This window comes from Sinohyriopsis cumingii, chromosome 4 (genome assembly GCF_028554795.1).
Source record: "Sinohyriopsis cumingii isolate HCF-2022 chromosome 4, ASM2855479v2, whole genome shotgun sequence".
Taxonomy (NCBI): Eukaryota; Metazoa; Mollusca; class Bivalvia; order Unionida; family Unionidae; genus Sinohyriopsis; species Sinohyriopsis cumingii.
Window position 1 is genome coordinate 61371352 of NC_142964.1, and position 144179 is coordinate 61515530.

A 144179-nucleotide genomic window follows, 5' to 3' on the forward strand; every position below is an offset into this window, starting at 1 on the left:
TTAATCGGAGTCCATTCAATTATATATGCTCATCCAAGCTGAGGTGGAAAAAATATTAAAATATTGAAAATGAGTAGAACAAAGGTCAATCAAAAATATCACAATGTAACCTTTAATATCATTAGACAATTTTTAAATGCACAAACACAGTAAAATGTAAAAATTTTAATATAACAGTGTTCTAGTTACCAAGGCATATCCACATGAAACAACATGACCTTGCAGTAAACAGTTCACACGAGACGGACTAAATCGAATTCATTTAGATGTAAAATGCAGGTCACAAAGGCAAACTCTTGGTGGAAAATTGTCACCTTTTATGATGACGAGCCTGTATTTTAAGACCGTAACCTTTTATTACAATAGCCATATATTCAAACGACTGTACACGAATAAAATCATTCAACAAGATTTATAAGCATCTAGTGGCTTCCATTATACAGTATTGCTTGAGGAGCGATATTGTGGATATCAGTCTCGTTTTTTCTAACAAACCAGGCTCGTTCGTGCATCAGAGCCCACTCGTGAGTTGTGAACGAAAACGGGCTGATAACCGTTTTTAACAATCCCTGTTCAAAATGGTTACATATCCATTCCAGAGGATACGTCTTTTGCTTCTTTGTGTGGCAAGTACTCGGAAGAGATTTAAGAATGCTAGGTATGGGAACTGGCATAAAGTATTCCGTTGGAGCCAAGTACACCCCATTGTCGTCTGTTGGTTTCAGGTGTCCTGCCTCTGTTATATAGTTCCTATAGACAATAGATACAAACAGGGGACCTACAGAATCTTGTCTTTCAGTTGCGATGGAAAATGAAGGGAGATTATATAATAGGGTTTTCATGAATGGGTGCTTTCGTCTGCAACCCATCAATGCGGTCCCCGCCTTGTCATGAGCAAAGCCTAAACGCATGGGATGAAGAAAGGGTTCTCGAGCCATAAAACACGAATACTTGCGCACAAATGGGTCTAATGGACGAAAGAATCTGATATCTAAGTCGGCATATACTCCACCATATTCGTAAAGAACTATATAACGCATGGCGTTAGAGCGATGCATATCCGAAGGATAATTATCCCAAAATGTCAAAATATACGGACACATATCTTTTATAAACTTCCGCATGCTGTCGTCTGTCCAAAATCTGTACACCCAGTGTGGGTGATTCTGTAGCAAAGATTTTATATTACTCTCAAATTGACGAAGAACGTTGTTGTCGATCCATTTCTGATGAAACATGTTTTCGATCTTCAGTGGACCCTCTGCTGGAAAAGATTCTGGCTCCGATAGATATGATGGTGTTTTGGTTGGGTCGAATAGTTCAAACCTTTCTATCAATTTTTCCTCATCAGATGCAAGAGTGTTTATGGATGGGCCGCCTACAGGTTCTCGTTCCTTACCCGCCAATATAAATAGGTAAATTATTACCGTGAGAAAAAGCAGTGAAAACACAATCTTCGTCCTTTGAATACATTGTCTAGGAAAACGCATCTTTCTGTCACGAGCTATCTGGAAGAGATGATTGAAATAGTCATATACGTCTTTTATGCAATCGACTTGAAAAAAGACATCTGTCAATTCACTTTGATTATTAAGAGAAAAATGAACCTCAATAATCAGCACCTCCAACTGACCCACAACCTGAATTACCAACACCTTAATAATATTAACCGTCATCTACACCTAATCCTCATCCTGCTTCTACTGTTAATACAATACTGCCACCAATCTATATGCCCTGCACATCTAAAACTCTAATCATACTAAAGCTATCAGCATGAGGTAGGAAAATAAAAATAAATGCAATTTTGCATTTTTATTTTTTATTGATTAAGAACCTCAATAAAACATGTAGTGTTTTGACCACCAATCTCCAAATACGTCTTTGCAAACTTTGTTCTTATTGTTATACCTAATAGTTTTGAAGACTTGTTTTAATTTTAAGTTATATTTTGCTTTTGTCTTTTTCCTTGGCGTGGACAGTTCTGAGGAACGTATATGTGTATCAGCTAGTTTATATCACAGTCTGCACGTACCTGGTAAAGTTATTCATCGATCTCAATGACAATGCGCTTCCATCAAAAGTAGGTAAGAGAGCCTATCGTAGCTTAAATACATACGCAAAAAGTCGTGTCCTGCGAAGAAGTGTTCCCGTTTTCCTTCTCCTTCACGTAATACTATAAACAATCTCATTCCCTAAAAGTCGATTTAAATATGTTTAAACACCGTACATATAACTAGGAAGTCTATGCTTTTTGCCAGAGGGTTGGAAAGGTCTCACAGGTATATGAATCATGTTCAAACCACAATAATTTATCTTGTCGTTTGCTTAATAATTTAAAATATTCAATCCATTGGCAGCATTTAAAATGTGTGGTTGGGCCTATGAGTCTGTTTGTCTTTTATTCGATTAAAGCACATACATACATACATACATACATACATACATACATACAGACAGACAGACAAACAGACATACATACATACATACATACATACATACATACATACACACATCCATGCATGCATGCGTTCGTACGTACATACATACATACAGACAGATAGACAGACATGCATACATACATACATGCATGCATGCGTTCGTACGTACATACATACATACATACATAGTCAATAACTACCTGCTTCTGATACCAGCATTTAAAATATGTGGATGGGCCCATGACTCTGTCTTTTATCCATTTAAAGCGCATACATGCGTAAGTACATACATACATACATACATACATACATATTTGCTCAATTATTTCCAGCTAAAAATCAGAACATTTACATGGCATCAGCTCATCAGTTGTCGAGAAGAATATACGTCCAAAAAATGTAAAATGTGCTCCCATCGATTTGTGAATAAACCACCACCAATACAGTAAGTGTCCTATGGTTAATTTGTATATCATGCAACACGAGACGCGATAACAAGATTTTCAAGACAGCCACTGAGGCGATCTTATTAAACACCAGATCAGCACCATGTTCACTTCGGGGCAACTAGACATTATTAGTCTTCTAGTGAAAACCTCATGTCAATACGACATTTTAGTCAGATTTTCAAGATGGCTGCCATGATAACTATATTGGAAGTCAGATTGGCACCAGTTTCATATAGTATCAACTAGACATGCGATGTTTTTCAGTGAAACCCCCATGCTGACATAACCATCCATTTAGGACAAAAATCGGCCATAGAATGAAAGTGTGTGTAAAGTTTCATGGCAATTCTCTAAGTAATTTATTAATAGTAGTAAACTTGTGCTAATGAACAGATTGAAGACGGACGAAGAACCATCCGATAGGCTATTCTGGTCTATCACCAGATGAGTTAAAAATTCGGCTTAATAGTTGACATTAACTTCCTAGCTTTAGTGCCCCCATTATAGCTTTCTAAGAAAAGTATGTTCTCAGAGACTCGTTGCTTCCGTCAAATGATACAATCTTGCTTACCAGTTTTTGAGAAGAGGTCTTATTTGTTAGTAATGGTCATTGGGCATTAGCTGAATAAATTTTCAATATCTTCATGCCAGTTTGCTGTCAAATTTGGTCAGATTCTGTCGATTGGTTCTTGGGAAGACGTATTTAAAGATGTTTTCTATTATTTAATAATGTCAAACAAGTCAGACGACAGATCAGCATCGTTAACAAATCTGAAAAAGCATTAAGTCATGATGACTTCTTTCAGATTTGGTTAAATTCTTTTGAGTGTTTCTTAGGAAGACGTCTTTTTTAAAAAGGTTTTTCTATTATTTAGCAATGTCAAACAAGTCAGACGACATATCATTATCGTTAACAAACCTTAAAGAGCATTAAGTCATGATGACTTCTTTCAGATTTGGTTAAATTATGTTGAGTGGTTCTTGAGAAGAAATTGTTTAAAGGGTTTTCTTAGTAATGGTGACAAATTTTTGATTGCAAAACTACATTTTTAGAAGAAATCTGAAAGAACTTCATGCTAGGATTATTTCTCTCAAATTCTGAAGAGTAGTTCTTTAGAAAAAATGTCAAAAGGTTTTTCTTGTATGGATGGCATAACTGCATCATCTAACAAATCTGAAAGGTCTGAGCACTAGGACACTTTTCAATCAAATTTGGCAAAATTCTGCTGAGCAGCTTTCAAGATGTAAACTTCAATTGTTAATGAGGTAAACTTAAATTGTTGATGAACAAATGATGGATGAAATCAGTACCATAAGATGCAGGCCATTATTTCTGGTACATAGTGATGGTCGAAAACCAATACATATGGGTTGGAAGAAAAGAAGTAACAATTTTCTTTGTCTTTCTGTGCAAATTCATTATATGAAGTACAACATCAACATTATAATTTACTGCATACTCCAGGTTACAATCATGGCAGCCTAACACGTCATGATATTGCACAGACCGTGACATGATCTAACACGTCATGATATTGCACAGACCGTGACATGATCTAACACGTCATGATATTGCACAGACCGTGACATGATTCATGCCATGACCACAATAGACTCCATTTGCTCGAAACTGATCACATTCTCTCTGAAATTAAAACTGCACAGACGCGTCAGAAACAATCCAAAAGGTCCATATTATAATATATTTCGACTCGATATATAAAACTCGCATTCTAAGTGTATGTAATTCCTAGATCCTATTGAATTCCTATCAATTAAAATATGTTCAATATAATTGGACACAAACGTGAGTTTTATTCCAATCAAATACTAATTGTTTTTATTGCAACTTAAAGTCCTTCAGTCAAAATCAAAGCAAATGAGGCCAGAAGAATCTCTTAAACTCTCTTTGCCTGCATATTGTTTGTTTCAACATAGCTAGGTTTACTGTAGAAATTACGGCACGTTAATCGGAGTCCTTTCCATTATATATTCTCATCCAAGCTGAGGTGGAAAAAATATTAAAATATTGAGAATGAGTAGAAAAAAGGACGATAAAAAATACCACAATTTAACCTTTATTGTCATTATACAATTACTAAATGCACAAACATAGTAAAATGTAAAATTTTTAATATAACAGTGTTCTAGTTATCAAGGCATATCCACATGAAACAACATAACCTTGCAGTAAACAGTTCACACGAGACGGACTTAAAACTGAATCGAATTCATTTATATATACAATACAGGTCACAAAGGCAAACTCTTGGTGGAAAATTGTCACCTTTTATGATGACGAGCCTGTATTTTAAGACCGTAACCTTTTATTATAATAGCCATATATTCAAACGACTGTACACGAATAAAATCATTCAACAAGATTTATAAGCATCTAGTGGCTTCCATTATACAGTATTGCTTGAGGAGCGATATTGTGGATATCAGTCTCGTTTTTTCTAACAAACCAGGCTCGTTCGTGCATCAGAGCCCACTCGTGAGTTGTGAACGAAAACGGGTTGATATCCGTTTTTAACAATCTCTGTTCAAAATGGTTACATATCCATTCCAGAGGATACGTCTTTCGCTTCTTTGTGTGGCAAATTACTAGGAAGAGATTTAAGAAAGTCAGGTATGGGAACTGGTATAAAGTATTCTGTTGGAGCCAAGTACACCCCATTGTCGTCTGTTGGTTTCATGTGTCCTGCCTCTATTATATAGTTCCTATAGACAACAGATACAAACAGGGGACCTACAGAATCTTGTCTTTCAGTTGCGATGGAAAATGAAGGGAGGTTATATAATAGGGTTTTCATGAATGGGTGCTTTCGTCTGCAACCCATCAACGCGGTCCCCGCCTTGTCATGAGCAAAGCCTAAACGCATGGGATGAAGAAAGGGTTCTCGTGCCATTAAACACGAATACTTGCGCACAAATGGGTCTAATGGACGAAAGATTTTGATATCTAAGTCGGCATATACTCCACCATATTCGTAAAGAACTATATAACGCATGGCGTTAGAGCGATGCATATCCGAAGGATAATTATCCCAAAATGGCAACATATACGGTCACATATTTTTATAAACTTCCGCATGCTGTCGTTTATCCAAAATCTGTACACCCAGTGTGGGTGATTCTGTAGCAAAGATTTTATATTACTCTCAAATTGACGAAGAACGTTGTTGTCGATCCATTTCTGATGAAATATTTTTTCGATCTTCAGTGGACACTCTTGCTGGAAAAGATTCTATCAATTTTTCCTCAGCAGGTGCAAGAGTGTTTATGGATGGGCCGCCAACGGGTTCTCTTTCCTTACCCGCCTATAAAAACAGGTAAATTACCGTGAGAAAAAGCAGTGAATACACAATCTTATATTGTATAGGCAAATGCATCTTTCTACTATCTTTAAGAGAGGTTGGAAATAGACATACACATATCTTATGCAATCGACTTGGAAAAAGATTTCTGACACTTCATTTTGATTATTAAGAGAAAAACGAACCTCACTAATCAGCACATCCAACAGACCTACAACCTGAATTACCACCACCTTAATAATATGAACCGTCACCTACTCCTAATCCTCATCCTGCTTCTATTGCTAATACTGCCCAGAACCTATATGCCTTGCACATCTAATACTAGTTATCAGCATGAGGTAGAAAAATAAATATAAATGAAATTGTGCATTTTTTTTATAGATTAAGAACCTCAATAAAACATGTAGTATTTTGACCACCAATTTCAAAATACGTTTTTGCAAACTTTGCTCTAATTCTTATATTTAATATTTTTGAATACTTGTGCTGTTTTAATTTTATGTTAGTTTTGCCCTTGATTTTTTTTTGCGGTGGACAGTTACGAGGAACGTACATTTGCATCAGATGGTTTATATCACACTGTGCACGTACCTGTTGAAGTTATTCGTCGATCTCAATGACAATGCGCTTCCATCAATAGTAGGATAGTGAGCCTGTCATAGCTTAAATACATACGCAAAAATTCGTGTCCTGCAAAGAAGTGTTTCAATTTTTCTCCTCTTTCACGTAAAACTAAAGAAAAATCTAATTCCCTAAAAGTGGATTTAAATATGTATAAAAAAACGTACATATCACCAGTAAGTCTATGCATTTTGCCAGAGGGTTGAAAAGGTCTTATATGTACATGAATCATTTTCAAGTCACATATCTTGTCGTTTGCTTAATAGTTTAAAATATTCGGTCTAGTAGCAGCATTTAAAATATGTGGTTGGGCCTATGAATCTGTTTGTCTTTTATCAATTTAAGGCACATACATACATACATACATACATGCATATATGCATACATATACCAATACATACATACATACATACATACAAACATACATGCATACATATATCCATACGTACACAAACACACACACACACACACACACACACATATATATATATATATATATATATATATATATATATATATATATATACACACACATACATACATACGTACATACATACATAAATAAATATACATACAGATGTACGTATATATGTACGTACACATACATACATACTTACATATGTTCGGAAATTGTTAAAGCTACATTAACAATCCAAATATAAACATACAGACACACATTCTCTCTCTCTCTCTCTATATATATAGAGAGAGAGAGAGAGAGAGAGAGAGAGAGAGAATGTGTCTGTGTGTCTCGTTCTCTCTCTCTCTCTCTCTCTCTATATATATCACATGTTCATGTGTGTGTACTTTACAATACTTATACTAAATATCGACCAAGTTCATAGTTTTCTCATGACTCAGAAACGTCAGTCAAATCTGTACTTTATAGTTTTCAAACTTTTCATCTTCTCTTACGCTGATTTGTATTGAAAGACACATGTTTTCGAAGTGACATATATTAAGCACAAAGCGACCACTTTTCAGCGGTATTCTTATGAAAGTTAATAATCATTAATGAAAAGAAAAAATAGGAATGGGCAAATAACAGAGCCGTCAGGGACTTCGCTTTAGACGTTTGTAAAGAAGATGTAGCACCGACCACAAAAATACACCGTTGCGTTCTGTTAGGGATGAATCAAGTGAATTATCACTGATTGTGTATTCCTTCATCTTTTTCAATAATAATTCATGGTCTACGAAATCAAACACTTTAAAAATCTAAAATTAAATAAACTTCTCAAATATAATTAAAGTTACAAAATGTTTTATATTTCTGCAGTCACTATATTTGCAGATAATCTTTAAATATGAGCCTCTAAACTTCATAGATTAAACCTTTTACTAAATCTCTGAGTCTTTTTTAAAATGTCTGTCCCGCTGTTGTGACATAAATTGCAGTTTCGTGGCTTCCCATATTTCAGAGTTAAGCCAGTTGCATACTTGTCTCGACTCTAGCATTTGTTCGGAGCGTGTCGATGTGGGACTACAAGACAAAGTGCAGTCCAACGCTATACATCAAGAGTATGGATTTATACAAGTAGATTGACAACTACTTTGAGCATATTCAAGTAGGTCAGAAAGGTCTTTTACTAGAAACTGTTGTAGGATCTGTATTTTATAGTGGTATGGGCGAGCTTGGAGGACGACACAGAATGGACAGAATGATGGGCTTAGAGAACAGTTGTTTCAGCTCAACTAAATGCATTTTAAGAAAAGTACTAGAAACAGATCGAGAGGTTTCCTGGTCAAGGCTGGCTTGGGATAGACAGCGTGAATCTGTTCCGTCATGTCTTTTGATTGATGTAAGCAGATGATTCTGTGGAAAATGGTAGCTGAGTGCGCATCTTCAAAGAAAGTGTTCCCTTCCGAGTCCGAGTAAAGTACCTAACGGTTTCGCGATCCAGGTTGAACGCTGACAAAGTTCAGATGCCAATACACAGACGAGTCATGTTTGTTTATTGACTGTAATGACTTTGTCCTGAGGGTTCACAGTATTACAAAATTCTGAACCCAACAGACAAGAGTCATGGCTGTATGAATCGTAATATGCACACTATCGAGTTGGGTTTGTCTCGTCAGGAATAATTTTGCCTTGAGCTTTAATTGCATGTTATACGCCCACCATTGTTTTGCCTACGATGTGTATTTTGTTGTTATTGTTCCGTGTGTGGCAAGCACTGACTGCTATGGGAGTTGCTCGATCGTTTCTCCATGCGAAGGATCCGATGCATGATGTCAAGGTTTCATAGTAGTGTTGAAACACCATCAGTTCTCAAGTGCACTGTGTCTCTGTGAAAACGAATCGATAGCATTTCTTCTGTTCCAAGTATGCATGAATCCTAATTATGAATGTGTTTTATATCTTAATTCTGGACAAGGATGGCGTATCGCCTTATGAAAGGGACCATTTCTGTTTTCTTACTGTTTCTGCCTAATTTAGATTTGTGTATGGTTTGATTCAATGATGACAAGAATTTAGCAATCGTGAGTTGCTCTAATGCTACCTCTCCCTTTTGACTTGATTATTGATTGCTTATGCATTATTGCATTGATCATTTTATATCAGTGCACCGGTAATTACCTTTTAACTTTGCTTTGAAATTGTAAATACCAAACTCATTAAAATGTAATCTCAGTATGACAACACAACGAACAACACAATACGTTTCAATTCGACGCTCGCAATTAGGCTACTGAACGTATTTATATAATGGCGCCACATATTAAGTACATCCCTTGGAGTCGAATCATGGGCACCATTGAGCTAAACTTCAAAGCTATCTCCAAAATACAATAATGAAGTTTCATAAATAATGCTTCGAAAATTATGCCAATATCGTAAAAGCTGAGTTTTAATTTGCCTTGATGTAACCGACCTTTTCAACCATACCTGTCAACTTTCACGCCGGAAGGAACAAAAAACAAAAAATCCCAATTTTTGGGATCGCTCCATGCCTACCTCCTAATTTCATATCTTCCAATTTTTGCAGAGAACTCCCAATTATTACATTATGTCTTCGATTTTCATTTCTTCTACACAAGAAACGTTCTGCATTTCTGTTGTTATCATCTGTGAATTGTTGTGACGAAATAATTACTAGAAAGAATTCGCTTCTTCACTAAAAAGAATGTTAAGTTTAAACATTATTCAAGTAAATTAATTAATTTTGTTTACCCCTACAGCAATAATAAAAAAATTAAACCAGAACAAAAACTAAATAAATTAAACCACAGCAATAAAATCGTCCACAATTAATTTCAATCCCAAGAATGATCACTATGAATGATTAACTCCACATGCTATAGCATCATTCCCACGAATGAAACTTGCACGAGTGAACACCTGGCATTTTGGTACCGTATAAACCAATGTTAATTACCATAGTTAAATTAAAAAGAATGAAAATACATACCACATAGAAAATTTGTCCTCAAAAAACTAACTCAGAATACATATTTTATAGTAAACAAAACTAATGCTTTACGAGTTGAAAATAAGGGAATAAGGTCGGATGTACAAAGAGGGGAAAATAGTTGGCACATGTACGGTACCTTGAGGCTGCCGATTTAGGTACCTATAGTTCAACAAAACTGGGAATCCTTTATTTGCCAATCAATTGCTGGTGCTTGCATAACAAACAATAGTGTAGAACGTGGTTTCTTTGATTTACGACGGAGGACCAGTCATTTTCACAAATCAGTTGCATCGATAAGGATTAACTTTTAATTAGTCTCGCTGGTTTTCTTGCTTGTTTATTTAAGACTGATCTTTAGCTATTATGCAGTTTAGCCACAGCTGACCATACTATGAAAATAGGGCACGTACTGAGGGAACATTGGGTGTGTCACAGGGAAAAACGGCGAGTCCTTTTGCGAATTTCATGCAAGATCGATCAATATTTAGTGAAAACAAGGCTTTAAAAATGCCACAAAACAGCTCCCGCTATTTGGTCCTAATCTCTATTTTTTTATTCAGTCCCCCTACTTGGCTTTTGAAAGGTTCAGAGGTACGCCTTAACACCCCATGTTACAAAACCACGGTAATCATGCTAATATTATGGAATAAAAGGCAATTACACATCCATTTACTGGTATAGATGCCGGTCAAAATTCCCTCTTAACACAGGCCAGTTTCAGTGTTTTAATGAAAAACTGGCATGTACTGCTCTCGCAAAACGAAATACAAATTCGCCGACAATCAACAGAGGAGAGGCCGAAACATCAAGCGTTCGATTGTGTGGAAAGTTATGTTTTGTTCAGCCAAAACACAAAACTAAAATTGGTTGATGTTGATCTTAGTTGATCTATATGAGAACTGTAGCCTTTATTATTGCCACTCTTCGTAAACATGGAAATTATGCTGGTTTTGTGCCTTATACAATATAACATGCATACCTTTTTAAAAATATTACCCCAATTTGAGGGATCGCTTATATAATTGAAAATGAGTAACTTGTGAGTGCGTGATTCAACGTAAATGAAACAGCTAATATGGACTAGCTTAAATGTTATCTGGAAGAATGCAATTTGGTCGAAACAATAAAGCAAAATCTGCATCTAATATGTTTGGGAATAAATAGTACTTAAGTGACGCTATGCACTGTGTAAGTACTGTACATTATAGTTCATCTTGGTCAGCCGGGTAAACTCAACCGGCCCATGAATTATGAAGTCTGTATTTATCTTTATTTAATTTCGTGCTGGAGAAATCAGAAACTATGCACATGCAAAATAATAACAAAATCAATCACAGTACTTTATAACAGTTCAATAACTGCCGGGTCACCAAAAGTTATTTATAAACCTATCTATTAGGATATGGAAAACTTATTTTTTCTTTTTCCCCCAAGATTTACAGCCATTACAGTAGTCAACAAAAAGACCTAAACACTGTCAAGTTTAGACATTGGCCAGCGGATAAGCCACCCCCCCTTCTTCAAGGCCTTTATTTATTTTTTTTTAAATTATTCGGCTTATGAGTATATATGGGTACTTATATATCAGGCAGGATAAAGTTTTGTTTTCATTTTTTGAACCGAAGAATGAATATTGTCAAGAACCATTGAAAAATTTCGATTTTGCTCAGTGCAGTAAACTGATCATTGATAAAGCGCACTGTCACTGATGTGTTTTTCTAAGATATGCACTACTGAATATAGTTTGACGTAGGAGAGTTGCAGTTTCTTCTTTTATTGACTTTACAGAGGATGACGCATCTCTACAGTCCGAGCATTGCTGGAATGTAATTTGATCTTCACTATGAAACAAGACCATGCAAGCATTGCGTCACATCATTCCTTAATGTATATTTCCCTTGTCAATGTACTTAGTTACTTTCAAGGTTAAATTGGGATATTTTTATATATTTCATCTTTTTGAGTTTTTTATATATTTCATCTTTTTGAGTTTTTTACTCTTTACCCATTCCTTTTTCTTTTGTTTAGTCTGAGGATGGTGTTTAATATCTTGTTTCTTTATTTTTCAGTTCAGACTATTATCATTCTTCTGCTCACAAATGTTTCCTTCAGCTGCCTTTTGAGACGGGTGGTGGTGAAGTTACCTGGGTACTCGTGTATTTTTACGTCTTGAGTGTCAAACATGCTAGATAGTGAATCAGGACACATACTCCTATATTACTCTTGTAAGGTACAACTATCAGCAGCTATTCACTTTGGACAAACTAGACATCATTAGCCTTCTAGTGAAAACCCCATGTCAATACGAATTTGTGGTCTCAAGAAGCGATAAGATTTTCAAGATGGCTGCCATGATGACTATATTGGAAGTCAGATTGGCACCGGTTTCATACAGCACCAACTAGACATGCAATGTTTTTCAGTGAAACTCCCATGTTGACATAAACATCCATTTAGGACCAAAATAGGCCATGGAATGAAAGTGTGTGTCAAGTTTCACGGCAATCCTCTAAGTAATTTATTAGTAGTAGTGAACTTGTGCTAATGAAGAGATTGAAGACGGGCGAAGAACCATCCGATAGGCTATTCTGGTCTATCACCAGAGAAGCTAAAAATGCATCTTAATAGATGACATTAATATTCATAGATTCTGTCAAGTGGTTCTTGGGAAGACGTCTTTTTAAATGTTTTTCTATTATTTAATAATGTCAAACAAGTCAGACGACAGATCAGCATTATTAACAAATCTGAAAGAGCATTAAGCCATGATGATTTCTTTCAGATTTGGTTAAATTCTGTTGAGTGGTTCTTGAGAAGAAATTGTTTAAAGGGTTTCCTTAGTAACGGTGACCTTATCTGATTGCAAATCTGTACTTTTGGAAGAAATCTGAAAGAGCCTCATGCCAGGATTCTTTCTCTGAAATTCTGATGAGTAGTTCTTTAGAAAAAAATGTTAACAGGTCTTTTTTGTATGGATGGCATAACTGCATCATCTAACAAATATGACATGTCTGAGCGTTTGGACACTTTTCAATCAAATTTGGTAAAATTCTGCTGAGCAGCTTTCAAGATGTAAACTTCAATTGGTAATGAGATAAAATTTGATTGTTAAGGAACCCATGTAGAATGAAACCAATACCATAAGATGCAGGCCATTATTTCTGGTAGTCATGCATACCAAACATGAGAGCACTGAGGTTGCTGTAGAACCATGCAGATTTTATGTTTTATTTTGAACAGCATGCTTCCATTAAAAAAGCCAACACAAGTGTAAGTAAAATCATCTAAAAATGTATTTTGTAAAAATCATCTGGTATTAAAATTTAATTTGACAAAATTCTTAATAATACTGATTACACAAGAATTGGGAATGTGAGTAAATTATGTGTGAGCTGTTATTCTGACAATAATATAAATCATTTTTAACAAACTCTACCATATATTTGTTTATATGTTGGAGTATATACAGCATGTTATATATTTCTACATGTTTATTTAATGTGTGTGCATGTCTTATGGATATCTAATGTAGCTTTAAAAAAATTTCAGTCATGCTGCTATGATGCCTGCATTGTGACAGTTGACAGTGATGTCTAGCATTGGGTCATCATGTCGCAGACATGTAACATCATGTCTCACCCAATGACATTATCCTGACACCAGGCCGACCAGTCCTAACACTAACCTCTTAATGCTGAGCGTGGCAGCTGTTAGTACCATTTTTATAAGTCTCTGGTATGACTCAGCTGGGGTTTGAACCCTCGAACACCTGCATGCGGTGTTTATTAAATAGGTACATACATAAAACAATAGTTTTGAGTTAAGCATCTGGTCCTATATTTTGTTTGTTTTATCTCTAAAATAAATTAAACATATACTCTACCTCAAAAAAATTGCTTTACTTCCTTCTTTGCAAAAATATTTCAAGTCAAGCATCCATAAATATGTTGTAAAAAGTCACATTAATTACATCGAATAAGATCTGAAGTATACTTCTGGTCTTTTGTTTTTTGTTAGTTTAAACTTTTTTCTTACATACATGTATCTCCAATTAAAATTTTCATCCCCTGAGCTAAAAAATGACAAGTAAGCTCATTTTAAAGATTTCTCTTTCAAACAGATAAAAGGCCAAAGTACTTAAAACAGATAAAGGGTCGAAGTACTTAAATCAGATAAAGGGCCAAAGTACTTAAAACAGATAAAAGGCCGAAGTACTTAAAACAGATAAAGGGCCAAAGTACTTAAAATGGATAAAGCACTGAAGTACTTAGAATATTTCAATGTACTGATATGGCATATATTCAAAAACCACACCCAACAAAATACTTAGTTTAATTAAATATAATGAAAGTAAAAAGACTTTAAGCAAATCTCACCACATAAATAACAAATATTTCAAATTTCTACAAAGTGATTGGCAATTCATAATTGCATCTGAAAAAACCTACATGATCGCAATAGTAAATGCTACATAAACACCATGTCTTAAATATGTTATGCACTTTGTTGCACAACTTTCATGACTGTCAACACATACTATTAACAGTGTTAACAATAATATCTCTGCTACAACTTGTGATACGTAAATCTCACTACCTTCGTATTCGAGATAATAATTCCAGTAACAGCTTCAAGAATACTATTTTCTGTTCTTACTTACACTATAAATTCTGTTCTTGTATGAACCAGGCGAATATTTGAGATCAAAGAGCAGCACTGACATATTGATGGTTTCTTCTGTGATTGGACTGAACTATACTTAAATTGATGAACAGGACTGAACTATACTTAAATTGATGAACAGGACTGAACTATACTTAAATTGATGAACAGGACTGAACTATACTTAAATTGATGAACAGGACTGAACTATACTTAAATTGATGAACAGGACTGAACTATACTTAAATTGATGAACAGGACTGAACTATACTTAAATTGATGAACAGGACTGAACTATACTTAAACTGATGAACAGGACTGAACTATACTTAAACTGATGAACAATGTAGTAGACTTAAACTTAAAACCTAATGTATGTCTGACGCTGTATGCATCAGCTTTTATTTTTCCACTGCAAACAAAAAGAAATAAAAGACGTAGCTAAAAAGAATTATGGGTGATGGAATCATTGAGATCTCCACATCACTGTAAAGGTCAATAGTACTATTACAAAAGCCATGAGAGGAACTTTTGATATGTGTGGTCTAAAGAAGCCTGTAATGCTATTACAAAGGATGCAACATTTATTTGTATAAATTGCTTAGTTCTCTGCCTGTGAATTTTTACAAAACCACATCAACTGTAGCTTTACACGGATAAAACCTAAACTGATGAGAATTAATTGTACTGTAGACTGATCTGCTGATAACCCTGGAAAGATTATTTAAAATTTATTTACTTTTTAAAATATTTTTTGTTAAAAGACCCTTGGATGAGCAGCACTTTAAAGAAACTGCATCTTAAGTTTGTAAGCCACTGCTGTGTTTTTGTTGATTCTATAAAGGCTTCCTATGTGAATGTCCAGGCATTATGCAGGTTGCATTATTTGATGTTTTCAACATATATATATATATATATATATATATATATATATATATATATATATATATATATATATATATATATATATATATATATAGGTAGCAGTATGAAATGCAATCAAAGTGATCCTAAGAATGTTTTACTTAATAGTCTGATACAGTCAGAAAAGTATTTTACAAAAAACTGAATACTGGCAGAATACAAGACATACACAAAATGAAAAAAGTGTGCCATGCACAAATGTCTGACATAAAAAAAACAGTCAGCTGTAAACCTAATGTGCAGAATGAGGGATAGTTTGAGTTTTTAACTGCTTTGATAAAAGGCATTGTTTCAGTCCCTGTATATTGTATACACATTTAGAAATATTGGTAATCATTGCAGCCAAAGTTACTATACATGACAGCCACTAGGTTACTAAATATTGCAGCTACTCTGGACCAATTCTCCCTTGAAAAGTACTTCATATTTCGACCTGATGAAAGCATATAGTCAGCCAGAAGTTGCCCTTGAGAACTGGGAGAAGACTGCATTTATTTCTCTTATTGCCTGCTTCAGTATAGATGCAGGGAGCATATTTTAAGGGCTCTAATGAACTACTCCAGATTATGTGGACTGATGATGTTCTTGCCTATGATGACAATTTTTGTTTTCACAATGCTTTTGATGAATATGCAGCTGAAAAGAGCTGAAAAATGCTACTCAACCTCCTAAGTGGGGGCAGGGCTCAAGCTATCTGGAGGCCAAGACAGCAATCAGATTTCAGGGTTATGTGGTAAATAAGCATACAGATACCCAGGAAAGATAACACTTACATAATTAAAGGATCAGCAAATACAAAAATATTATCGAAAACTACTGTGATTCCTTATTTGTGAATTCTACCTGTGCCATATTATAGTGGCTATTCAGATATTTTTACCCTGTACTATCAGACAAAGGATAAACATTTCACACAGACTACTGACGAAGTCGCTACTCTTGAAACATTCTAGGAGGTTTAATCTTTGGATGTGGTCCTACCTTTGCAAAATCTTTTGTGTGACACATCAGCAGATACAGCAGGCTAATTGTCTGAAAAAGTATTTGACTCCTGCAAGGGATTATTGGTTTCATGTGGCAGCAGAAAACTGAACAAAACCTAGATGAAATACTCTTTCACAGAGTGGAAGCTGTTAACAGTGGTAAAGTCATGAAAGCTTAAGGACAGTATTGGCTGGGTAGAAAATCCACTGCGTACATTGACCACCAATCATTTAAGTTGGTAAATGTACCAAGGGCTGTTCCATTAAAACATTCATGAGACCCAGGGAAGGCACTTTTGAATTGGGGTACTCACCCATAGGTGCAATTTAGAATTTTCTTATCTTAATATGAAATCTGTGAAATCAAAGTACCCTGGCATATATTTTTTAAAAACTGACTTCCCTTGGTACCATGTATGTTTAAATGGAACAGCCCTTACCAGATCTAATCTGAAGTACAGTGGATTATGTAGGTACATTCACAAACTACCCAAGTACTCTTTGTAATGCATCATAAGCAAAGGAATGTGGCTGTAGATGCAAAGAGTAGGACTTGAGCTGTAGGAATGCTTTAAGACTGGACTACTAAGGACTTAGATGCAGAATAATGATTAAATCCTTTCATCTGTCAGCTCCATGATAAACCAAAGTTTGGTCTAGATACACAATCAACAGAACATTTGGAGATCAAGTGAATGAGTTGGTGGTTTATAGCAAGATCTGTTTACCACAAAGCTGATAGAGAACCACACTGTCATACCGCTATGACATTATGGCTGCAGCATGCCCTAGAGTGGAGACACATTAAGGAGACTCAACATTTGTGTTGACTACCTATGGTCATGGACTGCAAGCACTGTCTGGATTTATGCCTCTGATGCCGATAATAGAAACTTCCCAACAAGCACTGTTAGGTCTTAGGACAATGTAAACATCAAACTGCATCAGAATATTTTGACTGGTTCACGAGCTAGGCTGGTTTCAAGGATCTGCTGTAGTGAGGAGGTAATATTAATTGAAAAATGGGTAATACATGTACGTCTGTTAAAACTGGATTGAAAAGATGAACCCTTAAAAGACACTGCTATCATAGGTACATTCACTGTCACCCAATTAAGTGCAATTGTTGCTGAGCTAGCAGGTTGCAAGATATATGAAAGGACACACAGATGGACATACACATGGACTGGGAGATGAAAAGAAAGGTAATTACTGTATACATACTGATGCATGACTATAATAAAATTGCCACCAATGAAGTGCAAGATATGGACATGGACAAAGTTACAATTATTGGAGTCCAGGAACAAACTGAACTAAATTAAGACCCAGGAAGTTTAAAAGCGTGTTCTACAGAAATATGGAATCAGACCAAACAGAAACAATTACATTGGAAATTTGAAGATTACATTTTAGACGTATAGATGGTAAGGCTGTTTGAAGATTACATTTTAGACGTATAGATGGTAAGGATGCTTGAAGATTACATTTTAGACGTATAGATGGTAAGGATGCTTGAAGATTACATTTTAGACCTATAGATGGTAAGGATGCTTGAAGATTACATTTTAGACCTATAGATGGTAAGGATGCTTGAAGATTACATTTTAGACGTATAGATGGTAAGGATGCTTGAAGATTACATTTTAGACCTATAGATGGTAAGGATGCTTGAAGATTACATTTTAGACCTATCGATGGTAAGGATGTTTGAAGATTACATTTTAGACGTATAGATGGTAAGGATGCTTGAAGATTACATTTTAGACCTATAGATGGTAAGGATGCTTGAAGATTACATTTTAGACCTATAGATGGTAAGGATGCTTGAAGATTACATTTTAGACCTATCGATGGTAAGGATGTTTGAAGATTACATTTTAGACCTATAGATGGTAAGGATGTTTGAAGATTACATTTTAGACCTATAGATGGTAAGGATGCTTGAAGATTATATTTTAGACCTATCGATGGTAAGGATGCTTGAAGATTACATTTTAGACGCATAGCTGCCAACCTTCCAGGCTCACAATTAGTGAAAATAGGAATAAAAAGTTGTGAATTTGGACATGAATTAGAGAAAAATACCATGACAATAACTCCATCCACTCTGACCGTCAATACTACACTATATCAAGATCGCAATATAGAACTAAAACACTACATATATGCAGAAATATTTATTTATCAAGACATGATACTGTGGCAGACTTGAACATCCTCAACTGCTTGATCGTAAATTTGTTTTCTAAACAGTTCAGACTTCATGCCTGTTGGTTGATCTTGGTGACTAAAATTGCTGACAAATTTTCTGCAGCTAAGGAGGCCCTAAAGTCTGTCTTATTTTTCCTCACTAGAGAAAATACTCCTTCGCTGTCACTGTTGCTGTGAGGAATGCACAAGAGCTGCAGCGCTTCTGGTTCTTCCACAGGAAAATTTGGAAGCGATTTTCGAGTCCAGGACCATTTGTCAGAACAAATGTTTAGCATGGTCTCCAGCTGATAAAGGTTGATTGTATTTGACAAGAAAACTCACAAATAATGCTTCAGCATTGGTAGCTTGCAGGTCTTCCGCCAAAGGCTTAAAATATTCCAGAGCTGAAATCTGCAAATTCCTAATTTTCCCAACTTCTACGTGTTTTTTGCAACCGATGCGCTTCCTCACATCGTCTCTGCGACCATGCACAATACTACAATTTGTGGCACACTGAGTGCAAAAAGCATCATGTATATCAATGTTTAATGGCAGAATGCACGGCCAATTTTTGATATATTCCAAATTAAACTTCACTTTCTGAGCAATACATTTCTTTTTTCTTGGTGGTGAAGACATTTTCAAGATCTTACATGCGATGCTGAATGGCAACTTAAAATCAGTGTTGGTGATGCATGCGCGGAGCAAAATTCCAGTTAGGTCCCAGTTTCTCTCAAAAGCGTTTGTAAAACTACTCTTATACATCTTGATTAAAATAGGCTAAAATGCTTGCTACCAGGTCAGCTGTATTAATAGGCTGTAGATCTACTAATATCACGACCAGCAGTACCGGACTGTTTCGGCAACTGTGAATATCACGACTAGCGCTTAACGGGAAATCGGTTATTTTATTAAAGATTTAAAATAATTGAGAATTGGAGAGTTCATGAATTTTTGGCTTGCAGTGTGAATCCGTGAATCGCTAAAAAAATCATGAAATTCATGCCAAATTCGTGAGGGTTGGCAGCTATGTAGACGTATAGATGGTAAGGACGTTTGAAGATTACATTTTAGACATATAGATGGCAAGGATGTTTGAAGATTACATTTTATACCTATCGATGGTAAGGATGCTTGAAGATTACATTTTATACCTATCGACGGTAAGGATGTTTGAAGATTACATTTTATACCTATCGATGGTAAGGATGTTTGAAGATTACATTTTTTAGACCAATCGATGGTAAGGATGCTTGAAGATTACATTTTATACCTATAGATGGTAAGGATGGTTGAAGATTACATTTTAGACCTATAGATGGTAAGGATGCTTGAAGATCACATTTTAGACCTATCGATGGTAAGGATGTTTGAAGATTACATTTTAGACCTATTGATGGTAAGGATGCTTTAAGATTACATTTTAGATGTATAGATGGTAAGGATGCTTTAAGATTACATTTTAGATGTATAGATAGTAAGGATGCTTGAAGATTACATTTTAGACCTATCGATGGTAAGGATGCTTGCAGATTACATTTTAGACCTATAGTGGTAAGGATGCTTCTGATATTTATATTCTGGACACCTAATCAAAAGAAAATAAATTCTGTTGAAATACATCAAATGAGTCAACTGACAGGAGTCAATTTTTTTTTCAAAGTTAGAACGACAATGTAATTTCAACTATTTTAATATAAAACCAAACATGTTTTCTGCAGCACGGGACATAAAAGGTCAACTATATTGTGTAAACTGACTTCCCTTTCATAATTTGTTTTACACTTATTTTGCACACATAATGGAGAACCCATTTCTTGGCAAGTCCTAGATTACAGAACAAGATCCAGATCCCCTGTGTAATTCAATCATGAAGGATTCATTAGCTTGCAAGGTTTGGTTTGATTTATGCAATTATGAAACACACTTAAGTTGCAGACAGCAGAACTTAAGAAATCTGGACCTGGACTAAGCTGATCATATTATTCAAACACCAAGTCAAGGCAGTGAAAACCTGATATCAATACCCAAACACCAAGTCAAGGCAGTGAAAACCTGATATCAATACCTAAACACCAAGTCAAGGCAGTGAAAACCTGATATCAATACCCAAACACCAAGTCAAGGCAGTGAAAACCTGATATCAATACCTAAACACCAAGTCAAGGCAGTGAAAACCTGATATCAATACCCAAACACCAAGTCAAGGCAGTGAAAACCTGATATCAATACCCAAACACCAAGTCAAGGCAGTGAAAACCTGATATCAATACCCAAACACCAAGTCAAGGCAGTGAAAACCTGATATCAATACCCAAACACCAAGTCAAGGCAGTGAAAACCCAAAGAGCAAATGTAGATCCTGAAGAACTGATCTGAATACTGAAACAGTAAGTTTTCTTGGGTTCCCAACAACATCATTCTTATAAATGCTATTTCTGAAAGACAACTGTGCCTACAAGTGTTAACTTACCAACGTTGACATACAGCTAATGACAATGGAATAATTATCATTCATACCCTCCCCTGCTACACCTGATGGTACAAAATGCCATTAAATATGAAATGAAGACAAATACTTCTCATGTACATACAGTGGCTAAATAACATGACATTGGGGAGGAAGACATAACACTTCTAAATTAAGGGAATGATCTTTATCACAACAAACATTACAATGACAAAAATAGATGGAAGTTAACTTAATTGTTGAAACAAGAGTTTACTCTAACATGGAATAAAAACCATTCTTTACAAAGGGGTTTCATTAGCAATAGCTTTAGATAAATTGTTCCCATTTGTGATGTCATGTTAAAATGACAGTCAGAAATGAAGGGTTCCAAAATTATGTTATGAGCTTGCTATAAATTACAAATTGTTTTCATAAACCTAACATTATCCCAATATTAAATGAGGAAAATAAATTAATGAGAAAGACATTTAATATTTGTCACTTTGATTCAAGAATGTAAAATTTTAATAAATCATCAATCTGTTAAAACAGGTTTGCAAATGGTGCATGTGCAAAATTTAAATAATTTACCATATATAGTGTAAAATGATTTAAAGCAATATTTTCTCTTAATGCCCCTGAGTCTTGAAAAGAATGGTTAATCAGATGTTGTCAGACTTAACTCTCTCTCTCTCTCTCTCTCTCTCTCTCTCTCTCTCTCTCTCTCTCTCTCATAATTATCATCCTCAATGGATTTTATTTTCCTTTAAGCTCTGACACTGAGACATGAATATTTGGGGACAAGCTATTTCCACAAAACATGGCTAAAACCTTGTAGTGAAATCAGTTATCCATCCAACATGCTTGTGAGGAGGATAAGGTTACAACTAGTGGACAGCATCCTAGATCCAAGTGTGGGTTATAATAAGGGGACAGCATAAATAGTAACGTGTGGATTCTCTATGTCTTTCTTGCACTGTATCAGTCTCAATTCCATCTGGTATGGGCTGGGTTTATTACTAGGTCCAGCAATGGCTTGAAAGAAAAATAAAAGAAATCTAACTGAATTTTGTGCGATTTTTTAAAACAATGAAGTAAAATACAATTCCAGTTATAGACCCTGACATGGGTAATTTTACCAAATATGTATTTTGTTTGCATCTCAACTGAATTCTGTTCACATTCCATTCACATCTGCATTTTATCTATCACCTCATTGTTTTTTGTTTTTTTATAGTATCCAAACATGTCTCCAGATTTAGCACTAATCACTTTCAATCGTCATTTCCTTTTATTCCCACTCATTTATTATGAACTGGAAACACATTTACTGATGTCATATTTTCCATTTTCAGGAGTCTTAAAGAGAACAAACTATAAGTTAAGTATCACCTTATTAAAGATTGCCTTAATAAAATGCTAAAGACAGCACTGAATGTATAATAAGGGATGTTTCAGTAAAACATTTGGACCCAGGAAGACACATTTAATGTGGAGCAGCAACCCACAGATTCAAATTAGAATGCTGGATCACTGTCATATGAACTCTTTGAAGAATAGTATATCTTTTTAAAAGAGTACCTCCCCTGTGAACCATGCATATTTAAACTGAAGACCCCTAAATTAAAATACAACTGCAAATACAATTACAAGAGTTATTTCATTTCATTAAAATAATGATTGTTGTTGTTCATCTTTTAAGTTACCAGCTAAAGATTGTACAGGTAAAACCAGTGGTGATGATGTCATAACATCAGTGGTCACTGAATTTTATCTCTGCCTCGGCAAGGAAAATGTCATGACTTGTTAGGGGTGAAATGTTGTTAACAATCTGGATTATCAGCCAAAAGGAATTTACAAGTTGGGAATTTAGCAGCAACTTGAAAATAATTGACTTTCAAATTGATTCATGAAATGCATTTACATTTTGTTCCACTTTCATTAACCACTGATCATTCCATGCTTTCAATTTTGCATTTGTACTCTAAATATTCTGAAAAATGCAGTTACTGTTTCATTTTGGTTCATAATGTATCTAACTGTGTTTATTACACATTCTGTTTAAGTTTCAATGGTCAAATTATTTGTTTCAGGGTCTCTATCAACAGACTTATTAATGAAAATGTTAAAAGAAGTAAATTACTGTAAATAGAATTTAAGTACACTTAAAAGTAAAAGGATAAATGTCATCAAAATATCATGACAGGCATTGCAGAAAGTTATATAAGACTTCAACATCCCAGCCAGTCGCTAAACAGCTCTGGATTATAATTAGAAAAAACAAACATTTTACCCAAAAATAAGAAAATGAAAAAAATTAAAGAAAATCTTAAGCTAGGTAACTCAACAACAAATGTTCAAGATCACTGGAAAGTTGACACCTTGATTTGCATCAATATGATCATGAATGATCTCTGAACTGTCAACAAAGTGTTGGTATTTACGATACAAGAAATCCAGCAATCTCAACAAATGTCACAGCTCAATCAACCAAAATGGCTGATAAATTGGCTGGGCTTAATATAACTGTATCTCATAATTCAAGGCATGTTTTGGGGTTTATTTAAGGGCATATGTGCATGTCTGATTACAAAATTAGACATACATCAATCAGAGCAACTGTCATCAATGTAAATATCAAGACCCTTATAGTATGCCATATTTTTAAAATCTGTAAAAATATTTTAAAGTAGATAAATTCATGGACATCAATTATGTTTGTTTAAAACTGATGCAAAACAAATTCAACTTGAAACGTAAACAAAGGCATATTTTACCCATACACAAAGACAGGTGACTGAATATATGACCATCAAACTTTGAAACTGCTTTCATTAACCAAAATACTGCATGGATAAAGAAAAAGGATTATCAATGGGCAGCTCAAAAAAATAACACCTGATATACTGCCCAACGTGTGATCACATAGTTCCCTAAACAAAGCAAACATCTCTGACACGAGAGTTTCACAAGTTCTTGTCATCTAAGTTTATTTTTAAAACAAATTTCCCCTTGATTACCCTATTTTGAACGTAGCTGGTTCAGTCTTCAGCCAAAGAAATAGCATTAAATTAGTCCATGATTATACTGCTGAACCAGTCAGTGATTTTGCTCATTTGCTAATAAGTCTAACTCCAATTAGCAGCTGCTTAATTATAATCATGGGTTACAGTCACGATTAGAAATCAATTTAAATACTTGTTGGGCTTTAAGCATCTGGTTTTGTTATTACTTTATATCCACTCAGGCAGATAAAGAAACATGATATCTGCCATAGTTTATGAACATGTCCAGAGTTTTCAGACACAAGTTAAAAGTAATTATTTCATTTAAGGCCAGCCACTGAGGATAACTGGGCACCATGTACATTTATCACCAACAGTAGCACATGTACAAAAATAGACTGATATAGTTTTACAAACAAATAGAAAAAACAAAAAGCAGAATCCTTTAACTGTAAAACAAAATACTATAACTTTATTGCCATGTAAGGGTACAATGCAGCATATTTTACCTAGCCCATTTCTGAGCAGCAATGAACTTGTGTTATGTATATCTATATTATGTGGTTAATTTTTTCCATTACTGAGGGTTGTGCTTACCTGATTTCTGTCATGATTATCAGAAATGTGATGTTTACTTGAATCTGAGTTCAAGACCTGACATTGTTTACGAGTTAGGGTGTATTTCCATGGAAAATACTACTGCATCGAAGATGAAGTGAAATATGTAGATACAAAGACATTGTAAATAAGTATTCTTTCCTGTTTAATATGTCTTTGGGAATCAGAGTTAATAGCTGTGTTCAGATATAATTTGATATGACTTATTTATTTAAATTATTCATTGTAAATTCAAAGTGTTTGTTGACGTTTGGAACCAAAACACTACTTTGTGATTATTGAAAACACGTTCTAAGACATTCTGGATTATATCATTGTGGTACATCAGGACATTCAAGACTATTGGTACATCAGGACATTAAAGATTATATCGAATTTGTTCAGAACATTCTATAGTTTTGGACTTGTGACAGATCATTTAGGATTATTTGGAATTTTATTCACAATACCATGTCTTTTGAATTTTTGCTTTGTATGCAAGGGAGACAAATTACTTACTGATTGTACTAATCTTGTTGGTTTCACTTCTTTCTGCTATATAGTTTAAGACCTTGAGTTGTAACATTTGCTAGGATGATCAATACACAATGTTAACAGATGTATTAATTTTTGTGACACTGGAAAAATTGATAAGTTTCATTCTACATGAATTGTCAAGACAGAGAGAAATGCAGTTATTATTTAATGTTGGGTATTTAAGAGTAATGAAAATGTTTTATTTCCATGGCAACTCTCCAGGCTTATTTATAACATTTCCCTTCCCTCACACCACTCTAGCTTCATCTAGTCTCTAACTGTGACTCTGGGGTCACAATCTAAGATTCTGTACAATTATCATGAGTTCTCTTGCATGTATGAAGTTTTATTTAAAAGTATTTTACATCACTGTAATTTGACTTCAGACACAGACACAACTTGTTTCCCCAGCCTCCTGGGACAATTTTATGGGTGCTTCCAAAACAGGCAATCAATGTACCAATCTCATGAATTTCCACTAAACAATTTAGCAGGAGATACAGACAAGGACAGACTAAATCGAGGGGAAACTTTCAGGAAAGCTTACATGCACATATTTTTGCTAACATATAAAGTTTTTATATGTCAGCTTGACATGAAAATATATATTCAACATCATGACTATACAATTACTTGTGTCCAAGAAAATGGCCTAAAAGGAACAGAGGCAAATAGTTAATACAGTTTGAAAAACAGGTCACAGTGACCAAATTTGAATATGATAGTGTCATACTCCTCCTCATTTATATGCCATACTTTTCAAGATGCAGGACAGTACATGCAAGAATATTTAAGAAACTGACCTAAACATTAAATCTGTGCATATCTTATTACTTATTACAACAACTATACTTCCAAATGAGCTAAAACGTATGACAAAAGTGTATCACATGAATGCTTAAGTGGAAACTGGGTCCAGTATCAAAGATGATGAAACAGCAACCTAATAATGATGAAATGAATTCTGGGTTAAAGCCCATAGGCCTCAGTGCATATTTCACTCATGTAACAGAATCACTAGATATCACTTCGCTAATCTAATCCAATATTGTTTTGTGTGTAGCTGAGTCAATATGTTGTATGTACATTGGCAATGTGCATACTCACCTTCTGCTGCTTGAAGGGTACGTCGGATGACAGCCTGTACACTGGCTACAGTCTTCTCGAAAGCTAACTATAAATAGATGGGAAATTACAGATTTAACTATATATTATGAGATTTATACAAAATTGGAAAATCAGCTAACTCCCAACTTACATGATAGCTGCATTTCCATGAGTGCTTAACCCAAAGTAGCGTAACTTGAAATGTTTGGTTTCACTGCCTTTAATTTTCATTGAAAAATAAGTAATTCAATTAATTTTAATACCATTCATTTTACCCATTTACAGGTCCTAACTTATTGGTTTTAGGCCAAAAATTTCATCATTGTTTTAGACTTCACTAAACAATTAAAGAAAAAATTCATATGAAATCATATTAACACAAACTTTGCATAAGTCAAAATCATGTAAGTTGGCGGATACCTGAATTGTAAATCCTGTGTTGTCAACATAATAATATGAGCTTTATTTGACAATTAAAAACAAGTTGTTATCCATAGGTTTTGTGTTTTGACCCAGGTGAATTTGGGCTTGACATTTCATGGGTAACTGTAAAATGCAAGCCCATAAATGCCAATTTTCATGTATTCAAATTGAGGAGTGGGGAAAATAGTGAAGCACTTGGTTGTCACATTGTATTAGTCCTAAAACCTAAAATGATAATATACATGTTTCTGGTTTTGTGGAAGAAAAAAATGTTGGATTAGTCAGAAGAAGCAAAATGTTTTTTAAAACTCCTTTTTCTCCATCGTTTACTGAAAGTGAATGACAGCTGCATCACAATTTTTATTCCAGGCTTACGAGAAAAAGCTTTGTCAGTATTATTCAAAAACATGAAGTTATGTTATAGTTAGATATGCACTTTCTGTATCATTAATTAATCTGCATTGGATATAACTTGCTGTCAATCTGAAACAACCACAATTAGCAAACAGCATGCAAAGGTAGTATTTACGGAATCTTCCTTTCTAGTAACACTAAAAAACTAGTCAAACAGTAAGGATCTTAAATGAGTGTGATCTCTAAAAACTGTAACATCCAGAAAATAAGGAATTCCTTTGTTTTGGGATTTAAAAAAATAAATTATTTATGGACAAAACATTTCCAGGGTTGGATCCAGAAAATTTGAGGATCAGATATCTGGGTTAATAATGGTATTTCAGTTTGGATGTATTCCAGAAGCAAAGCATATATTGATTTAGTTTTTATTTCTTATTAAACGCTAAAAATGCATACTGTAGTATCATTTTTTTTCATTGGGCTTAATTTTCATGGTTTTGTAAAAAAAACGGCATTTTCATGGGTACTTAAATTTGTGGTTTTGTAAAAAAAGGGCATTTTCGTGGGTACTTAAATTTGTGGTTTTGTAAAAAAAACGGCATTTTCGTGGGTACTTAAATTTGTGGTTTTGTAAAAAAAACGGCATTTTCGTGGGTACTTAAATTTGTGGTTTTGTAAAAAAAATGGCATTTTCGTGGGTACTTAAATTTGTGGTTTTGTAAAAACGACATTTTCGTGGGTACTTAAATTTGTGGTTTTGTAAAAAACGGCATTTTCATGAGTACTTAAATTTGTGGTTTTGCCTGTCAAAGTCTGCATATTAGTAGGTATTTAATTTCATGGTTTAACCTCTACAAATACACAAAACAAAGAATACAAAAGAAATAAACTATGCTGACGCAAATGGCAGTCACTTAAATGTTTAAAACAATACTACCATCTGTATGAGCACAAATCAAAGACCTGGCAAGTTCTATAATTACAGTGTTTTCAACCAAGTGAATAACATCAGTCGAAGCTAATGTAGCCAACAAAACAATATTTCCATCTCTATGAGCACAAATAAAACACCTGTTAAGATTAATCACTTATGCAATGTTTTCATTTGAGTGCTCAACATTAAAAGAAGCCGATGCAGTCAACAACACAAGGCCAATCGGTTATTAAAGTACAAATGAATGATCTCTTACTTATACCACTGTCCATCAAGTTGCACCATCAGTACTTTCTGATGACCATGGTGTTAACACAGTGGCTTAAGAGTGGTAAAATTCAGTTTAAACAGCCCCCTGGTTTCTGGACTTCCTAACCCATCAGAAGCTGCGAACACAGTGCAGGCGCTTGCTTACCAGGCAGCTAATGATGCAGTAGAACCCCTGCTTCAGTCACTGTCCAGGAAGGGAAAGCAAAGAGAGTATAATAGAGTGGTATGCTAAACTGGTCATGGACGCCATTATAGGGAAAGAAGATGTTACTGGTGACGATCAGTGCACAGTATTAGAAAACATTGCAACCTCATTAATCAAGCCAATTCACGCTGAATTGATAATTGCAGCTCACGCGATGATGAGTGCAAGATCAGACCTTGCAACCTCATTAATCAAGCCAACTCATGCTGAACGGATAAGTGCAGCTCAGGTGACAAGGGGTGAAAGATCAGACCTAATTATCAGTGGTTTTGAGAAAGCTGCACTTATTTAATTCAGCAATTTGAGGATTATTTACCTGAGAAGCATTTGTGAGTACCATGAGACTTGATTGACACGATGCTGATACAGTGTCTTTGTCCAAAAATCTGTGAAGTGTGAGCTTTTATACTCTGCTATAATTAGTGTACATACATAGTGTTTCATTAATGATAGTGTTTCAAGAAATAGTTGTAGTATTTTACAGGATTGTTGTTCAACAACAGTTGTACTCAAATGAAGGACTGATTTGAAGAAGTATAAAATTTAATTTTCATATACTGTTATTTTGTATTATTTTTTCTTTCATTTTCAGTATTAATATTGTTTGAATGCTTATGCTTCTTCTCTTTTTTCTCTCTATCCATATTTACCTCACATATCGGTTTAAGTCAGTGAGTCTAAAATTACAGCATTCGGATAAATTATCGAACTTGTGCATTGAAACAATATAAAATGATTTATAATACCTGTTTCAAAAGGATGAAATAAAAAACAAAAACAAACACATGTAAAAGCTAATATTTCATTACCAGATTACAGTACTGACCTTGATTTATCGAATACTAGTAACTGTGTTAATCTCTAGGAAAGAAATTCTGTTAGAAAATGGGGGGGGGGGCATCATCCTACGTGGCTCATTTTTTGTTGGGGATTTAAATTCGTGGTTCCGGATAACAATGAAAACCATGAAAATTGGTCCCCCATGAAAACTGACAATTCTAAAGTAATAGATATTTAACATAATTTGTCATTAATGCAATTTAATTTATGAAATGCCATACAATAATGGATATAACATAAAAAACCTTCATACATTTTAATATCACAATAACATCTCAAAGCAAAGGTTAGGTCTTGCTGAGCAATGAGAGTACGGCATTTTACCAAAGGACACAACACAGAAAATATCACTCACAAAACATCATCAAAAGCCACAGGTGAAAATCTACTATGCTCCTTTTGCATCCAAAGCTGCTTGCACCAAGATTTGCTTTTCATAAATACATATAAACAAAATTAAGACATTGGCAACATAATCTAACAAGCTCATATATATCAATGAACGCACCCTGTTGATCAATCAATATGTCACTGTATTAAAAGAGAAACTTTAACTGGCTCATTCAAGCAGCATGAAGGTCACAATGGGTAAAATTTCTTAGAAAATTTTACTCTGGCTTGTAATATTTATGCAGATTTATGCATATTCCTTAGAAATGAAGAAATCTTAAATACTGCCAGCAGCCACAGGTGAAAAAGCGAAGCAGACTGCGTTTCTTCCATGGCATGTGATGATATTGTCTAGATTGCTTTTGAAACTAATTTTATCCATAATTTATTTCATCTGCTTAGAGTGTTACCTGTTATATTTCTGTTATATTTTTCTACAGTTCCAAATTACAAATTATTCAGACCAGTCCCTAATTTTATTATTTTGCTAACTGAAATATCTTTTTTGTAAATTATGAATTTTGTATTCTAATATTATATTTTAATGTCTGTTTTAATTTTTTTCTCCAATGGAAAAAAATCTCCATACCTGTGATTCTCAACAGTCCTCATCACAGATTGTTAATGCCCTTGCTTTCAAAGTCACATTGGCCGGTACAGCATTATTTGTACAAACTGGAAAGCCCTCTCTACCAGAATGATTCTATCAAATTTAGTTAAATTCTGTTAAGCATTTTTAAGAAGCCATTAAAAGGTTGTCTTTTGTTAGTAATGTTGGCCATATTTATTGGCAGAAAATCAGCTACATGTGTGAAGTTTGTAAGCTTTCTATGACCAGTTGAAGTTTGTCAAATTTGGTCAAATACTGTTTCCTGGGTTATCAGAAGTTGTTAGAAGCATTTTCTATTTTTAGTAACAGTGGCCATATTTGATGGTGGATCAGCATCTGATTTACTGGCATAAATCTGAATGCCCTCTATGCCAGGATGCTTTCCATCAAATTTGGTCAAATTCTCTTCGGCAGTTTTTGAGAAGTTGTTTAAAGCTTTTCTATTTTAGTTGCCATATTGTACTGCAGATCAGCACCACTTGAAAAAATATGAAATGTCTTCATGGCAGAATGCTTTCTATCAAGTGTAGTGAACAGTTTTATCTAGTCATCAGTTTTGGGAAAAGTTGTTTAAGTTGGGAGTTTTTTAATAATATGCTTTTCCATATTTAGTAATGGTGGCCAATTCTAATGTGAATTGGCATCATCTGTACAGATTTGAAAAGTTTTCTTACTTGATGCTTTCTGTCAAATCTGATCACAGTCTCATTATTTAAAGACTTGATACTATTTTTAGCAATGATTACCATATTTCATGGTGGATCAGCATCATTTATCAGGAAAAAAATATCCAATCACTTGTCCCTGGGATGAGTGAGCTGTAATAGATACTTAGAACATTAGAAGTTAAGCCTGACTGTCTCATTCAGCATTATAAGTGTCTGATATCCTATATTAGAACATGCCATTTACTGAAAGAACAATGAGAAAAGGCAATTGGTCATAATTGGCTGTCTTGCTCAAAATAAGAGGTGGTTTTGACAGTGTACAAGATAATGTGTTTCAAACTGAATATCAGAACATTCCATATATCATGCAGGAAGGTAATCAAGTTGGCCTGTAATTTCATAGCAGGCATGTTTTATATTTAAAATTGGAACATTCCATTAACCATGAGGGAAGACAGGTAGTCAAGCTGAAGAGTCTGATCTTTAATAAACCAGTGGTCTGGAATAAACTGGTCTGACCCAAAACAAATGAGTCTCATATGTCAAAAAAACCCAGAACAGACTGACCTGATCGGGAATAAATCAGTCTGATCCAGAAATAACCAGACTATAATCTGCAATAAGCTGGTCTGATCCAGAATAAAGCAGTTTGATCCAGAACTGGTCTTATCTGGAATAATCTGCTCTGATCCAGAATAAACCAGTCTTGTCTTAAATAATCTGGTTTGATCCAGAATCAACTGGAATGACCTGGAATAAACTGGAATGGTCCAATCTGATCCAAAATAAACTGGTCATTAAGGTTGTTTTATATTAAATATCAGAACATTCCATTTACCACGAGGAAAGACAGGTAGTCAAGCTGGATTGTCTCATTCAGCATCTGGAGTGTATATACTGAATATGCAAACATTCCATTTACCATGCAGAATGACAGGTGGTTATGCTGGACCATCTCATTTAGCATCACAAGCATTTGATGTTGTATAGAACATTCAAATCTTGATGAGAGAACAACATTCAAATCTTGATGAGAAAACAATGAGAAGGTAGTTCATGCTGGACTGTCTTACAGTGGATGATTGTACTGGATTTGCTTATTTAACATAAGATGTGTTTTAACAGAATATCAGAACATTCCATTTACCACAAGGTTCGACAGGTAGTTAAGATGGACTGTCTCATTTAACATAAGGAGTGTTTTACATTATCAGATAATTCCAGGTAGTTCAGCTGATCTGTCTCATTCAGAGGCATTTTATATTGAAGAACCCATAATGCAACAGCAGTTCTTGGTCTATGCAGTTTGATTGGAGTAATTAGTAGAAGAAACAATACAGATCCTGTTCTACTGGTGCATGATGGGATGGCAGATCAGATCAGGGTCTAAATTGCTTGCAGTTAGAATCAACTTACAAGTGAATCTCAGAGATGCTGTCAGGATTTTATCTGAAGAGGTGACCTCTCACCATGTCACAAAAACAAGGGGGGAGAATAGAAAATAATGAGCGGAGAAAACCAACATCATTTATATACCCATCTCTTTCATCTTGTTTAATTCTGTTTGATCTCTTCTGAAATCAAAATCCTCAATAAAATTCCCCCTCTAGTTGTGTAAGCACATATCTGTTGACTGTTTCTGAACTTGATTGCTTGTTACCAGTGTATGGATACTGTTTTGTGCTGAGAACTCCCTTTCATAGTCTATCGTCTCATGGGGCACAGGCATAGCTACCTTTGTGAAATTGGGATTTTGTTTCTTCTGGTTGTTTCAAAGAACTTTCCACACTTCAAATGTATTAAATGATATCTCTGCTCCACAATTTATCTGATCTGATGACTTGGTACTTCCTGCATGAGTTAATGCCCCAATATTAAAACACCAATTACCAACATAAACGATGTTTTCCTCCACAATGTCTGTAAATATTACACAGCATACCTGGTGTTGTGTTGTAACTGTATGTACTGTCCCAGCCAAGATTTCTGAATGTTTTGAAATTTTGTTTTTCTTTGGTAATTCATCTGACACCATTTTAGAATTACTGCCTCCATGTCAGGAGAAACTCCACTTCATCCTTCACTCCACCATTCACATTGCACATTCACACCAGCACGAATTAAAGTTGAAAAGAACAAGTAATTATTGGTTTAGATTGATTTACTATAATCAAACCTTCCAGAAATGGACCAGAGTTCATGCATGTGAGGACCAAAGTTCACAAATTTGAGGAAAAGGCATCAAATGCTGAACCCTTCTGGTATACAAATATTTCTGCTATAAATAATTTATAGTGGGTTTTCCAAGCATCCATTTGTATTAACCTACATCTGCATCCTTTTTTCAATTTATTTTAAGAATAAAGTTATTTAGTTTATCTTAATATTTAAATAGAAATTTTAGACTGCACTGAGTGTATTTTGATATGTGTATCTGTGAACTAATTTGCTGGAATTCTCATAAATCACCGCTTCGAAGTATGCAACTTTGTAACATTTTTGTCTGATCTGCACACTTGTACACCCTGGCAACATCTCTGCAATAAATTTGGTACGTAAACATTAAGGAATGAGATCTGCTGCCCTTCATGAGCAAATTTGATTTATATCAAGTGTCCAGCATGGCACACTAATGTATATTAGCAAGCAAGTATTACCTTTAAGTCATTGTCATGGTGCATCCATGCTAAGAGACAGGCTGCAAATACATCTCCCGTTCCAACAAAAATAGCGGGAAGGTGTGGCATCTCCATACGGTAACATTCCTTTTTACCATCTTGGTGGGGAATCAAAGGAAACAAAAACAAAGAATAGAACAACTATTTTAATAAAATATGGTATACTAGCAGGCAGAGTAAGAATGATCTGACATTGTGATTATTATCAAATTTCTCTAAAACTCTAAATCAGTATTGACTGTGCAAGTTATATACATCCGTTTTATTGATCTAATAGATCAGCTATTTTCTACAGGAATCATCCTGAAAACAGGTGTTTTTCCTTGCCTCATTTCTAAGTTTGAAGCTATCAGTTAAGTCCCTGTCCTAAAAAGTATGATGTCTAATTCTATTACCTATGAATGAAATGAAATGCAATCTGGTGACATCATTCACAAACTCTGGAATCTCTTTTGCTTTGTATAGATGGGCAGTTTCTGTACAATTGGTTGGTCTGAATATTTGAATTAATGAAGGTTATTAAATCTGGAAGTGTTTCAGGAGATAAGCATAACGGGTTATTAATTCTATGTTTTATATTAAATACAAAACAAAAATTTAAAATAATAAGCGAATAATAAATTTTTATATATGTAATGTAACAAAATAATACACATACATGTAAAAACATAAGATAACATATATTTCAGACATTTTAATATTGCAATAAAATTTTAAGGTATCAATTGGGTCTGATTCATTTATGTTGGGCAGAGATAATAATGTGTCCTGCCTAAAGTCTTACTAGTGTGTGTCAGTGACACATAATAAGTGGAAGGCTGGGCTCAAGGCTTTTGTCAATCCTATTTCTCAAACATCAGAAAGATTAATTCACTGTCAAGAGATGCCAGAGTGGTTTTATAAAATTTATATTTAAAAATGTGAGAACAAAACAGGATACAAAATAGTGCATACACCTGTGTCTAAACTAATCTTATTTACAATTTATATTTATCTATGCAGAGTGTTACTTGTAATATTTATATTTTATATTTTTCTTCATCTTCGAAATAAATATTATTCAATTCAATCCCTAAAGTACATTATTTAGTTGTTGTTGTTGTGGGGTTTAACGCCATTTATCAGCACATGATAGGCTATACATGGTGGCCAGTAATAAAGGTGGAGGAAGAACCCGGGAAAACCCTGGAAAGAACCTCAACCCACGAGAAGCTACTGGCAAGCTTTCTCACATACCCACATTGGGCGAATCCAAGACTTGAACCCACGAAGACAGAGGTGAGATGGCAGTGATCCATAACGGAGAGTGCTTTAGACCACTTGGCCACTCAGGGCCCCCATTATTTAGTTAATTTAAATAACTTGTTTTAAAATTTATGAATCTCATATTCTGTAATTATATTTAAAAAATGTTGTACATATTTTGTCTGAAATGGGAAAATGCATAAAGAAAAAACTGATTCTCAACAGTTCTTATCACAGTTTATTTTCCTTGATTTAATAGGCAAATTGGTAAGAACAGAATTTCTGTTTTTATTATTGGTGGCCATATCTGATGAAAGCCCTCTATGCCAGTATTTTACTGTCAAATTTGGTCAAATTCTGTCGATCAGAACTGGGGAAATTGCTTAAAAAAATTTTCTACCTTGAGTAATGATAGCCATATTTGATGGAAATATGACCAAATCTGAGTTTTATGCATGGATGCTATCAAATAGTGTCAAATTGCCATTATTAATAATGGTGGTCATATCTGATGGCAGGTTGGCGTAACTTAACAAATGTAAAAGACCTTCTTGCTATTATGCTAGTCATATTTAGCCAAATTTTGTTTAGTGGTTTGTGTGCAAATGATGTAAATAGTAATTTTAATGCACAATGGACAATGCTTGATGGTTGAAGGACCATATCATTAGCCTTATGGGTGAGCTAAAAACTACTTGTCTTTTGACTAAAATTACTAATAAATATCAAGTGAACAAGTCTAAAAGTCAAACTCAGTTTAATATATACTGTAATCACCATCCTGAAATTTTAGTGAATATTTAATTTTAGCATATAAAGACACACAATTTAATTAAATTACCAGTAAAAAATTTAATTTCAGGTTGTGGTTTAACCCCGTCTAAACAAAACTGCTGTATACTTCAAAATGTAAGACATAGGACATGAAGTGTCGTTTCTTTATTCCAACACAACGGATCATCAAACTGCACATAATACATGCACAAATTGTTACTGCCTTTAAGGAAACAGAATTTGTCAGGAATGGTGGCTATTAATATCTAATCCTGACAGAAGCAGCCAGAATCATAAATAATTTTAGTTGTCATTACTTAAATCATATAAATCTATTCATCACATAATTTTGGGAACAGGAAAATTAGTTGACTTGCTAACTGACTAATGCTGTTATTGTTCAATTTTCAGAATAAAAATGTAAATTTACTTTTCACTGAACTGGCTAAAGCAACCAACACCCCCTCTGTTCCAAGGTTAGTACTGCTGATTACAACAGTCTTTGGTCCCTTGTCGTGCAAAATCTGCATGGCTTGTAAGGCATCATTCTCTGTGTTTATCTTCATCCCCGTCAGCAGCCTGCAAACATATAAGTAACTGAAAAGGTGGTAACCTCCAGTTCCATGCAACATTTTATAACATCAATATATAATAGGCAAACAAGGAAAACAATACTGGGAATGAACTTAAGTAGGAAACTGCTAAATGTGGCACAACACATTTATCCATTTTAGAATTAAATGGTTTATTTCCATTGTGTGTGTGTGTGATTTGGATTCTAATGTAGTTTCAACTATTTTTCAGTCATATGGCAGAGTGATGTCCAGCACTGTGGCATGAGGCTGCAGACATGATGTCCCAGCCCAGGTCACTTTACCCTGACACCAGGCTGACCAATTCTAACACTAATCTGTTAATGCTGAGCACTTTGTGAGGCAGCTGTTAGTACAATTTTTATAAGTCTTTGGTATGACTCTGCAGAGGTTCAAACCTGCAACCTTTCACATCCGAGGTGGACACTCTAACCACTAGGCCACCGGAGCAGTAGGTTTATGTCCATTATCTCTATGACTACCATTTGACTGATACATCCTGAAAAGGTCTTGGTGAAAGACAAGCTACTCCAATAGTCTAATGTGTACCAAATTTCACAGAGAACCTTAAAGAGTTTTTATGTTTTTCCCTGGAAATTAAAAGCAGATATTGGATGGATGGATATATAGATAATGAAAAATGACTTAAAAAATATACCAACTGAATAATTGTGAAAACCAACAGTACACCAGTAATGGATCATGTGTACCAAAATTTACAGAGATACCTCAGATGGTTTTTGGAGGTTTGCCCCTGTAATTAGAGAGTGGATACTGGATAGACAGACTTGAGAAAATTAAGATACATTAAAAATACTGAAGCTTAAAAAATGTTAATGGCAAAAAACACTTTTGGACATCCAGTCTGATATGTGTACCAAGTTTGGACCACTAGTCTAATATGTGTACCAAACTTGGACCATGAATTTAATATGTGCATCAAGTTTGGGTCACACAGGTATAAAGTTTGGACCACTAGTCTTGTATATGTTCCAAATTTGGACAACTAGCATATGTGTAACAAGCCTAGGCCACTAGTCCAATATGTGTAGAAAGTTTCATTGAGATTTTGAATGGTACTGATGTTGTGTTCATCAACAAATGTGAGAATAATGGCTGGTTTAAACAAACAGATGTACAGAACTTTAAAAATACTGATCTGAAGAACTATGAATAGCAAAAGTATTTACACACGATGTATTTAAAATGTACACTGAATTTCAGTGATTCCTTCAACAGTTTCTGGATGGCATAACTGATAAATGAAACACAACATTAATACTGAAACTGATGAATTGTGATTAACAACAGGAACACCTGGACCACTAGTGAAATATCAGGTTCAAAAAAAATATCTTGAAACGTATTGAACTCGCACTCTGGAAATGAAAGTGTCAATTGATGGATGGTATGGTTTGGTCCTGGGGTATAATGCTATTTTTCAGCACATCATAGGCTATACAGGGCAGCCAGTATATATGGTAGAGGAAGAACCCAGGAAGAACCAGCAATCCACAGGAAGCTACTGGCAAGTTTTCTCACGTACTTACAGTGGCCAAGTTGAGACTCAAACCCATGTGAGAAGACTGATGTGTAATGGTGATCTCCTACCACTTCCACACATGGGGCCCCATATCAACATATGGATGAAAACAAAAAATACTGAAAACGAAGAATTGTGAATAGAAGAAAGTATATCTGTATCTAGTCTAATTTGTGTGCCAAATTTCACAGATATTTAAAACAGTTTCAAAAAAAATAAATTCCTGTGAAGAAAATATGATGGATGGATGGACTGACTAGCACACGAACAGATCTGACCCATTTCTGCGCCACCCACCAACTTTGTTGCGCAGAGACAATGACACCACTGAAATAAGCGACTCACTCAGCTTCAAACTGGTTAGGTGTAACAATATCAGCAAGAGGAACAATGACATCTCTGTAGACAGGCATTAACTCTGCTGGAACATACTGAAATAAATAAAACAGATGTGGTGTCACAATTAAATTAATAGAAGATTGGTCAGTAAAGCGAAAGACTATGACGTTTTGTAATCCAATGTTGATGATTAAAAAGTACTTTCTGCACAAAAATCATTTTTTTCACACCTTTAATTTCACTACAATTTATCCCAATATGGCATTTATATGAAGAATGATAGACCATTAAATATACATACCACATACTATTATTTGCAATCAACATCCATTATCAGCTGATTCGATTTCTTAGTAGTGACTGCAACAATATATGGAATTAGCTCTCTTATAAATGAAACTATAACAGTCTAAATGCCTGGACAAAATAATTTAAAATACCAATGATAAAAAAATATCAGTACTGTATACCTGCATAAAAGTCAAGTCCAATTGCCAACAACACCGAAAGTGATCTGCCTTTGTGTTAGTGCCAGAAGATCAAGTTATGTATTGTTTGTTTTACTGAAAACAACTAACAAATTGCATAGACCCAGATCTATGAGCACATTATGTGGTGGCACATCTGGGTTGTGCTGCTTACAGCTCATATCATCTTGTAAGCAAATATATATGGCACTTGGCATTGACTTATGTTGCTACAAGCATTTTAAAGATCAATGGTTAAATAAAACATTGTATACTGTGCAGAGTACATTTTCATATTATGACTTCAAAGCAAATTTGTGGGAGTTCTCGTTTATCAATGTTCTCCATGTGTGCGAATCTGAATAAATTTTGTATGATTCACGCAATCCTGCACCCTAGCAACATTTCCATATATTGAATCTAGTGCAAAACACTACACTAGCCACTACTACCACAACAAAAGCACAAAACAATGCTATGGTGAAATATTTCTTTAAACAAGAGTCCCTTGAAGGAACTGATGACCCAAAAGAAGGATTTAAAGGAATTAAAGAAGAGATCAATCTACGTAATAACAGCTGAGTATTGAAACAATCTCTAGCCTCACACAAGTAAGTCACTAACAGAATACATTCTTTAACTCCACATCACCAAAAACACCCCACAAATTTGGGTTTCTTTAATTATCATTAATGACAGTTGAATCTCAGCTGCATTAAAAGACAATATCTTTCATCCCTAGTCCACAAGATGCAAGCATTTGGTTTGTAAAATGTTTGCTTTTTACCAACCATTTGTGACTATGTCACTTAGTCAAAAAGGTGGCTATGCTGGCTGATGGGGGGGGGAGGAACATAAACCTCACAGATGAAATATGGCACTCAGTTGAAGCAATTTATCAACTCAAACTTTTCCCTCTGATGAGTTACAGTGATAACCAAACTGGTCAGAGCCCAGGTGTGATTACACCACACCAGCAGATGAGACAGAATGCTCTACTTTCCTTCAAGCGGTACCTTCTTCAAGATATTCAAATTAGCTAATATGGCAGCCACATAGGATGTAAGATCTGCGCCAACTTATTTAGGAAGAAGTAAATATTACTAAACTCTTTTGTGAACATGACCATCAATTCCGAGGTAGTGATAACAAGATTATCAAGATGGCTGTGGGATTCTGGACTTGATTATTGTCTCACCATCAATTTCCCAAGCAAATTCAGTTAATGTGGCAAATTCATGGGAGTGGTCAATGTCCGTGCAGATACCCTTAATCCGCTATTGTATATACTCAACTTGCAAGGTGAGTCCAACTGTGACTGCACAGACCCAGATCTGCCATCTCATAATGTGCAGGCAGATCTGGATCTGTGCAGTTATCAGTAGAACAAATAACATAGACCCTGATCTGCAGGCCCATTATGCTATGGCAGATCTGGATCTTTGTTGTTTGCAGTTAGACTTCCACAACAATATGCAATAATACTTTCAATTACAAGGTGTTATGGAGCAATGTGGTTCAACAGTTGCAGGTTGTAACAACTGTCCTCAACTGCTGCATTATCATTACAACCATTATCAAGCATTAAGAATGTGCCCCATAATGGAAACAGAATATTGCATTGCTGCACTGTGTGAGCCATGGTTTGCATTATCACAGCATTGCAATGCGTGTGATGTGTGTGTGATTTGGATTTTTAACGTAGCTTTAACAATTTTTCAGTCATATCACTCGATGTCTGCAGTGTGGCAGTTTATAGTGATGTCAAGCACTGGGGCATCATGCCGCAGACATGTAGCATGATGTCCCACCCAGTCATATTATCCTGACACCAGGCCGACCAGTCCTAACACTAACCTCTTAATGCTGAGCACCAAGCGAGGCAGCTCTTATTACCATTTTTGTATGTCTTTGGTATAACTCGATAGGGGATCGAACCCACAACTGCCTGCATCCGAGGCAGATTCTCTAACCACTAGGTCACTGGAGCGTTGCATGGTAATGCATATCTGTTATTACAGAACTGCACATTACTACATTGTGTTAACATTAAAAGTGTTACACTTAACAGACTGTAGGTACTGTAAGTAAATCTAACAAAAGTACCGCTTTATGATATGTAATATAAAAAAATAATATGAAAAAGCAATATTTTTTTTACCATTTTTCCATTGTCTCCCATTACTGGATCACAAACTGCCAAGAAAATAAAATAAATGTGTAAGTATAAAATTTTGACATAATAATCAAATATCTTGCTTACCCAAATAATACAAATTATAAATGGAACAAATTTCCCTTAAAAAGAAAAATATAGACTCTGTAGATAGATGTGTTTTAATTCCCATGCTTTAGCCCAGGGATATTGTGATAATCTTTGTCCACCTGTCTTTATGTCTATCCAGAACACTCTCTCCTAAACCATAGGGTAGAATTCACCAAATGGATACACAGTCAACTGGGACATAAAAGTTGCTTTCACTTCATCCTGTAATACCGGTAATAAAAGTGATGTTCATTTGACTATGAGGTCAAACTACCTAAGAATACACTTGAATGTGAGTTGATGGAGTAACTGCTTGTTTTGTAATTTCAATAAGCCAATAACTGGAATAAAGGTTTACTCAAACTGAAATTATCAAACAGTAATCAGATTTGCCACCCTATCAAGACTGAAATTATCAAACAGTAATCAGACCCGCCACCCTATCAAGACTGAAATTATCAAACAGTAATCAGATTTGCCACCCTATCAAGACTGAAATTATCAAACAGTAATCAGATTTGCCACCTATCAAGACTGAAATTATCAAACAGTAATCAGATTTGCCACCCTATCAAGACTGAAATTATCAAACAGTAATCAGATTTGCCACCCTATCAAGACTGAAATTATCAAACAGTAATCAGATTTGCCACCCTATCAAGACTGAAATTATCAAACAGTAATCAGATTTGCCACCCTATCAAGACCTTCTTAGTAAGGGCATTCATATATTCTTTCACAAGTTAGACACATTTTCAGTAAAATGTCATGAAATATCATGTACTGCTATGGTAAAGAAGTGTGCGGTACACTCACTTGAAAACATTTTAATAAATGCAGTAAGCAATAGCTTGATCATTCACGTATGATGCATGAAATATAAGGGCAAAGTGTCTGAGGTATTACTGTAAAGTTAATCTGATTCCCTGACTGCCTCCAACTCTAAAATGAAACACTGATCCACATTAAACCCGGACAAGCCAATATCCAGACTGCAACAATCATGTTTGCATATTTTTTTCCCCATTATTCCACAAGTCCATAATTTAATGGTAATATTAGTAAGACTATAGTCAGATCATATGAGTTAACTGATCTGTTAGTCAACTCCTAACCTGTTGAGCTAAAGGAAGCTACAATCAAGTTTACATTTAATCAGATTATTCCAAAATGCTAATAGAGCAAAAACCACTTGTCTTTACCTCAAGTGCAAGCTACCTACCAATGTTTGGTCCAGATCCATGATACAGAACTAACGTCACTGAACATAAACCAATTTTCTTTTTCAATCAGTGACCTTGACCTTCACAAATGATAGGCTTCTTCCTTACGCAAGTACAAGCAATCCACAAAGGTTGGTCCAGGTATGTGATGTAATGCAGAACTAATGTTATTCTATGGAAACCATTTTTATTCCTTCAGCCACAATGAAAATTAACTTTGAATACTTGAGCCCCAAAATCAACAGAGTTCATCTTTACCTCAAGTTCAAAGTCTGGCCCATGTAGACAGGAGAATGAGTTAACGTACAACAACCTTTTATATTCTTCCCAACTGAGCAACCTCATCTTTGACCTTCAGACCCCAAAATTGATAGGTTCTTTATTAATGCAAGTTCAAGGCACCCAATGTTTGGTAACCATTGAGGGTTGTACAACTTGAGTTATCATGCAGAAACAAAACTGGAAACTTGCAAATGGATGCACAGATAGATAGATGGGCTGACATAAAGACAGATGGTCAATATCACAACATAATACACTCCACCTTATGGCAGGCAAATAAATATTTCCAGAGGAAAGTGATTTGTCAGTTGGCAAATCTTAAAGTCGTGACAACAGTATTTACTAAAGTTTATGGCAATCATTTAAAGACTGCAGGTCTAGTTGTACCAAAGAGTGCCAAAAGGATGAAAAGGAAGGAAGGAAGAAAGAAAAGGATTATTCTATAAACCTATGTTTTCATGAGCTCAACACAAGCAGTTAATCTAACATGTAAACTGTGACGTTTTCTTTCTGAATGGGTATTGTACTAATCAAAAGATATTACAATCATCTGACTGAAAGATTCTTACAGGAACACTTAACACGTGAAATTTAAAGAAAGTATTTAAAGATATAAGGGTCATAGTAACCTAATTTTGTCACTAGGGTATAGCACTCATCAAGATGCATCTAATCAAGTTTCATGGTTCCAGGTAAAACAGCATGTATACAGGGTGCAAAACAATGTGTAAATAAGCTACTTGTAAACACAAAACTGCAACCAAAGCAAGTAAAGGCTTTTTGTAATGACATGCTACAAAGATAGATGCAAAGATTTCAATAAGTGATTCAAGCATGACTAGTGCTTGAGAAAGGCACAACAGTGAACTCAAGCAGGTGAAGCATGAAATATAGGTCACGGTGACCAACTTCTGTGATGAAGGTTTAGTACTCATCATCCCTGCACAAAGTTTCACGATTCTAGGCATAACAGGATATACATGGGTCAATAAAAAATCTATGTGGTCATGAGCTAAATACAAAAACGGAATCTAAGCTAGTAAAAGTATGAAATGAAAATGTCAGTATTTTTTTTCCTTGTTGCAATTGTCTGGATACATACATGCATACAATCATCTAGTGCCATACTTCTGTGATAAGGGTGTAGCACTCATCAAGATGGATGACATCGTTAAGTTTCATTATTTCATGTAAAAAATGATATGTATATGGGGTGCAGACAACTACAGCTAAATGAAAAAATTAATAAAGAATATACTATAAATGTACATACATGTACAAAGTTACCCCCTTTGGCCCACTCCCTGGGTAGTAGGTATTCGGAAACACATTCCAAACTGTTCCCAAAGAACAGTCACAAAGGATAAAATAATTGTTGTGATGCAGTGTGGCTGTATGTATGTATGTTTTTCCATGTAAGGACACCAACACTGAAGCTAGCTGCAGTACAATACAAAAAAGTTATTAGCAACAAGGAGGACATTCCAGTATAAAGCTTAAAAAATTAAATGGATTAAAACATAGCAATTTAATTCAAACCCTGGTCTGCCACTCCTCTATTTATTCTTATCTCTTAATTAAAAAAGGTATCACATATTTCCTGCACGTCATATGACAGCTGCCATTCATGTATTTTCAATATAATTACTTAGTTTTAAATCCCAAATTGCTTTTTGTGAGCAGGTAATTCTGTGTCCATGAAGGGATGATGTCATAATATTAGTATTTTCAAGTGTGAATGAATTTCTTTGCCAGTTTTTTACATACCATCTGCAAAGCATCTAATTTTTTTTGTTTGCTTCTGCCATGCCCAATTTTTGTTCCAGTCCGAATTGAAAAAGTTTTTCTTTTCTTTCTTGACACTAGATGGACCCTCAGGTTCAATGCCGCCATCTTTTGGCACATTAGCACTAGCATCGTCTAATAAATGATTAGCCTGTGGATTTGTTTGTTCACTGTCACTGTGCCTAGTGATATAAACATCTACCTCTGACTTATTAAAAGTATTACTGCTAAAGTAATGACAAAGGATCCAAGTTTTAACAGGTTTTGCCATTTAATTCATTGTCTCACCTCAGCATCAAACACGTACTATCCGACCTTTCTTAATAACCAATCAGAATTGAGCATGTGACACAGGAATTACATGAATTCTTTCATAACTACATCATATGTGTATATACTGAGACTGACAGCAGGGATTTTTACATTTACATATATATATGTATGTTGATATGCTGATCCATTCAGGAGGTCTTAGATGACATACTTGATTTCCTGGGGCACCATTTTCATTTGGGACTAAGTTCACATCTTAAGATGACACTTAGTGAAAATCCTGAAGTTATAAAGGGCCATTCATTCAGGAGGGTCACCATGATAACCATGCCGTATATCAGATCAAAGCCATTTTCATTTAGGCCAAATAAGACAATTTAAAAAGTCTCCTTGTGAAATTCCCATATAAATATGACCATCCATTCATGAGTTAGTGAAAAGTGGTACTTGTAAACAAATTAAAGAATAGTATCTTCATTTGACTTACCATAGACTAAAGATGAATTGGCTGACCTTAAATCCTGTATGATGTCTGCAACTTTCTCAAGAAAGGATTTAGACCCTATGTAACCTGAAATATAATACATTAGCATTTTTTTCAGGAAATTAAGTTTCTCCTAAAATACATACTCAGTCAGATTAATGTTAACCTACGACCACCCAAAACCAGACTTTACAAAGACAAATATTTGTCTTTTCTGTCTATATTATACAGAAGGCAATAACTCTTGCCCATTACCTCCCCTTGCAAATGGAATACTTACATTGTGGGGAGGATGGGAGGTTATTAAAACTAATACTGGGATAAGTTTTGTAAATACGGGACAGAGCAACTAATTCCTAGCAATGAAACTGGGTTGCATCATCAGGAACTGATCTAAACAGATGGCTGGCTAGGTCAACAGAGAAGACGGGTAATTCACTGACTATGCATGCTGAAGCAAATGCTATCAGGAAACAGGTTTTGTATAAATAGAGCTTCAGCAATGTCCTGGCCAAAGCCTCGAATTGGTTTGAATTCAGCTAAGCCAGAACTCAGGAAAGATTCCACTAGTGACTGAAGTCTATGCAAGTCAATTCAGAGATTTCTTGCTATACCCAAGATCCTCCCTGCCATGATGATGGAATGTGTCCAACAGCAAAAAATGGTAGTCCTTAATAGAAATTACTGCATTCCACAGCCAGAGAAAAGGGTCAACCTGGAAAGTGGAGGGCCTACTAGCTTGAGCATTCTTTCCACAAGTGAAGGATTGAATTGTTTATGCTGCAAAGCTCTCCTTGACAAGAGCCAAGCATGAAGGAGAAGACTGTTGAGAGTTGTCTGACATGATGATCATGATCTCCATGAGACTGATGTAAAAAATGTGTCCTCCAGACTCCACTAGCCATTCATGGTGTCGAAACACAATAACAGATGGGCTTCCCAACAACAGGTGCTAGTATCAGTACACTTGGTCACATCCAGTTGTGGCTGCTCAAATGGTATTCTGTTTGTGAGCCACCCTTGTTTGCACCACTGGTCCAGGAATGATATTATACCACTATGCTTTTCCTGTAATTGAGTGGCACAGAAATGGGGCCCTACCGAGATATCAAGACCATCTGCAAAGGGCACATGTAGATGCAACCCAGTGGGATAAGATCCACTGCTTCATAAGACAATCTCCCTTAGGGATGCTTATTGCCAATCTGGGTAAAAAATTTGTGATTCAAGTGAAACATTAGCAGAAAAGAAAACTTCCATGTGGAAGCCTGAGGAATGATACAATCATATAAAAACATGTCACTGCTCCTGTGACCTAAGGGATTAGAGTGTTTGCCTCAGATGCAGGGGTTGTGGGTTCGAACCCTGGCCAAGTCATGCCAAAGAATTTAAAAATGGTACTAACTGCTGCCTCACTTGACACTCATCATTAAGAAGTTAGTGTTAGGACTGGTTGGCTTGCTATCAAGATAACATTACTGGGTGGGACAAGATGCTACATGTCTGCAGTATGATGCCCCAGTGCTAGACATCACTATAAACTGCCACACTTCAGACATCGCAGCGATATGACTTAAAAAATTTTAAAGCTAAATTAGAAATCCGATGCTTTAACCAACAGTCCACCAGAGCAGTCTAACAGTACTTATGTCAGAAATGGAGAGGATGAAATGAGAACTGAAGTCACTCTGAGACAATTTTGATCGCTTAGAGGAAAGAGATTGATCCAACACTGTTTGAAAAAGAAAGAAAAACACAGGAGTCAGGAACCTATCAGATAGGTTAGGGACATGAATCAAAGGTGAGACAGTGATGGTCTTGGGGTAGAGACACTTTGTTTCCTATTCCCTCAATACAACTGATAAGCAGATTGTCTCCATGCATAGGATTAGAATCATGGCTTGTTTATTAGTTTGTGCAGCTAACAATCCAGTATCCTCTTGTTGTTGGTCATCATGTCTTTGAGGGTGAGTTGGAGACGATGTATATGGCAGTGGCTGCTGCATAGAGAGAAGGAGAGGCAGATCTAGGGCTGCCTACCTCCACACTTCTATCTTGTCACTGAAAAGCAGCGGCAATCCAAAGACAGAGGTTTGCAGGATCAAGGCATGATGTTGCTTAAACAAGAGTAAGTATAACATGTGTACTGTCACACAAGATCAAGGTTAACAGAAGCAATCAGTTTGAACATTTGCTATTGCATGGTGGTCTGAACTGTTAATTACCTTTGATATTCTAACTGAGGACTCCCAGGCATATACATTGCTGAACTTGCCAGCAAGCCTAAAATTGTCGGAAACACAAACTCCAACAACGAAGATGTGGCCACTATATTGAAAATGAGCTTCAATGTCATGTGCAGATAGTCTTTATCCACCATGCAGTCAGCAGGCAAAGTAAGACTGACTGCAGTGTGGCTCTTGCTTAATGCCAGGAGATCTGTGAAAAAGGCATTTTAATGGGTCTTATACCAGCAAGATGCTAAAGATACTGATAGTTGACTCTCAGAAAAAAAGATTTGGGAATTGCCTGCATCACTGATCTTGGCAGACAGACTCTTGGCAATGTCCATGTTTTGTGCTGTTTTTTATTTTTACATCTAAGGGGGAAGATGGAAGGACTGGATTCCTCGTTGTCAAAACTGACAGTGACAAGCATTCTGAATTTGGAAACACTCCATAAATTCCTGTATTTCTGCCGTAAAGCAATACATTCTACTACATGGTGGGATCTGAGTATAAATCATCATCAGGTTTATCCCCACATACAGTGTGCGGGTTGTTTTGGTCAGGATCAATATAGCAATATGCAAATGATACAAAATAAGCATCATCTCTAGGACTGCCAAAGTACACTCCAGCAGGGTAGGCAGTGAGTAAATGGTTCACCAAAGTCTCAGGATGTACATGTTGAATCAGTACAGACAGCTTGTCAAAATCAAAATCTGCCAGTACAAGTATCAGGTATGTGACTGGCTGTACTGCCAGAGTAATGGAAATGTTAAGTGGATGAACAGGTCTATCAATAAAATCCCCAGCAATGTGAACATTCCATGACTTTACTTGAACAGGCATGGAACAACATGTAATGGAAGCCATACAAATACTGAATGGTATGGTTCAAGAGCATGTCAGCTGCATGGTACAGTTGGCAGCTGAGACAGCATCAAAACTGAGGTGTGGCTACATGGCACTGCTCATTCAAGTCATTGATAAACCTCATGCACCCGGACTGGCGGGCATGAAGGCCACACTTGGGGACTTATGCCACCTGGGCTGCCTAGAACTGGTTGGAAACTCCCAAAATGTCAAATGTTTTGACTACAACAGCAGACGGTGTAAGTGATGCAGGAGAAGTCACTGCTTCCTCTATTTTCCCAGATGCAATGGCAGCAGTAGGTATTGTTTGTCACACCTTAGTTGTGGGAAGGGCCCCAATGTCATTCCCTACCAGGGTGACCAAAGACTGTATAATGTGAATGCTCAAAACATCAGCACTCTTGGTTCTTTGATGTTCCACATCTCTCCCTGTTTCTTGCAGTTTTCCTGAGAACTTTCGACCACATTTTCTCAGACCAACTGGCACACATTTTGCAAGTAGCTGATGAGGTACACTTTGTACAGGCGAAACATGAATCATGAGAATTCTTCCTGGCTTTAAATTCTTGCATTTAGCAGACTTCCTTATCATAGTTCATTCTGAAATGACAAAGAAAGAAAAGACAAAAAAATAATAGTTAAGTGCATTAATAACTCCAGAGACACCCACTATACGGTGGGTGATAAACAGATAGTGTGCATCAACATGAATTCCAACATGTTCTATTTAGTCATAAAGAACCATGTTGTCTGAGAATGCAGGAACAAAGTCCACATAGGTGAAACGATTCACATCATCATGGCCAAAATTCAAAATATGATGCATACACCAACAGAAGAATAATATGTCTGAAAATAACAAAATCCTCAATGGATGTGACGATGTGTACAAATTTCCAATGGATTTCAGGAGGCAATGTGGGCAGCAAAGGGAGGTAATATGTAAGAGATACTGCCATTTGTGTATAGATAGATACCATGTTGTACACAGGTCAAATACAACTGCAAATGCACAGACACAGATCTGCCACTGCATAATGCGCCAACAAGACAAACCCTGATCTGCCAGCATATTATGTGCTGGAATATTTGTGTCTATGCTGTTTGCAGTTAGACTCAACTTATAGGCAAGTCAACACAGCAAGTTATATGGTTGTTGTTGTTGTTGGGTTTAACGCCATTTTTCAGCACACGATAGGCTATGCATGGCGGAGAGTATTAATGGTGGAAGAAGAACCCAGGAAAGCAAGTTATATGGTAACCTCACTATAACAGAGTGTGTGAGAGTGATTTGGATTTTTAACTTATCTTTAACAATTTTTCAGTCATATTACTATGATGTCTGCATTGCATTCGGTGATACAGGATGACTGAATATCTGGCTGCAAATTAAACAGTTAAAGGTAAATGTGTTCTAAAGTCCCAGAAACCTTACTGTATCCTATGAATTGGATTCAATGTTGCTGCTTTTTAACACACATGTTGAAATTCTGTAACCTGTGAATAGGACTCTGTGTCACTTGTGCTTTAACATCCACGTTACATTTCTGTTTCTGTACAATTAATAGCTAAAATGGTATAATTCTTAGAGGAGATCAATGTAAACTTTGTGTCTTTCCTAACAACATTTTCTTGTATACATAAAAAAGCACAGCTAAAATTAAATGGAAGTAGGAGTGATTCTGAGGAATGCTAGTTCAACTTAATATTGACAATAGTGACTCGTTCCCTGACACAAAAAACCCCAAGATAACATGGGTCAAGCTGAAAATAGGCCAGGGAACCATTCTAAGCCAATTTCAAACAAATCAATCACCTGAGAGAAGATTCATTCAAGCAGATAATTATTTCGGTGTTCATCGCTACATTAAATAAATTAAGACAGACATCTTGATTGTTCTCTCAAGGAAAGTAAAGATTATTCATCATTACCTGTTTAGCACAATTTCCATACACAGGAGCAAAGCAAATGTTTGTTGAAAGTCAGGGTGCTAACTATAGTACTTGTACATCAAAATATGCAAGCTCAATCATTTGTTTATAACTGATGTGTAAATACTGACACCAAAGATTATTATTCATCATCTGAAACCTACAGATTTCTCATACTTTACTGATTATGTTTGTCAACTGTACTGATATTTAAGCAATGAAGCTGGGTTTCCCTGTCTTTTTAATGAAAATATATCAAGCAGCAACAACATACAAACAGAATTCAAAATCAAAGTATTCATGATACTGATATGGCCCACAGGGGACCTCAAAGACAAAAAGAATCAAAGAAAGATAAGGAGTAATGTTCAATATTTGTGAAAACTTTGTAGTAAATGATACCTGAATTATCCAACATTGTGATATTAGCCTCACTAACAAGCCTATTTACAATGGATGCAGAGCCATAATGTAAGCTCGCTTGGCCTTGTTATAGCTATCTGTTGTCAATCACATGTATTATTACTATCATTTCAGAGCAGGTGTTGAAACGAACATATAAAAATCTGGCTACTTTTTCCATAAATCACTCTAAGAAGTATTACCATGACTTACATAAATGAAGTAATCCCAAGGTTATTCTAACCATACATGTCCACCCCCACCCCCCAAAGCTGCTTCTGCTAATCAGGCAAGGTAACTGGGATTTTTTAAACATAACAATTGCAACCTTTATCAATATATGCCACAGCTGTCTTAATTCTTTCCATGCTTTCTCCACACCTGTTGCTATGTGTGGAGAAATGAAAAATCATTTGAGCTGTACTGTATATCATACCTGTGAGCAGGTGTGAAAAATTGTTTATATTATTTTTCTTGAGTCCCTCATACAGACACTCCACATCATCTGCATTTAGCACCTGACCCTGGCATGCTTGATAACCTGGAAAAGGAAGTCCATAAATCAAATGTTTTTCTATGGTTCAACTTTTAATGACCAGCAAACAGCATTATATAAAATTTAAACGTAATGTGAAAACCTAAACTAGTGAGTAAATATTATATATATTACAGTGTAAAAGTACATTACAGTGATTCTACCACAAAACTTTAGTAATGGTAATGGTCTGAACCTATTCTACCACAAAACTTTAGTAATGGTAATGGTCTGAACCTAACCATTAGTTAAAATTACACTGAAACAAGAAAGAAATCCAAAAGCAAAGTCAGTGAATTGTTGTCTCTACCTAACAATGTGGAGTCACAAAAGTTCACAATAATGAACAATGGCTGCGACTTCAAAAGACAGCTATAAAGTTACTGATCAAACACAGAAAGTAACTAAGTTTCATTGTCCTATCTCAAGGACATTTCATGAAATGTGCAGAAAAGTTTTTTAAATTGTTTCCATGACCTTGAACCATGACAAAACTCTGACTGTGATACATGAGATCACATCAGACTGGCTCATTCCTGTACTTCATACAGCTTTTACAGTACCAAGCAGAAATGAAAGATACCTTCAAATATATGTAGTATAATATGTACCCTATCAAACTGGTAAATAAAGCTTAAACGAATAAAAAAAAATCCTATCTGATTCTCAGTTCATTATATTCAAATTTGGTTCAATATTACTGAATATTTGTTGATGTTAATAAAGGTATCAAACCAGTCCTCTTTTCTTGTTTACTATGGTATTTACTGATATCCAGTTTAAGTATATTTTTGAAGACTGTAAGTAAAATTAAATGACCATAGGTATTATTTTCATTCATTGTGCTTTCAAACTCACAATGACCCAAAACGTTCCTTTCAAATGCAATGACTGTCTCAATCATTCATCCGGAACAGTGATCTGTACATTAAATTTGGGCACACTGCTTGTAGACTTCAAGAAATTTGTCATATTAGCCTTTTTACTGACAAATAAAATACCCAAATCAAACATTGGGAGCTTCAATTAAACCATAAAAACGTCATATTCAGACCTGATAAATAACTGTTTTAAGTGAAACATACACAGGTACTGATCTCATCATTTATGCAGGATGTATATTGCAAGAGGAATGAAGCAGTGTTAGAGCTTCTGTAAACAGTAAAATCTAAATCTACCTGGGAACTTGCTACCTCCCTCAACCAAGTTTGGGAATATTAGAAAATGGTTATAAGTAGGGATTCATAACAGGTAAGGTAGAGAGAAAAATGGAAGTATTCCATGAACAAATTGAATAAGTTGCAATAATTATGGCTTTACAATTATAAAGCACTACAAAACAGAATAGCATACTTTACTGTAACAGCAAGTTCTCAATCACTACAACTTATGGTAAGTCACTACCATTCTAAAGTCATGTTAACACATTAACCCCTGGTGATGAGTTTACGTGGCAGAAGGTAGTAGCCTACTGCCGAGCTCTGTAGCATCAAGGTCATGTAAGATACACTAAAGTGGGTGGTATTATAGAAAGGTAGACAGATGTAGCTCTACAATGATACAAAATAATCTGGAAGTTCAAGTTGCACTACAAAATACAGAGGGAAAAACCTCATTTTTTGGACCAGATTTTTTTCCACCCAAAATTCGCTCATGATCAGAATCCAATTATGTGTCTGGATTTTAGACTTTTTGGTCTCAGATCTAAGGCAGACCATTATGAACTGCAAACAGACAGATCAACCTTTGCAAAAAGTAGGATAAGATGGGCATTTGGAATAAAGAGTGGTCTCGATATGAAAATAATGGGTGCATTAGGCAAAAAGAAAAAAAAATAACTCCAACTTTTACCCTTCTGCTCATGCGCGAGCCAAATAGCCAATGAAAAACGACATTTCTATTATAACTAGGCATTATGTATTGGAAAATCACCTGGAAGTTAGGATGTATTCAGAAATAGCTTTCAAAATGTGTTTCCTACTCGAATTTCAGGCAAAAATGACAAAAACCTCCAGGTGTTAATGTGTTAATTAACCCAAGTAAATCTTAGTGATATAAATCTAACAGCTGTGCTACAAATTTGATCAAAATCAGAAATTTGGAAATATGGCTTCCAGAATGGTATCTCATCCAATCAGATGCAAGACTACTTCATTAATATGCAAGGACCCCACTCACAATCTAACTGGTCAGAGATCTTGATGACGTAAGCATATATTCCAGGCCTGATCCAATCAAACTCTGAGAGATCTTCATGATGTAAGCATATATTCCAGGCCTGATCCAAACAAACTCTGAGAGATCTTCATGATGTAAGCATATATTTCAGACCTGACCCAAACAAACTCTGAGAATCAGATGCAAGATCATCTCATTAATATGCATCAATCTCATTCACATTTCGACTCGGCCAAGATATTGACAGCACAAGCCTCAAATCCAAATCTGATCCAAATAGAAAATGGGCTTCCACAGTGGTGGCAAGAAAATGGTGATAAACAGACAATAAAAAACAGGCCAAGACATATGTCTTAAACCAAGGGAGCTACTAGTAACAATGTGACACAAATAGTTAATGCTAAAATGGCAAAATTTACTTAGACTAATAAACACATTATGATTTACTCTGTATTCAGATCAATTACCTTGTATGATGTCTGATAACAAAAAGTTTAATAATTTAGCTGATCAAAAAGAGCATTATAAAGGAGAGTGATGATACTAACCTGTGTGGTTGGAAAGTTGCACTGAGTTAATGGGAGATACACTAAACCCCAGAACCTGTGGACAAAAACCAAATGTATCAATCAGGCAAAAAATAACTTGTGAAAATATAAAACTGATTTCAAATACAAGATTTCTCCTTGGATGAATCAGTCCCAAAAAAATCTCTTTTCCAAATGTTCCTTGTTCAAAAAGAGATATACAACGTAATAGACACAAAAACCTGAAAGTGAAAATAATTTGAATAAATACTATTGTGACCTGGAAACAAAAGATAATGTGCTGCTAAAATTTTCTCAGACAAAAAGACCACTTTAAATGGCTTTTGGTGGTGTTGCCTAAAAACCGTACTCTAACTTCCAGGTTTTGTTTCAGTACAGCTGTGCATAAGCTCAACCAAATTTAGCAGTTATCCAATACAATACCAAGGGTACTGTCACCTTGGGATGGTCAGTGTGGTCAGTGACACTAATGCAGATGGGAGTAAAGTGGGTCAAGACCAACACTAAAACAGTGTGTGTGTATGTGTGTGTATGTGATTTAGATTTTTAACATAGATTTAACAATGACGTCTGCAGTGTGGCAGTTTATAGTGATGTCTATAACTGGGGTGTCATGCAGCAGATATGTAGCATCATCAGGGGTCACGCTACCAGGTGAAGTGGGTGACTAAGTTGCCTAAAAATATGAACTTCACCTTCTTCTGTTAGGAAAGTGGAAATGGCTTTGCCCTGTGATTTTTTAGAGGTACATTGACTGACCTTACTTTTTGAGAGTCCCTTATTCCTTAGCCAGGTTAATTCTAGTATTGTGTTGTATATATTGCATTCATCAAGCCATCAGTGGCTAGGCTTTTGCACATTCACATACATGTGTTTTGATAGCTGATTGACCATTAACCCTTTCCTGAACAAGTCAGCAATGATCACTGTCCATTTTCTGCATGAAATGCTTTGATGATAAAAACATACAATCTTTAGAAACTTTAACAATAGTATGAAAATAGCAATCTGTGTTTTAATAACGGAATCAGTGATCTGGATAGGTTAACTGTCTCTTGTACACTATTTTGTCATAAAATTAGTTTGAAACTGTAAGTGAACCAGTAATGGGGAAATAATTTTCATACTTGTCTGTTTTCATAAATCATCGGACAAATATATTTGGAAAAATATACAATTTATAGAAAGCAAAGCCTAGGTATTATGTTTTTTAAGATTTAACTTTAAAAAGCAATTATGTAGGTCAAACAATCTTTAGTTGTGAAATATGAAGAAACATTGTAAGGTCATAAATTTGAAGAAGCATTGTAAGGTCAAAGTTGTTTTCTGACTCGACTCGTATTTGTAAAAAATACAGAAAAAAGCAGCAAAGCAAATACTATTCAACCAATGCATGAAATTACTACAAGTACAAAGACAAATAAATAAACCATAAGTCTGCAATCCTATCAATGGACTTTTGTAATGAAGCTATATAAAGTAAGTGATTACGTTACAAAAACCCTCCTTCAAATAACAGATGCACTCATGTCTGTGTTTATTCGATTGGAAATAAGGTTAAGTTCATATACCGACTATAAAACAGATTAGTCGTTAGATTTATGCATTTTAGTGTACCATGTATGAATAGTTATGGTAAATTTTTTCCGCAACAAAGAAATGAGGATGAAGAGCATGATCTGATGACACGTGTGCATTTACCCTCATGTACATAGTACAGGGGTTGTTTCAAACGTTTAGAAATCTTTGAAAGAGCCATTACTGTGAACTTTTAGAAGGTATAAAAAAAATGTTTTCAAAAGTTTGATTAAAGGTAGTTACTTAAGCTTTTTTTACTAACTTACAATTACTATAATATAATCTAGTTACTCAGTTAAAATTTACAACGTAGTTTCTAGAGTCATATGGCAAAAATGTTCTAGGTGAAAATACAGTATTGCATAAATCCAATGTTAAATGTAACTATGAATACTGGGAAATAGAAGGCATAAAGGCATAATTCAAATGAGAACACACATTATATATATATATATATATATATATATATATATATATATATATATATATATATATATATAAAACTTACTCTTAGTTCTCAATACATTTTAAAACTTCAGAGTCACTTTACCCTTGACTCCAAAATCTCAAGAGTCAAACTTAAAATCTCAAGAGTCAAAACTTAAATCTAGAGTAACTTCTTTGCGCCATTGTGATTTTTCAGTTCAGAAATTCATTTTTCTGATTGATCAATTTATTAAAACGTTCGAGATTTTAAATGCTTTGCCAATTGAAGTAAATTAATCGCAAATAAAATACAATCACACGCTGAAAACTGGCTTCAGGAGTCAAGGGTAGTTAAGATTGATGCTCCAACCCAATCTATGTGCATCAAAAAGACTCAAGAATCAGAATTTCCGCATGTCAAAAGGCAGCTGCAAGTACCATTTTTATAATTATTTGGGGTTTTTTGTTACTCAATCTGACCCCCAGTTCTGACACAAAGAGGATCTTTTATTCCCAATCTTTTACACTAGGGGAAACACTGATGTATTCAATGACATTGTCTGAGCCTAACAGTTTTTTTAGAAAATGTTAGTCACAGGCCACAGCATGCTATGACCACGTGGACACTTGCATCATTTATTGCTGTCAACTAAGTGAGAATAGTGTTGCAGTCATAAGTGCCATCAAGTAATGACTAGAGGATTTTCAAGTACATTGTGTTAACAAATTATCAAAGTCTTTCAGCAGCTGAATTACTTACAAAACTGTTTCAAATAACAGTGATTTGTTTGGTTTAAATTTCATAGGTACTTCCAGTGTCAAGTGTGGAGTTAAGCACTGATTTTCATACATGAATGTATCAAAATAAAACTGCGGTGAAGGCTGAGTGTTGACACTCTTCAAGAACATTTTAGGGCTGATGTAAAACACTTTGATCTCATGCTGTGGAAATGGAATGGAAAACTGAAACAGAAAACAAAGTAATTATTTTTGCCAAACTGATGAACTTTAAGTGAGTGGATTTACAACAGTTCAAATGTGGAACATTATGATCGGCGACAGGAATACAGTAAATGCTTTGCTCAAAAAAATAATGAAAACCTATGCAGCAATCTATAAGAAATCTTAGCAGGGATCATCCTGGGCTTCGCTAATGTCGCAAATTGCGATTTGTTTTCCATACTGGCAAAAAAATATACCATCTGGCGATTTTTTTGGCGACATCCTTTTTAGCTGTTTAATTTGTAGATAAATCATGAATTTGGAGTGGAGAAATTCAAAGGGACCACGAAAGAAAGCCACAAACTTGTATACACAGTGCACTGGAATCTATCTTACATAAATAAATCCTTCATTCGAATTGACAAACCCATCGCTAGGGTGCATTGTTACATCATAATCTATGTTAACATTTGGCCTGAGTACTGTATGCTGTGATACACTCAATCATACTACAAGACTATACCTACAATCGACCTACCTCTGAACAGCCAAAAATTAATTGAACTATGGCTAATCCTTATATTGTTTTTTCTTAATGTACCAAAAAAATAGTCTGCTGAAATTTCAGAGAAAACTGATTACCTTTGAAGTACTGATTGCTGTGTATAAATACAAAGCAAATGGGAAAAATCTCAATCAGAATTCTATACTGTCAACTGTGCAACTTCATCATGGGTAAACATAAGACAGACGTTGTGTGTTCATCGTCTCATCCTAAAAGTTAACAAAATTAACAGCATTTGGATTTAGTGCAAATTCATCAGACAACACAGTCACTGAACCTGATGTTATACCTGACAGTCCAACATCATCTACATGTAGTGATGGTAGCAATGCTTCAAGTGCACAATGAACGGGTCACAAGTTCCCGAAAATTTCTCAACAGCTGGAAACTCGCACTTCTTTGGCTAAGATGTGATAAAAAGTTAAAGTAGATGTACCGTGATATATGCATCAAGGCATAAGTCGTCAATTAATTTACGACTGGTTGTGATAATTTGAAGATGGAGAGTGACACCAAACATGAACCAGGTGGGGTTAGTAATGTATGTTAATTTTGTTCATTGATCTTTTACTTTTGCCATCAATCCTGTGTTACAACTCCAGGGACTTAAACTATGCAACAAGAAATAGCAAAACAAATAAGCTTTGCATAATTGAAAATACATAATTTATTTTTCAAAATACAGGAGTGAAAGAATTAAATTAACTTACAGCATGGTGAATGAATTCATATTTCCTAAAAGTCCTTTCAATTCCTATAGTTTCAAGAAATCCGAATACGTTCCAAAGAAAAATGCCCCCTTCTGTGCTTAAGTTTATAATGTACAAAAAGATTTCCAAAGAATTCAAATAGTCGTTGAATAAATTTAGTTAATACCATACAGTTATTCTAGCATGCCATGCAAAAAAAATAAATCTTTTCAAAAACCAAGTTGGGAGATTGAATCTGAAAACACGCAGATTGAGACCTACCATAGTGAAGTTTTTTGCGACATATTTAAGTATCGTTTTCACTAAATATTCACCGAGTTTTTGGTACATTAGTGCCAGGTGTTGACTCAAGTTTCATTGGTGGGAATGGAGATACTAGTTTACGACAAAATACTGAGGTTGGCGACTTTTTGGGCGACAACTTTTTAGAAGACAGGACCATCCCTGCTTAGGGATAAACCTAAGGTTTACTAACTATCACCTCATGAGACATATGGAAACATATTTATTTCAATGAATGTATATTATTAACAAACATTTTATGTCAAACACATTTTGCAAGCGTATGAATATATTATATTGATGATGTATATCCATACTTAAAAAACAAAAACAAACAACTTCTCACGTGTGACTGGAAAGTTTTTCAACAATGCTGTGTATGCAAAGATTATATGTGGCATTTTTATGGAAACCTCTTAGTACTTCCCATGATATATGGCTAGTCAGAGCTTTAGATATGTCCCTTTCAACAATAAGTGCATATCCAGTGGAAGATGCAGCCTTGGTACCAAGTTTTTATGAGACATCCATGTAAGAAGAAAACCATAATCTGTTCTTTTTCTGATATCATTTACATGTCCCCATTCTGGCACTGTATGTTTTGGTATTGTACTTTTATTCACTTCCTGTTAATGTGGCTTTCAGTGGGATCTCATATGGTATTTACATTCTGGTCCATCTTTTGTTTCTATTATTGTTCCTGTAAAATATTTCTCCAGTTCATGCATTATACTAGGTTTTCCCAGGATGGGTGTTCTGTTCTGATAGAGATTATAACTATAAAAAAAGATATCTAAGCGGATCAACACTGACACTCAAGCATAAATCATCCCTTACACAGTTGTTTTCTGTCACCAATTATGTCAAAAAGGCAGGGAACTCCACCTGGTCCACCAGTTATGAAAAAAAAGTCAGAGAACTCCATCACCAATTATGTTAAAAAAAAGGCAGGGAACTCCACCACCAGTTATGTAAAAAAGGCAGAGAACAGCTTCTTGGTCTAGTAGTATGGAGCATGTGACATCTGAGCATTAACTGATTTCATGTGGTAACTGGTGCAGTGTGATTTAGACTTTTAATGCTGTTTAAATATTTTGAGTCATACTGTTATGATGTCGGAAGTGTGGTAGTATATAGTGATGTCAAGCACTGGGGTATCAGACATGTAGTATCATGTCCCACCCAGTCACATTATCCTGTCATTAGGCCAACCAGTCCTAACACTAAACTCTTAATGCTGAGCACCAAGTGAGGTTGCTGCTAGTACCATTTTTTAAAAATAAGTCTTTGGTATGTATGATTTGGCAAGTGTTTGAGCCCACAACCTCCCGCATCAGAGGCAGAAGCTCTAACCACTTACACCACCGGACCAATGCCTGTATGGTAAGAGGTGTAGATCCCCTTGTTGTCTTCACCCTTTTCTGATACTTATTTTAAGCACACAGACTCTTAACATTATGTAAAACACCTGCAAACACATGCATTTTCCTGTTAGTAAAAACAGAAAGTTACTTACAACACACACTGCACTTTAACCAAATAGCAAGTGCTAAATGGGAAGTGTACTGAAACTTTTATTTTTTTTGCTGAAAGAAACAAGTGTCTTCCACTGCAAAGTAATCATGAAAAGCAGATTGGCTTAGGTCCCCTTTTTGAGCAAATATGTTTACAAAATGATGCAGCTGTTGCTCTTTAATCTTATAGTATAATGATATCAATGTAACGAGGGGGTGCTTCCGTCATGCCAAGTGCCACCATCTTACTATTTTTGTACAGAAAAGATATCCCTCGTTATGGGGCTCCGATAAAACTTCAGACTCCTGTAGTGGCAAGCATATACTTGCTCGGCTTGTTTTTATTATTACTGCTATAATACAGTATCAAATTTGTCTGATACATATGGATATGAAATTAATGTGGCAGTACAAAAGATGAATAGATTTTTTTTACTTTATCATCTACAGACGAGATGTGATTGTTTTCTGTTAGAAAAATAAGACACTCACCCACCCCCATATATAAGTTTTATGTGTTGTCTTATAAAGTATTTTAGGCTAACTCAGGCTGTGTTAGCATCCATTCCCCCTGCATAAACATTTTCATTTGCCTGTGATTTTATCATTATTTTACCCTGTTAAGTTAATATTGTTAAGACACAAAAAATATCGCCTGCATTCATAAAATCAATATTTTTCGATGAATTAGTCTAAAAATTTCTCATACTGGTAGAACAAATTCCTGGACTGTCTTGTTGCATTGAACATATAGATTTATTTGAAATGTACAGAGGTGGATGTTATTAATCCCATTTCACTTTCACCTGAATAAAACATGAAAAACAACATAATGTGGGTTTTGGATTGGACATACAATTGCAAATTCTGAATAATTAAATCTGCAGATTGTGAATTGGCCGAGGCACATTTCCCCAAAATTTCCTTTTATATGCTACATACATTTCTAAATTATGCCTCTGAAACAGTCTGGTTATATTCACTAGCGACTGAAGAATTAATCCCTCCAAAAAAACATTCCATTACCTGATCTGTACTCATCATATACACTGTACAATAAATGCTCACTCTTTTGCTGGTAATAAATAAGTTGTTTGCACTTACTGTGAAGAAAACCCACGAAAAGGATTGCATTTTATTAGCTAATTTGTGATTTCTGATGCTCTGACCTTCACAAAAATAGCATTTATGAACTTGAGATGAAATTTTATATTTGGCATGGTATCTACACACTGAATGCACTCAAGGCATTGATCACACGAAATTACTGCAAATTTAAAAATTGTTCTCTCCCCACCCCACCCCAGTCATACAATGTAGGACATAGCACATCTTGGTTTTGTTTTAGCGCTATCACCCCGAGACCAAAAATATCGGGTGATATGTCTTACGTTGTATGACTAACCACTTCCCCCCCCCCCAAAAAAAAAAAATCCATGTATCTTCGAGAACCGTAAAACATGCACTGGCAGACATGCCAGTCCTACACGTTAGACACAAATCCTACGATGTAAATACGCCTCTCCTGATATCTGTGTATTTTAGGGCGATACTGGTAGATCATTATATGAGGCATATCACTTTTATCAGGTGAGGCGTCTTACTAATTTGGGACTATTTAGACACCAATAAATTCGCCTACGATAAAACAATTTGTTCTTACCTGTAATGTAAAGGTTGCGCATTTGTTACCAACAAAACCATATACTACAGTACTCTGTATTGACAAAACTTCGTTTTGTTTGAAATCGCTCATTTTTCAAGCGCTCCCTGATGCCGTCAATGTCAACACGCCGCAAGAAGATAGTACGACAGGCAAACATGTGTGCGAGTCTGATAACGATCAGAATATCTCGGTCATTTCTCTTATCTTTCACGACTTGACGCAAAAAGCCCGTCGTTATTCCGATTGGGCTGATATAGTATTAAAGTCTCACTGGATAGTTTCGTATTTTGACACCTAATTTTTAAGGTAGAAGGCATGAACCTAATTATCCCAAGCCTAGAATTATAAATTCACACAGAAGCTAAATCTGTAATGTGGTTGAGATTTACTTTGAGTTAGGCTTGGAAATGGGTTGGCTTGTTGGTGACTGCATGTCACAGACGAGCATTGGAGATCAAATGCGTAACATTGGCTGCAAATGAGCAGCCAACTTGGCTTACGTATTTACATGTGTCTGATACAGAGGTAAATATCTAAAAATCTAGATGGTTGAGGGGTGATGAAAAGTATGCTAATTTGTTATAGTACTTGTGAACATGATTCATGCATAAGGCACAAACTGATTCTTTTAGCTGCCTTATCACAATAAAATATTGAAAATAGCTCTTTCCTGTCAAAAATGAATGTAAAAAAGAAGGATTGGTGGCAGTGTTGGTTCAGTATAAAAGCCACCACTTGCATCAGGAATTCACCTGATTGCCGCAGTCAAAATCTCACACGTATGCTTTCTACAAAAATCATTAGTTTGTTTTTATTTGTATCTTCAGTCTAAAATTATTCTCATTTTTCTGCAATAGGTCATTGTCGGATGAAAATTCACCAGATAAACTGTCCAGTGAGACCAAATTCGGAGTATTCTCGACATTTTCCCTTATGTCCTTACGCAATCGGTATATCACCTCCTATTACTGTAGGCAATATTGTACCTCAAAGATTGACCTCGAAGTTGTGACACGCCATCTTGAGAAGTCAGGTCTTACTTTACCATTGGCAATAATGAACGGCGATACTACGAAATAATTTGTAATACAAAGATCGGTGAGCCATGGCTGCCCACTGTCTATGCTATTATACGTAATAGGGATTGAAATCTTAAGCCATAGGATAAGAAACAATAAAGAAATTGAAGGGATAAAAATCCCAAATTTATGACATGAGATTAACATGCTCCATCATGCAGATGATTGATTTACAAGAGATGTCAGATCCTTCCAATATTTAGTGAGGGAATTTAAAAAATTTGGTAAAGCATCTGGATCTAAGATAAATCACGACAAAACAGAAATATTAAAAATACGCAACTGGTGGGGTAACCACTCGGGGTCCCACCACACCTAGTGGAAAATAGAGTAAAAACACTAAGAGTTTATTTTGGGGAAAAAATGATGTCTTAAAAAACTATAAGAGCATGATGAAGACAATAAAAAGAAAATATAGATATCTGCTTTTTGCTTTTTTAATGACTTAATACACCGTTCCTTCTTCTAAATTATAAATTGAAACTAAAAAAAGAAAGCTAATCAGACTTAGATTTGAGAAGTCTAAATATCTATGATAAGACAACTGGGATACATTTGATGAAGCTCTGCCGTCCCTACATACAGACCATATAGCATACATGCAGTAAAGCAATGATTCACATAGCACACATGAGACATAGGGGATCTCTGGCAAAGATAGCCTAACAAACAGGGGAAGGAACTCTGATACAGGGGATTAAACCCATTATCGGACGAACAACCTTTTAGAAAACACTAGGGAACCAAAAAATACCCCAATCAGAAGTTTTTAAGCTAAAATTTTGACCAAATTTCTTTTTATAAAAAAAAACACAAACATACACATCTAGGGATAACTCATACATAAAACACTTTTTTTTTGGTTAAGTTGGGGTTAGGGGGTCTGTATCGTGCCCCCACCCCCAAGTACAAAGCAAATCGTGAGAAATTCCACAGAGGAAAGGCTCCGAGAAAATAATTGGCAACCAAGAGAAATTAGGAAAAAATAAGATATGTCAAAATTCAAAGTATAATCTTTAAATATCTTGACAACGCCTGGCTTACAGGCGAAGAAGCTGTTAGACGTCGTATGATTAGAATAATACAGAAATGCCCTTTATGTAAAGCACAAATTTGACAAAACTCCATACGATTGCCCAATGTGAGAAAACAAAAATAACAGAATAATGTTAATTATGGAAATTTGCAAGAGATATTAATATCATAAAAATAATATCCCATATATAGATGTAAATTATGAAAATGAAGTTGTTTTACAAATTATTGATTACATTACAACAACTATGTTAGTCTGCGGGCAAGTAATAAGAATTACAAAATAGCACATGTAGAAAAACGGATCTATAAACAAGTTTTTTAATAAAATAATTTTTTAGTTTCTGCTATAGTACAATAACTATGGTTTTTATGAAATTTATACCAATGGGGAGGGAAATAGGGAGAGGGCTTCGGTTTACAACCCAAGTAAGGGTCTGTACCGTCAATGTATGGGCTGGAGCCCTATTCCCATCCCCCCTCCGGTATTTTTAATGATATTTAACTATTTTGAAGTAATAAGATTTATAAAATAATACATTCTATAAACAATTTTGTATGATATTATAACAAAAAGAATTATATGGGAATGAACACTATGAACAGAATTGAGTTTATGCTATCGCACAATAACTTTGTTTTTTTTATGAAATTATACAAAGGAGAGGGAGATGGGGGGCAGGGCTTCGATTTACAACCCAAACAAGGGATTGTACCGTCAGTGCACAGGCTGGAACACTAATCCCATCTCCCCCCCCCCCCCCCCGGTATTTTTAATGATATTTTAATATTTGAATTCATTATGATGAATCCAGTGTATGTAACAGTGGTCGGTATTTACTTTTGGTAGGAATATAACTTGAACGAAAAGTCAAATTTAACTCAGTCGAAGCAAATTAACAGTGGATACTCGAAGGGACAAATAAAAGAAAACCAATATACAAAAAGCTTTTATATGGGGGAAACCCTTTCCCGCCCCCCCTTTCCCTGTTCTTTTTTTTTTCTTACCCTCCCTATATATCCCTTCCCAAATCCATTAGAAATAGAGGATACAGGGACCTGCATGATGGAGAAGTAAGAGACATAGTAATCACAGTGATATATCTCAAGACGGTACGCGAGGCGGCTAGGCCTGCGAAAGAGCCTCAGAAAATTCATCATGCAGGAAATGGACAAACAATACAAACAAATGGGGAATAAGTTTGTTTGTTGCTTTTTTTCTGAAATACCGGGTATCTACTAAATATATTAAAATCACATGTCAATCTAAACTCACATTTCAATCTAAACATACAGAAGCAATTTTATTTTGGAAAAAAAGTATACCAATATTGGGTAAATTAAACAGGGCTGTCCTCCAAAAAAACAGAGAAGCATAAATAAAAGTATAAAGAATATGCAGATTTTATTGAGTCGTTGTTGTTGTTGTTGTTATGGGGTTTAACGCCATTTTTCAGCACACGATAGGCTATGCATGGCGGCCAGTATTAATGGTGGAGGAAAAACCCGGGAAGAACCACCAACCCACGAGAAGCTACTGGCAAGCTTTCTCACGTACCCACATTGGCCGAATCCTAGACTCGAAGCCACGCAGAGGTGAGATCACGCAGAGGTGAGATGGCAGTGATCCGTAACGGACAGCGCTTTAGAGCACTCGGGGCCCCTTTTTACTGAGTACATCCCTGTAATTTTAAAGTCAAATATGAGGAAAAAGAGAATCACACACTAAATCGCATACATAAAAACAGTAGGATTTCTTTTATACTATACATAGATACAGATTCTCTTTAGAACTCATAGATTTCCAAATTTATCATTTTAACAAAAATAGATCAAAGTCTACAAATAAATATTCTAAGCAAATTTCTTCTTTTTAAACATACCAAAAATAGAAGATGAAAACTTTATATAACTGCTGTCCTAACAGACACATCTATATCACACAAACAATATAGCAAACATATATATAGCATATACAGGACGTAGGGGACCCTAGGCAAAGGTCACTGCAACACAACAAGGGAATTGAAGAGACTTTGACTAGGGACAAATTTAGATAGGACGAATAACTCTTTAGATAACACTAGGAAAAAAGTACCCTATTAAATATTTGCGAGTAAATAAATTTTTGATCAAAATTATTTTATATAAAAGAATACAAACACACACACACCTTCGTGGGATACACAAACACATAAAAACACCTTTTTCAGTTTTTTGGGAAATGGGGGGGGGGGCATCTGTCTAGTGCCCCCCCCCCCCAAAAAAAAAAGTAAGAGTGCACAGTAATTTTATTTCCAGAGAGAAGCAAGGAATCAATGGAATATTATACGAAAGTATAAAAATGTACAAACACGATTTACAAATTCTACTCACGAACAAGGAAGGCAAGAAAACATGGCGGCTGCCCACACTGCATTAAGGAACTTGGAAAAAGTACTTCAAAACAAAGAGAGTTGAGACAGAAGAAGGGCCATTCCTTGAATGTTACTATCAGGAGGGTACCCAAGAATTGGACATAAGGAATATACCGAGAGAAAGAGTACCCGCTACATCAACTGTAATACCAGCCAAGACAACCAGAAACCCGGACATCCTACAACAAATTTACTCTATTAAGAGGAAAGGATATGAGAGATATTAACATAATAAGACCCAGAGGGAACTTGCCGGTCCTACCGTATGAAAAATTAAACATTCATGGAGAGACGGTAGCAGTAAGAAAGAAAAAACGGTACCAATCCTAAAACTAATAAAGTAGCAGACAGGAGAACTCCACTTATCCGGCATTCCCATGGAGATACCTCTAGAAGACACGGTCGGCCGGTTCGAAAATAAATGTTGGCGTAAAGGTGAAACAATCATGATTGGCGACCATCCCAGGATTAGGATACTAGAAATTGAAAAGACAAAACTTAGGGGAATAAAAAGGCTTTCTTCTTGCATGGATTTTTGACAAAATCTTGAATACATACACCACAGAAAGTCAATAGACACAATTTTGGCGGTAGAAGTAAACAAAGCTTGAAAGCACAAGGTATTTGCGTCAATTTCAGTTATTTGTTGATACCAATATAACGATTTGCTTGAATTTATTTGCTTATATTTGCATGAATTTATTTGTTTAAATCCGTAGATCATTTATCTTGATATGAGTTTAACTGTGTTGAGTTCATGTATCTGAATTTGTACAATGATCTTTATATACGTTTGACGAATTGTTTGAATTTTGCCGTCTTGATTGTTATAGGAATCTAAAAATTTCATGCATTACTTTAGTTTATGAGTTACGAGAATCCGTTTGAAATCACCGATCTTAGATAATTGCATGCGTGCTAAAGACTTGAATGTGTGTATTGGCTGGAAATAACGTAGTTAATCCACGTAATGACTTTCATTTATTCATCTGTGTAAATGAGACGAGAACGGAACTGTTCTGTCTCGTGTAATGTTAATGGGAATCAGTGATGAAATAGCCATTAGGAAGTACATTAATCTTGTGAACTAGGTTTGTTTATGGTCTGTCATGTTTAGCTTGACCAGATAGCTTTGGTCTTTTTGAATTCCGATAGAACGATATCTGATATAACGAAAGAGGAGTAATGATCCGTTCCCAGTAGGACAACAGACATAACATTTTGGTTGCTTCTCTGTTTATTTTGAAAGGGGAAATAGCTCCAAATACGTATCCACTGAAGTATCCACGTACCTACTTATCCAAGTATCTACGTACTTACGTATCCACCTACCCATACAACGTTTGATGGTCGAAAGGAGGCGAGAAAGTTGGGAAAATGGAAAAAGCGAAAGGATCTAGAGGAACCACCATAGTGAAGTTTGAGTGGACCGGAATAAGTAGATTATGAAGTTGTACAAGGCAATGACTTCGAATGCTCACTCGATTAAATGATAAACCAATTATATAATTTATATCTATATATATAAATATATCTGTGTTTGAAATTCGGTGAAAGATTTATTTAAAAAAGAAGTGTACCTTCCTGATGTAATGTATTTACCCATCTATGTAACTGATCACATTTTTTGTTTTTCCATATATGGGATCTCGTGTCATTCTGTTCTAATATATCTGCTCTGATCTCTATTTATTCCATCTAAAATTTCACATTTTATTTTAATATTTACTCGATCCAGGCAACAATACCGAGGGCGATCATCCTCTAGATAATGATAGCCAAATAAAACGGACACCTTGTAAGAAGGCGCAACCTCACAACACCACCACCTGTATGAACCGCTACAAAGTGGGCGCTTGTCTAGGGATCAGAATGTTTTATTCGAGTAAAGAGTCTGAGCAAATATAGAATAGAATAAAGTATCTAGACTGTAATAATTTCAATAGTACTTGTCAAGAAATAGCGATCAGAGTGAATCGAATCATTGTCTTATTTTCTTTTATATTCTGTGCATTCAATCTGCTTGCCATTTCTTTTCATATTGTGACGAAAATATTGTAAGAGACTGAGGCAAATTCCTTGTAGTTCGGTCGTATTCTAAATTTGTGAAGTAAAGTGAAGAACTACCTTTGTATTCTCTCTCTCGAGAAGATATATTCAGGCCAACCCCGTAGTAGTAATTACGCCTTGAATGTGTAAGCGTTACGCTGAATTTGTGGAGACATTCCAGCTGTGTACTGCCCGTTTGTTTATTGTTGGTGCAATACTTGTTTGGTTTAATTGAGTAGGCCATATTAGAAGTAGGATAAATTCGTGTGGGGCTATTTTCGAGTAGGATAGTAAAACGTAAGTGTAAATAAAGGATTTAATTATTGTGTCACCACAAAGTAGACCAGGATGGCGACAAAACAGACAATTAGAGAATTTACGTCGATTGGTAAGGATGAAATAGGTGCGAAAGGACCCAGTTAGCTGAAATTGTTGAGCGGAGTGTTAGAGAACACAAGAAGCAACTAGCAGCTGGGCGCGAACGAGAGCTCGAACCTGCCAGATTGCAGGCGGAAGAAAAGTCTTGAGAACGCGAACATATGTTTGCCATGGAGAGGCTGAGGATCGAAGCAGAGCCCAGAACGGGTGAAGACCTGAATGAAGGTTCAGGACCCACAAGTAGGCGATTTGAAGACAGACGACCAATGCAGATCATCATGCTCATATTCAACGACAAGGGCGAAATCATTGACAACTTTTTGACACAGTTCGAAATGTTGGCACTGGTTCATCAGCTACCCAGAGACCAGTTGGCTATCAATGTTTCGGCATTCTTACAGGGAGCCGCGAAAGACATCTACCATAATATGACACTGAATGAGGTAGACGACTACGACGCTCGGAAGAAAGCGCTACTACGGCACTATGAGCTGTCGGAAACTCTTCAGAGAATCGTCGAAGAGTGCTATCGAAACGCACACAAAATTCCACAGCCACTGACGCGTAGTTTTTGATAAATGGATGAAAATGTCTGGTACCGCGTTAACATACGAAGGCAGACGCGAGGAAATTTTGAAAGAGCACGTCTTAAGTACCTAAGAAAAGACGTAATAGTGTTGCTAGCGGAGCGTGCATTTTCAACCTTGGATGATATAAGCGTAATGGCCTAGCGCTATGAGAGCGCGCACTCGCGCCCAACCACCTGGGATGGCAGGGGCAGATCTGGCATCGGCGAACATAGAAAGACCATTGAGGTGGTACCCCAAAGACGGAATGGTTAGAATGGTGGGAGGCAAGGGGCCGGAAATCTCAGCCAAGGACATTTCCGTGGGTCGGGGAAGACTCAGGGGGCAGAGAAGGATAACACGGGGACGAAAGGTGAGCTGGTGTGTTACCGCTTCAACAGGCTATGCAATGTCGTTAAGGATTGTAGGAAGTATCTTCCGACAACGATTAATTTGGTAACTCCCAATACTGTCAAGAAACAGAAAACAGTGGAGTTGACTAACACAACGGTAGCTACGGTTAATGGTGAGATGGCAACCGTGCTATATGATACTGTCTGTAGTTACCCGGCCTTGGTAGATAGTATATATGTCAAACCTGGAGATTACACAGGCGAGACGGTTGAAGTCCAGCTTGCTAACCGAACGAAAGATTCGCTCCCGGTCGTTAACACTGATGTTGATTCGCCGTATGTAAAGAGACGAATTCAAGCAGCGTGTTTGACGGGTCTGTCTTATGATGTAATATTAGGGTGTAGGTATGTGTTGTCACAGCCTAACCCTATGACGTGTATACCTGTACACGTGGGGTCCGTTAAGACGAGGGCTATGAAGCGAAGTTCAAGGTCAAAGCCGCTAAGACCCACGAATTCACCAATATACAATTTGCTACTTGGCGAGTTGAGGAAACTTCAAGAGGAAGATTTGTCTCTCAACAAGGTACGCAGGTACGCAAAAATGAGTCCACGCGGAAATTGCCAGACGGCGAGGTGAAGTTAGCGACGAAACGCGGTATTTTGTACCGGTACGCCAGGAAAGGGACCGATACGTTTAAACAAGCTGTTGTGCCCATAGCGAAGCGAGCAGAAGTGCGTAGGCTGGCACATAAGGGTCTACATGGAAGCCACATGGGCATGGCGAGGAACAGAGATAGGTTACTGAGGGAGTTCTACTGGCCATGTGTGTATAGGGATGTTCGGAGGTTTTGTTTGTCGTGTGACAAGTGTTAGCGGGTGGCACCTAAGACCTCCCATCGCCCAGTGCACTAGGAACCACCCATTGATTGACAAACCTTTCTCGAGGGTGGCGATGGACCAAGCAGGTCCGATAAAACCGGCTGCAGAAAGAAACAACACTAAGGAGTGTCACTTCATGGTGGGTCACAAGGTGTTGTTGTTGCTGCCATTAGAGCACAACAAACTTCAAGCCTCATGGAGGGGACCATTCGTGGAAACGGAGAAAAAGGGTGGGCAGAACTACCGTATCAGGGTATGAGACAAGGAGAAGCTGTACCACGTAAATCTTCTGAAACATAACTGTGAAAGAGAGACGCCCACATAGTTCGTGGTTGCTACAGTTGTGACTAAAGAACCCGACGACAACGGAGGAGGGGCAGAAGTACTCCTTACGTCAACGTTGTCCTTGACGGGACGTTAACGTCAGACCAACGCAAAGAAGTGGAGTCGTTACTCTAGGACTTCTCAAGCGTCCTGACAGAACGAACTGGCAGGAGGAGTTGGAGGAGTCAACCCTGAAGTTACTGGATGAGAAGCCAGTGAAGTTAAAATCATATCCGTTACCCTATGCGAAATCAGAAACTGTCCGAAATGAGATTCAAGCTATGATAGACTTGGGAGTTATAGGACCAAATGAGTCAGCGTATAGTTCTCTTGTTGTGTTGGTACAGAAGAAAGACGGTACACACAGATTTTGCGTCGATTACAGGAAGTTGAACAGGATCACAGAATTCCTGGTAGAACTGTTACCTGATCATGAGTCCATATTTGCCGGGGTGACCAACGCTAAATATTTTTCGAAAATTGATGTCTAATAGATACTGGCAAATTCCAGTTCGAAATGAAGACAGAGCAAAACTTGCCTTCGCAACTCCAGATGGGACCTAACGGTGGGCAGTCATGCCATTCGGGGTCCAGAATGCGCCGAGTGCCTTCACGAGTATGATGTGAAAATTACTTCAACCGTTAAGGGGGTCTGGAGTTTCAAACTTCATGGACGATTTACTCTTAGCGACAGCTACTTGGGACAATCATGTCATTTTCCTGAAAAATGTTTTAGAGTGATTTCGACAAACGGAACTGACCGCACGACCATCTAAGTGTCATGTAGGGTTTAGGAAACTAACCTTCCTAAGTCATACCCTCAGCGAAGACACGTTAACCCCAGATAGTTCAAAGGTCGACCAACTAAGGTACGCAGTACGACTGACCACTAAGACGGAAGTTCGATCTTTCTTGGGACTGGCATTATCGTCGATATGTTGCTAAATTCGGCTCTGTTGCTAAAACATTGACTGACTTGACTCGGAAAAGGCTCTGACGAAAGATATATGGACAGACGCATGTGAACGAGCATTTCAGACGTTGAAGGACAGACTGACGTCAGACGCAGTAGTAAAATTGCCTGATGTGACACGATATCTTGTCTTACGTACTGACGCTTGTGATAGAGGTTTGGGTCAGTGCTATTACAAGAGCAGGACGGAAACTTATTCCCAGTTGAATACAGTAGCAGGAAATTGTCAACTGCAGAACACAGTTATTCGGTCTCTGAGAAAGAATGCTTGGCAGTTATCTTTGGGAAATCTAAATTCCAACGTTACCTGTATGGACGAAAATTTATTTTAGAAACCGACCACCAACCACTCGCCTATTTAGCTCACGCTAAGTTAACAAATAGACGATTAATGAGATGGTCATTATTTCTACAGCAGTACCAAGTCCAGATACGGTATATTAAGGGCAACGAGAATGTAGGTGCTGACTGCTTAAGTAGACTAGGGATGTCTGAGGTGAAGGGTTCACCTGAGGACGTGTAAATGAATCAGGTTAGATCTCCGAAATTTGGAGAGTAAACATCCCTGATTTTACTGATCAAGCGGGGGGTGGGGGTGGGGGGAGGCTATATGTAAGGATGCAAATTTATGTTGATCTATGAAGAGCGCATTAACTTGGGGCCAGAGAAAAATATTTCTTTTGATAAAAAATTTATACAGCGAGTGGTATATCATTTATACAGCGTACAATCTATGCATATATTTTATTTGTATCACATACAAATACCTATATTTGCCCTTTGAACGGAGTTAAGATTTACTACAGGCAGCGCTGTATTGACCGAGTGAATGAACTCCTCACATCCCCGAATGTGTCAAATACAAAATGTAGTTCTACGCCTTTTGTGGCTATTCACAATCACCTTTGTATATTGATAAGCTGGTTGCTTACTTTTTGTAGTTTCTATTTTCTTCAGATTGATTAAATCAATATAATACAAACTTATTTTAAACATGAAATATTGTTTCAACGGTGAAAGCAGAGCACCACAAATACTTGGTTAGTTACGCCATTCACGGGAACGCTTAGTCATTCACGTTCCGGATCATGGCAATTGATGTGAAATAGAAACTAAGCGAAATGACGAACCAACAAGAGGTAATTAAAATATTTTAATATATTTACATTGATCCAAGTCATTATTCTGCTTTAGTAACAGTACCACCGACCGTAAACTCTCTCTCTCTCTCTCTCTCTCTCTCTCTCTCTCTCTCTCTCTCTCTCTCTCATCCTTTAGTCGGTTTAACTTATCTTTTACCATTATTCATAAGTCCAGAGACATTGTGGAATGGCACAAACGAAAATTCATTACGTTCGTCATTTCATAGATTTTAGCCCTTATCTTGCTGAGAGAGAGAGAGAGAGAGAGAGAGAGAGCGGCCTTTGAAAATTTTCATATTTAATTAATAATAATCGATTTTTAGAACATTATAATATATTTATGAAACAACAACAAAACACTCAATACATCACAGTATATGTACCGCGTAACCGAGAAATTTACCGTGTAATGTCGACATGTTTTGCAACTTTGTATCATTGATAAATACTGAAGATAAATCCCAAGGAAAGTGCACACATATCGTTACGACGAAGCATATTCTTACTCACTGTAAGTTTTATTTCAAGGTTTTAATCCAGCCCAAATTCCTGTTCTCTCTCACTCCACATTTCTGCTTAGTTTGTCTCTTATGCAATAGAACGGAGTGGGAACAGAAAGCAGAAAGGATTGGGATGAAAATGTGTATCATATTAAATTCATTTAGAAAACGGGGATTATTAATACTTTTTATCGTTTTCATACATCACTAGCGATTAATGTGTGGAAATTCGTCATTGATCTAGAATCAGCCGCACACGTTCGCGAGAATGTTTATATATGCGAATTTTTGTGCCATGGGCGGATCACAATTTGATATACCAGTATTACTGGTATATCAAATTGCTTTATACCAGCACTTAAAAAGCCACGTTATTTCTAATGTATGTATGTATGTATGTATGTATGTATGTATGTATATGTATGTATGTATATATATATATATATATATATATATATATATATATATATATATATATATATATATATATATATATATATATATATATATATATATATAATAGCAATTACTTCTTCCGTAAATAATGTAGACTGTTTGTAAATTTATTTTTTGTCGTGACCATTTTAGTCATTTTATGTGACAACTATATTTCGCCGTGTAGATCTGGTTGATGAGCCGCGTTGACCTTATACCCAATAGCTGTTCCAAGCTCCTCATACATTCTTATCTGTGCGATTTTGGTATGTAGGTCGATAGGTAGGTAATGTCGCATGTATCTACTTGAGTATGTGTCAGACTATACACACACTGTTTATCATATTCTAAATGTGTATGTATTTTTATCATACATACATACATACATACATACACACATACACACATACACACATACATACATGCATACATACATACATACATACATACATACATACATACATTCACTTTCGCTAACATTGCCTTTTTAACTATGTGTTCAGTTTCAACAGAGAATGAATATAACTGTAAACTCTGCAAGCGATTGACTACAGACAGAGCCAAGCATATGTTGCTATACTGCCAAGCCCTAAACGACGAACGTAATACTATGTTTGAAAAACATAATAGATGCAATAGACATTCTAGACTCGCACTGGCATTTATGTCAGGACATTGACTCATTACTTCATATCCTTTTGGGCAAGAGAGTGGACATCTTTGATTATATGGATGATCAATCATAGCAGGCATTCATGTGTGTGGTGGCTGAAGGAATATACACAATGTACACATGAACAAATGAACTTCAAAACGATATATGATATCATGCTTGTTCAGTAAATTAGGGAAATGGGCCCATTTCATTTATATCTTATAAATTATGTACAGGTGTTCTAAGTGAGAGAGAACATGATAATCCATTTAAATCGTTCCAGTCGAATGTAAATAATTCCAATTCCTTTATTTTCCTCGCTTAATCTATGTTGCGTATACATCTCGTTTGCAACGAGTTCTCTCACTCATGTGTTTAGATACTGCGTTTTCTTTACTTTTGTTTATATATATATATATATATATATATATATATATATATATATATATATATATATATATATATATATATATAGTGTACTGTAAGTTCATTAATGTCAAGCTATGTTCCTATCTTTTCTGTATTAAGGAAAAATTAACTGAATGAAATCTCTTCTGAAGAGGATATAAAGAAAGTCAGTCATACATATATACATACATACATGCATGCATGCATGCATACATACATACATACATACATACCGACACACAGGCATATCGACACACAGGCATACATGCATACTTTTAAAAGTCTTTTAATCCCTATCCTTCCTGCGTAGTTTATCACTGTACGTACGTCTGTCTGTCTGTCTGTCTGTATGCATGTACGTATTGTATGTATGTATGTATGTATGTATGCATGTGTGCCTGCATGTATGATATATATATATATATATATATATATATATATATATATATATATATATATATATATATATATATATATATATATATATATATATCCGTCTGATTCTGGATTAGCGCTCCCTCCCCAGTGGTTTAAAAATCATCACTCATCCCCACCCGAGGAATTAATGCGGACGCCCATGCGTACCAATACATGCATACACGATTATTCATCTCGGCATGTATAATACATTATCTTTGTGTTCCCTAGTTTGCCTTTGTGTTCCCATTTATTAATTCCTGTATGTAAGCGACAAATATTTTTACCCCCCCCCCCACCATGTATATCTGAGACGAATTTGTTTCTAGAAACAAAGTTTGTCAGTCTTCAATCATTCGTCAACATTGAGAGAATTTACATATGCTTATCTGGGTCACTGAGAGTAATATAACAGAGGCCATGTTAATGTTGTTAGGGTAAGAATACCCTCTAACTGTATCTATTTGCACTTGAGACTGCAACAAGAATCATCATTGACTTCTGGCGTAGATACACCTCAACTGTGCAGAAGTAGGCGTAACAAAAGCCGACAGCAAAACGTGCGCTTGAGAGACCGATACCTTTCGCTGTAAGCATCATCTTGAAATTAGAGGTAATTCATACTCTTCTTTGAAACAGTACTTACTGCATTGAACATTGAATCAAGCGTGGGTAAGTAATACGTACTGAACTGAATGCAGTGAATATCGTTAGTTAATTCATGTCGCTCTGTGGAAAGAGGCGCATCCTGTTAACTGTGTGGAAAGAAAACGACGCAAATGTCTTAAAAATGTTGTCACCGTATAGTAAAGTACAAAGCATGTGTGTGTGTGTTTGTGTGTAATTTGGATTTGTATCGTAACTTTAACAATTTTTTCAGTCATATCGCTAGATGTCTGCAGTGTTTCAACTTTTAGTGATGTCTAGTAATGGGGTATCATACCGCAGACATGCAGCATCATGTCTCACCCAGTCACGTTATCATGACCCCAGGCTGACCAGTCCTAACACTGACCTCTTAATGATGAGCGCCTAAGGAGGCAGCTGTTAGTACCATTTTTATGTCTTTGGCATGACTCGGCAGAGGTTCAAACCCGCAACCTCTTGCATCCAAGGCAGACGCTTTTACCACTAGGCCTACAAAGAGTGAATTTGAAGGAAGTGTGAATGGCCATTAGTTTCAAGAAAATAAGGATATGCATGCTTCAATATTGAATTACATGCTTCCTATTGATTGATTAGATTTTACAGTTGCAATAAAAATGCACCGTCTCAATATCATACAAAACGATTGCATGCGTGTTAAACCAGGCATTACAAATTGTGAAAGAAATGTGTTGGGTGTTTATCCACCTCTCTCGTCCATTTGAACTCCAAATACTTGTCGGAGATCAAAGACAGAGGGCGCACTATAAAAGGGAGAATAGTTTACCTTGGCGCATGCTAAGCTAGGCTGCCTTCAAGGAAAGTTGTTCTATATCTACATCTGATTGGCTAGCTGCCGGGACTAATTACTATTATGAATAACCTGACACATTGTGACCGAGGGGTGAAGCTTAACACCTGAGTCATCGATGTTAATTAGCTGTTGACGGGACTTAATTAACCCATAACTTGACGCAACATAAAATTAACATATAGATGGTGGACGCCATGTTCGGAATGCATAGGACTCTGTCTCTCTATCTCTCTCTCTATATATATATATATATGTGTGTGTGTGTGTGTATGTATGTATGACTGACTTTATTTCCTCTTCAGAAGAGATTTCATTCAGTTAATTTTTCGTTAGTACAAAAAGATAGGAACATAGCTTGACATTACTGGACTTAAAGTACACTAAACATGTAATATATATATATATATATATATATATATATATATATATATATATATATATATATATATATATATATATATATATATATATATATATAAGAGTGAGAGTGTGTGTGTATGTATGCATGTATGCCCTACCAATTCGACCAATTAGAGTTCACGCGATGTATGTATGTATGTATGTATGCCCTACCAATTCGACCAATTAGAGTTCACGCGTAAAATCTAATACTCACCCTTTCTAGACCAACCGGCGTGTTCACAGACTTGGCCTTTGATGAAAAAGACACTCGACAAAGTTTAAAGTTTCTCATTTATGGAGGAATAAAAGGAAATGTCGTAGGGCATTGTATAAAAGTAGCTAAGTATTAATTTATATTTGACCAAAAAAATATTTACACACATATGGTTGGTCATTATAGCGGATTTCACTTTTAGAGGAAAGCAAGTTAATTTTAAATCAGATAATGGAGAAAAATACTATAAAAATAAAACTTGCGCATTTTGGTGTCTATTGCACAACAAATGTTGATACGCTCTTTACGACTTCAAAAAAGTTGTCCATGACACGAATTAAACGGAATGGGATGGGACCGCATAGTTGGATGAACGAAATGAAACTTATAATCGAACCAAGGTCCACATTAGTGCTATTCAAATAAAACTTATAATGGAACCAATGTCCGCATTAGTTCTATTCAGACGTGATATAATTTGCCTACTGAAGTTTTTTGTTTTAGAGCCATATTTATGACAGGGTGGATATCATGCTAAATCTTTGTCGAACGACTTTGTTCTAAGTCGGCATGAAAGTCTGACGACCCCCGAAGTTGCTGTTGCACGATCTACATTACATTCACGTCTGGTGTCATTTGTACATTTAACACATTTCTAGTCGGTTCTACACTAGATTGTGAACGGGCAGATCTTGGTATGTTGGCTTTTATATCTCTGTATACCCACCTGCTAGAAATGGAAATGCATTTTGCTAAGACCAAATATATTTAACAGTGCTGTTGCCAAGACCTAATGACTGTATTCTTCCAATAAGTCTGAAAAATTTTCCACATTAGAAACTTTTACTTAGGGGCCTCGAGTGGCCGATGGTCTAAGGCGCTCACCGTTACGGATCACTGCCGTCTCACCTCTGTCAGCGTGGGTTCGAGTCTCGGGCTCGTCACATGTGGGTACGTGAGTAAGCTTGCCAGTAGCTTCTTGTGGGTGGCTAGTTGTTTCCGGGGTTTTCCCTGATTCTTCCTCCACCATTTATACTGACCGCCATGTAGAGTCTATGTTGTGCTGAAAAATGGCGTTAAACCATACAACAACAACAGTTTTCACTTATACAAAGAGAGTGTGGTGGGTAGGTGACGGATTTCATTTTGTTATGCATGTCTGTTGTATACCTGCAGCAGTCAGTCTACAAGCAAACAAGTGAGTGAATGCAAATAATAGCTTGCACCACTGAATTAGAGCACGCTTTAATGGATACGTTCGATTTATCTGGCTTCTAGGTCACGTTGGGTATAGTTGTACCAAGATTGCACGAGGAAAGCATTCCATAAAGACGGGTAATTTAAGTCATCTCACTACGTTAAACGCGCGTGCGCTGTTGGTCTCCATGATGTCCTACAATAGATAATAAAACGAGAAGACTTGTTCTTGCTTTCAGTTACAATTTTTTAAAATTTATTTTGTCAATATTGTAACTAATGTAACGGAATAAATGTACACCACTTCCAATAACATTCTCTCCGGTCAATCTTCAGACATGTTTGCAAATGCCTTCGGTGACAAAGTACAATCAGTTAGAGATAAAACTGACAACAAAATTTCCTTTGACAAATCATCGCCATACAATTGTGATACAGAATATCAACGGCAACATTTAACAACATTTGAACTTGTCTTTATGGATTGTGATAAAGAGTGACCCAAAGTCAGAACTCGTTCCGATTCCGACGTCACTGCTGCTATAGTGCTTTGCTTCGATATTGCCTTCACTAACCGATGTTATCGATACCTCTCTCTCATCAAGGGAATTCCCATCATGTTTCTAAGCTGCCATTGTAAAGCCTTAGTTTTAGAACCGACGCTCGACTTTAACGATGTAAAGAACTACCGCCCAGTTTCTGACCTTCAATTCATGTCAAAGATCGTAGGAAAAGTTGTTCTATCGCGACTCGCATCTCATCTCAATTCAAATAATAGTCTTTTTAGCAATGTGAAGTCCGCATATCGCCATCGATATAGTACTTAAACTGCCCTTGTTGAGTGTAGATAACAACCTTCTTTCTGCTTTGGATAGTGGAAAGATTACAATGCTCACCCCCAATGACTTGTCTGCGGCATTTGACACAACAGACCATGATATATTACTTCACCGTCACAGCATGTATTTTGTATTCACGATACAGCTTTCTGTTGCTATGGTTCCAGTTGTATTTAGTCAACAGGACACAAATTGTGTCCATAAATGGAAAACATTCCAGCACAGTTGATCAATGTTTTGGTGTTCCACAAGTCTCTGTTCTCGGCCCAGATCTCTTCATTCTATAAACTCACTTAAGTGTCATAGATCGACATCCAGTTATATGCTGACACTCAAATATAAAAATCTAGCCCACTTGAAGTTGAGGCTACTATCCAAGGCGCAACGAGGCGCAATTCCGATGTGATGTCATGGATATCACATAACAAGCTGCAAATGAATGATGACAAAACCGATGCCATTCTGATCACCACGCAGAGACTTTCTCATTCACGTCATTTAAGTCAAACAATAAGTATCAGCGACTCACCATTAAATTCGCACAGTCAATATGAAACCTAGATGTCAATCGTGAACATTTGCAAGACCGCATATCTGGAGCTGAGACGCATCAGCTCCATTCGCAGTTTTCTTCGGGCTGAAGCCACTAACACACTTGTGAGTTCCTTACCACTCTCAAGACTGGACTATTGTAATTCACTTATGTCTTGTTCGTCTCATTGTCCACTTCAGAAACTTCAAAACATGGCTGTTCTGATTATCCTCAGAGTACGAAGTACAGAGCACATCTCCCTTCACATATACGATCCGGAATCAAACACTGCTGTCCAATAAACCTGTCCGACTCGGATGCGGGGGATCGCGGGTTCGAACCCCCGTCGAGTTATACCAAGCACTTATAAAAAGGGTACTAACAGCTGCTTCGCTACGCGCTCAGCATTTAGAGGTTAGTGTTAGGACTGGTCGGCCTGGTGTCAGGATAATGTGACTGGGTGAGACATCATACTACATTTAAAGCTATAAAATCCCACACTGCAGACATCGTAACGATGACTGAACAATTGTTAAAGCTACGTTAAAAATCCAAATCACACACACAAACAATCTTCTTTTTCTTTTTCTTCTTCTTATGATTATTATTATCTTTGAATTACGCAAACTCGAGGCGACAACTTTCTTTCATCTTTTCATTTCATTGCATTGATGGTGGTGATGATAATTTCATTTGTTTCATTTCATTGCATTAATGATGATGATACTGATCTTTATTTTGTTAATTATATGTACTAATAAATGATTATATCGTTATTTCATCAGTTCATGTCTTCTTTTAAATGAAAAGCCCAAAATAGAACAAACAATTATATATATATATATATATATATATATATATATATATATATATATATATATATATATATATATATATATATATATATATAATTTACAGCTATTTCATTTTTTCTAAGTGTTTTCTTTTCTTTTTATGCAGCATCATCAGTCTAAGCAATAATCATGGGTCGCCTGGATGGCAAGGTGGTTGTTCTCAGTGCTGGTGCACAGGGAATTGGGAGATCTGTAGCACTGGTAATTTGTATTCAATATTTATATTATATCATGTATAGGGCACATCAAATAGCGTCCACCCAGATGTGCCTGCATTAGAGTCTTCGATGGTCGTTTTCCTCGTGATCTCAACTGAATATCTTTGAATTCTAATCTTATCTAAAATTTTCTTACGATAGATCCTCTTGTTCACATTTTGACGAGTCCTATACACGGTCACGTAAATAAGTATGACGTGTCACGGTGAATTCGGAGAACGATTTTCTTTCTCGACTAAAGGTTGTTTTTTAAATAGAGTGAAATTTTGCTTGAGTTGTATCAACATGAACCTTCAGAGTCTTTGGGAGGCTAGCCAGTGACAAAGGCGTGTTGTAACATACCTGGTAAAAATGTATAGTTATCCTTACGAGTAAACGGAAAACGAACAGGTACAACAATATAGTTATTTTGTAGATCATAGTTTCTCACTTTTTTTTCCGCTGTTGATTTACCCGTTTCAAAGAATGTTGCCATATATTTTTTTTAGCTCGTCTGCTATGAAAACAACAACAGTCAGTGAGTTGACGCTCACAGTACGTATTGTAACCTTAAGGCTGATATGACCATTGGGTCACCTAAAGCAGGGGTCTCAAACTCAAACCACCCTGAGGGCCGCATGAGGACATTTTCGATGGCTCAATGGCCGTATCATCTTTATTGTCTCTCATGACACATTGTGACGCCAGTCTTTTGCGGGCCACAAGACACGGCTTGAGGGCTACAGGATACGGCTTGGGGGGCCGCGTGTTTGAGACCCCTGACCTAAAGCAATGTAGTCCAACTACCTGCCTGTCATTTTTGTTCTTTATTGCCCTCGCTCGTACAAAAAGTTCGTTCTATAATTACAGTATATGTATGTTTGTGTGTGTGTGTGTGTGTGTGTGTGTGTGTGTACCACGAACTTGGCTTTGTTTGGTCCATGTGGCCCACAGTGTTTAATATGTTAGACCACCCTGATCTCTAGCGTAGTACCTCGTCTCCACGCATTAGTACACTACTGCGTTGACTGTATCCTACTCTACATATCGTTTTGAAGATTGAAATACAGTCAAAGCATCGGACAACCAACCAGACATTTTACGTGGTTCAGGTGCTCGTCATTATGTTGTCATAGGTATCATCAATCCTGTGCTGCAGTCCTACAAATAATGAATTCCTGACTTTTTTTTTTGCTCATATTTGGCAAAATATTTTCTTTCTTACTAAAGTTGCTGACCTATATGCTGTTATGACAGCATACCGTTTTCTCAATGCCTCATTTTTAACAACAGATTTACAGTGTTGTGGCAACACTGTCATGTTTGACGTTGCTTAGTCCGTTATTTCTATGAGACCGGCTGTCAGTCGATGGAGAGTGACTCGTCCTACAAATAATGAATTCCTGACTTTTTTCTTGCTCATATTTGGCAAAATATTTCCTTTCTTACTAAAGTTGCTGACCTATATGCTGTTATGACAGCATACCGTTTTCTCAATGCCTCATTTTTAACAACAGATTTACAGTGTTGTGGCAACACTGTCCTGTTTGACGTTGCTTAGTCCGTTATTTCTATGAGACCGGCTGTCAGTCGATGGAGAGTGACTCGAAGGTTTGAGATAGTTTGGATACAGTCATATTTTATATTTAAAAAATACACGTCTTATTTTGTATCTCACATTATCTTCATACAATTCTTTATTTGCATGACAAATTAGGGATAGTAATCTTACTGTAACGAATGGCAGTACGTTTCCATAGCAGGTTGCACTAATTTGGCAGGCATATACATTATTTCCTCATTTTACTTTCATACTCAGTATTCATCTTCATTATTTTCTATATATTTCATAGTTGTTATGTGTGATTCATGTTTCAACAATTACGAAACAAGCATTGCGACAACTGAAGTCTGATAGAGCATTGTGTCAACGACAGAACTGTATCCAGGTTTGGCCTGGTGACGTCTCAGCTATATCCATGACGGCATCTCTCCTAGTCCAGACCATAGAAACGAATATTTAGAATGAATCGGTCATGTCTTTAAAGTGGAGAAATTAGATTCTAATACAGTTTTGGTATACATTTACATTCATTTAGTATACTCATTCAATGCACAAATGAAAAGTAGAGCACGTTTTTCTTTAAACACTTTTAGTTACTTTATATGACGAAGATAAAAATCTGCATATCTTGTATTTATGTAGGCATGTGCTAAAGAAGGGGCAAAGGTAATCGCCACGGACGTTAACATTGAGAAACTTCAGGAGCTGGAAGTTGAAGGTATAAATTGGCTTTCTATATCCTTTACACCATCTTTACCAGTCAAAGGTCGTCGACCCACTTCGTTCCTCATCAATCTTCGTCGTCTGTATCAAGCCAAAATATAACATATCGCTCCGCTGTCTGATTGGATGCAGCTGAAAGAAACGGATCCAATCGGATTGCTGGTTCTGTTTTCACACGAAGTCAATTAGAAGTGCTAGTCACGGCATATGAAGACAACGAAACACGTTGCATGTTAATATCTCCAGTTCACAACCGTTCATACGCAAGTGTTTTATTCCGAGTCCAGTCAAATGGACATTATGGAAGTTGTCATAATGAACACCCATCATGTGTCAGGAGCTCTTTCATTGGTCATTTGATTTAGTTTTGAACGTGCAGTAACGTTTTCATTCTTAAAGAGGGTACTTGCTCAGAACAGCGTTTCAGCTAGCTACATGTGCCAATGGTCGAGGTAGAACGAAGTGGATCGACGACCCTTACCTGCCGACCGACCCTGTCTTTAGACTTATCACACCAAACTTTACTTAGGTCAGTGGCTCCAACCCTCAGGATTTTGGGGTCGTGGAGGATCCTCAGGATTTTATTTTTGAGGGTGGCAAAAGTTACCAAAATGTGGCAGTGGGGTCGTGAAGCTCAGAATTTTCTTTCTAAGGTTGCGAAAGCGGTATTTTCTTCTAATACAGCGAATGCAATTAGCTACCTGCTTGCTATTAGTTAAAACCATAACATCGGGGTAGACGTATATGTCGTCGCGAAGATTCGTTCCATAGTTTCCTTCTTGATCATTGTAGCTCCGAGGAAAACCATTATCTTTTTTTGATGCTACCGGAAACTGTTTATTAGTGCAGAACGAAAATGGCATTTTCTTTTACTAAGCCTCGTATGGTTTACTTGTGATGACACAAAGTAAGTTGACTGGTTCTGGAAAGTTTACTTTGATTCTAAATTGCACTTATTACATTCAAATATATTTATTTTTAGAAGAGGTCAGTGCTTTATGACCTATAAATGTATTTTTTAAAGTGCATGTATGTGTCACGATTAGCATTTAACCAGAGTTGTATAGACTGGTTCTACTGAAAATATAATTGATAAAGTAAATCTTATTTTCAAAAAATGAAGGGGATATATTTTATTACACTGTTTTGTAACAAAAGCAATGTTGGTTATTTATATTTAGTTTATTCTTCATATATTTTATTTTGGTAGTTTCTTTTTATCCTTTTTTATATAAAAATACAACGTTTTGTACAGGAATCGAGGTCCATCGGCTGGATGTCACTAATAATGCTGACGTAGAAGCTTTTGCTGCGAAGATTGACAAAATTGACGTTCTATTTAACTGCGCAGGGTAATATTTTATATTTCTAAATAAATAAGTCAGCAACAAATAAGTTCATTAGAAACACTTAAAGTGATGTGCGGCCAAAATTTATGTTTTAGTAGGCCGGTGCTTACAGAACACTTACGTCGGAGAAATGCTAAACTTTCGAGTAATGTAGAGTATTCGAGTTAAAGTTTTTGAATTGTCGAAATTTGCTTGTGCTTATTATGAGGGACATATATTCTGTAATTAAAAAATGGAAGACCCACTGTGTCAGGAAGAGGTTTATAAAGATATAACTTAAATTTTGTTTTTGACAAATGCTAATGACCCTTGAGAAGACTGTAATGAACGGTCTTTAGAACAGTTTTGTCTTGACGCTTTTTAAATTATCGTTTTAGGAGATTATGAAACAGGAAATAGATAATCCTTAAAGTTAATTCGCATTGAAGACAACTTTGCCATTCATTCTGACTATGCTTGGAATTGTAGTCACATCCTTGCTATTCATTCGGACTATGCTTGGAATTGTAGTCACATCCTTGCCTTTCATTCGGACTTTGCTTGGAATTGTAGTCACATCCTTGCCTTTCATTCGGACTATGCTTGGAATTGTAGTCACATCCTTGCCATTCGTTCGGATTATGCTTGGAATTGTAGTCACTTCCTTGCCATTCATTCGGACTATGCTTAGAATTGTAGTCGTATCCTTGCCATTCATTCTGACTATGCTTGGAATCGTAGTCACATCCTTGCCAGTCATTCGGACTATGCTTAGAATTGTAGTCATATCTTTGCCATTTATTCGGACTATGCTTGGAATTGTAGTCACATCCTTGTCATTCATTCATAGTATTACAACATTGTGATCATAAAAAAGGAAATAGAACAAGCAAAAAGCAACAAGTTTTGTAAAATGCAACCAATAATTTATTTCCACAGAATACATAGTGAAAGTTTAAAAAGAACTTACAGTATTGCGAATTAAATCCCATATAGTACCAAAGTTCTATCACCAGTTGTAATGAATAAATTTCTAATTAAATTCCAGTGGTATTGCAAATAATTAAATTCCAGTGGTATTGCAAATAAGATTCAGTGCTGAATGTGCCAATATGCCTTTAGTGGCCCGTGACTTGGTGATGTGACAACAGTCTTTTGATGACTAACAATAATATAATCGAAAATATCATTGTTTGAATTCACTACAATTCCCAGTTTATGTCTCTGTCCAATAATATTATTGAGCACTTTGTATATCCAGCGAATAATAATTTGAATAAATAATTCTAGCCCAAATCAAATATTACGCACAACAATATAAATGATTCTGCTTTAAGATCTAAAAGTACGAATAAATAAGTTTTAGATAAATAAGGTTATCAAGCCCTCTACTTGACCTAGGTCCCAATTAGCATTTTCTGGAACGTTATGACTTAATGGAATACTTCATTGTAGAACATTCTGGATTCTCAGCAAGATAAACTATGTTACCAAAATTATAATAAGGCTGTGGTAAACATCAGGTAGGTTAGGTATTTTGTATTTGGGAATATCAATAACCATAACCAAGACCTCATAAATATGTTTACTTCTGTTGATAATGATCATGATAATAAACCCACACTCCTATAAAAAGTATGAGGTATGTATTAATTGTTTTCCATTATAGAAACATCAGTATCTCTAGTCAGGAGCACAGCGAACTTGATTTTGGACAAGATCAAGACCAGAATACAATTATGCATAACACATAATGATGGGGAAAAAATATAGATAACATTCCTGTTTCCAACTGTATACATATCATTTCCATTAATTCGGCCTATATTTCTAACTGTAGCCACGTCCTTGCCATTCATTTGCTCTATATTTCGACCTGTAGACTCATCCTTGCCCCATGCCGTTCATTCGGGCTGTTTCAAACTGTAGACTCATCCGTGCCATACATTCGGACAGTGTTTCGAATTGTAGACACATCCGTACCATACATTCGGACAGTGTTTCGAATTGTAGACATGTCTTGCCATGGTGACTATTTGACTTAAGTCTGAATTAAAAAATATACCATTACTTAGATTGAAATCATTTTACAAGTGCATATAATCACTTTGATAATACTTATGTAATTTAAATGTGCTTAGTCAATATATAGTTAGTCTTGTCCTGTAATGTCATAAGCTTAGGAATATTGTATCGTATCCAATTATATTACGTATGGATTAGGTTTTTCGGGTTTTCGCTTTAATGTCGTATTCTTTACATCTAGTACAGTAATGTTGACATGTTTTTTGGTAGCTTGGCCATCAATGTTGAACCTCGTTTTCTTTTTTATATTATTGATAATTCTGTAATTACCAGCACGGTTGTTACCTGATTGTTCATCCCTCTACAGATATGTCTTCGATGGTACTCTTCTGGACACTGATGAAAAATCATGGGACTTCTCTTTTGATCTGAATGTCAAGAGTATGTACAGAATGTCTAAACAGTTTATTCCGAAGGTGAGACAGTGAGTCATTAAAAATTTATCACCGATAATTACTGATATACACATTATTATAAATACGTATTGATACGTGCAAAAAAGAGACTTTAATAAATCAAGAACTTGAACTGTATTTTTGATCGAACAACGAATAACCGAACGCGTTGTGGGGCATTACATTAGTTCGGATAATCAGAATTTCGAATTGAACGAGTCAGATGTTGCATTTATTCAGCAGTGTGTGCTAGACATGATGTTGGTTGGAGTGAAGATGCATATACGGGGCGACTAAAGCGGCTGTAATTGGATTTTCAGAAATAGTGGCTGTCAATTATGTCAAAATATTCGATTATCGGTACTCCAAAACTCGAGCCTCAACCGTATTACAAAACTGTTTACCTATCCCTGATTCCATTATTTAACCCAAAATGTCTCCTTTGTTGACAGATGATTGAGCAAGGTACTGGCGGAAACATCATAAATATGTCATCAGTAGCCTCCAGTATAAAAGGTACCTTTTGTTGTTTATATTCTTCCGTGCTTGTTGTTGTCGTTGTTGTTACAATTATTATCATTATTATTATTGTTATTATTATTATTATTAATACTGGTATTATTATTATTACTGCTATTATTATGATTATTATTATTATTATTATTATTATTATTATTATTATTATTATTATTATTAATACTGGTATTATTATTATTACTGCTATTATTATGATTATTATTATTATTATTATTATTACTACTGATATTATTATTATTATTATTATTATTATGATGATGATGATGATGATGATTATTATTATTATTATTATTACTGCTATTATTATTATTGTTATTGTTATTATTATTATTATTATTACTGCTATTATTATTATTGTTATTATTATTATTATTATTATTATTATTACTGCTACTAGTACTATTAAAGTTACTATGCACGGCTCGTGTACTATTTATTTACCTTCTATAACAGACAAAAGTATGTAAAAGTTTGACCAAGATTGCTCCTTATTAAAAAAGAGGAAAGATCAGCTACCCACCATACAACTGCAAATATCATTTCTTGAAAACTCTGTAAATACTGCAGTTTTGTTAATACATGTGAACACAGTAGCATTCTCTCTTTTGTTACAGGTGCACCCAGCAGATGCGTATACGGGGCGACTAAAGCGGCTGTAATTGGATTTTCAAAGGCAGTGGCTGTCGATTATGTCAAAAATAACATTCGTGTAAATTGCATTTGCCCAGGTAATCTAACATTTACAATAGAACGTGTACACACATAACGCTTATTTTTGTTTTCTGTTTTTAACTACAAGTTAGTTTATTGTTTAAGGTTATTTTGCAAGTTGAATCACCGGAAGTCTATCTACCAGTTAATTTATTTCCTAAAGAGACACCGTCTGTATGGTATACAGTTACTGTTCTTGATGTAGTGTGATGAAATGGGAAAACAGTGTGATGAAATAGGAAACAAAATTACGAAGAACCGAGAAGTTGATGCATATTGTTATGTGTGGAATTGGCTATATTCTTTTGAAAAGCAATAACAACAAGAAAACATCAAAATTCAATGCGATAATTTCAGTAAATGAATTCAATAACTTAAAGGTCTCACCGATGTCATATATATCATAGGCTCACAAATTTGTTGAACTAGGAATGATATAAAATATTTTGTCTAGTTTTTAGAATATTTTGTAAGAATGAAAGGTGAAAAATATAATTAGCATTGATTTTGTTTATACATCCCATTAGGCACAGTCGATACACCATCGCTGCGGGATAGGTTGAACGCCAGACCCGATCCGAAAAAGGTAAGATGTGAAACAAATAATTAAACACATGACCATACCTAACGACAACAGCCAAAACGAGAGCGTAAACAACAACTATATCAATATCTTCAACATCAAGAAAGAAAATGATAATTATTGACTTAATAGAAACGGCTTTTTAGGAAAAGTCTTCATGGAATATTTTGTGATTAAAAGATTATTTTAGTGGTTGACCCATATTGGTCACATAATGCAATATATTGTATATTTTATCTCTTGCACTTCGTCTCTGTACAATTCAAGTTCGTAAAGGTTTTCAAAAGCTCATTGGAGCACCATAAATATCAGAAATGATTGATGGATTAAAATAGGTCAACATCAAGAAAAGGGAGACTATTGGGGAAATATATCATCCATAACAAGAGAAATATAAATTTCAAATTTGTGTTCTCTTCCCCGACAGGCCTATGACGAGTTCGTTGCCCGCCAAAAGATGGGCCGCTTTGCGACTGCAGACGAGATTGCGCACCTCGTGGTGTATTTGGCGTCAGACGAGGTCAGCTGAATAATGTACTGTTGTAAAGTGGTCTTTACCTTTCAGAGTGTAGCTCAAGACGCTAACATTAGGCATTCATGATTTCCGAAGAAGAAAAAAATCGAAATATTTCTAACTTTTCATCAATTACTTTTAGAAAAAGCATATTCTAGTCATTTTTATTGACATGTTTTAAATATTACTTAAATAATATCAATCGAAGATATTCCAGAACGTATATGAATTTGATACTGTTGTTTATGCTATTCTTTTATTACTTTTACAGTACACTAGCTTTGTTTAACTGATTCCATCTGATTTTCTGATTGCCAGTGGAATGCAATAACAGCAGATTGCGTAAGATCTGCTACTAGTATGTCAGTTGAACAGGTTTCATTTCAAATACTTTGGTTGTTTATTTTATTTTCCTTATTTATTTTACCAGTCATCCTACGTAACGGGACAGGAGTTTATAATAGATGGAGGATGGAGCTTGTAGGCTCGTCTAGCTTCAGAGGATACACGGAACAGGTGCGAAATTGACAACAATGAAAAATGATTGTACTGTTACTATAATAAATTTGTTCACAAGTTTCGGGTTTTGGTCAATGCATTGGGGTGGGTGGGCTCTGTTCTTTTGTTTACAACTTAGGCAGAAGACACATTGTTTAATCTTCATACATTCTAGATTAATTACATGGTGTTCGTATGTTTTTATAACTGTCTCAGTCATTCTAGATGAATTTTGTGAAATAGTAATTAGCCATACTCACTGTCCTCTCTTTGATTTGACGAGGCCATTTTAATTACCTTTTGCCTGTGATAAAGCTAGAGTTTTGATTGGTTGCTACATTTTGTGTGTGGCCAGTATAAAAGCCATGGGCAGCAGTGAGTGGCGCGGCAGATTCAATCTGATGTCGTAGAGTACAGCTAGATATTTCCGTTTCCATCTTTATTTACACCTTCTGACAACCAACCTTTGCTCAGAAAGCCTATGTATTGAGGATGAAAAATCCTGAGCTGGTATGATAATGCGAAAATAATATTTTAAGCTTAGTCCGACACTTGCTCATTTCATATAATAGGCAAGAGCCTACGGGACCAACCATATATGCTGCCAGTCAATTCTGGCAGATTTTTGATCCCCAGCCTCATCACATATCGTCAAAAAAATTTAGACCCCTCATATATGACGTCACCAAAACTTTGAACCCCCCTCTAAACTTTTCACAGATAAAATTGGTTTGAAATCACCGTATATTAGAAAGACTCACAACAATACAAAGCGCTCTGAATTATAAAGAGATTTGCGCAGTTCGGAATGTTCTTGCACAGCATTCAGTTTCCTTTACTTCTCATTTCTGTGATCTTTTTTGGTCACCATTTTCCCCCTTTAACTTCGTCTCCAATTCAATCATCCTTTTATCTTTACGTTCAACTCTTCCTCCTGTTGATCTGTAAGTAGTTCTCGTTTCTGTCGCTCATACAAGTCGACTAGAGTAGAAATCAAGACACCAATCTACGACTGTGACTGTAGTTGGACTTTTGCAATTCTGTTTAACGCTGAATCGGTAGTGATAGACGTGGAATCAGTAGCAGTGATAACCTCGCCATCGTTCAAACGCTCATAAAACAGAGCTGAATTATTATAAAATTCTAACATAGCTTCATTTTGTTCAGCTGAAAATGTTTGTTTCGCCCAAAACGTAAGAAGTGATTTTTTTTCCTCTCTCATGGAAAATCGCTTTATTATATGATCAACTTTGACCGGCAAATCCTTGTCATTGTTGATTTCATTCCACTTCTTTACAAGTTCTTCTTGACAAACCTTTCTGCTTTCTGTAGGATACGATATCACGTAGGCATCGAGCAAAGACTGATATAATGTGGTTTTTTTTCATAATCAAAATGAAGAATTTGTGCCGAGTACATGAAACTATTACCTGCGGGTCGTGACTGGTGAGGTTTGTCTCTGCGTGAGGATTGGAGATAATACAGTAGTCACAGTCAGAGAACGGCAGTGAGTATTTTTCTTAGCAAATCGATGAATCAATCAGCGTTTAGCATCACTGCGCAACTGCATTTGGTACTGCGCACTTTTTCAGCGATGCTACGTAGTTTACATTTTTGTTCTGGCCGATGGCGTTGATATTGTCTTTGTGAGGTAACATTTTACAAGAGCGCTTCATCGTCACACAATAGGATACTCCTCCCGTCCCTCGGTGCGGGATGTCACATGTGAAAGGCGTTCACCTTCGAGAATATATATATATATATATATATATATATATATATATATATATATATATATATATATATATATATATATGCATGCACGGGTCTACACATTACGAGATATAACGTATGCTGTTAAGAAAGTATCACAGACACTCATGGGTCTACTTTACGAGACTACATGCATTATTAAGTAAAAAGGTATAATCATTAGACTTTACGGTGTATATAGGCACCATTAGGTACATATCAGGCTGCTAACAAAAATTATACATTTTCTGCAAATGTGGCAACTTTGACATTTGACCCCGCAAGAATTACGGGAAACAAATTTGCAAGATACTTTCTAAGCAGTATCCATAAAAGTCCCATGAGAGTCCCATGACAAAATCTGATGCATTAGTAAGAATTGTCGGTGCCTTTGCTTTTGCATTTTTTTGTCACGTGCAAAGGCATATTTTAAAACCGTCAAAGGAACTTTCATTATGTCCAAATTTAGGGCAAGGGTCACGATCTTGTCCAGCCGTTGATTTCAGTAAAACAGCAAGTGTCTTCGAGTTACGATATTAATATCGACATATTATTATGCACTGAAGGTTTATTATCTGTGCTTGATCCGCAAAATAAAATATTTCAATAATATCTAATATTTAGATAGTTTCAAACATTGACCCGTCCAGAACATGTCTTGCCCACATTTGTCTGTTCATGAAGGTATATTATACACGTCAGACTTGCTCGCTTTCTCTCTGAACTGAATTCCCAGTTTAATTTAGAATCCGAAGCAAAGCAGCATGCATATACACTTTTCTCAGCCATGGACATCTTCCAAATCTTAATCTATTGGAGACCTATCAACCGGCTATCTTAATCTACTGGAGACCTATCAACCGGCTATCTTAATCTACTGGAGACCTATCAACCAGCTCACTTACTCTACTGGAGACCGTATGCATCTCAACAAATTGGTCTTGTTTTTCAACACTGAAGTCTCTGTCTCAAGCACTTCGTATGTGCAAAACATTATACACGAGCTGAAACAAAACGTCCACACTATTCATGACGGAATGGATGATTTCACCACCATCTCTAAGATTTGTTGGGGCACCGAAGGGAGACACCAAGATCAATAGTTGTATTACCTCATCATCGGGTCGTCAGACTCAGATACTGTGATAATTCTGTTATCTTGCCTTGTAAGAAAATATTATTGCTTTTTAGTTTTAAAGCTTCATAATCCATGGACAGATAAAGGAGTTTAAATAAAATTTTCGGTAATTTCAGCATCTTTAACCAACGTTGACGTCAAAATGAATATCAAAAGATTGTCAAGCCCAAGATGTTGGAAGAAACGTACAGTAGTATACCTGGTATATCGGTAAATTTGTTGTATTAGAGGTAAAAGGTTAAGACGGGGTTCTCCGACGCGCACGAATGAGTCTATTTTCATCAGTATTAAATAAAATGTGGCGATTTAATTGTGTATATCATACTTGGAATTTGGTATTATGGGCCAGAGGCCTAACGTATTGAAATGATTTTGATATGATGTATTTATGAGCATTCGACAGACTGATAAGATAAATTCATAATTATTTTAACCACTGGGCATGCCCATTACATTAGCGGAAGTCATGTTTACTCTGTAGCCTATCCTCGCAATGTTCGCTTTAGTTTTCTTTTTTCAAGCATTTTGAGAATCACAGCTCAACTATTTCAGCTTCTTTCTTCCAACGTAATAAACTGCAGTATATCCTCTCTCCCGTACGCATTTTGAATTCCATCTCCGTCTTAAAAATGATATCTCTCTCTCTCTCTCTCTCTCTCTCTCTCTCTCTCCGATGCATCGCTACAGTCTTGATAAGCTCTTCAAATCTGAGAGTTAGGACGAAGGTCCATGATGCTAATATTTTGGTTTACAAAATGCTGAATTTTGTCTTAGGTAGTGTTATGAACTCGAACAATTTCCTCAGGTTCATGCTGTTTCCTGGTACTTTGAAGGCTATTCGGATACCAACAACACTCAACTGTTAATTGAGACTATGTTTGTCATATTTATACGTCCTCCTTTGGGCGGAGTGAAGTAATCCATGGATCTAGCTGTCCGCTTGTCTGTCCGTCAAATTCTGCTTTTCTTCAAGATGATTTCAGTTCTTCAGCATCTTTATTGGTGAATTCTACTATGCGTTAAAAAGAGGGATGTTTGTTCGGAGGCCAGATGTAAAAAGGTTAAGGTCACTAGAACATGATGAAGAAAAATAGTATCCACACATTAACATTTCGTTCTACATACAGACTTAGCCAAACATTATGGATGCCTTGCACTTGGGGCAAGGGATAAGCAAATGTCAAGGTCACTGAGACTGAAGGAAGACACAATGGTTTCAACACAAAAATTCAAGTTCAACTGTTTGCCTTTTGCCTTGAGCATAGTTGGGTCATGACGTATGTTGGGTAAGAAAAAGCCTCTTGATTATAGGGTTAAACGGTTAAAGTTCAAGGTCAGTGTGACTGAAAGAAAAAGTGATGGTGTTTGCATAGCTTTATTTCTTGACCACTTAACCTGACCTAAGCTTGTAGTGGTCTTGCACTAAAAGTATGGAATATGCCTTTCGACTTTGGAGTCTAAAGGTACTAAAGAAATTGGTCTTACAGAATAACATTTGTTCTGGAGTAAGTTCCTTAACCAAATTTTGGCTTTCATTTAGGGTAATAAAGAAGCCTATAGATCTTCGGTCGACATGTCAGACTTGGTCATTGTAAGTTGAATGCAAAAGTAATGGTTTCTACACAATAATTTCAGTTCAATGCCGCAAACCTAGACAACAGGTCAAAGTCATTCAGACTTGTTGGTCAATAAACTCCCGAGTCAACTACGCAGTAATGGAGACTGTCTAAGGATTGTTAAACACGGATCAAGCGTATAATGCGCACGGAGTTCTCTTTACTCTTCTTTTGCTTAAGTAAGGGACCAATATGAGTAGTTAATAGGAGGGGTGTTGGGTCTTTGTTTGACTCAACGGTTTCTCATTTTCAAGACAGTTATCTTTGCAGTTAATTTATAAACTTAACGTTTCATGACGCCCCGGTGTTATTTGTCTAAATTTATCATCGTCAGTCGATAACTAATATTTGTTGAAAACGTTACTAAAACTGAGATTTTGCCTCTAGAAATACGCATCCTTATGTAGAAAAGTAATGTGGACTGTGTATCATGTGGTACGACTGACCTAATGGAAGCTGGCTGCTAACATGTTTAAACTCCCAAAATGATTTGGCCGCTATTTCCCAGCTAGATTGTAACTAGATATGCTGTTAGGCAATGTCATGGTAATTTGAATATAGATCAATTCAAATTAATTCAAATCTCGTGCGAGAGGTCAAAATAAAGTGCATTCTAAATAAATAAACAAATGACAAAAAGACAATCGAATTAATCTCGAGACATTACTACCATGTATACTTCAGGTAAAGTGACGAGAAAGAGTTTTTTTTTTCTTTCTCAGTCATAAGTATCCTTCGTATACTTGTTTGTGTAATTCCATTTAATCAACATACAATGAGGAAATTCGACCTAGTTTTCGAGACTTATTCATCAGTGCAAGGTGATATGACTATGCATGTAATTTAGGAAAAGTCTCATCTGTCTAAATACGACACCCGTGATCGTAGGTTAATACAGTTGAAGAATAATATAGTAAAGATATGTAAGAAAGACAAAAGGTTGATTTTGCAACATAACGTTGTCTGAAATAGGAAGACTAAAGACGGAATCTTCTGGTGGATGACAAAGGTAAATGAAGATAACATATTCATTACAGTATTTTTTAAAAGAGGTTTTGTGCAAGTGCTTTCTTAAAGATTTGTTTAACTTAGCAAGCATACTTTCCATGCAGATTCCATTCGTGTGACATAGGGATGTCACTCCTGCGAAAATTAAATTCATCAAGTCCTTTGAACTAAATGTGACAATCATTCTCGCATTTTTTGAATAATATGTCTTTGTACAGGAACACAAACATCACTGTACTTTATTTGCAAAGACAATAGATACATGCTGTTAAGAAATGGATGAATCTTTAACATCATGCATTCTGTAAGTACTTGACTAGTTTTAATTTACCAATACCAATTACTCCAAACTCTAACATCGAACATGATTTTGAACATGCCTTTGTTTAAACATCTCTTTGTTAGAACATTTCTTTGTTTGAACGTCTCTTTGTTAGAACATTTCTTTGTTTGAACATCTCTTTGTTAGAACATTTCTTTGTTTGAACGTCTCTTTGTTAGAACATTTCTTTGTTTGAACATCTCTTTGTTAGAACATTTCTTTGTTTGAACGTCTCTTTGTTAGAACATTTCTTTGTTTGAACATTTCTTTGTTAGAACATTTCTTTGTTTGAACGTCTCTTTGTTAGAGCATTTCTTTGTTTGAACGTCTCTTTGTTAGAACATTTCTTTGTTTGAACGTCTCTTTGTTCAGTATGAGCCATCTGTGCATTCCTTTTAAGCTAATTCACCACTTCAGATTTTTTAATTGAGGTATATGATGCTAATGTTCTGATTTCCAAAGCTGCAAAACGCTTCTAAAGACATCGTTATAACAGTCTAAAACATCCCTTACACTCTTTTGAAACACACAAGCCGTGCCAACAACACTCTCCTATGTCACAGTGATTTATTGGTTTCAGAAGAATAGAGCTACAAATTTGTTCTCTCCATTTTGGTACCTTCGTTGATGGAAATCGGCGGTTGATCGGAAGGATTCTCGGTCTTGGATCAGCTAAAGTTAATAATGTCGACGAGTTAATGGTTATGTCATGATTTAAGACAGATAACTATAGGAGATGATGATACATACGCATAAGTTTCTTCGTACTTACAAATTGTTTCACAGCTTCATATTGTCTCAGTGTCGTGTATCTATTTATCTAATTTCTTATATGTATTCGTTAAAAAATATTTGTCTAATCTGTGCAAAGGTCCCCCTTTTAGTGATAAACAATCTTACAAAAAACACGTTAAGAGTCACATGACTTGTGACCAACCTTATTGATGTTGGGTGTTATTCGTTGTCTTAGATTCTAATTCAATCATACTTGAAGCAATGTCACAGTCTTTCGAATTTAAATTAATTTAGATTAATTCAGATATCAAAATGTCAAAACAAAAGGCATTCTAAATTAAAAAATAATCTAGTGGCGTGATACCTTGTATGCAACAAGTAGAAACTGATGAGAATGCGTTTAACTGTGTACGCAATATTTTTCATTTCCGCGTATTCGGTTTGTAACGTACCCTTTAACGACAACACGATGAGGAAAAAACTGAACACTATTCAACGATGTGATGTGACTATGCGTGCAATTCGGGGCAAGACTCACCAGTCTAAACGGAACACCCGGGATTGTATGTTAAAAGGGCTTAAGAATAACATAGTAAATGACAGGAAAGAAATAAACGAAGATTTTGTCATAGAATTTTCACCGCAAAATGAAAACCAAAAAGGATTCTTTTAATGGGTGAAAAAAATGTATGAATTGAATATATTGACTACAGGAAATTTAGTGCAAGTGTTTTTCCGAAGTCTTTTTGGACATTTTTTTCAGCGCTTATCTGTGTATGACGTAGATGCTATTAATATACAATATACATATTTATTAAACGTCTATTCGTGTGAGATGTGGGTGTTATTACTGTACAATATACATATTTATTACAGTGTTTATTGGTGTGATATGTGGGTGCTGTTACTGTACAATGCACATTTTTATTACAACGTCTATTCGTGTGAGATGTGGGTGTTATTATTGTACAATATACAGTTTGTTTACAACGTCTATTTGTGTCAGATGTGGATGTTGTTACTGTACAATGTACAATTTTATTACAACATCTATTTGTGTGAGATGCGGATGTTGTTACTATACAATGTACAGTTTTATTACAACATCTATTTGTTTGAGATGTGGGTATTGTTACTGTATAACGTACAGTTTTATTACAACGTCTACTCGTGTTAGATGTGGATATTATTGCTGTACAATGTACAAATTTACAACAACGTCTGCTCGTGTAAGATGTGGGTGTTATTACTGTACAGTGTATATTTACTTAGTCTTCTGACCTCAGTGTGAAAATCAGTCTCTTATTTGTACAAATAATGGTTGTTAAGAACATCTGTTATAACAAATAAAAATGTCACTTCATTTTACAATGCACAAACATGACGTTTAGAATAATATAGTATCGTGAACTTCGTATATAGTACATAATTTACAACATGCATACTTTTAAAATCCATCCTAATTGTATCTTTCGGACATGTCTTATTACAAGCTCTGACTTAAAAAGGATGGGGCGACTTAATGGGAAGGTTGTCGTTCTGACTGCAGCTGCACAAGGGATCGGTAGAGCATGCGCACTGGTGAGTTCATAGCAGCCAACACTGACCAGAGAAAATAAAATTATCATCCCATCGTTGTTCAAAGGTAAAAACCCATGACTGCGTGATGCTGCCAGCTCTTTCTTGCTTGTGTATGTGCATAATTTGACAATTTATGATATCATCTCAAACAGTTATTGAATACATGATTTTATTATTACCAGCACATTAAAAAGTATTTAGGGCTGAGACAATGAGAATAAATGATCCTCGCTCTTAGGGATATGATTGGACCATTTACCATATGCAGAATGGTTTCACAGCCTGGTCACCTGGCCTCCCATTATACATTGCACACGAAGAAAATACAAAAATGCGTTGGCAATAAAAATTAGAAATAATACAACGTATAGTCGGTGTTTGACACAGCTGGAAATAACTTTTTTAATGCTGTTTCTGTATTTCCACGTTTTTGTATTACTTCCGCCATCTTGAAATAATCCGCTGGTATCGGCCATTCAACGGAATGAGCCTGGCCTCGTGTGCAGAACATGGAAGGCCTGGAAACCAGACTGAATGATTTCAGAGCTTTAATGAATGCTCTTGGACAGCATCTAGGCGACGAAGCTTGTCTCGGGCAAGGCGACAAAAGCTTGTCTCGGGCAGCGACGATGGAAATCTGTTAATCATTACTTAAAAAACAACCTCAAGGAGATGCTTCTTTGCTCCCGATAACTCGCTATGGTTATCACTGTAGTTGTTCAGCAGGGCAAGTGATAGCGACAAAATATTACATATTCATTTTGTTAGTTGCTCAAGTAGATTCAAGACATGTACTTCACAAAAATCGAAAATATTTATCAAAATTTATTAACTAAACATACAGGATGAACTGCCACTAATACCATAATTATACCTTTTTAAAAAAAAATCGTCGATTTGCCTTTATTGAGCGAGTCCTAATTGTTTTAAATTTAGCAAAGTGATCAGTACATGCTGTTGGTGTGAATTCGCACAACATGGACGTACAAATAGCTTCTTTGAATGTCATATAACTTTTACAGACCTCGTATAAAATACCGTAATGTATCAGCGGTATCAGCGTTAATAAAAAACAAAGCTACGTCGTAATGCATGATTCATTTTTAAATTGTCAGTGAGAATTCAGTGTACAAATGACGGGTATATGCCTAGATTTTACGTTGCAGGCTTTTGCAAGGGAAGGCGCAAAGGTTATAGCAGCGGATATCAACTTGGAGAAACTAAAGGAATTGGAGAAAGAAGGTAGGAATATAATTTAGTTATCATAATTTGTCAGCATTAAGAAAGCTGGCGCATGCGCCTACATTCCAGTTATCAACATATCCACGTTTCTGTATAACAAAGAACGAATTAGTAAATGCATGAATGAGCGATTTAATTGGGCTTGATCTCTTCGCTACAGGGAACCAACTCTTACAGATTAACGCCCCTTACTAACCGCTCCGTGTTTACCGTTATACACAGAGTTACCAGATTTCACTCTCACGCTGTAAACATGTCCTCCATAGAATCCATGTAATCTTATACTTAAATTCAATCGTCCATCTTTTATTTTCAACGGCATAGTAAGCCAGACTGTTGTTTTATATTGTGCTTAATTTTATTTGGTAAATTCCAAAGAATGTTTTCATATGTTTGGAATTATCGTACTGTTCCTTGTTGTCGGACGTGATTGTGATTGGTAACACTGGATACATTTTCGGGCGATTTTCTTATCAACTATAGCACTGTTAGGGCGTTTCCTGAACGCGCTTTACATTATTTCAATTATATATGTGTTGTACGCACTTGTTTGTTCCTCTTCTTGATTTCAGAGATGACAACAAAGTACAAGACATTTAAACGATTTAAGATCGTAGACAATGAATACGACGCGTGTCTACACATTGCCCTTTGGTACACACATTCAACGTGTGTGCACTTTGGTCGGAAACATTTAGTCGAGCGTTTCGAAAAGCAGCTAAAGGATCGCAAAAACGAACACGCTACAATACATCGTACAAAACTTTTAACATGCACCTTACATTTAAATCGTTGATTAGTCTCACGAGTGATGACGAGATGCGCTCTCTATCACCTAGCACCAGAACATCATCATGTATCCGTGAATATAGTACAGTCGCTGATTAGCCTCTGAAGTGATGTCGAGATATCCTCTCCAACCAACCCCCCACCCCCACCCCCCACCCCCCCAGAAAGATGAATGAGGCCAGAATATACTATATGAAAGGATACAATTTTGAAAACACAGGCGATTCCACTCAAACATTGGAATTGTATATTACCAGTATAACTCAAGGTAGTGTTGTCGATATCTCGTAGAGTAGAAATGGGTTTATATATTGCAATCCAACCGGGATACGCCGGTTTGATTGCAATATATAAGTTGGTGTAGATATTACGAAACTCGCAAACACAGTTATTCTAACCCAGAATATGTATGGTTACAAATTCCAACGGTAGTTGAATAACGAAAATGAAACACGTCCAGTACGTGATAAGTCTTGATATGTCCAATGTGTACTTCCATATCATCATCATCAACCTCTTGACCTAGTGTGGTCGTCGAGGCGCTGTGCTGCTGAACATCTAACCAGTTCCCTCCACTTGTCACGACCATGTGCCAATGCCTTTGTCTCCTCAAAACTTTTCCTGGTCCATTCTGTGATGTGTCTACCTCTTCTTCTGCCACCCTGGACGCTGCCCTGCAGGACTGTTGTGGATAGACTGTAGGCTCTAGTGACATGACCATACCATTTCAGCCTTCTCTTTTTGACGGTGGTGAGGAGGTCTTCATACTGGCCTATTTTGCGCCTGATGGTGTTACGCACTTCTTCATTTGTGATGTGGTCCATATAAGAGATACCAAGGATGGTTCTGTAGCATCTCATTTCAGTTGCCTGGATTCTTCGTTGTAATTCTGTGTCAGGGTCCAGGCCTCACATGAATACAAAAAGATTGAGATGACTAGTGCTCGCAATAGTCTGATTTTAGTTTTCATACAGATATTCTTGTCTCTCCAGATGGGTCTAAGCTTTGACATAGTTGCCGTTGTTTGTGCTGCTCTTGACAAAATTTCTGCTCTTGATCCCTCTTCGATGATTATGGAACCAAGATATTTGAACTGCTCACTGCTTCCAGTTCCTGTCCTCTGACTTTAATCTTGGATGAGATTTGTTTGCCACTATTTGTCATCAGCTTTGTCTTCTCAGCGCTTAACTCCATGTCAAATTTGGAAGATGTTTCATCCAGGTTCTTCACTAAGGTGGCAAGCTCGTATTCACTGCCTGACAGCCCATCAATGTCGTCTGCAAAGCGGAGGTTGGTGATATTAGGCCCTCCAATGTTGACTGTCCCACAGTGGTTTTCCAGGGCTTCGCTCGTGATGCGCTCTAAGTAGATGTTGAAAAGCGTGGGTGACAGGAGACAGCCTTGATGTACTCCGACTGATGTCTGGAACGAATCCACCACAGAACCTTGGGCAATTACTGCGCTGGTAGCCTTGACGTACAGCTGCTTGATGGTATTGGTCAACTTTTGACCCATGTTGTACTTCTTCATTGTGGCCCACAATGCCTCATGCCACACTCTGTCAAAGGCTTTTTAGAAATTTTAGAAATCTATGAATACATGATAGATGTCTTGTTGATGTTGCGAGTACTTTTCACACAGAACCCTGAGACTGAATATTTGTTATGTTGTGCTTCTTCCACTCCGGAACCCGGCCTGTTCTTCAGCAATTATTTCTTCTGCTTATGGTTTCAGTCTGTTCAAGATGATCTTCAGCATCACCTTACTAGCATGACTGATCAAACTGATAGTTCTGTAATTTTGGCACAGCTGGAGCTAACATTTTTGGGGGAGTGTTATAATCAGTGACTGGGTCCACTGTGTTGGCCATTCACCTGTCTGCCAGATCTTGTTGCAGATTTTTGTTAATAGCTCTATCTCTGATCCCCCCCCCCCTCATTTTTGATAAGTTCAGTGGGGTGTTGTCTACTCTAGCTGCCTTCCCATTCTTCAATGCTCTTATTGCTGGCTTCACCTCTTCTTTGAAAATGGGGAAATCATCATCATTTGAGGAGTCTGGAACTTCAAGCACCTCTGGGTCTCCTGTGGACTGATGATTGTAGAGTTCTTTGCAATACTTCCATATAAAGATACAATATGACGGGTTTGATGAGAGCGATTGTACCATACAGAGACTTCTGAATGAGAAACATCGGCTAAGAAGAGGCTTGTTTGAAAGAAAGCACTTTACAAAGAAGGTGACCTTTAACAATATCAAGAGGATTGTCCAGTGCAAACTCAGAGAGTTAGAAGACTCCTGGCTACGGCATATCTTATAAAGTCTACACAGACAAGAATGACATGAATAACTTAGATTACAATTTACGCGCTACATCATCTCCACTACAGAGTGCATCATGACGGTCACTAGCAAAGAAAATATATTTCAAAGATGGGCGGAAAACTGATGCGTCTTCCTCAGTGAAGAGTCATTTGTCTGTCAGGAGGTATTTGATCGACCGCCTCTTGTGGATATCAACATAACACTTGCTAATCTTCCAACACTGACTGAAACAAATGACCTGTTGTCCAATGGCAAAGCAGCTCTAGCAGATACTATACCAGCAAAAGTCTACAAAGTCAGAGGCTCGCACATGAAGGAAAAAAAGACTAAACTCTTGCTGTCAATGTTGACTCAAGGAACTATTCCCGGGGAGTGTAAAGATGAATCCGTCGTTCATTTATACAAGTGGGAACGCAACAGACAATTCTGCGACAACTATCGGGCTGTCTCCTTGCCGTCATTAGTTGGCACAATCCTCGGCAGAACTCAGCTGAATCGCCTCGTGCATAATATCGATCAAGGACTCCTGTCATAGAGTCTGTGTGGCGTCAGTAAATAATGAGGGACCACAAACATGGTGCTTTCAGATCCTGGAGAAATTCCAGGAACAGAACTCTAACCTGTACACGACATTCATCGACCTATGACACAGACAGCCGTGGAGTACTTTGGAAGATGATGGCACAACTGGGTTATCCAAAGAATTTCATCATGATGGTACAGCATTTCCATGATGACATGCTCGCTTGTGTAGTGGACGATAGCAGGTCATCGAAACCATTTGCATTCGCTAGTGGAGTCAAGCAACGCTCTGTGTTGATCAGACCCTCTTCAGTACGATGTTCTCTGCCATGTTTACAGATGCGTTCCGTGACCATGACAATAGGATTGACATCAGATGCTAAACTGATGGCACGTTTTTCATACTGAGGAGACTACAGGCGAAGTCGAAATTACAAGAAGTGACTGTAACTAAGTTGAGCCATCGTCTTCCTCTCTCACTGTAGCAGCTATCATGAATGACTTATGACAACACGTAGAGTGTGTGAGCTACATATGATATCCATAGATTTGAACTAGAATTCATTTCCGCTTCTTAGAGTTCATCCTTTCTAATAACTTGACTTGCTTCCTTCCGATGAACAGGTTGCTGCCACGAGTCAACCAACAATAACTTATCCCTCTCTCTCTTTGATCGATCGATCGAGAAAAGCAAAACTTTTGGACTCTCTACATACCCTCAGATGCTACCTGAGGTACATGGAAAATATCCGCATCAGCTGCAAAAGACTAACCCTGCAGCTGAGGCAGGAATGCAGGACATAATCGAGCTTGGCCAAAGGAGAGTTATTAAATCAGTGTACTCTGAACTCTCACAGGATTATTTAAACTAATGAGGAATTGGAACTCACGAAATACGAGCGAATTACAGAAGTCTGGCCTTGAAAGTAACATGTCAATTCGGGACATAGAAGAGTTAGCTGATTGGACGCCCAGTCCGCCTTCCCTAACTTCCATTTCCGTGACATGACCTCGCTAAGGAGAGGACTGAATCTCGTTGGGTTAGTGGTATCTGCACAGTCAGTGACTACTCCCCATTCATACATGCACATCCTTAGACCCAGGCATAAATTTGTCCCTTTTGCTGGATTCGCCTGGGAAATCTTTGATGTTGAGACAATAATTAAAGTGCGGAATGCCTTTGGGATATACCCCGCACGTGAATACACAATTTGTCTCTTGTCGTGCTAAAGTAACATTAAGAGAACTTCATCCTTTTAGTAGAGCAGTCATGCTTCTACAGGGTGACATAGGTCGAGCTAATACGCTCAACGTTTTCACCCTTTGATATCTATTATCCTAATGTTAATATAATCAGGTAATGTAGAAAGCAAACACGGAGAAAGCAAAAGTTTGAGTTAATAATGTTTTTCCTATAATACTTGCCTGATCACATAACAAACAACCCTCTTACCCTTCTCAATAATGCAAGCATCCTTGAAGGTTTCGCTCGAGTAAGAACTGGGACAACCGCTAGACCGGAAACCACGTAGCGGGTAGAAAAGGGAATTAACCTGTGTGAGTTGCTTCCTCTCGTACATATAATAAATAGACAGATAGACGATTTCGTCTATCTGGGAGGGCTGTGATTCGGAGGTAGCAAAGAAAGTTATCATAATGTAACGTGATCGGGTACGTATTATCGGCGAAACATAACGTAATATACAAATTACTTTCTCATCTGTTAGGAATCTATTCTATAACATATACAGACGTTCTGGGAATAATACATCTCAAATTTAGAGCCAAGTAACTCCTATAATACAAGGGAATGTTTTATAGTACCAGCCCGATTGGCCAAATAAAATCGATAAAGAAAGGATACAGCTCAATTAACTTTCGTGTCTGTTTTTTTTTTTTGTCTTATAACACCTGTTAACATCTGACTAGAAAGTATGGCCAAACACAATGCAGGAATGCCAACAAATGGTATACGCATTGACTGATAATAACAAGTACAGCGAGGTATACATTGCATAATTCAATATTAGTGTTGTCAAAAGGGATAATGAATAATTTAAATGAAATATTTTCAAATTCATATTTGAATTTTTCTTTTTTGTAATTTATAGCGATCATTCATTTGCAAACATACATCTACAACATATACAGCACTGCAAAAAGAACTGTTTTGCATGCTACTTTTTTCATTTATTTGGTAGGTCTAAATTGTCATACATTTTTTATTTCATTTGCCATAGAACATCATTTATATGTTCATTTATATTACATTATTGTTTAATCGTTTGCAAAAAAGAGTCTTTCTACTCCAAAAAACAACAACAACACTAGCCCCCCACCCCACCCCCGAGTTATCACAACAGTAGCTTGGTAGGCAAGATTTTTTGTTTATTGCTTATGTGGAAATGTAGGATATAACAATTAGGTTAGTATATCATCAATAGAACCACTCCTTTGTGGTTAGAGATTCCCCCTCGGGTGCTGGAGGACGCGGGTTTGAACTCCGGCCGATTCATACCAAAGACTTTTAAAAATGGTACTTACAGCTGCCTCACTTTGCGCTCAGCATTAAGAGTTCATTGTTAGGACTGGACAGCATGGTGTCAGGATAATTTGACTGGACGGAACATGATGCTACCTGTCTGCGGCATGATGCCCCAGTGCTAGACATCACTATAAATTGCCACACTGCGGACATAGTAGCGATATGACTGAAGCTACGTTAAAACATCAAAATCTCTCTCTCTCTCTCTCTCTCTCTCTCTCTCACACACACACACACACACACATTCCTCAATAGTATTTAAGTAAAAAATAAACGTGTGGTAAAAAGAATGCGTGAAAGAACCAAAATAAGAACTCGCTAAAAAGAATGCAGTAAATCCATCAACAGGCATTCTTTGTGCTGACAATTCAATTCTAATTGTTTCGGTATGTTTAAAATCCAACTAACTTGCCATTACGTTACTTATAACTGTGTCTTGTTCATTATATTCTTATTATGCAGGCATAGAGGTTCATTATCTCGATGTTACAAACACAAAAGAGGTTGAAGTATTTGCCACAAAGGTAGACAAAATCGATGTTCTATTCAACTGTACAGGGTGAGCTATTTGCTATACTACCTATAGAACTTTGCTTTGAAAAATGACATCATCATCACCTGGTAAATAATTGTAAAAACGTTAACAATATAAATCATTTATTCTGAAGATGCAAAATATATTGCCAAATATTTATTGATTCCTTCTTATGTAGAAGAATAACATTTAGCAATGATAATAATAATTATCATTTTCTTCAGCTTCATTTTTGTTGCCATTATCTTGAGTATCATATATTTTACATATCTAAATGAAAAGGATAAAACTGATTCATGCACAGAAAGAGAAGCTAAAAGAAAATAATGCTGACGTAGACAAAGACACGACCCCGTATTACCAGACATACATTTTCTCTGTTAATGTAAAACTACCGAAATATCGGCTAACTCCTGCTTTACATTATGTCCACATATTCAATATATCTTACGTAATAAAACCTGGAAGCATGATCCATATGTTTTACCTTTCAGTTACACTTTCCACGGTACCCTGCTGGAAACAAGTGAAAAAGACTGGGATTTCAGTTTCGACTTGAATGTAAAGAGTATGTACAGAATGTGTAAGGAATTCATCCCCAAGGTACGGTGCACATTCCCTTGACAATGTATCATTCCGTCTCTAGACTTATGTGTTATTCTGTGTGATTGACAGCTTTTATTTAAGACATGCTTCGTTATTATTGGGCACATAAATTTGACTTGCAAACACATATCTTCTTCATCTTTGTGAGGGACATACTTTTAAACGTGTGTATGCGCCAAGGATGCTAAAGTCATTATTAATAACAACGTGAAAAAACGCAGATTTTTAGGTAACATCATAAGAAAGGGCCACCATTGACCTCAGTGATGTTGGACCACCTGATCTAAGGACAGATCAAGATTTGTGTCCCAGTCTGACACTGGCGTAAACATGATTACACCAGAACATCTAAACCAATACGTATCACCCATACATCCAGGTCCATAACATGAACAAACCCTAAAGGGCTTTTCCATAACTGATTTATCTCTCTTGAGAAGGAAATTTTAAAGCCAACTATCACTTCCGAGGACTATGCAACTCTGTGTGTGTGTGTATGTCTGTGTGTGTGTGTGTGTGTGTGTGTGTGTGTGTGTGTGTGTGTCTGTGTGTGTGTGTGTGTGTGTGTGTGTGTCTGTGTGTGTGTGTGTGTGTGTGTTTTAAAGTAGCTTTAATAACTTGAGTCATATCGCTACGACGTCTGCTGTGTAACAGTTTATAGTAACGACTCTCGCTAGGGCATCATTCGACAGACACTAAGCATCATCCACCCATATTCTGACACCAGGCTGGCCGGTCCTAACACTATTCCGTTAATGCTGGTATGCCTCGGCAGGGGTTCGAAACCTCGATCTCCCGCATCGGAGGCAGACGCTCTAGCTACTTAGGCCACCAGAGCAGTTGACTATGCTACTAACAAAGGCGTTCTTCGATAAAGAAATATTTGAAGCTTGTGGCTTGTTGAGCACATATTTACAACGCGTATCAAGACAACTTTACAAAAGGTAGGATGATATGATGCATGGTTATATAATATAAATTATAGCAATACTAACACAAGGAATTATGTTAAAACTGATATGTGATTAATACAAACAAGATCGGTTATCTGTGGTAGAAACATCATCCGAAGGACATTAGTTTTACACCGTATACATTGGGTATCATGCAAAGGTTTTATCACACACAGAACTTATTATAGGGAAACATACCAGGATCCGATCCAGTCAAGATTGGTTACAGAATTTCAAAAGTTCCCTGACATTGCTCGAAAGGGCACCGAAACAACTGTATATGTCTATTTGCTCAAAGTGTACATATATACCCAACAAACGTGCGCAAGAATTAAACGATGGTCAAATTTCAAGCGACAAGTGGCTACGTTAATGTGTGTAGGTTATGTTTAGCCGGAGCGGGGTGGGGGATCAAGAACCCCGGGGTGTGGGACAGGAGGCCCTGAACCAACCGCCACCACCACTCACCACACATCCAGTCCTGCATACATGGTATGCACAATTATTGAAAACTCTCTTTATGGCACGACTATGCTTCATCGCGGTCTAGTACAATGGGTTCTTCGCACACATTACAAGGGTATAGCATTCACAGAAATCGTAAAGATAAACCGATTTTGGTGAACTACAGACCAAAACAACGTTTACTCGCTAGCTATTTCACAATATTGCGTTGAGTAAAATAGTTTGCACCAGATATATAACGATCTACATTGGATTTCTGTATTATTGCTGTGTTATATTTAAAACATTAAAGCCAACATATTTCTTTTTTCTTCTTCTCCTGACAGATGCGAGAACAAGCCTGTGGCGGGAGCATTATTAATGTCGCCTCTGTAGTCTCAAGCATCATGGGTAATATACGCCCTTTTAAAATTCTATGGTAGAGATGATTGAGAAATATGTCTTTGTAATAATTCGCTAGCTATTTGCCATCCTGAATACAATAAAACTTTTTAAATTGATGGGCAACGAGGAGAGAAAGATATAGTTTAAATTCAACTGGCATTCGAATTTTCTATTAATGTGTCATTTTGCTGCTGTTTGACATTTTAATAGCTATGCTCAAGGTGTTTTGAAAAATGCATTTTCAGAAAGTAATATTAACTTTTTGGGATTTATCATGGTCTCATTATTAATTATTTATATTTTTTCCACCATACATTCTGAGATATTACGCCAGGAGCTGCCCACAAAATTCAAATCTAAAAATAATCTGTTCTCCAAATTGCCGATTTTTCTTTTAGATCAAGCGTTTTCTGCTCAATAAAGGCGAATTTGTACAAATGTAAAACGTGGAAACATTTCTTATAATACCTTAAAATAAATAAATGTAACATGTTCAAATATTTGAACAAGTACAAAAGGACTTTTAAAACATTTATTCAAATTATTTCATATGAACAGTAATTTGAGGTTTATCTTCTCCGATTGTGCATAAGAACTCAAATTTTGTTGATTTACCCCCAAATAAAAGTATAATCCGGGCGAATACGAAAATTCAACAAAATGTGCATTTCAGTTCCTTATTTCACTGTCAGGCGTCTTAGTTCTGAAAACTGTTCCTAAAAACTGAATAACAATATAAAGACTAAAATTATGCTTAACGACACTTCGTCAAGATGGCGATGTGGATACGTCCTATTTATAACTTTGTAGGGCGGAGCTAACAAAGCCCAGAAGTTTATACCTCTTACGTTGGCGATTGGTTCTTTTACAGTTACATATCTGATGATTGAATATTTATAAAATTGCTATATTGTGTACCTATTTTGGTCCAAAAATTTATATATATTTGAGTACAACTTATTTTCGTGTCGGTAAGATTGGCGTCATCAACTGGAAATGTTATTTTCTCTAAACCTTCAGGAATTCATAACTTAACAATAAATTTAATTGTCTTTTACTTTGGAAATATGATTTTCTGATGCAGCTTATTAAAGTTTCGAGAATAATCTTAAATGATGTGTGATGACTAGTTTTGAATAGGAACCACATCTGGAACGGAAATGTCCATGGCGCAGTCTTACTTTGGTCGACTACATAATCAGACATTACAGTTTTTCATGTCAAAATGTGTAATTTGCAAGTTTCAAAGAAACAAATGGACTTGGCTATTTTCTTCAACGTTTGTCTCGTGTTCGCCAACAAATACATATACGATATACCAAAATTCACCATTTCCGGCGCGTAAATTCAATTTTAAGCAAGGCACAACAGTTAAATATTTAAAAAATATGTTACAAAAGGTTTGATATGTTGCTCGTTTTAAAAACATTTTGTACGGAGCGCGTACTCGGCCGAGGATCAAATGTAATTGAATATTTCATCGTTCTTTTACTCACCTTGAAATGTACGCTAAAATTAGATTGAGGACAGATACACCAAATGTTGGGGTGTCAACTTCGCATAAATACCCATAATTTCATGCAAAATGTTATATTTTAATCACAGGGTATGGTGAAGAAGGACTTGTTTTGATCTCCGGGTCTAATTTTAATTTTCTAAAGCATATTTGAGTCATCCCCACCTTGTACGAGCAAAGCTACTTTTAGAATCTTTTCAACGCTAATTTGCGGAACTCACTTCGCGGGTTAGTTCATGCTCTTGGAGAAAAATAGGATATTTGTGTTCATACCGAATATACTTGCGTATAAGTCGAGTCTGACTGCAAAACGACACAGACCCAGATCTACCGTCAAATAATGTGCCGACAGATCCGGGTCTATACTGTTTGTTGCTGAACTCGTCTTTTAACGCGAGTACGTATTGCACTCTCTCATTATGACGAAATTTTGTTTTCTTCTCGTCAAGTTCCACCGTACCTATACAGAATATAGTATCCGATGAGTGTGTGTGTGTCTGTGTGTGTGTATGTGATTTGGATTTTTAACGTGGCTTTAACAATTTTTCAGTCATATCGCTACGATGTCTGCAGTGTGACAGAATATAGTGATATCTAGCACTGGGGCATCATGCCGCAGACATGTCCCATCCAGTCACATTATCCTGACACCAGACAGACCAGTCCTAACACTAAAGTCTTAATGCTGAGCTCCAAGCGAGGCAGCTGTTAGTACCATTTTTGTAAGTCTTTGGTATGACTCGACTGGGGATCGAACCCACGACCTCCCGCATCCGTGGCGGACGCTCTAACCACTAGACCACCGGAGCGGTGTATCCGATGAGCATTTAATTATGTATTTTGAAAAAGTCATTAAAGGTATGGGTCAGGCAATGGCTGGCTGACTAGAGGGTGCATCCTTATATTCCACAAAGGCTTCGGACACTTTCATATATTTGAATTTTGCTTTAATAGTTCAAATCCCATTTTTGCCTTTACATCAAATAGAATACAGCATGTATGTTGTATCACACCGAATCAACCCAATTCTGTACAAGCCACGTTGACTTTTTTATACACGAGATGATGATCTTTTCTACGAGTACTTAAAGATTGGTCGATTTAGTCATGTGCTTATTTTCTTCAGCTGCGCCAAACAGATGCGTGTACGGTGCAACGAAAGCGGCCGTGATCTGGCTGACGAAGGCGCTTGCAGTCGACTATGTAAAGGACGGCATACGCGTCAACTGTATCTGCCCTGGTACAGTATTATGTTGTTTTAGTGCTGCGCCATATTTCTGTGTGTTTCCGATTATCAAAACTTATAGGTGAAGGTTACTTGGAATAGAGAGAGAGAGATTAAAACTCCATGATAGGGTGTATTTTAGCGATTTAAAAGTACAAAGTACGAGCAAGTGGTGTAGTTGGCAACGAAACGATACAGTAGGTGCAAGAAACGATACAAAGACGAACGTCATGATAGTCTTTCGTCTAATGTATCTCATCTATTAGCTGCGTGATTCGTTCAACAATAACTTAGCACATGTTGTTTTTGTTTTAGTGCTATATCTTACTATCTAAATAACGGCCTTGTATAGCCTGTTCCGATGTCGGTTGACATCGAAATGGGGTAGTCAAAGTTTCAGGAACATCTCACAACCTTGGCCGCCTATATCGATACTTTCCCACTGATTTATGTGTAAATAATATATTTACTGTGCTGTCGTTATCCTGGCGGAACGAAAATATGACACTAGCAAATGGACGCATGTTCATGTTCCGTTGACATGCATTTGAATTTGTTGCAATGCAACGGTAGTCGAGGTATGCAGAAGAATGTTTAAGTAGGTTCGTGTGGTTGATATGATTCTTGAACGAAACGAAACTTTGCTTACAGTTCCAAAAGGCATAATATATTTTTATTCGTTTCGTTAAAGAATAATATTTCAACTTAACCAGATTTCGGCATCATCGGTTTTCAGCGTTTTCCAACCAACTGAAATGTAGGCCAACGAAACTTGAAAACAGGTCCTTTTCTTTTGTAACAATTTGACTTTATTAGAGAAAAGACATCAGGGTAAGTAAAGTCTGGCAAAAACATTATAACTTTGTAGAAAAGCGTCATTATTGGTTGCCAGTTGTGTGTGATATTCCTGAAAATTTGACATTCGTTGCACTGTTAGTCGACATCAAAACACAGCGCCGTTAGTTAGGCAGTAAGACCATCACCCCCAGAACAAAACTATCGGGTGATGTGTAAAAACTATGCAAATAATTGTATCTGAAACCAGGGGTGTAGTGGTGCGGGAAGAGTGTTACCTTGCTTTTCATGCGCGTTCTCTTACTTATCTTGCGCTTGCCATTATCCCTCTGCATCTGAGTAACATGCGTAACATGCCTCGCTTCTTTATCGCGTTCACACACTTCTTTATTTAGCATTACGCCACTGTCTGAATCTCCTATAACTCCTTGTCACCACCAGTAAGCCGGATACACGAAAACGGTTCCAACTTTCACACAACTTCTCAACTTGACGATGTTCTCAACGCAGAATTTGCCAATCTGCAAAATTATGATGGCACAGTTCTCGTAGGTCAGGAGGTTGATGAAATGTTTGCCACGACAACCCAAGCTTAGTTTGATGATCAAGCTTACGCGTGTTGTTGAGCATCGTAATTATTTTGTCGCAGGCAGCTTTTGTCTTCACATGTGTCTTAAACAGAGGTCCTAAACTCCCCTTGGACCATAATTGTCGCTCTGGGCGCCATTTACTCTTAGTACGCCAATGATGTCTCCGGATGATTTCTTTCTGCTTCGGGGCATCAGGTTTGCTGTTACCCAGCGTAACTGGCAAACCAATATCATTAACATGTACAAATTACATTTGTGACTCCTGATTGGTTGGTATATGACGTAATTTGCATAGCAGTGAATGCCATTCCCATAACGGTTTGTTTGGAAAGTTTTTTTGAACTGCACTGGTTAATTCTTAGCTTCACAACGGCGATGTGCATTCCCCCATCACCAAAAAAATACGGGGATTCCGTACTTTCATTATGATGGAGGAGGAACGCTAATTGTGGTCCCTCGAGCATCAGAAGTGTGACGCAATTGCTAGCGAAAGACATCCGAGTGGTTTGCTCCAGAAAGATATACAAATTGTTTCGGTTTCGTACTTTAGGAAAATATTGTTTCGAAGACCCTGATTTTAGCGATCTCTCTGTTAATACTTTTTCGCGTGTATCTTCTTAGCCTAAGGTACCCATTGAGTTTTCTGACCCTACTTCCGAAATTCTTAGGGTCAGAGCAGTCGTGAATGATACGAGGGCCTAGCCCTATGTAGGGTACATTACGATGTTTTCAGGGTGACAGATGGTTGGACGAAGATGTTGTTACGAGTCAGTTGGCTTACAGTACAAGTCAGTTTATATTCGCCTGTCCTGGATGATGGAATAGACATCTGATCTGCTTGATTACTCGGATGTGGACGTATTACTTGGGTGACAATTATTAGGGAATTCAAAGAGTTCTTAAAATCGATCAAAACCAGTTTCACGCTACTTTCATCCAACGTCATCAATGAATCTGTTCCAGGTTATGTATGGGGACGGGGTGTCCCGTTAATTTTTTTTGTCAAGCCTCAATATAAAAGTGTTGCCCTTTGACGATGCCATGTTGTGCCTATTTTAGTTCCAATGACGTATCTAAAATTCTGATCGTTAAACAAAATATTGTTAAACTATTAAACGTGATTTAAAAATTTGAGGCATTCACCTGGAGAGGAATGATCGGGTCGACTAACTCTTGGTTCCTTTTAAGGTTGACTGTCATATTGGTATAGCGAGAAGAGACATATATAGAAACTAAGTCCATTTTAAATGCAGCTATTTAAGATCATTTCTTTTCTAGGTACAGTTGATACACCATCTCTTCGTGAAAGGCTTAATGCCAGACCGGATCCCCAAAAGGTGAATTAAGATGTTTAAATCCGATAAACAGTTAAACTGATTTCTTTTGCAAAAGGGATAACTATATTTGATTCATTCCTCTTTTGATCAGAATTTATTTAGAGCCGAGATGATACTTGTTTTTATCGTGCTGGTTGATCTGGCTGTAAAGGTGGTTTAAGTGATGGTGGAAAAGGAAGTAGTACTACTAGCATGGATGGTCGCATCTGGTTATTCTCTGAAGAACTCTTATAGAAATATTGATGTTGAAACTGATGCTCCTCTCTCTCTCTCTCTGTTTTATTGTGCTTATACTTTCTAGGACTTATTTTTTTATTTTTTTCAGGCGTATGAAGAATTTATAGCCAGACAGAAAATGGGTCGACTTGGGAAATCGGACGAAATTGCTCATTTAGTTGTCTATTTAGCCTCTGACGAGGTAATGTTGGAAACGTTATCGACAATACAATACAATATATGTAAATATAATTAAATGAGGCTAGCTTTATCGTTAGTCGCCTTGTCTCCCACACTGCTATTAGACGAATCAATCACCACATAAAAATGATGAAACTTAGTCGTTAATATTTTAGTTGTTAATATAAGCAATCATGGTTGCAGATAAACTAGCTTGGTTACTCAGTAGTTAACTCTCCTTTAAATATACAGTCGCTATGGATTCTTCTCTCTGTCTCTCTCTGTCTCTCTCTCTCTCTTTGTGCCAGGGCATTCATGTCACAACGCTCACGATGAAGGCATATATGTAAAACTTGTGACCTTGACCCCAAAGTTAAAAGTTTGAATGGATCAAAGAATTAATTGTCTTCGCTGCGTTTTGTTTCGCTAGTAGCATGAAGGAAATATATCAAGTGGTTTATAAATTATTGGTCAATAAATAAACAAAGTATTACCTAAACATATATACATACATACATACATACATACATATATATATATATATATATATATATATATATATATATATATATATATATATATATATATATATATATATATATATATATATATATATATATGGAAAGTGTCTTATCAACGGTATATTAACAATGTACGTACATGAATTAAAAAACTTAGTTCTTTTTTCAGTCCTCCTATGTTACCGGACAAGAATTTGTTATCGACGGTGGAATGAGTCTGTGAGAAGCAATGGATGCATAGAATAAAACGAGATTTGGATTAAGAAGAAAATAAATGTAGAAAGTGTCTAATGTGTGAAATATTTTATATATTTTTTTACGAGAGATTAATAATAATAATAATAATAATAATAATAATAATTAACAACAGCAATAATACTTCGTCACTTTGTCCTAACGTAGCAATTATTAAGGTCCCCAAACTAGAGAAAAATTAAACATACATGGTCCAAACAAAACGTGCAAGACAGAGAATGTCATTTATCTCATCACATGTGAGATCTGTAGCCTTCAGTATGTCGGAGAAACTGAAAAGCTACACAAAAGGATCAACCTTCATAGATCTGATTGGATGACAAGGAAGCTGTACAAAAGCCCAGTCGCAGAACACTTCCCCTCCCGTGGCCACACTTTCAGTGATATAACATTTATTGCAATTGCTCACAACCTAAACTGGAGTCCCCAAACCAGGAAAGAAAAGGAATCTTACTGGATACGCCGCCTTAGAACATTGAAACCGTGCGGTTTAGACCAAGAAGACTAGAAAAGACAACCATGCAAAAATAAAATTATCTTTTGTAGCCGACTCATGTTCTTTTAAATAATTCTCTAAATTTGTTTAATAGCCTATGACTACTATAACAATGAAATATCCTGGAAATAATCTGCGCTTACATAAATTTACATAAAATAACAGTTGTCGTTATGGCTCCTCAATTTCTTGGTCAATACAAATATTTTCCAGTATCAGCCGCAAGATGAAATAAACTAGTTGACACATAATAGAGTTAAAAGGTTGAATTCCTGTAGAAACAGCCATGTAAAGTTAAGCAAACATGACCGTTTTCCGTTTTATTTGTTTGTTTTGTCTATGTTTTGTATTTTCCTTTGGAAAATACTCATTAAAGAGTCGAAAGCGCTCAGGCTAGCTAGATACTAGTTTCGCACTGTTCGTTGTCAGTTTATTGCATTTATCTTAATCAATCCCTGACACACGTGATCCCTTGCTGGATCCAGTGCACTTGAAAGGATTGTTATTTGCATATGTTTTGTATTCTTTATATATATATATATATATATATATATATATATATATATATATATATATATATATATATATATATATATATATATATATATACCTACTACGCATGAAAATACAGATTTTTGATTGATATCCCATCTATCAATTCATAAACACAAACACTTTGCGTGAACATACATATCTGTACATGCAGCTATCATTTACCATATGAATCCATTACAATAACCATGGACTTTTCCTTTCGGTCATACCTTGTTGGCTATTAACATTCCTATGCCACAACCATGTACTTGTTTACAGGGAATTAAATGAAAAACGTGTACATTCAACTTATACTGAGCAGGGGTCCATTCCTACCACATGGACTCTATTCTAGGGGCACTACTTCGAAACTACTTAGATTTACACCCAAAGCCATATGTGTAGCGACTGGGCATGAACAGATTTCTTCATACAAATGTTGATCCTAAATGGTGGCACTATGATCTGAAATATCTTTATTGATTTATTTAGACTGTCCCGAAACAAAAATGACAAACCATTTGGGGTAAAACAGAAAAATGGAGATATTTTATAATTCTGATTAATAAAAACTGATGTTAACATTAATCTATTTACAAGATAAATAAAATTCGAAACAATTATGGGCATTAGCTGTGGTTACCTTAGATTTACAAGTCCTTTTCTATGGACTTATTTTGGCTACTATCTATCTATCTATCTATCTATCTATCTATCTATCTATCTATCTATCTATCTATCACCAGAGAGGGTGAACAGACCAATTTTGGAGCAAGTCTTTTTTAAAAATAAGGCTTCCTACGAAAACAATGAAAACACATGGTCGATAACGCCAAAACCGAAGCCTCTAACTACCGAGATTTTATCTAATTGGGTTAGCTGATTTTGTTACTACATCTTTGTCGCTCGTGTTTTCAAATATGTATGTATGTTTGTTTACCCCTCGGACACTCATTTTTGCTCACACCCTCCCTGCTGCTGTTGTTTGTTGTTGTGATTAATTAAATCATTAATAATCCAAAATACTAATGTGTGATTGTACGCCAATAATGGAATCTCGCACAGCTAGATTAGCTCGAGAGCGACCAGAGACAATTAAGAAATATATCCCTGTTCGTGATGCTGTCAAGCAGCAACTACAATCGCGTCAGGAGTCTCGGGTGGAATTTGCAGAAGGTACAGAACAGTTATTTAAACCAATTGTCGAACCAACAAAAAAATTGTTACACCAACTGAGGAGGCTCAAAAAGCACTTGAGACATTACCTGTTGATATTGTTGGCCGTCTTCAAACAGCTCAGCTACCATCCCAGCAACCTCCTCAACATATAACCGGAAGTTCAACCAAAAGCTCTGCCAAGAGTCAGAATTAACATTACAGATAAATTCACATCTGAAGGTATTGTCGCTATCAAAGACCCAAACCATGTATTTAATATTGCCGCGTTTGGATATCACGATAGATGTAAAACCCAAATATGTTAATACTCTAAAAGCTGCTGATTGGGTCAGGGATATATATCGCGTCTATACTGATACTCCGCAAATCAGATCTGAGCAAGACATTCATGGTTTTGACCTCTTTAACGATACAGTATATAAATATATTGAAAGAGTAAATCAATCTAGGAGACTAAGAGAAGAAAAAACGAAGCAGCGACTTAGAAAAGCAAAAGCAGAAAGAGAATCATCTTCAAGAGCATGGAAGAAATAAGCAGATGAAAGAACAAGTGATGAAGAAGGAGCAACTGGAAGAGGTCTTGTTACCCGAGGAAGTGGTCTTATTACTCCATGTCCCAATAACGTCCTTGCAGATGTTGATAGACTAGAAATTCTGATTGGCGTAAAACGAACCAGTAATAATTCCCCAAAAATTATTAACGAAGCAGTGATATTTGTCAAAGATTATTTACAGGCTTATCATGGACATTAATGTTTTTCGGTCTCTCATATATGAAATCGTTGATGATTACCACAGTGATTGAGGGTATGCAAGTAGTACATGCTGCTCAGTGTAGACCGATCATAGTCAGGGTGATAAATTGGCGATTACCGACCTATAAAGCGATCTAAAGCAAAACAATTATCAATAAAAGCTACTGAAGCTGATCGTGAAAAAGGTATTGGTGCTGTTGGTGATATTGCTAGGAAAGCAGTCTCAGCAATAAAGGATAGTCCAGCACAATTAATACGACGAAAACCTCAGCAAGTAAAATTACCAAGCACTGAAGTTATACCTTCAAACGTAAAATTTCTTATGCTGCGTGTTTAGGTTCTAATAAACAGTAACGAAACAAAGAGGGAAAACAACAAACTTTGAAAAATATAAGAAAAAATAATTTCCCTGATAAAACAATGCACAAATGGTTTTAAGAATCAAATCCCCCCCCCCCCCAAAAAAAAAATCCAAGAATAATCCACGAATTGAATTTTAGAAATCCTAGTAATGAAATGTTCTAATGACTACAAGCTCGAGTCGCAACGAAAAATCCAAAATGGAAGGCGATGACGTATACTGTAGTCCGTATAGCGCTGATGTGTTTACATTTCTTTGTGAACCACAGAAAATATTATTCCGGTGTTTGAATTCCGAATAAAATGTAAAGAAATGTCTTTATCAAAGAATTATGTATTAGAACTCAAATATTTCCAGGAAAAAGAATTAATCTTATAGAATCCAAATAATCTGAATAAAATTAAAATTTAACTGTAAAATGGTCATTAACAAAACGAACACCTTACGTCCCAGTGTTTAGAAGCCCGACGGAGAAATATCTCTCTATACATCACTATTAAATCTAACTACTGTGCAATTTCCGAAAATTGCTAAATAGAGGCCGTTTACATCTAAAGTCACGTACGACCGTGATAAAGACCAATCGTTTTACACCAAGATTAAAATAAAAATAGAAAGTTATTTACTTGTCTCAGTTATTTCTGAATCAAGGCCGGGAACTAAGTCGAACAGTGTTTCTGTTATTAGGCGTTTATGTAAACTGTATTTTCAGGAAAATATCAAATTGCTAATAAACACAATTACATTATGTTGACATTTAATGAGATTAAAAATAAAAAGATTTTAAAACTTACACAAAATTAAATTAAATCAAACATAAATTAAATCAAATATACATAGCACTTCCCTCCATAAAGAAAACAAAATTTTTATATGAAAATATTTTCTTTTTAGCATATATTAATTATATATGAGGTTAAAAAGAACTTTTATTAACTATTCACAGTGTATATAAAATAATACATTGTTATAAACGGGAAAGTGCGTTTGCTATTAAATTATATTTCCTCCTGATGTTCCTGATGTCAATATCATATTCCTGTAAAAACAAATTCCACCTTAGTAGTCTTTGATTTTTGTTTTTTATCTTGCCGATGAACGTAAGGGGGTTGTGGTCACTAAACACAATACTTGAAGAAGGAGCTGAACTAATGTCACCTTCAAAATGTTGTAATGTCAATATCAAAGCCAAACATTCCTTCTCGATTGTTGAATAATTTCCTTGGTGCTTTTCTAATTTCGAGGAAAAATAGCACACTGGATGATCAATACTATTTTTGTCTTCTTGAATCAAAATGTTCCAACCCCAAAATCACTTGCATCAACAGACAATTTAAATGACTGGCTGAAATTTGGACCTATAAGAACTGGCGCACGTTTAAGTAAGGCTTTTAACTTATCATCAGCTCAGTTCGCAAATATCTTTCAACTGATGCCACTAAAACAATTGTGTGCTCATTAGTACTTTCAACACTGGACAATTGCAACTCAATTATGTCTGGTTCATCTCAATATCTACTCCAGAAACGTCAAAAAGTTCAAAACACAGCTGCTCGGATCATACTTAGAGTACCACGATCAGAGCATACCTCCCCACTGCTCTGTACCCTGCACTGGCTATCCATTCGATCCAGAATCAAACACAAAAATTGTTCTCTGTGCTACGTTTCACTGTCGGACTCTAGTCCAACATACCTATCAGATCTCACCCATGTGTACACACCAGCAAGATACTTACACTCTTCTTCTGACAGTCGTATACTCATTATTCCCACTATGAAAAACAAAGTCATATGGACAGCGATCTTTTGCATACCAGGGCCCAGCAACGTGGAATGAATTGCCCACTGAACTTATACACAAAGACACAGTGATCACATTCAAGAGGGCTCTCAAAACTCACTTATTTCGACTGAAAGAACAAACTTAAAGACCTAATAATGTTTCTTACCTGAAATATTCTCAGCATGTTTTTTTTTAAATTTTTTTTCTTCTAATTTCATGGTGTTTTTATTTGTAATAATATTATTATGTTTTTTTTTTTATATTATCTTATAGGTGTTGTCTAATGTTGTAAAGCGCCTAGAGCTTCTAAAGATTAGGCGCTATACAAAGTCCTCATTATTATTATTATTATTATTTAAATAAAATCAAATATCAGAATTGTTATCTGCTCCATCGGTATATGATCCTGTAACTAGACATTATCTTAATGGGTCGGGAGTGTTTGGTAAAACAACACTTGTGATCGAATTATTTCGTGGACTTGATTTAAAACTGCGTTAACCCATACACGTAGACAAGCCAGAGAAATGAACGAACGAGGAGTTAAATCTCATATTTTTCATATCTTTTTCCGATGGAATGATGATACATGGACTCCTGAACGAATGGGCGACAAATATATTCCAAAGATTATTATCTAGGAAGAAATATGTACAGTGTCGCTGGAGACATTAAAAATGTTTCTTGATTGGTTGCTGGTGAAAAATACTGCTGTGATAATGTGCGTCGGTCATGGTCAACCGCCATCTTTTGTTGGATTGTCTACATAAGAATGGCTAAAAATGTTCGTAGATCATAATGAAGAAGTAAATGATGATCACAGAGCGCTTGATCCAGAATTAAGAGAGCTTAGGAAATTAATCAGACTACAACCAAGTTAAATTCAGTGCGAAATAATGCTTGATATAATTTCAGAAACTCCTATTAACAATTTTTGGAATTTATAGACAGCAAATGATTTGATAGTTGCTAGTAGAAACAAAGTTCGTGATACAGTTCAACAACAATTATTTATGGTACGTAAAGCAAGGTTTTCAGGTCTACCTGTACCATTGTGTTATCGACCAGCAGATACTCGACGGCAAAATATTGAAGTTGAAATTCCAGATGGAAGACGACAAAATCTTGTATTAAATAATACTGTTTTAGTCCCTGTCAATGATGCTGAGAGTGCGTTAACTAATGACAGAAATACATGCACGTTTGGATACGCTATAACGATTCATTCGTCACATGGATTAACTATTTCGGATACTAATATTTGGATTGTTGATGATTGTATTGGATGGTCAAATTTAGTTTGTCACGAGTGAGAAGAATATCTCAGCTGCTGAGGGTTATCATACACTTCACAGAAAATAATAATCAAACTGCTGGGAATAACGATGATGCAGTAAGGAACAAATTAGTTATAAACAGTGTGACAAAAAACATGACATTGATCTTGATGTTGCATTTATCATAATATTGAAACAACAACAGAATAATTATTGTGCGAACTGTATCACTGTAATGTTGTAGCAGTATTCAAATATTTATCCGAGACAGTTTTACAGTAGATAGAAATACTATTAGTCTTGGTCACACACGCGAAAATGTGATGTGGACCTGGCTTGAGTGTAATCGACCTCGAAACGCTTGTTCACAAAACTGAATGCGGTGGTAACTGTGTGTCTTCAAGAATTACTTGTAATTGTTCACATACAAATTCATGTTGAGGAGCAGTTGAATCTAACCTGTAGATTTCAGGTCTACCATGGATCTTACCACGCTGAAAATTTTGTGTCTTCACACTCCAAATAGGATTAGTTGCTCTTGTCTTTACCTTCTTCAAGTTCACCAGGTTCATATAAATATCTTACAGTCACATTATCTAATACTGGTTGTTTTGAAAAGTTTTTTCGTTGTATTCGTATTTGCTTTTTGTGATCTCATTGGTAGGTTTCATATAAATTGCAAGAGTAATTTCACTACTTAATGCAGATATCACACTGGGCAATCTTGCAACTGATTCACAAGATCTCTTGTCTTTCTGAATTATTTCCTTTGCATATTAGTGTCAAAACAATCTCTCAGCAAGTGTTCGATTAAATCGTTCAACCATTTCCTGATCGCTATGAATTGCGGTGTGCCCTCGCCTGATTTTTTCATCAGACTTGATACTGTATCAAGAAATGCCTTGCCAGAATCAACCTGTAACAAATGTGGCCTTCGTAGACCACCATGTGGTCCGGATCCTTGCTGATAAATTCGTTCAAAAGCAGATGCAACTTCGGCTGTTGTTTTAGTTGATAATGTTTCTGTTTCTTTATATCTACTTGCAACATCAACGACAGTCAACTCGTATTGGTATGTGCGCGATTGACGCTTACCAATTTTAATAGTATCCTGTGGGAAGATAACATTTCTAATTGATGATTTTCATTTGGAGTGCTGACATAAAAAAATGTTCGTACTGAATTTGTTTAGGTTGTGGTAGATACATTTGCTATATTGCCTGTCGTGCTAACCAATCTGCAGCAACATAATGTGTGACATTTGCTGCATCAGCAAGTTTGCTAATCGCTGCTCTACACCTCCAATATCCCCATGGGCTATGATGATTCGATTCCATAATAATAATAATAATAATAATAATAATAATAATCAGTTGATTAATCACCGGCCGCTAATACTAGCTTATCTTTCATCGCGGATTTTACCCGAAAGCTAGCAAGTTTGTCTCAAGACATTTATTTTTTATGGAATTGAACGAGTGAATCAACATGATATCTGCAATATATCATTGTTGTAGATTCTGATGATTATACGCTACATCATGATCGTGACATACTTAATCAATCGCATTTTTTGGATTCTTTTCATGACTTGGTTGATCTTGCTCGTAAAGTCGGATATCAAGTCGGGTTCCAGGACCACAATAATTATACACAGGAAGATGGTTTCCTCCGGAATACTTAGCCTATGGAGCTCCTGGTAATTTTTCCAGTGAAGCAGCCATATTACCACATGTCTCCATACGAGACGAAATATATTATTATTTTTTGTACCACATTTTTACACACTTGCCTGTAAGTGCATGCTTTTTATTTTCTTTTTGTTATTATTGTTGTTCATACACTGGTGGGGATGGATGCTCTGTATCGAACACAATATAAATCCATATTATTTATTATATTTGTAATTATTTATTATATTTGTACAACATGGATACCTCTGATTTCTCAGCGACACGAAAGCAAGGGCCAGTCAAACATCCAGCTCTACCACATTCTATCAGAGCAATTATCGTAGGTCCATCTGCATCTGGTAAGACACAATTATTGCTTAATCTGATAACGAGATGGCTCAAGTGGGATATGTTATAGTTAGTGGTACCATCTGTAGATTATCAGAGATGCTACTATGTGCTTAAAGAATTTAATGAAAAAACAAAATTGTTGGACGAGAACGGCAATGATGTTATTGATTTTATCACCGATATTGATGAAGCCCCATCTGTAGATGACTTCGATGAAGTTATTAATAATTTCGTAGTATATGATGATGTGATACTGGACAAACAATCTAATCCAGTTCGGATATTTTCTCGAGGCATACATAAAAATGCTGATGTGATTTATGTTACTCAGCGATATACACAAATATCTAAAGTGATCAGAGATTTTAGTTGTGTTTAATGGAGTCGATACGCATACTCTGCGAAATATTTATCAGACTTGGTGTTCATGTGACGTATACAAGATTAAGTTTAGAAAAAAGTTTTAAAAGCGCAATCTACCCCACACGGATTTATCACGATAAATTTACATGATCCTCGATCACGATATCGTGTAGGTCTTGATAAAATGTTTGGTAAAGAGACAGAAGGGAGGGTGCGATCAAATTGAGTGTCTGACGGGTAAAACAACATGATACAAATTTGAAAACACGAGCCACAAAGATAAAGGAACAAAATGAGCTTACCCAGTTAGAGAAAATCTCGGTCAGTTAGAGGCTTAGGTTTTACGTTATTGACCTTGTATTTTCATTACTTTTGCATGAAGCTTTATTTTCAACAAAAAAGATATGCTCCAAAATTGGTCTGTTCACTCTCCCTGGTGCTCTGTCTATCTCTCCTAGTCCGTCCATCCATCCATCCATCCATCCATCCATCCATCCGTCCGTCCGTCCGTCCATCCATCCATCCATCCATCTATCTATCTATCTATCTATCTATCTATCTCTATATATTTGTATGTATGTCTGTCTATCTATCTATCTATCCATCTATTTGTCTGTCTGTCTGTCTGTCTATCTTTCTATCTATATATCTATCTAACTATCTATCTATCTATCTATATATCTATCTATCTATCTATCTATCTATCTATCTATCTAGTGACTTGCAGTCTTAAAACAGAACCTCTTGTTTCCAGTAGAAATACTCTGGTGGCCTAGTGGTTAGATCGACCGCCTCATTTGCGGGAAGTCGTGGTTTCGATCACCGACCGAGTCATACCAGAGACTTACAAAAATGGTACTAACAGCTGCCTTGCTTGGCGTCCAGCATTAAGAGGTTAGTGTTAGGACTGGTCGGCCTGGTGTCAGGATAATGTGACTGGGTGGGAAATCATGCTACATGTCTGCGGCATGGTGCCCCAGTACTAGACATCACTTTAAACCGCCACATTGCAGACATCGTAGCGATATGACTGAATTTTTTTAAAAGCTACGTTAAAAACCAAAATCACATCACACACCCAGTAGAAGTACACTCTTGCATGCCTGCAAACACACACACACACATACACACACACACACACACACACACACACACACACACATATGGTTCTTGCAGACATCTTTGAAAATTGCAGCTCTCGTTTCATAAAAGCTTTCACCAATATGACTTTGGTCAGAGAGATACCACATTTAGTTTCGTCCCACGAACCATTACATTCCATCTGTATCTGATTGTTAACCAAGAAGATTACAGGAATTCTTGACAACAGTTTGTTCCCGTTGGCCATATACCAGTCAGTTAAAGGTTGAGCGTATCCAGCAAAACAAGTTGTAACAACTAGGTATATACGAGGTTGGTATTGGCATTTGAATTATTTGTAAGCTGTGGAAGAAATCACTTTGAAGAATGAGAGAGAAGAAGAGGCTAACATGTGTTGGTGCAAATACAATAGAGGGATGCCTGAATAAAATCACCTCTATGAATAAATTCTAATTTTGGCATTTGGGGTTGGGGTTATCTATTTTTCAAAATTTGCCGATAAGGTTTTGATTCCCTGGATTAAATATGTCTAATCGTTGTTTTGCAGTAGGATCGGGTTATTCTTAATGTTTATTTTTCTTTGTTCGTTTTATTTTGGGGTGTGTGTGTGTGCAGAGGTCTTACTTTCCTGGATAAGTCAGGGATAACTACGATGCGGCTCAGCCAGATGAAAATATGTGTATTCGGTATTATTTTGCTTTTTTCCTAATTTTGTACAGTTTGTACGTGATGCTTATTGTTATTACGCATTAGATCCGTTTAGTTTAAATTACATACTCACTATGTCTCAATGATAATTCACATCGCCCACTTCAAGCCCAATTTTAAAACAGCACGCAGTTTAAACTTATAACAAGTGAACATTACCCAAGTGTATGTATTTAAATAAGTAACGTATGCGAAATTAAGTTTCCTTTCAAGGAAAACAACTACTTAAGAAGAATATTAATGATTATTAACATCAAGATAATTCTTAGATATTTCGCTTTTCCTAACAGATTAAATTCCAATCAAACAAATCTAACCCACTTCTGGAAACGTATAGTACATATCCAAGTTTGTTTGCTATTCTCTCTCTCTCTCTCTCTCTCATGAGTGATTTGATCATCCAGATGTGTCGGTTTCTAGGAAATCAGACAAAGTAACTCACTGAGTTGTGTATTTGGCCTAAATGTAATCACTCTGGTTGGTAAACGGTGTCATTATGATGCCTAAAATAACTTAACCCATTTCGACATACCGTTCATTAGGATCGTTATATTTTGGTTTCGTTTTCGTGTACAATTCTTAGCTTAATCAGCGTCATCTGTCCACGTCATTACGGTATGCACTTTTTCAAAAACATGTTGTTTTTTTTATATACAAAAAAACTCTGCTGATAAAATATAGCCTACCACACATTTTCGTACATTCAGCAAACAGTTATAACTATTACTTTACAAATATAAATCTGCGCTGCATTCCAATAAAAAAAGAAGAATCTCCATTAATTGTTACACAGTCCAACCTCCCATAATTGTCACTTCCTTAAAAATATTAACCACAACATCCAAGCAGTGTCTGATTTTCCACAAAATTAATCCTAAAATACTACCCCGATTCCACCATCTCCGTTAAACAGTCAAAAGTATATCTTCCTGTAGGTTGTTTGCAAAAGGAGGTTATACTTTATTTTAAATGTTTTGCTTTTTTTTGTTGACATTTGTACACATTTATTTTGCACACAATCTTCCAGGTGCGTATGTTTGTATAAATCAAGGATTATAGTATCCTGTTGAAATACGGCCTAATTTCATACGAAGTACGATAGGCAATTGTATGTCATAAATTACATTGCGAGAAGACACTCTTTTGAGTTAGTTGTCGTCCATTACCCACCAAATATGGGTATTACATATCAGATAGGGGACAGAGAACTTTCGGTTTCATTGGTTCCCAAGTCTTCAAGAGTTGGAGACGGAATTGAGACTGTAGCCGAGACAGTCGAAGTCGACAGATGTCTAGTCGTGGGGGGGGGGAGAAAGTGGAGGAGGAGGAGAAGGAGTCTAGAGAAAGTCGAGGAGGAAGAGGAGAAGGAATGGGGAGAAATAAGAGAGAGAGAGAGAAAGGATACAACAGATGAATAGAAATACAAGGACAGGTGGAAATCAATCTCACACTGCTAATCAAATTATGCAATAGGCTTATTAAAGGGTCGAGTGGAAGGAGTGTAATTGGAAATTTGAGTCATCTGATTATTGAATTGTTATTAAATTGTTATTCACTGAGTTTCAACCTTTTCTGTATATTTAACCAGCTAACAGTCGGCATTGCTGACTGGGGGCTTGGAGTTTTGCATCTATCTTTCACTAAATTTAACTTCCAACAAAATAGAACCTGGGTGGGAGCATCCCACCCCAACCATAAAGTTCGTCACACACACACTCACACTCATACATACATACATACATACATACATACATACATACATACATACATACACACACATATATATATATATATTTGCACTAAATATGCACTGAACATACCCAGCCACTTTTGATAACATTATATTTATAATAAATATTTTTGAACATCTATAATTACTTGAATTATAACATGAATGGTTGACATTTACCATTGACGTTTATTTCATTCGACTGGAGCTTATTACATTTACGGTTGCCACTTTTAGGGGAATTTGTTTTACACTTACGTGTTTGCCCGACCGACATGGTATCCCACTTTACCGACATGGTATCACACTTTATCAGAAAACCTGCTCTAGATAAAAACCTGACGCTCCAATAAGGACAGCCTTCGATTAATTTGTATATTTTGTTTTGATTGAGAACATTTGAAGATATATTTATAACGAAACCCTGGAATACCATAGAAGCCAGATGCAAACGCAAAGATAGAAAGTCTTACCAAGCTCAAATGCTCATGTAAGTTGTTTGTTTTTTCTTGTTAATACTTTTCCTAACACGAGCTGTGAATTTTGTTATATATCAAAATGAAAACATTTTCTGAATATAGAAACTAGTTTCAAGTTAGACCTCCAAACACTATGATAATTTTTTATCTAAAATAAATTAGTTAAAAACTTTACCAACGCTGGTACAGGGACGGATTAATACTTTAGAGTGCCCCGGTCGCTTGAGATATAAATCTAAACACACCCTGAAATCGGTCCTTAAACTGTCGTTTATGTTTGTATAATTATTATAGCTATATTAGGCTAAGTATCAGCTGGTTTAGACCTATATATTGTTTATTTAAACACATTTAATTTTATACAAATGAACCGGAGGGTGGGCATGAATAGGAGGACCCGGTGTACGTATCCCCAGAGCCCCACCCTTAATACTGCACTGCACCAGCTGTAAGAAATTAAAAGAACGGCAAAACTTGAACAAGACACTGTCTTGATCAATATAATTAAAATTTCTTGGTCAGTACAGTTAAAAGTTTCTACTATTCAGACATGGCTTATTATCAGACGAATTCTAACTGTTAAACGTTACAACGATTATCGTAATTACTGTAATTACAACAGAAGGAATCTGTATGATACTCAAAAATTGCTATTGCTTTGTCAACGTTCATATTGCAATTGTCACTGGATCTTAATTGTTGATCTTTTAGCTGACATGCTATGATACAAATCGATCACCCCGCACGGTAGTATTGTTAATATAATGTATGTGTGTGTACATAAAGAGTCCAGTGACAAAATCGATTACTGTCTGAAGTGCAAATAGCAGTCATCAGGCGGCTCTTTGTTGTTGCTAAGAACGCGTAGCTAGCAAGGGGAGGCTAGTTGATTGTATTACAGGAGACGATTGTCGACTCCAACTTTAAAGGAAGAGATTAGGTGCCGCCGGTAAGTACTGTAACTAAATGTAACTTTATATTTATGTAATATTTATTTTATATAATACGTGATGACTTCTGCAAAATATGTATGTTCTATGTCTTGAGGGATTTTGGATTATCAAGTAAGGGATATTTTAGACTGTTACACGTATAGATCTACACTTTGTACTTGTATATTGAATAGGAGAGATTTAAACATTGTTAGTCCTATTTGCGTAGGCTTTTTAAAATAAAGTTTCGACGTGTTTTTTAAAGACATGGAACTATTATCTGATTTCCTCATTTCTGGGTGGGGGTCGGGTGGGTTGGTGCTTATGCTTGTGGTCGGAGAACCGGCTTGAAGTGTTTGCTTATATATGTAAGTAACATTAATATATACATGTATAATTCGCACAAGATCAACCTATCCCGATAGTTGGTCGATGCACAGGTGAGCAGACCAAAGAAACACCTGTACAGGTATATAGACGATGGCCTTAATGAGTGTATCGGTCTAAATAGCACACACATTGACACAGTATCAAGTTTAACTATAATGTATGTAAACTAACTACTTGGCATTTAAATGTGTTACACGTGTAGATATCCGCTTTGTACACGCATATTGAATATGCGATATTTAAACATTGTAAATATTATTCACAAATGCGTTTCAACCAGTTTTCTTTACAGTAATTAATTAAAGGCACGAGAACAATCTTTTAATTCCCTCGATTTGCGGGATATGAATGAAACTGGAATGTAACTGTCTCCACACGCACACACACACACACACATGTGTGTGTGTGTGTGTGTGTGTGTGTGTGTGTGTGTGTCCACAAGATCTACCTATCAGGATAGGTAGTCGGTGCACAAGTGAACAAATCAAAGAGACCCATGTACAGTTACATCTGTTATATAAACCACTGTCTTGGATTGTATTGGTCTGAATATCCCCAAAATCGAGTTAAATTAATTTCATTGTACATAAAATAGATCTATTATTGCCGACTTAGCATTGATATCTGTGAAAGACGACTTAGCATTGATATCTGTGAAAGACCTGAAAACGATATTCTGGCCGCCAAAATATCTAATAAAATATTTGCATTTGGTGTGAAACCTTTACGTTTTTATATCTATTAAATAACCTCTTAACAGGATTTAATCTCTCTCTCTCTCTCTCTCTGTCTCTCTCTCTCTCTCTCTCTCTCTCTCTCTCTCTCTCTCGTTTACTTTACCTGTTTTACCTCCGACACATGCATGCACAGGTATCGAGATACGTATCCTAATTAAGTGAAACTCTAGTAATCATAATGTAAATACGCTACAATTAATGCAGTTGTTGTGCAGGGTAAGCAGTTTCATAGTCTAAAATGGCCACGAAGTAATCAGAACGTATTCGTCAGATTTATGAACAATTGGAGCAAAATCTATCTTTGTAGGACGCCAATTAAGTTTGTAAGAGAATGTAAAAGGGCAAAATATGTATAAAAAAACATCAAACCATATTAAAATTAAATTATATTAACTGAAAATTTAGTATCTTTTGATTTTTATTGTTGTTGGGTTTAACGCCTTAGACTCGAACCCAAGTATACAGAGGTGAGATGGCAGCGATCCGGAACGGTAAGCGCTCTAGGCCACTCGGTGCCAAAGAATATTTTGACTCGCATTAAGCAGAATATATAGCGTATGGTATCCCTGAAACTATTGTTGTTGTTACTGCTGTTTAATGTTGTTGTTCATGATGATGGTAATAATAATAATAATAATAATAATGATAATAACAATAATAACAACAATAACAATAATAATAATAATAATAATAATAATAATAATAATAATAATAATAATTATTATTATTATTATTATTATTATTATTATTATTATTATAGGTAAATAATTCACCATGGTGGATTATCTGTCTCGGTTCCGTATGTACGGGTTGGGTTATACAGCCGTGGTACCTAGGAACCCCGCCCCTACTCTGAGAGAACACTACCATGAAACAGCTCCTAAAGTTTTCAACAGACGACCGCGTGGTAATTCTACCTGTCCATTGATTTCTGTCTGTGTTTCTCTTTTCATTTGTCTGTCTCTCTAGATATATTTTTTTCTTTGTTCTTCGGTCTTTATAAATATCAAAGAAATACGTCGATGCTGCTAGGGACTCCGTTATTGACGATCATTAACCAGCAATAAACTGTGGTCTTCCCGAAATCTGTCTCTCCGTCTGATTCTTTGTACGAAAGTTGTTATGCTTTAGACAAGCCGACACTTGTTCATACATGATATCTGGAATTAGGACCGTCTACATGAGTATTATCTGAGATTTTTAACAAGAAAATTTTAGTGTTTAATCAATTTTGCAAGGTGGAATCCATTTTCTTTAATGAATACTAAGCTTCTAAAGCCTCTGTCAGGGCGTCGAGTTGTGTGTGTGTGTGTGTGTGTGTGTATGTGTATGTGTGCGTTTGTGTGTGTGCGTGCTCGCGCGCGCGCAAGGTGTGAGTGTATTGGTTTATGTGCGTTTATGTGTGTATGTTTATGTGTTTGTGTGTTTACCGATAAAGTATGTTTTATTTGGATTTGGTTCAGAATTTCCCAGTTTGAATCTTGTATCAGGTGACCGGAACAATATTCAGACAGTTTCACTAGCCCGGAGACTGACCTTTTGATTTTGTCCCATTCACGTTTGAACTCTATATTTAAGAAAAAGAAGAATTCTTCTTTTTCAGTGTATATTTTGGGCAGAACCTAACTATAATAATTTTAATACGTGCAATTGAGATACATTTTTTTAAAATTATACCCCCCCCCCCCATCTTAAACATCTGTTGAGCTAAAGGACAGAATTGAAAACATTCTTAAATTTGATCTTGACATCATAGATGGGACCCCTAATAAGGTACGCAACACTCCCTAGAGTAATGGTAAACAAATATATAGCATTAAATCTATTTATCTTAAATGACATATAATTAAAGTGAAAAATACGCAAGTTTACGGGCCGATTAGCAAGTAATGAAATAAATGGACAGATAGAGAGCCAGATGAATACGAACGCTAATACTATGTCCCTAGATTTTCGAGAAGGTAGATGGGACAATAAATAAATATAAGTAGTTGAAGAAAAGTATTAATTATTTCATTTACAGCCCACGATTGTCGTCTGGAGTTGATAAAAGATCACAGGGACAAGCATGAGTGGGAAGGGTGGCTCCTAGCACATGGACTGACAGAGATCTACAGAAGTGTGGAGGACATGCATGCAGCCGTGGTGGAACAGAAACCGGGCGAGAAGAAAAAGTAAGTAGACTTTTCTTTTATCACGCCAATAACTTGATAATGATGATGATGATGATGAAGTCGGTGGTGGTGGTGGTGGTGATGATGATGATTCTGATGACGATGACGACGATTATTATTATTGTTTATTATTATTGTAAACAAAACCTACGCTTGTTAGGCTTCAGGATGATTTTCCTCCTATTTCCAAGGACCACGAAAAATTTGCCTCTAATCAACTAACAACAAGACATTCACTAACTCTGCTTTCAGACTTGCATGGTTTTCCTTGCTTCATAACTGTGTGACCCATCAGCAAATCATTCGATGCCGTTTATCGGTACTTCACGCCGTGCGGCATGAAAAACGGACAAAACACCAAATGTAAAGAACTATTCTTATTTCAGATTACTAAACCCGTATACTTGAAAATAATCCTTGAATTCGTTACAGCAGGAAATTGGGATAGGGTCCATTTTACGAAACTAATCCGTGCTACTATGAAGTCTCTTGAATTCTGTACATTATGACGTCTGCTCCTGCTAATTGGCTAATTACTCGATTCAACTCCCCATAATCAAGTAAATACTCGCTAAACTCTTACAAAGCTATACACAGAAGCGTAAATACCAAGAACACATACCCATAGTTGTTTATTATTATTATTATTATTATTAGTAGTAGTAGTAGTAGTAGTATTATAACATATATTAAAATGAAACGCTTTAAATTATTAAAATGAATCAAAATCATTTCTGTATTCTATTTATTGCTGCCATATTTATTAACCGAGACATTACGTTATTCAATCATTGCTATTACTTGCTTTGGATATTCTTTTAGTGTGTGTATTCTTGTCCAAGATTTGCCATGGCTTATTTAATTTTTATTTAATTTATTTCTTTAAAAATTCTCTATTTGTCTGTCTGTTTTCTACTTCTTTTGCATGAATCGTGTATATTTAAAAAATAATGACACCATGTTACTTTTGTGCCAACATCCATCTAAATTTTTAATCCATTGCAAGGGTGGGGTGGCTTTTTCTAAGAAAGAAAACAAATTTTCGGATATTAAAATCTTGCAGGCGGATCCCATTAGACAATATTTCCGGCAATACAATGTGTTTAACGTAAACTATATTATTATTATTATTATTATTATTATTATTATTGGCGTTAGTAGTGTTATATCAGCTTATACTTCATTGATCATTTTGTGTCTTCGCTTTGTACATCAAATGCAAAAACAATATGTTATGAGTCTAGGACCCTCCTGACTCATGCAGCAGTTTTAAATAAATTTTAAACAAGAGACATCATCTAATCAAGATGTTGTCATTGGTGACAAGTGATAAGTATTGCCAATATTGAAGATATGGTAATATATAAATGGCAAGTGCAATGCCAAATACACAATTTAGCCTCGAATAAATTTTACATAATGTGTCGTGAACACTATGCCTACAGCCTATTTCCGAGAGCTCAGAATTGCATTGACGTTATCATGAAATAAACGTTTTATGACTGATCATCAATTACTAGTCGAATAAAAAAAATCTAATAATCAAAGTCAGATGCGTGATGCATCAGTGAAGGGGATTTACTTGCTCTCGGCTGTAAGAAGAAGCCGATGTGTAACTCAACGCCACAACCAATATCACGAACATTGCGAACGCTCTCCTCCATATCGTAATAGTGACGTTAACGAAAATGAATCATTTTATAAAAATAATCCAACCAGAAGGTTTTAAGAATTCCAATGAGCGCCCAGGAACTTTGAGCTGGTGCAATGTTTCTGAATCGTTTTTGTTACGGGCTCAATATGGTTTTAGTTGTCATAGTATTTTGAGACTCCTGGTTTGTGCTTCAGCAATCTGACTGGCTTAAATTTAAGTCTGACATGAATTTGACCAATCAGATAAATTTAAGTCTAGTCCAACACGAATGTTCGTGAAATTTTTGCCCAGAAGTTTTTGTTCACGTGATTAAGAAAGAGTTTTATGTCACAAACCTGAAGATTTCCTCAGTTGTGAATTTGTATTTTAAGATTCAACTGTCATAAATCACGTATAAAAAAGTAAAAAAGTATAGTTTGATTCATTAGAGACTTGCAGCCTTTTTGAAATTTTAACCTTTGAGATGTATACGCCCCTTCATAAGCCCAAAAATATTTAGCACCTGATCATTCAAAATCCCTTTGGAAAATCGTTTAGATTTTGGAACATGAGTTTTAGTGCCAAATCTCCATTGCAATTGTGGAAGTGTAGAATAGTTCACAGATATTTAGAACTTTTTGGATATTTGTTTGGAATGTCATTATCAAACCAGCAGTAACTTCCGGCCTCTCTAGTGTGCAAAATAAATACTAAATCTGAGAGCATGACAAAACAAAGACATACAAATATTTTATGCAAACTCTTTTGGAGTAGAAGGAGATCTAGAAGGGGATAAAAACATCCAAACAAAAGCTGATCATATTTTTGTCTGATTATTACACGTTATTTCTGTTAAAAAGCTAAAATCCACCGAGAGTTGGAAAACAATGAAACTACAGTTTCTGTATTTATTGTCTTACATCTCTGTATTGCAGACCTGACAAGCTGTTGTTTACCATTGGGATGAAAGGGACGATTGATGGAGACTTTTTGTATCCCCGCGGACTGACCGTCACCCTCGATGGTGATATCATCGTGGCTGACACCATGAACCACAGAATCCAGATATTCAATGAATCAGGAGTTTTCAAAAAGAAATTTGGCGCCAAAGGCAGTGGTAAGACACAGCTAAATGAACCGACTGGAGTTACAGAACTCCCTAATGGAGATCTTGCAGTGGCAGATAAGAACAATAAACGTGTCCAAGTTTTCACCGATGACACCAGCTACAAGTTTGAGTTTCCCACTCTGTATCCGCCATACAGCATTGCCAGTGATAGGGATTATAATATTGTCGTCTGCACCACACGCAAAACCGTTGAAGTGTACCGAAGGGCGGGCAAACTGTTGAACAAATTTCCTGTAGGTTCCAGAACAAAGAACAATGTGGGTTATCAAATTTGCGTAAACAATAAAGACGAAGTTATAGTAAGCGACTCAGATGATCGCTTGATCAAATTCTTTTCTTATGACGGCCGATTGTTATACCGGTTTGAACCACATACGACTGGCAAAGGGCTTGCTATGGTCCCCAGTGGAATTTGTATCAATCCTCTAGACCAGTTGATTATCGGAGACGTTTTAAACCATACAATCAATTCTTACACCGAAAGAGGCGTTCTTTTAGAACAGCTTGTGTCCCCGACCGACGAGACAGGAACTGTCGAAGCATGTGCAGTAGGGCCGGAAGGACATTTGATTGTATCAGAATTTAGTATCCTTGGCCGCCACTGCGTGAAGATATTTAGATACAAGGATGCAAATTTGAGTAGACCCAGTTCAAGCAAGAGGAGAACACCGACAACACCAAAGTAGGAGCTGAAACATCCCCAAATATATATATATATATATATATATATATATATATATATATATATATATATATATATATATATATATATATATATATATATTCATTGTGAATATAAATTGTACATGACTCTTATTGACTCTTAACGTCACGTGGCATAACATGCACGTATTTGGACAATTTTGTCGAAAATCCTAACGCGCAGGGATAACAAAACTTTATTTATAACTTCTTTCTAACAATAACGCTAATGAAAGATTTATCTCTTTGATTTGATTTGAGATTACAATTATCCTGATGCTGATTTTAAGTAAATTGCTTTCGATGGAAACAAATTCAGTCAGGTTTGCTTACACCCAATCACTTACTTATACATATCATTATTTTATACAAAAGTTAACGTTCTTAATGTATGCACTAGGATACATAGTGTGAAGTTTACACGAAAGACAGGACTCTTTCAGGCTTACTTAGATCATAAATATCACATAAAGATGTAATGTAAGAAAAAGTCAAATATCAAACTTTCTTAATATACTAAATCTGTTTACAAAGTCTTCATGGACATAAAACATGACACTTATGGTTAATATCCTTGAATAAGAGGTCGTAAATCGATATTAAATCAAGAAAGGGACATTGAACCATTGTACATTACAAACATTTGTCATTTGTATAAAGGTGTCGACTGAAATGGTTGAACCGGAGAGGAATGATTGATCAAGGAATGATTGGAGTTAATATAATGAACTTTTGTAAAATATAAATTTCTCTTTCAAGAGCCATATCCTTAATATAGAGTAAAATCTGTTATATTTAATATCTCTATATAAAATATACCTCTTTGTTAATTACAACATTTTCAAGTGATTTTATTTCATTTCACTTCAACACTCTAACTTTATATATAAAACTTACCTTTTCATAAAAAAAAAAAACTTTTCTTGGCCGTTTCTAACTGTGATATTTAAACAGATATAGCTAATAACCTGACACAATGTTTTGTTAGGTTTACCTTGACAAGTTTTTTGTTGCTTTTATTTCGGCTTCTTTTTTTGGTGTGTGTGTGTGTGTTTTACCGTGGTACAAAGACCACAGCCATTGAATGAAAGCTACGATATAGAATTAAAAATTCACCTGGCCCCAACGTAAATAAACTTTACTTGATTCCAGATTATGCTCGAAAATATTCTGCATTTGTACATTTCAAGAAAAGGCTGCAATTGTACATTTCAAGAATTCTCACCAAAGGCTGCAATTGTATATTTCAAGAAATCTGACCTGTCAAAAGGCTGCATTTGTAGATTTCTAGAAATCTCACCAGTCAAAAGACTACAATTGTACATTTCAAGAATTCTGACCAACCAAAAGACTGAGTTGCACATTTATAGAACTCGTCAGCGGTAACTTTGTATTACAGAAGCAATAAATCGTTCTCACGGTTGGGAAGAAATTTATAAAGTGTTCTTCTTAATTACACTGACCTGGTGGTATACAAATAATATTTAGCATCAACGTTGAATTTCTCATGGTGACTTTATATTGCTTAGGAAGAAAAGGAACGAAGTATGACCCTAATACTCCTGAATAGAGCTGAAAAATGTGCTAACTGTACGTCTTTATAAAAGTATAAGCAAGGTCCAAATATAAACTTGGGTGTATTGACCTTTGCACTGAATTTAAATATCATTAGATTTTTTTGTTGTTGAGTTTAATTATAGTGGCGTGCGCACAATTGTGCATGTGCCACTTTTTTCTGACTGCACCGCAGCCTGCTAGCTGTTCCTGGGGAAGGGAATGGTGCCACCTCCACCAGGCTTTTATGGATTCAAGGAACCCTGATAGTTTGGCCTTAATCTGTGGGTCCATAAAGGTCCCTTACAGTTGAACAGTTGGCTGTCATTAGTCGGAAGGAGAGCTCGGGAACGGTCCTGCTTGCTTTACATCGCTGGTTTCTTGTTGCATTTGCCTGGTGTTTGTTGCGATTTTTTTTTCGATTTTTTTTCTTCTTCAAAATGTTCTAAGGGGGGGGGGGGATGTTCTATTCTGGTTATAGAGGTTCTTAGTAGAAATCATGTATGAAGAGAGATTTTCAAGGTTATTATGGTATTACTAGTCGAGGTGTTTAGGGTTTGCTTCCTACGTTATTTATAAGTTTTTACATATTGCCTCTTTTAGTTATTTATTAATTAATGTTTTTAGAGATTGAATGTTATTCATGCTTTATTTAGCAAGAGACCGGAGTCCTAGCCGATTACACGGTTCGTTAAGGACATCTAGGACCGGAATCCTAGCTGATTACTCGGTTCGTTAAGGACATCTAGGACATCCGATTTTGCGGTTTCCTTAGTTTTTTATAGGTGCTTCGTAAATGAATTATTTATTAATACTTTTATAAAATTGAATGATATGTTATGGGTTTTTATGTGGTGGCTTCTAAATTTATTTAGCTAGTTACTGGGTCTTTTGGTTTTGTGGGGATAGTAATTATATTTTGTTCCTAAGTCTTGCTGACTCTATGAATTGATTTATATTTTTATATGCTGATTGTTTATTTTTATTAGAGTCCATAAGTAACTCTGGGTATGTATGTGGTGATCCAATCTCTTTTTGGTTTTTGATAAATATTTTCCAAGCCGGTTGTAATTTGGGGCATATATTGAATACGTGGTGTAGATCTTCGGTGGTGTGTCAGGTCAAACAGTTAATCGTTGCTGGTTTGGGTCCTATAAACCTTCCAAAACTGCTTGCATGTTTAGTTTTTCCAGTTATTATCCTGTTTATGGTTTTCTGTTCTAAATAGGTACCCTTAGGTAGCTGTATGTTCCTATCTACGTTTTTTCGGGTTTCATGGTGCTTTTTACCTTTTATGGAGGAGTTCCAAAAATCTTGCCATGTTTGGTCTATATACGTTTGTGCGAAGCTTATTGCTTCTGTAGAGCTATAGTTAAGCTTGATAGAGTTTTGATCTCCTAGTTTGGTTTTTGCAACTTTGTCTGCTGTTTCGTTGCCAGAGATTCCAATGTGCGACAGTATCCACATGAGCTCGACTAGTTTATGTTCTGTGGTGATATCGTCGATTAATTGGCATGCTCTGTCGAGGAATTGTTCCCTAGAGTGTGTATTGCGATTTTGGATCGATTTGATAACGCTTAGGGAATCGCTTATAATGACTGCTTTAGGTATTTGGTTGTCTTTGATCCATTGTAGTGATTCAAGTATAGCCCAGAATTCAGTGGTGTAAATGGAGCAATAGTCAGGTAATCTGGATCCCGTTTGTATATTGAATTCAGCGATGACTATTGCTGCTACTGTTCTTGGTGGGTTGTTTGTTTTTGATCCATCGGTATATATTTTAACATAGTCCGGGTATTTTTGGTTGATTTCGTTTACCAGTACAGGTTTTAGTAGGTTTCCTTGTTCTTCTTTATTGCCTAATTTGGTAGCTTCATTGTTAATCCTTGGTGGTTTTTGTAACCATGGTGATTTGTTCTGGTCTGTATTATTTGTTACCTGTTTTTTTAGTAGAGGTATCTTTTCTCTTAGTTCAAGGATTACTTTGCCACTTGGTGTGGTGGGTATGATTTTGGGTTTGAAGACAACTTTACACTTATTTATAGCTGTTTTGGTGGGATGGTTGTCTGGGTGGGTATCTAATCGAATGGAGTATCGGAGGAGCAGTTCTTGCCTACGTAATTTTAAGGGTAGTTCTCCTGTTAGTGATTGTAGTTCTTCTAGTGACGTTGAGGGGAGTGTTCCTTTGCATAATAGTAAGGCTTTTCTCTGGATAGTGTCAAGTTTTTGTAGTACAGGTTGCTTAGCCGAGTTATATGCTTGGCAACCGTAATCCAGTTTTGATCTAATTAGTGTTTTATATATCGTGAGGAGGGTTTCCTGGTTGGATCCCCAGTCAGTCACTGTGATGTTCTGAGTAAATTGAGATCTTTGTTACAATTCTGGGTGAGTTGTTTAATGTGCTGTTTCCATGTAAGGTGATTGTCAAAGAACATTCCTAGGAATTTTACTACTGTTACGTATTTGATTAATTGATTTTGTATATAGAAGTTTGGATAGACTAGGTTGTTATTTCGTTTGGGTGTGAATATGATTGCCACAGTTTTTTCATGAGATATTTTGAAACCCCATTTGTCCGCCCATCTCCCTATGTTGTCTAGGCTCTGCTGGATTTCTTTAACTACTGTGTTATTGGCAGGATTTCCATTCCTCCATATGCCACTATCATCTGCAAATTGTGACAAGTTTATTTTTGCGGAGGCTGCATTGAGGTCAAGGTCGTTTACCATTAAGTTAAATAGTAAGGGACTTATTACACTGCCTTGCGGTGTTCCATTTTCAGGTGAAAATTCTTCCGAATAGGTGTTGCCTATTCTTGTGGTGATTTTCCGGCCTGTGAGGAAATCGCCAATCCAGTTGAACAAGCGTCCAGTTATTCCAATGAGGTTTCGATCGGTTTTCCTATGTGCGTTAAAAGCGAGTTTGATGTCTGTTTCCAATCTGAGAAGCTGGTCAGTGGTGGACCGTTTGTTCCGAAAGCCACGTTGATATATGGAGAGTAGGTTATTTGTTTCTAGGTGGTGTTTTAACCTATTTGCGATTATTGTCTCCATTATTTTGCAAATATTGTTTGTAAGGGAGATGGGTCGGTACGAATTTATGTTGTTGGGATCTTTACCTAGCTTGGGGATTGGTATTACTATGGCCTGTTTTCATTTGGTGGGTAGTTGGCCTTTATCCCATATCCTATTAAAGAGTTTGATTATGGCTATTGTTATATTGATAGGTAGTTTTTTGTAGATAATGTAAACTAACTGATCCTTACCAGGGGATGTTTCGTTTTTGGATCGTAGGGCTATCTTCCATTCATGTACTGTGATGTCGCTATTTAGTGAGATTCTTTTGTTCCTTGGTCTTAAAACATTTGAGGTTACGTTCCCTCCATTAGTTTTCTGTGTTCTTGAAAGTTTCTGGTGTGATTATTGTTGCTACTCATGTTCGAAAAATGCTTCGCTAGGAGATCTGCTTTATCTTTGTTTGTTATGGCATTTTTAATTTTTGGGGCTGAGGTAGTTGCTTACCCTTTTATGGCTTTTATCTTGTCCCATATTTGTTTTGAGTTTGATTTTAGACTCAGTTTAGAGCAAAAGGTTTGCCATAGATTAATTTTAGCAGTTTTCATAGTTTTTTTTTTAGTGCTTTTTCTTTATCTTTATATTGCTGGAAGTAGATAGAATTTTTTGTGCGTTTATATTTATTTAAGACCCTTTTTTGGTCCTTATGTGATATAGTGCACTGTTTAGTCCACCATGGTACAAGGTTTTTATTTTGGATATTAGTTGTCTTTGGGATGCCTCGGTTAGCTGCTTCTATAATTGTGTCTGTTATGTTATCATAATACATGTCAATACTTGGGCTTTCTAAGTTATCTGGATTTACTCTAGCTAGTAATAATTGGAATTGGTCCCAATCTGCCTGTTGGTACCTCCATTTAGGTGGGGTTTCGTTTGAATGTGTTGAGATTTTGTTTGAATATTGATTGTGATGGGAAAATGGTCACTTCCTAACGTATCTTCTTGATCCACCCACCAAGTTGTGATTTGAGCCAATTTTGGGGTAGTGATGGTTAAGTCTATGGCAGAGAGAGTGCCATCCTCAGGTTTAATCTAGTGTTCGACCCGTCATTTAAGATGACCAGATTGTTCTCAGTTATCCATTTTTCAACCATTTTCCCTCTTTGATCTTTCTTTTTACCTCCCCATAATTCACTGTGTGCGTTGAAGTCGCCACAGATCATTAGATTGTTGTTGTTGTTATTAGTGATTGCCTTTAGTGAGATTAAGTTGGTAGGGCAGAAGGTACCCCCTGGGTGGTATGCATTTATTATTTGAATGTTTGTGGTTCCAATATTTATCATTACTGACATTATTTCGATACTATTATTGATGTTTAGGTTAGGGGGTACTTCTATTATTTCATAGTAGATTAGTGTATGCATTAAAAAAATTGCTAGTCCACCCCCTTTCTGCCACATGGGTCTGTTTTTAAAGATTTCCTGGGTATAGCCTTGTAGTTTGGGCAGGCGTATGTGTTCTTGTGTTATGAGGGTTTCCTGTAGGCAGATTACGTCTGGTTTTACGGCCGTATTATTCAGTTTGTTCTGCAGTTCTGATAGGTTTTTAAAGATTCCTCTGCAGTTCCATTGCCAGATGGTGATTTTATTATTTTTTGTGCTATTCATTTTTAACGTTGTCTTTATCTGTTAGTCTTGTGGTCCAATCAGCTAGTATGGTGAAATTGGTTTTGAGGGTTCTCATTATGCTATTGAGATCTTGTATTAGGGTTCCTGTTGTTAGTTTCATTACTTCCTGTATTAAGTCTGTGTTGGGGTGTGTGTTAGGTTTGGGGATGTTTGGGGTGACAGTTTTGTTTGTATCTGGAGTGTTATCAGGGTGCTCATGGTTTGTTACAATGTGGGTTGTAGGTTTTGGTTCTTTTGTTTCCTGATTGCAGGGTATGTTTTGTGGTGCAAGTTTTCCCTTCTGATTCTGCGTGGAGAGTTTTGGTGCTCATTGATTGTTTCAGAGGTAGATTTTGGTGTGTTGGGGTTGTTTTTACAAATAATGTTTTTGGCAGAATGGTAGGTGAGGTGTTTTTCGTTCATTAAGTCCACTATTTGTTTCTCTTTTATTGCAAATCTGCATTCTGCCGATCTAGGATAATGGTTTTCTTTACAGTTAGCACATTTTTGTTTAGTTGTGTGGCATTCTCCTTTGTGTTGACCTCCGCAGTACTTACATCTTGGTTTGAATCTACATCTGAGGGCATAGTGTCCCCAGTGCAGGCATTTGGTGCAAAATCTTGGCCTATTTGTGTAGTTTTCCAGCTTATGGTACACTCCTGACTGTCATAGTTTTATTATTGAGGGTATTGGCTCGGTAGCCTCTATAACTGCTTTGTTTATTCCTTGTCCCGTGTGATGTTTAAGACGATATACTTTGGTGGTCTGTGTTCCATTTGCTGTGAGTTTAAGAAGTAGGAGCTCATTGCTTATGTCCTTGTTGTATCCGTTTAGTGCTAGTACCTTTTTAAAGATATTGGTTTTAGTGGGTTCAGCCAGATTAGTTGTGGTTTCACTGTGTTTGGAGTTCGAAGTGACCCGTGTTTTCCTCTGAGTGCTATGGTATCTCCCTACTTTGATCTTTATTGGGCCTATAGTTTCAGTTTGGATGAATTTTTCCACTTGTTGAATTGTGCTGCATTGGACAATCGGGTAGTTTCGCCTTGGTCTTATCTGTTTGGATTGTCCAGTGTGAATTTTGGCCAGTGCTGTCATAATACTATTGGTACTTAGACTAGCAATTATATTGCACCTGCTGCTTATGTACATGGTGTGTTCGATGGAATGATAATTGCAAATTTTGTTTTGGCGGTTATGTTGTTGTTTTATTTCCTGTTTTGAGTTAACCTTACTTGTGGGTTTTTTTTTGTTTGTTTTGGGGTTTTAGCGGGCCCTTGCCATTACCTAGGTATGTGTTTTGGGTATTTTGGTTTGTTTGGGGTCTTTGGGTTGCCATATTAGCGATGCTGCTTTGTAGTTTTGTAGCGTCTAATTCATTGGATTTGTTCCCATAGGTTGGTGGTTCCCTTCCTGTTATTATCCCAGATGGTGCAGGAGTTTGGCTTGAGTGTATAGTTTCTTTCCTAATGTTTTGATTTATTGTTGTTTGCTTGATTTCCTGTTGTTGGTTTGTTTGCATGTTTCTAGAATTGGCTATTTCATTTTTGGTGAATTTTGGGGTGCTGGTTATGGTTATGTGGTCTAATTGTGGGGAGTTTAAGGTAAGTAGGTTACTGTCAAATTCATTTGTTAGGTTTGGAATAGTGGTGTCTATATCTTCATTTGTGTTTGGTTTTTCCGCTTACTTGAAGAGGATTGGCGATAGTATTGGCATTGTATTTATATTGTTCCCTGGAGTGTAGTTTTGTATTTCTAGTAGTTTCTGTTGGTGGGGTGGGGTGTGTCTGCTGGTTTGTGGTTTGTTTGGTCTGTGTTTGTGACCAGAATTTGGGGTCCCAGTGTGATGTTGGTTGAATTGGAGTTTGCTGTGGTTGGTACGACTTGCGTTAATCTTGCTTGCTTTACATGCTTTATTTGGTGCTGTTTGGAGTTGTGATACATCCAATATTTTTACTGATTTATTGATAGGGTTGTTTGGTGGGTTGTGTGTTTGCGTGTTTGGATTGAATAGGGCCATTTGTTTGGACCTAGTTTGCATTCTTCTACTTAAATTGCGTATAGCATTGAATGATGACTAATCTTTTGTTTTTGTCCTAACCCAATTTGCTCCTCCGCTAGAAGTCTCTCCTTTGTTCCTTTGTTTTCTGTTCCTATCGTTCCTTTGTTTGAGAGTTCCTTTGTTCTGTGCAATTCCTTTGTTCACGGCTTGGCGGTTTGCTAATCGTTTCCTTTTCTTGTTATTATTTCTTTGCCCTTGTTTTCCTGTTCCTTTATTCTGTGTTAATTGGTGATGGTGGTGGCCGCACTCAGTAGAACTTTCAAAAATTA

The 144179-nt window shown here is 36.2% G+C and overlaps 4 protein-coding genes across 7 annotated transcripts; 3 read left to right on the top strand and 1 right to left on the bottom strand.

The window, feature by feature from the left end:
• Positions 1-1393: 1393 nt before the first annotated feature.
• On the bottom strand, positions 1394-61921 carry LOC149801280 (pyridoxal kinase-like). Of its 2 annotated transcripts, none has more exons than XM_089955342.1 (10): positions 61730-61921; positions 54050-54104; positions 51225-51329; positions 45360-45443; positions 41205-41239; positions 38583-38668; positions 36532-36680; positions 34062-34180; positions 26711-26777; positions 1394-1508 (listed from the first exon to the last, which is right to left on the bottom strand). In XM_089955342.1, exons 1-10 carry the CDS (start codon positions 61820-61822, stop codon positions 1498-1500), a joined length of 804 nt encoding a protein of 267 aa, XP_089811468.1. In that variant the 5' UTR covers positions 61823-61921; the 3' UTR covers positions 1394-1497. The 2 variants fall into 2 exon arrangements, with proteins under 2 accessions (XP_089811468.1, XP_089811467.1); XM_089955341.1 differs by lacking the exon at positions 1394-1508 and adding an exon at positions 13522-22499 and having other exon boundaries at positions 61730-61920.
• A 13879-nt stretch (positions 61922-75800) lies between these two features.
• Positions 75801-90057, top strand: LOC149801281 (dehydrogenase/reductase SDR family member 6-like). 3 transcript variants are annotated; one of them, XM_089954288.1, is made up of 10 exons: positions 75801-75934; positions 80949-81043; positions 83246-83321; positions 84582-84678; positions 87047-87155; positions 87587-87650; positions 88286-88399; positions 88910-88968; positions 89393-89485; positions 89910-90057. In XM_089954288.1, the coding sequence occupies exons 2-10, from the start codon at positions 80972-80974 to the stop codon at positions 89961-89963; spliced, it is 738 nt and encodes a 245-aa protein (XP_089810414.1). In that variant the 5' UTR covers positions 75801-75934; positions 80949-80971; the 3' UTR covers positions 89964-90057. The 3 variants fall into 3 exon arrangements, with proteins under 3 accessions (XP_089810414.1, XP_089810413.1, XP_089810415.1); XM_089954287.1 differs by having other exon boundaries at positions 75803-75958; XM_089954289.1 differs by lacking the exon at positions 75801-75934 and adding an exon at positions 75997-76017.
• A 5285-nt stretch (positions 90058-95342) lies between these two features.
• LOC149801282 (dehydrogenase/reductase SDR family member 6-like) lies at positions 95343-116779 on the top strand. Its single transcript, XM_089955343.1, has 10 exons — positions 95343-95492; positions 98042-98129; positions 99296-99371; positions 106013-106109; positions 106580-106688; positions 108436-108499; positions 111136-111249; positions 113898-113956; positions 114282-114374; positions 115043-116779. The coding sequence occupies exons 2-10, from the start codon at positions 98058-98060 to the stop codon at positions 115094-115096; spliced, it is 738 nt and encodes a 245-aa protein (XP_089811469.1). The 5' UTR covers positions 95343-95492; positions 98042-98057; the 3' UTR covers positions 115097-116779.
• Positions 116780-128720: 11941 nt separating this feature from the next.
• LOC149801283 (protein meiotic P26-like) lies at positions 128721-137056 on the top strand. Its single transcript, XM_089955344.1, has 4 exons — positions 128721-128868; positions 130739-130885; positions 132002-132152; positions 134721-137056. The coding sequence occupies exons 2-4, from the start codon at positions 130753-130755 to the stop codon at positions 135598-135600; spliced, it is 1164 nt and encodes a 387-aa protein (XP_089811470.1). The 5' UTR covers positions 128721-128868; positions 130739-130752; the 3' UTR covers positions 135601-137056.
• The last annotated feature ends 7123 nt before the right edge of the window (positions 137057-144179 follow it).

Coding starts and splice junctions, on each gene's coding strand:
- LOC149801281 (XM_089954288.1), top strand. CDS start 80,972: ATGGGTCGCCTGGATGGCAAGGTGGTTGTTCTCAGTGCTGGTGCACAG. Junction 84,679..87,046: donor GTTCTATTTAACTGCGCAGG/GTAATATTTTAT, acceptor ATCCCTCTACAG/ATATGTCTTCGATGGTACTC. Junction 88,969..89,392: donor CCAGACCCGATCCGAAAAAG/GTAAGATGTGAA, acceptor CTTCCCCGACAG/GCCTATGACGAGTTCGTTGC.
- LOC149801280 (XM_089955341.1), bottom strand. CDS start 61,822: ATGAGCGATTTCAAACAAAACGAAGTTTTGTCAATACAGAGTACTGTA. Junction 54,105..61,729: donor GCGCAACCTTTACATTACAG/GTAAGAACAAAT, acceptor TTTTGTCCACAG/GTTCTGGGGTTTAGTGTATC. Junction 34,181..36,531: donor TTTAGCCAGTTCAGTGAAAA/GTAAATTTACAT, acceptor TTCCCCACCAAG/ATGGTAAAAAGGAATGTTAC.
- LOC149801282 (XM_089955343.1), top strand. CDS start 98,058: ATGGGGCGACTTAATGGGAAGGTTGTCGTTCTGACTGCAGCTGCACAA. Junction 98,130..99,295: donor TCGGTAGAGCATGCGCACTG/GTGAGTTCATAG, acceptor TTTACGTTGCAG/GCTTTTGCAAGGGAAGGCGC. Junction 114,375..115,042: donor TCTATTTAGCCTCTGACGAG/GTAATGTTGGAA, acceptor TTCTTTTTTCAG/TCCTCCTATGTTACCGGACA.
- LOC149801283 (XM_089955344.1), top strand. CDS start 130,753: ATGGTGGATTATCTGTCTCGGTTCCGTATGTACGGGTTGGGTTATACA. Junction 130,886..132,001: donor TTTCAACAGACGACCGCGTG/GTAATTCTACCT, acceptor TTTCATTTACAG/CCCACGATTGTCGTCTGGAG. Junction 132,153..134,720: donor AAACCGGGCGAGAAGAAAAA/GTAAGTAGACTT, acceptor TCTGTATTGCAG/ACCTGACAAGCTGTTGTTTA.